Genomic DNA, 123,295 nt, shown 5'->3' with positions numbered 1-123,295 from the left:
CTACACGAAGACATTGGAACGAAGATAAACATATACTTCGTTATCTCAGAGGTACAATAGACATGTGTTTGTTTTATACAAAAGTATCCCAATTCGAATTAACAGGTTATGCAGATGCAGGTTACTTGTCAGATCCTCATAATGGTAGATCACAAAATGGTTATTTGTTTACATGTGGGGGTACAACTATTTTGTGGGATCCTTAATTCAGCACATCCAAAATACAAAAGTATCCATAGCAGCAACATCATCTAATCATGCAGAACTTTTAGCATTACATGAGGCAAGTCGAGAATGTGTTTGGTTGGGATCCTTAATTCAGCACATCCAAAATACTTGTGGTTTATCATTTAAAAAATAAAATACAACGATCATATATGAAGATAATACCGCATGCATCGCTCAATTGAAAGATGGTTACATTAAAGGAGACCGGACAAAACACATTTCCCCAAAGTTCTTCTTTACTCATGATCTCCAAAAGACTGGTGATATAAGCATCCAACAAATTTGTTCATGTGATAACCTTGCAGACCTTTTCACAAAGTCACTCCCAAGCAGAATTTTTAATCAACTAGTACACAAGATTGGTCTTCATCGAAGAAATGACTGTTCAAATGAGGGGGAGAAATGAAAGGATATTGTACTTGTCATACCCCAATTTTTGACCCTAAGATCACACATCATTTGCATACCAATCATCAATCAAGAAGTTTCAACTTAGAACTCTACTTGTGATGTTATGCTCAATTCATCTGCAAGGGAATCATCAAGCACCCATGTTTAGTCTTGTATATATTGTTTTACTAACCAAAATACCAAAAATATTGCCTTGTGCTTTGGTGTGTTTGTGTTTGGTAGGTACCAAGTCAAAATATTCATCAAAGGAGCATTTTTAACATTTTCACTGTGCAAATCGATTTGCATAAGGTGTAAATCGATTTACACAACTGTTTCTGCACCAGATTTGCTTCTGCCATCAGTGCAAATCGATTTGCATAAGACAGCAATCGATTTGCATAACTTTTTTTGCCCCAGATTTTGCCTTTTTCAGCTATGTAAATAGATTTGCATAAGGTGCAAATCGATTGCACCAGTGCGAATTTGGAAAAATGAAGGCAAATTTCAGCTTTTTGAAGTGTTGACATCATTTGCAAGCATGGGAAGCATGACTTAGCTCTTACATTTGATTATCTACATCATTTAATCATAGACCCTCATGTGATTGCATCAAGACCATTGGATTTCATTTTTGGCTCCAAAACCATTTCCCAAGCCTAATTCTATTTTCCAATCCTAACTCCAAGCCACAAAATTTCCCAAGCCTAAGTGCTATAAATTGAGGCACTCCCCTCTTCATTTTTCAAGCTTTGATAGCCAAGAAAACTCTTGCTCTTTCTCTCCTCACCTCTTCCAAACCCCTCACTCAAAGCTCTTTTTCTTCCACACAAATTAGTGAGTCACATCTTGAACCTCACTAATTTAGAGCTAAACCTCAACATAAACACTACTTTTTCTTCATCAATTGTGAGAGATCAAGGCTTGTGGTTGTGTGTTCTTGAAGAAGATTCAAAGTTTGTGAAAGATTTGGTAAAATTCTAGATCCATTCCATAATTCAAGATGTGATCCATTGTTGTTTATGCTTGATGCACCTTTGGTGCTACATTGATGAGTTTTGCTTGCTTACTTGATACATTTTCGTGCACAAATTGATCCAAGATCACAAGGTGTTTGGTTTTATGTTTAAACAAGTTTTCTTCTCTTGATTTGCTGTTTTTTTTGAAAACTGTGTTGTGCAAATCGATTTACATCTGGTGCAAATCGATTTACACAACTGAAAAACTGCGCAGATTTGAAAACAGAGTTATGCAAATCGATTTACACTCTGTGCAAATCGATTTACAACTGGGTAGAATGCTTGTTTTTGTGGTTTTTGACTTGTTTTTGGTTCTAACTCATCTTCTACTCCTTTCTTTTGATATTTTATTTGAATCACAAGTTAGAGGCCTAATTTCTCTCTAATTTCAATGGACTTAGGGCGTCGATAGGATGAGAATCCAAATCCGCAATATTAAGTGATTGAAATTATGGATGAAAGGAGCTTTTAATGTGGTTCCATCTTTTGTTTCTCTTTATTTTGATCGATGAAAGTCTTAATACCTTGAGAATTCTTATGGATTCTTGGTAAAGACTAGATCACTCACCATTTTTCTTTTCGTGCGGTATTGCTTTCGGAGAGTGATCTACATATCGCTTCTCTCGCATGCATTAGCACATAAAGTTTTGACCGGCCTCGTTGTAGGGTGATTTCTACATAAATCACTTGGCGATCAGCTTAACATAGCACAATATTTCGTGTCCCGAATCAAAAAGATCAAATATGGAAGGGAATTGTATGCGGTTGATTTAAGACTTATGGAGGTTTATCGCGTAGTCGCTATGATTTTATCAAGCTTGTGATAAATTTCTATTGAATTTAAATCCGAGTACATCCTTCACTCACCATCGATCTTCATTACTAACCTTGATAACATACTTGACAAGTTTCAAGATGGTTATCTTTAACATCTAACAATTGACTTTAATTTCCGCACTTTATTATATTGCTCTTTATATTTCTCGCTTTATCGCTTTATTTTATCATTTCATCATATTTACATTCCGCTATTTTTCCTTTGTCCATTTGGACGTTTATATTCCGCTATTTTCTCTTTGTCCATTTGGACGCTATGTTTATGCTTCCGCTATTTTTCTTTTGTCCACTTGGACCATACTTTACTTTTATGCTAAAACACTAATAAATAACAAAAATCTAAAAAACACCTAAGACTCTCTTTTGGACTATTGGTTACTATCCCTAGCATTTTGGAGATTCGGACTTATGGACTTAGTACCTCTGGACCCTCTTGATATTGTTACTCTGCTGTTATTCTGTCTGTCTGGCATTGGATTGTTGTTTGTTTGTATGTGCAGGTATTTCCTTGAAAGCCCTTGATGGTTAATTCCAAGGTATTGATATAAGGATTTTACCCGAAAACAGCCGTTACTCTGCCCGATTTTCGTCAGAATTTTAATGTGCTTAATGCAAAGTGGTGCTAAGATAATAAGTTCATCTGGATCCCCAAGTGGTAATGTTTTGGTTTGGTATTGATAAGTCCAAAGGATGGGAAATCTACCTTGACTCATAATGTCAAGTGTTGGCTTCTTATTTCGGTTAGACCGTTTCTTTCCTTAGCTTTTATTTTACGCAATAGGATAGCCTCTTCATCTCCTCCCATTCTTAAATTTTCAAAATCTTCTCCCTTTTTCAAAAACCTTCTTATGTTTGCAAACCTTTTCAAAACCTTTTCTTTTAAAAACATCTTTTGCCCTTAGTGGCCTTTTTCTTCAAAAAGTTTAGACACCGTTAATTGTCGAAACGAGTGGTTATACCCCATGATTTTGAAATTGATTGATATAATGAGATCTTTTCCGCGTGAGAGAGCTAGTGGCATACTCGTTGATTTTATCCGAGTTGGAGCCCTTCTTTCATTTGCGATGCAAAGAACTCATTTGTTCTCATGCTCAAGATCAATGGCTGAGTATTTCTCTCCAACGACGATAAAGTGTTTATTCGTTTTTAAAACGTTTTCCCTTTTAAGCGGAACTACATTAGCTCTGACTTCTCCATTGCACCGAGGAGGTATGTAGGCCCAAAGCTTAACGCTTTGCCGAGCTTATTTTAAAAATAAAACAAACCGTTTTTAGCACACACGACACAGATTTTCAAAAAGGTTCCTGTGGAGTACCACAGATATGAGGGGTGCTTAAAACCTTCCCCTTGTATAAACAACACCCGTACCTAAGATCTCTTCTTTTTGTTTTAAAAACAAACTCTGGGTTTTATTCGTTCTTTTCCCTTTTCCTTTGAAAAAATAAAGCGCGGTGGCGACTTTCACTGAAATATTGAGTCGAGTCAATCCTATGGCTTCGATCTCAGATTTTCCCCGCTACAGTACTCTTTTTCCTTCACTAGATTTTTTTCCCACTGGATTTTTTCTAGTAAGGTTTTAACGAGGCATATCCTCAATGGACATCCAAGGGAGAGTGTTATAAATATTTATACTAGTGGATGTCCATCCCTCTTCTTATTGTTCATCTTCCTATTCCACTTTAATGTACATGATTTTCTACCTCCCTTGGGTCCTATAAATAAGACCCATATTACAATGTAAAGTTCACCCTTGAAAAGAATATAATACAATGTTGCTTGTTCTCTTCTCTTCCTATCTTTTGATCTCTATATAGTTTCATTTAGTTCATAATAAAAATAAAATTTCAAGATATTTATAAGAACTAAAAATATATTTAACATTATTTTTAGGAAAAAAGGAATATACACTGACAGTGTAAAATAGTTTTACACTGTCAACCAATGACGATCATGAATCAGAACAAGTCATACTGAAAATTTAAGAAAACTTGTATGACATGGCAAAACGTTATATTCTAATTGGATGACAGTGTAAAACTTTTTTACACTGTCAGTGCATAACCATTAAACTCTTATTTTTAATATATTTAGTTGATTACAAATAGAGCTGTAATATTTATAAACATTGAATGGCAATTTAGGAAGAACGTTGTCTTCTAATTATCTGTTGATAAGTTGATAACATGTCAGTCTTTCTCAACTCAAAGTACTAAAGCGACCCTTTCCTCGTGTGTTGTGTTTAGTTGAAAAAGAAACAGAACGACTCACACTCACACTCACACGGGACCCTAACAATCCACCATCATCACCATGGAAACTTCTTCATCGGAAACCCCCACAGTTCGCGTCTTCAACATCCCACAATGCGCCACCGCCAAAGACCTCCTCAACTTCCTCGAATCCACCCTCGGCCCCTCCTCCGTCTTCGCCCTAGAAATCTTCACCGACCACTCCAACTGGAAATCCCGCGGTTCCGGCCGTATCCAGTTCGAAACCTTCCGAGCCAAATCACAAGCCCTATCTCTCTCCCTCAACAACAAACTCCTCTTCAACTCCCACTTCCTCCGCCTCTCTGCTTCCGACCACGACATCGTTCCTAGACCTTCTCTTCCTAGTAACCGTCTCCATAACGGTGTTCTCCACGCCGGTTTCCCTAGCGGTCCTGATTGCATGAGTGTTCTTCAGTCATGGGAAGGCGTTCAGGGTTGGATAATGCCTGAAAGGAATAGGCTTGACTTCTGGGTTACTCATGATGATCAGTGTTTTAAGCTTGAGATTCCTTTTGAGAATATGTTGGAGTGTGATGGATATTGTTCTGATGATTCTAAACCTAATGCACTTCTCTTGAAGGTAATCTATCTATTTGGATTAGTGCATGTTTGGATTCATTCATTTCAGTTTTTTATTTGGTGTATCTACTTTTAAGATCCTTTGGGAAAGCTTATGATTTTTGTCAGTAAGTTGTTTTCAGCTTATTTTCAAGATAGCTTATGAAAATAGTTTAACATTAGTTTATCTTTTGTTATAGAAATAACTTGAGGCCTGTGTGGATAAACAACTTATTTGCAGCTTATAGCATCCGTGCTTACGAAAATAAGCGCTTATTAATAAGGTTATATAAGTCATTTTTATAGCAAAAGATAAAGTAAATTTTAATAGTTTTTAAATGTGCTATGAGTTGTTCTCATAAGCTATATAAGTCATTTTTTTGTTTTGTTCTGTTATTGATTTATTGTATTTGTCAACAAAGTTACAGCTGGTTTCTCCTTTTTATTGTTTTTTCTCAGCTGAAATATGCACCAAGGATATATCAGAAAAAGGAGGGGCCAAATGTAGCTTCCAAGTTTAAGGCTAATAGGTATCGATTTTGTAAGGATAATTTTGAGTTTACATGGGTGCGTACCACTGACTTCACATCTTTAAAATCAATTGGGCACTCTACCTCGTTTTTCTGGGAAATTGTGGAAGAATCGTTTGATTCTGAAGTTTTTCAAAGTTTCCCGCTTTACAGAGAGAATTTGAAGGATCTAAGTCTGGAAGATGGGGAAGAATTATGTTCTCCAACTGAAACGGTTCCACTTGTTAAGTGTCGTTCGGATTCTAAGTTGCCTTATGAGGCCCTTTTTCAATTGAATTCTCTTGTTCATACGCAGAAAATTAGTCTTGCTTCAGTGGATGATGAGTTGATTGACTTATTGGCAAGTTTGGATGAAGAAACTAAGGCTGTGATTTTTCAGAAATTGCACAAGTTGAATTCCACTTGTTATGAGCCTCTAAAATATGTGAAGACTCAATTACATGTGCTTAGTATAAAGAAAAAAAGTGTTCTCCCATTACAACAGAAAAGGTTGGCGGATAATAACATAATGAGATGTCATCGAGCCTTGATTACCCCGTCAAAGATATATTGCCTTGGTCCTGAGCTTGAAACCTCAAACCATGTGGTAAAACATTTTGCAACATATGCTTCAGACTTCATGAGGATTACATTTGTTGATGAGGATTGGAGTAAGCTTCCAACTAATGCAATATCAACTAGTTTGCAAAGGGGAATCTTCGCAAAGCCTTTTAAAACTGAAATATATAAGCGGGTATTGAATATTCTTCGAGATGGCGTTTTAATTGGATCAAAAAGATTTGAGTTTCTCGCGTTCTCTGCTAGTCAACTGCGGTCAAACTCTGTTTGGTTATTTGCTTCTAATGACAAAGTGAAAGCAGCAGATATCAGAGAATGGATGGGAAGCTTCAACAATATCCGTAGTGTTTCTAAATGTGCTGCACGAATGGGTCAGTTGTTCAGTTCTTCCAGGCAAACTTTTGAAATGGCCCCTCAAGATGTGGATTTAATTCCAGATATTGAAATCACCTCTGATGGTATAAACTACTGTTTCTCAGATGGTATTGGAAAGATTTCCCAAACTTTTGCACGGCAACTTGCTCAAAAGCTAAAATTGGACCAAAACCGGATTCCTTCAGCATTTCAAATTCGGTATGGTGGATATAAAGGTGTCATTGCTGTTGATCCCCATTCTCTTAGGAAGTTATCATTGCGTAATAGTATGCTGAAGTTCGAATCCAAAAACAGTATGCTTTGCATAACCAAATGCAGTGAGTCAATGCCGTGCTTTCTTAATCGAGAGATTATATCCCTGCTGTCCACATTAGGAGTAAAAGATGAGGCGCTTTTGGCATTGCAAGAGGATCAATTGCAGTTGCTAGGGAAGATGTTGACTGACAGGGAGGCGGCTTTGGATGTTCTAGAAAGTTTAAGTGGAGCTGATTCAAAAAGCATTCTAGTGAAGATGTTGCATGGATTTTATGAGCCAAACAGCGAGCCTTACCTATCAATGATGCTCAAGGCTCATTATGCATACCAGTTATCTGATTTGAAAAGCAGATGCCGGATATTTGTCCCCAAGGGCCGAGTCTTGATAGGCTGCTTGGATGAAACTGGTATTTTGAATTATGGCCAAGTATTTGTTCGCATAAGTGTGACAAAAAGTAAGGAAAAGTCTGGAGATGAAAATTTAAGGGACGTCGATGGTGATGATAGCACATGTATTATAGTTGGTAAGGTGGTGGTCACCAAAAATCCTTGTCTTCACCCAGGAGATATCAGAGTCCTTGATGCTGTCTACAATGAAGAATTAGAAGAAAATGGATTGAAGGATTGCCTTGTATTTCCACAAAAAGGACCTAGGTATGTATATAATGGACTAGATTTGCAAGCATTTGATTGCAATAATTTGTTTTATTCAAGATAGAATACTTGCTTCTTTTACATTAATCTTTGGTCAGTGTGTTTTCCTTAACTCTTACATACCCTTCTTTGCGCACTTATAAAAGGGGCATGTCCTGTGGGGGTGAGGGGATTTAAAGGGTCATTAGCTAGGCCATTGTATGGCATGGCATTTCAAATTTGGAACATTCAACAGCCTCTTCTTGCTCAGTGCTATTATTTGCTTTTGCAAAAACAAAAGCCCCCTGGTTAAATGAATTTGGTGCCAATTTGTTATAGTTCGTCCACTGTATTCACATCCCCTAAGTTTTTCTGTCTGCATAAGCAGTTCCTTAGATTTATTGTTTGGTAGACAAGTTGATTGTGATATGATCTTTATTATTGTTCTTTTATCATGTTAGATATAAAACCACTCATAAGCTATTAGGCTTCCACTTGACAATTTAAACTTTTAGGAGAGTTGATTCTTGGCATGGTTTCAAAGTCTTTATGACTAAAATGATCAGAAGTTTTAGCATGAACTAGAGTAGGAAAAGACAAAGGGCTATTGCATGAGCGGTGTATGTAAGACTTAAAAAACCATTCACAAGCTTTCAATTAACCATTTCTGTAACTGCTCTTGAATACTTGTTGGGCCTACAGGCCTCATCCAAATGAATGCTCTGGAGGCGATCTTGATGGGGATTTGTTTTTCGTAAGCTGGGACAAAGATCTGATCCCTGCTGAAACTGTTAGCCCAATGGACTACACAGGAAGAAGACCTCGTATAATGGACCACAAGGTGACACTAGAGGTAATTTCTCAACAAAGTTGCTTGATTTTTACTTGTTTTCTGTTTATTATTGGTACTTCAAGTTGAAGTATTGTCTGGCCCTGAGACACGGGGTTCTATCCAACCATTTCCATTTGACATTTTGTCATATTACTACCAGTGTCTGTCAGTGTTATTTCCGGTGTTCGTGTTTGTGCACTGTTAATTTTCTTTTGATGAATTTAAAATTGCTCCTTATTTGTTTGTTACCTGTGTAGGAAATACACCAATTTTTTGTTGATTACATGATCAACGATACTTTGGGTGCTATCTCCACCGCACATCTGGTTCATGCTGACCGTGAACCAGAAAAGGCCAGGAGTAGAAAATGTCTGGAGTTGGCTGAGCTTCATTCCATGGCTGTTGACTTTGCAAAGACCGGAGCTCCTGCAGAAATGCCTAGAGCTTTGAAACCAAGGGAATTTCCAGATTTCATGGAGAGGTTTGAAAAGCCTATGTATGTATCGAAAGGGGTACTAGGAAAACTATACCGCGCCTTAGTTGAATCAACATTGCAAGTAAGGTCTAACATTGTCTTGTCGGAGAAGCTTACTGAAGAAGCATATGATTGTCAACTTGAGGTTAATGGTTTTGAGTTCTTTCTCGAGACTGCCTCAAGCCACAGAGAAATGTATGCACAGAAGATGATCTCTTTAATGAGCTTCTATGGTGCAGAGACCGAGGATGAAATGCTAACGGGTAACTTGCTAAAACGTGCTTCATATTTGCAGCGCGATAACAGGAGATACGGAGATATGAAGGATCGAATTCTGATATCGGTAAAGGATCTTCAACGTGAAGCTAAAGGATGGTTTGAAAGTGATTGTCAGCCGGAAGAATATCAACTTATGGCTTCTGCATGGTATCATGTGACCTATCATCCCAAATATTACCATGAAAGCTCCACCTTTTTAAGCTTCCCATGGATTGTTGGTGACATTTTATTGCATATCAAGTCTGCAAATAGCTCACTATAGCTATTGCGTTGCAGAAAAAAAATTGACTTGTAAGATTTGTCACTAGTTTCCAATGTAATTTTAATCGTATCATCTAACTAGAACATTATTGGCAGAATTAATGTAATTTTAACTGTTGTATCATCTAACTAGAACATTATGGGAAGAATTTAATCAATGTAGCCGATCCCACTTGGTGGAATAGGACTTGGTTGTTGTTGTTGTATCTATCTAATATTATACTTACTCTAATCTACTTCATATAAATCCAAAGTTACTATTATAAACAAAGATTGTCTTTTCATATTAATTGAGTTACTGATATATTTGATCTCTATATGGATTACATATGTCAATTATTCAATACACTTGAAAATAGAATAATGGTTTATAATACTGACTGGAGGAAGTATTCTCCACTTGTATTTATATTAATGGAAAATCGCTAATGATTAATACATTTAGCTTGGTAATATTTTTGTTAATGTCTTTCTCTAGTGCTATGTGCAATAGAGGATATATAAAAAGTGTTGGAAAGAGTTTTGTAAATAAACTACTTCTACAGAATAAAATAGGTGCACAGAAAATAGAAAACATGATATCAGATGAAATTTAAAATTTAGGATAAATAAGAGATGACATTAAAAAAAGACAAACATTTAAAACATAATTTAGGTGTATTAATTACTAAGTGAGGTCACATGGTATGGACACTAGAGGTAAATGAGGTCACAGGGGTAACAACAATGTAGTCAAATAGACATCATCATTGCTTCTAATTTAGACCGGCATCTAGGCTTACAGGAGCATTTGTTAACAGAAGAATAGTGGGTGGTGGTGTTTGTATAAAGCTGATATCAATGGCTGTATCTGCTGCAAGATACAAGTTTGAGGTGTAGAATTCATTTGGTGATGCAGGCTGTCACATACAGGTTATCTTGATTTTGAAGGTATATAGGATTGGGTGGTTCAGCATAAAAGATCAAATTATGGGGATCAGAGGACGTACCTGGGCGCGACAAGGATATGCAGTAGAGGGATGAAGCTCGGCCGATTGCTTCAATTTTGCCGCAGTGTGGATGCGCACACAAGGATATTCAGTAGAGGGATAAAGCACACTGCTTCATCAGGACTAAATTATGGCTTGAAGGGGCTATTGGAAAATTGATTCGCATTGGCTGGTAGGGCTGTTCTTGTTCTTGCGAGATGTGAAAGACTGTTAATTTGGAAAAAGTTTCCTGGTATAAAGAAGATATTGAGGTAGGGATTATTGATCTAATCAAAGTGTGCTTTTAAAAGCATACTCTTACTATGAAAATAATATATGGGAGAAGGATCAGATGTTGGGTCTGCTCATATGCCTTTGGCTATACTCATGTAGTTTATAATTATTAGAAGCGTAGTATAAGATAGGCTTTTATGTTGTAGCATGTGATATATTGCACCATGCATTTGTATGTTTAAGAAGAGTTTGTAAGTATAGATCACCATGCATATGTGTAGAGGAGTGTTGCATGGTGACATGAGCTTCTATAAATATGAGAGTGTCGTGGCTTGTAAGGATTTACTCATTAATGTAAAATGAAATTCACACATTTTATATGGTATAATTTACCTAGTTCGATTCCTTCCGTCTTCTAACTAACTCTCATTCGGTCGTAACTATCTGTTACAATCTTCTTAAGTTTCAAGAAGTGAAATTTCATCTTCTTCCATCCATTTGTCGCCATGACCGAATCGTCTCAAGTTGTAACAGTTAGAAGCTTAGTTCAGAATTCTTAAGTAATCGCAACCAATGTCTCTGATTCTTCTTCATCGCATCAGTTTGGTCCAAAAATTTCGATTACACTGGGAGACGATATTTACCTTATGTATAATCAACATGTTGAAAGATTCATCTTGTGGAACCTTGTTTTGTAGGTGATATGTTTTTAACAATGACAACAACTTTTGATGATGACAACTAATGACGAGTCAAGTATAAGCGGTTAAGCGGATACAAATGCAAACTTAAGTATAAGGGTTTGATAAACTTGACTATCTGATGGTGACAATCAAATAGAATATTACTCAAGCCTCATCTCAATGGAACTCAAGCAAGTGCATACAAAACAAAGTATCTGACAAAGTCTTGAAGTACAAGAAAATCCTACCTTAATTAGTATGGGTAAATACTTTGTAAAGCATAAGAGCGTTCTCGTAAAAGTACATGGATAAAGCGCGCACACACACACACACTAAAACATCTTTTCAAACTGATTTTTATCAAGAAAATATCTTCAAACATGACTTGAAGTTGTGCTAGATGAATTTGAAGCTGTCAGAATAGCTCTGGGCAAAACAAATTCTTTGTTAATCGATTGAGACATTAACCTAATCGATTAGCTCAATTCAAAATTGAGCTTCAAGCGATTAGGACAACACCTTAATGATGTGCAACGACTAAATATCTTTTCTTTTCTATTTTGAACTTACAATCGATTATATTTTGAATATCTAATCAACTAGCATTAGATGTTAACCGATTAGTATGTCTTAAAAAAACAATAAATTCAAATTCCTTTTTGAGTCAACCTCTAGTCTATAAATAGAGGTTCATTCCCGCATTTCAAATAATCTCGAGCCGTGTTTTGACACTTCTCATTTTCACTCTCTCTAAATTTTTATTTTACTTTCTCTCACTAATATTTTAACCGAAGTGCTTCTGCGTGGAACTTCTTTTATGAGTTAGGATAATTTGTAATTCTAGAAGGGTAGAATTGTAAAATTCACCAAGAAAATATTTTGTATACACTTTAGTTGAATATTATCCATTTAGTGATTATTTGTGGGTTAGAAGCTAAACCCGTAAAAGGTTTTGGTTTCGGGATTGTGTAATCAAGCCCTAGTTTAAGTTCGAGATCAGCCCATGATAAAATCTCTCTCAGGTTTTTGGTTAGTCCAATATAAAATCAAGATTAGTTTAAAGCTCAGCCCAATATTAAAAGCTTTATAGGTTCGAGATTAACTCGGTATTAAAATCTTCCAGATTGTTGGTTAGTTAGTGATAAAATCAAGGTTTAAAGTTTGTGAGCTCAGCCCGTGATAAAAGCTTGCAAAATTTGTTTAGAGACTTTAATGTGCACTCAAGTTTGATTTCGAAAAAGAATGCAAGGAGACATATTTTAAGAAAAAGAATGTATATGAATTTTGCTTGAGATAATGTGGTACTCTAATTCTATGCAATTTCCATTTCAAGAAATATATAAAGAGTATGCACAAAATCAGCGCAAGAAGCACTGACTCAGAAGGTTCAAGTATGCAACATCAGAACATGCTCTCGCAAGACATCAGAAGATGGTCAAGCACTGTTAGTTATGTCAGCTAGTTTGTTAACTTATGTTTAAACAAATTGACCATTTGCAGTGTAATGTCAAAGGTAATTAATTTTCATTTTCATTTTCAATTCTTCATTGAATCTCAATACTGAAAGCAGTATGTATGTACATCAAATTACTCATTCTAAACATGAATTGATTTAATAGATCTTTTACATATGTGCCCAAAAAGAGAATCATTAATAACAAGATAAAAACACTTTACGCTACCCTACCCACCAAAAATTTCTCTCTCGAAGACGACGTAGTCATAATACACATAGTGACCTCCTCCAACATGTTCCTTGAAGCATATCAACTTGTCCCCAACTCCCTTGATTTATATCCCTTCACAATCACTCATCCATATCATCCAATACATGAAAATGAAATATCCATTTTGAAGGTGAACAAGATATTCCAAATAAAAAACAAGATGAAAATATCCTAATTTCTCAGCCAATTAATTTCATGAAAGTCTCGTTTTATTGCAATTATATGAAAGCAACACTCCACCGCCCCATATATTAGTCCATCCATCCATAATAATCATTAGCCATTATGAAATTTAAAAACAAAATTAAGAATTACAAGCTAAGCCTCATCATTTCTCATACTTTATTAAAAAATTATTAACAGCCATCACAAAAAAAAAAATTAAAATCGATAGTAATAGTAATATAACGATTTAAGTTTTGTTACCGACATATGTACAATATATGAAGAAATAAAAAAAAAAAAGTAATTTTTCATATTATAGAATGGTTAATAACCAAAAAAAAGTAAAATAAACAGAAAGCGACACGGTGGAGTGGTATACACCGTGTAATGCTCTTTTCAGTTTCACCAACCAAACCCTACTACTCATTCTCCAGCTCACACAATGTGTACACTCCAGCGCATCATAGCTCACGCGGCGCAATCAATCAAACCAAACCGCCAATTTCACAATCCGGCTCCGGCGCGACTGATTTACCATTAGCGGCGGCGTACCGCGTGGAGAAATTGCGAAATCCGTCGTCGCGGCTATCCTCGTTCTGTCCCTCATCGAAGTTCAAGGCGTAACTCAACGGATCGTATTGGTACTTATTAGCCATGCGTCTGGAGGATCGGTGTTGGTTGAATTTCCGGAGGAACGTTTTCCATCTTGGACCGGCGACGATCTCCGACCAGGCTCGGAGTTTCTTTAAGGCTTTGAGACCGCGCGACCACCAGCGGTCAGCGGTGGTTGTGGTGGTGGTGGGATTGGATTGAGAAAAGGAAGCGGAGCGGACGCGCTCCCACCAGATGGAACGGCGGCGTGAGGCGAAGCAGGTGGGGAAGCATAAGGCGTTTGATCGCTGTTGAGGATGAGCGATGGGTGTGGAGTCGGATTCAAGCTCTTGTTCAACGGACATGTCAGAAACTGAAATGAATGGTGATTTTGTTCGAAAAATGATTGAGTGATGAATGATGATGAAGTAATATTACAGTGTTTTGTGCAGAGAATGTGAGGAAAGGTTTTTTCTTTCTTTTGAATAATGAAGAAATGGTTTGAGTTATGAATAAATAATAGAATTGGGTGGCCACATGTATATTTAATATCTTATTGTAATTTAGTGCACACTATACTTCAGCCACTTACGCTGCTCACCCTACTTTTATTAATGAGTAATATTATTTTTATCCTTTAATTCCGAACACTATCTCAACACGTATCTCCCTCCCTATTTATGTTTAAAGGATAAAATAGATTTATAGATATGTCCAAACACTATATTGTAAAAAAAGTGTCTAAACCATTATTTTCATTTATTAATATCGAGTTATTTCATCCGTTTAAACACTTATCAAATTATTGATTATTTTTAATTTCCAACATAAATTTTAGAGAATCTAATGATATAGTTTATTATACTAATTTCAGTTTATTATAGAGGGGAAATGAGCGCACCCAGAAAAACAAAAGCCGAGTCACACGCCTTTGGCACGGATATCTCGTAATCTAACACCCGCGACAGTAACTACTACCGAGTCGACACAGCTGAGTGTTAGCTCTTATCCATAATTTTGTCGTCTCAGTCAAAACAAAGCATATTTCCTTTCTAATTGCCTCGTGTCTTTTGTCCCATCTCATTTTGTCTTTTATTTTCTTCAATTTTAAATAATTAAATATATTTTATAAATAAAAAAAAGTTAACTGGGTGACTATTTTCAGTTTTTTACAATTATTAAAAACTATATATACAATTACACTTTTTAATTATATAATTTATGAAAAAAATAATCTGGATTTTTTTTACTTTTTAATTTCTTTTAATTATTTTTGCTGAATTTTTTATTTTAACTTTCAAAAGTAAATAAATTAAACTAATAAAATATGCAAAATAATAATATAGACAAAAAATCAATCTCATAAGTGATAATACTTTATATTACATTTGGACAATATCTTTTGTTTTGTCTTATGGTTCGACATCTTTTTATTCCATCATTCTCTCTTAAGTTTATTTCAATACAAATATGGTTAAATTTTGAATGACCATTAAAATTTCTCTCTATTTACTCATACATTATAGCACATAATCTCCGGAGGCCAAAATATTCAAGTTGGTATTTGCATGGTTGTTTTGTGGATATTGAACCGGAATAAGGGATAAGGTGAATGAATTAGACTTTGTTAATGTTTTAATGGTGAAAGTGTTCATACAGAAAGAAACGTGAAATGAAATAAGTCAGATACTATTTATCTATCTTTGTGGGGAAAAAAAGTAAATTAGATATGAAAATGTCCACAAGTCATTACAAAACAGAGTAAAATATATATGAAACCGTTCATCCAGCATTATAAAAAAAGTTGGCGTAAAATAATTTGGGTTAAATATGTTTTAGGTCCCTGTAAATAACCCAAAAAATGCTTTTAGTCCCTCTAATATTTTTGTTCAAACAATGGTCCCTCTAATATTTTCCGTCCCTATTATGCATCCCTGCCGTCAATTCCACTTAACAGAAGCTGACGTGGAGCTTGACCTGGCATTTTTTTAATTTTTTTTTTAAATAATATATGCTGATGTGGAGATTAAATTAGTAACTAAGCAATAAACCCAGCTGCCTGTAACGTTTCATCTTCATTCCTCTTTCTTCTCAAACACTCTCTGCTAGGGTTTTTTTCACGAAGAGAAGGTTTGTTCTCCACCACTTCCATTCATTTATGACAACAATCTTCAATTACTATATATGATAACGACATCTCTCCACCACTAACTTGATTTGTATGTAATGGTTGCAGTAACGGTATTTTTTTCTGCGCACGACATCTCTGTGGTCCCAAACACGGGTTGAAAGGTGAAAGTGCTGTGGTCCCTCAACATTGAATCCCAGGTAGGACCAGTTGTATATTACTTTATTCCCCTTTTATAAAGCTCTGTTTGGTATAAAAAATGTTTTTCGTGGGTCCTTAGTTTATTGTCGTTTTCACTGTTTTTTTAGGGATGGGTACATTTAAGGTAATATTTTACACTAAGGGTGCTTTTGCAAAAGAACCAAATCTGACATACAAGGGTGGGGAAGTTTATGCCTTTACTGGTCAAGACACAGGGTCGTGGTCGTTTTTTGACTCATGTGACTTGGTTATGTCCATGGATCCTGGTTTTGACTACAAAAAAGTTAGGATGTGGTGGAAGCATGCTGATGGTAGTCTAGAAAATGACCTCAGTCCATTTAGGGATGATAGTGATGCTTTTGAGATGGCTGCTTCAGTCTATAATGGAGTAGGTGACATTGAAATATATGTTGAGCAGATACCAAGCACAGGGGATGCAACATTTATGGAGAATGTAAGGAAGAGGAAGAAGGGCATAATGGATGAAGGTGATGATGAACCAAAGGGTGATGAGGGTGATGAGAGTTCCAGTGATGAGTCAATGAAGGATATTAAGTTTGAAGACAGTGAGGAAGAAAGGATGAATCCCTTTGATGAAGGTTTTGATGAGGGTTTTGAAAAGGATGAACCCAATAAGCAACCTAGAGCAAATGGTCCAGATGTTGCAGGCTCTAGTCAGTGTATGAATCCTAGCTTGATTACACCTGAAATGGGTAAGGAAGATGTAAGAGTGAGATTTGCAACTGAAATCCCTGGATGTAGGGCATTTAAGGCTAGGCAGATTGCTAAGAGGGTAGTTGAAGGGGACTCTAGCAAACAGTTTAGTCTATTGTGGTCTTATGGGGCTGAATTGAGAAGGGCTTCCCCAGGAAACACCTTCAAGATGAATATACAAACTCCAGGAACAGGTTTACTACCAAGATTTGAAAGGTGTTATGTGTGCTTTGATGGAACAAAGAAAGCCCTGAAGTTGGCTTGTAGGCCTTTTATTGGACTAGATGGATGTCATCTAAAGCACAAGTATGGTGGGATACTGTTAATAGCTGTTGGGAGAGATCCAAATGACCAGTATCTACCCTTAGCTTTTGCAGTGGTGGAAACTGAGTCAAAAGACACTTGGAGTTGGTTTATGGAGCTGCTACTTCAAGATATTGGTGAACAAAGATGGTGCTTCATTTCTGACCAACAAAAGGCATGTCTATTTTTTGGCTATACCTCATTTGATTGTCTTTCCTTAATAATTATATGTGGTAATGGTTTCATTGTTGTTTCAGGGTCTTGTACAAGTTTTTGAGGAGCAATATCCAGCTTTTGAACACAGGTTTTGTGTAAGGCACTTGTATGCAAACTTTAAGAAAAAGTTTGGAGGGGGAACCTTATTTAGGGATCTCATGCTGGCTGCAGCAAAGGCTACTTATGTGGAGGCTCATCAACAATTCATGCTCAAGATCAAAGAAGCTAACAATGATGCTTTTGAATGGTTGGAAGCAATCCCAAAAGCTAAGTGGTGTAAGCATGCTTTTCCTCTGTATAGTAAGTGTGATGTCTTGATGAATAATTTAAGTGAGTCCTTTAATGCAACAATTTTGCTTCAAAGGGATAAGCCAATCATAACTATGTTTGAATGGATTAGATCATATCTAATGGGTAGGTTTGCAACCTTAAGGGAAAAAATAGTTGGGTATAAGGGTAGAATCATGTCTAAGCCACTTAGGAGGTTAGATAGAGAGATTGAAAAGAGTGCAAGTTGGACTGCAACTTATGCAGGACAATTGACCTTTCAAGTTACACATGTAATGTTTACTGATAGTTTTGTAGTAGACTTGGCTAAGCACACTTGCTCATGCAATTATTGGGATCTGATTGGCATACCATGTAGACATGCCATTTCTGCCATCCATAGGAAAGTAGATGATCCCATTGATTATGTACATCAGTGCTATCACAAATCAACTTATGTTAAGTGTTATGAGGTGGGCATCACCCCTTTGAATGGTCAAAACAAGTGGCCTAAAACAAATGATCCTGTTATTTTCCCTTCAATGTTCAAAAGAGGCCCAGGCAGACCCAAAAAACTAAGAAGAAGGGATCCTGATGAATCAAATGCAACCAAGTGGAGAAGATCTAATACCACTCATAGGTGCAAGATATGCATGGAGTATGGTCACAATAAAAAGACATGTAAGAAGAACAAACAGATTGTTCTACATAGCAACCCAAATGTCAATGAAAATGTGGTCCCCACACAAGCAAGTCAAACTGGAACTGAGCAACCTAAACCAAAACCAAAAAAGGTTAGTGTTATTTATTGAAAATATGATTGATCTATTTTATATGATTTGTCTTGATTTGTTCTCTTGTAATTGTTTTCAGGGAAGACCAAAAGGATCTCTAAATAAGAAGGGTAAGGGATCTAAGGTGAATGCCCCAAGTCAAGCATCTGTACAGGTTCCATCTGCTGAACCTCCAATTGCTGAGGCTAATAATGAAGTTCATGCTGAGGTTCCCACTGCTGAGGCTCCCACTGCTGAGGTTCCACCAACTGAGGTTCACGCTGCTGAGGTTCCACCAACTGAGGTTCCAACTGCAGAAGTTCCTACTGAGTCTGCACCAAATAGAAGACAATATCTAGATGAAATAGATCCAGATGTGTTGGATGCAATTCTCAATGATATCAACAATGAGGAAGGAAATGTCCTTGACATTCCACCACTGAATGTTGATCTAAGTCCCATAAAAGAGCAGGTTGCACAAAAAGCTGGCCCAAAGACTTTTTTTGGGTCTGTACCAAAAGTAAAAAAACATCATGTGAAGCCAGCTTTTAAAGATCCTGTAAGTGTCCTAGATTTGTATGTCTGCAAGCAATTTAATAATGTTGTTACATTCTTCTTCTGCTGGAAATTTATGTCTATGTAATTTTAGGTGGAAGCTCTCAAAGAGGCAAGAAGGAATTATGTGGAGCCTACTGATGGTAAGGTGCAGACTAGCAAAAGAGATGGACAGGTGCAGTCTATCAGAAGTGATGGAAAGATGAAGTCCAACAAAAGTGAGGGCAAGGTGCAGACTAAAAAGACTGAGGGGCAATGTGCTAAGGTGGAGTCTAGCAAAAGTGAGGGCCAGGTGCAGTCTAGAAAGAGTGAAAGACTTAAGAGTGTGAAGACTAAAAACATCAAGGGACCAGGACAAAAGTTTGATGATCCAGTTGTGATCCATGATGATTCTGAACCACCAGTCGTGAAGGGTATGAAAACCTGGGAAGACATTCAAAGAAATTTGACTCAATGAGGAAACTATTTAGATCTCTTTTTGTAGAAGTTTGGTGTTGACAATTATGTAACAGTTACAATCTATGTTTGCTGCAATATTTTGGCATATGCTTGTAATTCCTATAGGTCTTAAGTTGCAAAGTTGTTTTTTGTTGCAAACTTCCTTTAGGCCAATGTACAATATCAGTCCATTTAATGGATTTGTTATGGATTTAATGATAAACATATGATGACATTTTGATAACTTTTGTTGAATTTCAAACAATAATTCATTAAACAGAACCTTACATCAACAATAATTCATTAAACAGAACCTTACATCAACTTTAGAATTCATCCTTCATAAACAACAATACAATAAACATAAATAAATCTTACAAAATGACATAGGAACTACATTGCCAAAGACACAATTATCTATTCAAATCACTAATGATATAATTCAACAATTACATTTGGACAACACCAACACATTAATCATAATAGAACCCAACAAAAGCATCATCTTGATTTTTCCACACAATGCCTCTGATTTCAACTTTCCTTGCAGCTTCATGTTCTTCTTCTTCGAGGCTTGATACTTCTCTCTCATCAATTCAATGGTCTCCAATTCCTTTTGCTTGTTGACATCTACAGATTCGACACCAACATCGTAGTCTTCAACCATATCTTCGTCCCATATAAATAAATCACATGTATCTTCACTCTGCCAAAAGGGACACCTCCAGAAGAGCCTACCCCTGTTTCGACCATTCTTGCAAATGTATGAAACCATTCGTGCTTCACATCCACACTTCCTTACTCGCCTGGAGCGAACAGAAGCCGACCCACTATTAGGATGTGAAGCCGAGTTTCTGGAAAACGACATGAGAGAAGCAGACGATGGAGCTCGATTTCTAGAGAAGATGGAGTTTCAACTTTGTTGGGAACCCTAGAACGTCAATTTGGGGAAGAAGAAGAACAGGGCAATAACGTGATACTGCAAGGGGATGTAAATTTATGCTGCTACATTGATTGCAAACGTGGAAATTACAGCTGACGTGTTTATTAAAAAAAATGCCAGGTCAAGCTCCACGTCAGCTTCTGTTAAGTGGAATTGACGGCAGGGATGCATAATAGGGACGGAAAATATTAGAGGGACCATTGTTTGAACAAAAATATTAGAGGGACTAAAAGCATTTTTTGGGTTATTTACAGGGACCTAAAACATATTTAACCCAAATAATTTTAAGAAAATAAATCTAGCACTAAGCTTCTGTCCTTGTGCAAGAAAATAAAAAAAAAAGAAATGACTCTAACACCGTTCAATTTCCTTGTACATAACAATAAATTGAGTAAAATAGATATAACTCTTATTACTTTTATTATGTTAAAAAATTAGTCAAATAAAATGTTACTAATTTCCCTATTCACTTATTTTAAAAAGTACACGTCAACCTAAAATAGAGTGCAAAATTATTGTTCAATATTTTCTTTGAAACTACTCAACCATTGCACTTTAGACAAAGCACAAATATTTCTGAAAAAGTGTCAAAAAGATGTAATATCCATGACCAAACCAAACGAATCAAGTCCCATGAATGCAGTGTCAAAGAGATGTAATCTAATGATCAATTTTTGGAACAACCCTTCAATTTTATTAAAGGTTGCAGCCAGCATCATTTGGCTCAATGAAGCATCGTATGTTTGGAAAGAATTCAAAGTGACCAGGTGAGAATCTTCTTGCAATCACTACTGATTTCACAAAGTTAAAAATATTATAAGATGAACTTTATCGCCTACAACATACTGTCTCAAGCCTCTAAAACAATTTAGCAGAAAAGTGACAGTTTTTTCTTTGATCTGCTTCCTTTAAGGCTTGAATAGGCTTGAATGAGAATTCTGCACCTGTCGACTCTCAAATAATATTAATCAAGACATTACCATACCTCAACCATGCGTTTTCATTTAAATGGTAATTCAACAAGAACATAAATTACAAGTTAGCATCTTGTCTAATCCTACAAGTCCTACTTCCCAAACAAAGACTCAACACCCTCATGTCAGAGGCTAAGTTCTTTTCTACTAAATCTGCCTCCTTGAAGGAGCACATTGCCGCATCCTTTGAGTGAGGCAGGAAATGGATCATTTTGTCCTAGCCCTATCAGCTATACCGAATTCAAAAGCTATGCCCAGTCAGTTACATTGACATGATGCACAAATTAAGGCCTTGAAACAAAACAAAACAAAACAAAACATGGATCCTTATTGAACATCCACAAAGGAACAAACACGCCCAACTCAAGTGGTTAAACTATAAAAGATTACTAGTAAAGATCATGTGCATTTGTGGGGGGAAATTGCAGAAAGCAGAGGTGTAAAATTCCGCTACATGTCAATAGCAGAAGACTTTTCTTAGAATGCACAGATAAATAGATTCCTTCAAACTTCAAAGATACACGTAACATCACGTTAGTCATATTCAAAGTAAGATGAGCATTACAAGACTTAGTAGATGAAAGAAAATGAGTATAATGGCCCAAGAAATGACCCAAATCAACTCTGAACATGAGGAGGAGGTGGAAAACATGACAATAAGCCCCAGGGCTAGAATTAGGGCCAAACGCAAAAGGGATAAGCCCAAATGGCTAAGGGTCTGCTATTGAGCAAGCCTACACATCATCATATTATTTAGATCCTTCTATCAAAGCAAGTCATCCTTATGTAATGGAAAGATTCTAGGCAATGAGTTGCCACCACATCATCATAATATTTATATCCATTTTGAAGTGAGAAAACAATCTGATGCCAGATATTTTTCAGAAGACCAACTTATTGTTCCGTATTAGTGTTTTTTAGAAGACAGATTTGAGCATTTAGTCTTAAAGAACTAGCACACCAAAGCAATCGACATATCTATATATAGATAATCAACCTAATAATATCCTCCACATCATTATAGAATCTAACCAAATATTAAGTCTCACAATAACTAGAAAGAAAAAAAACATTACAGTAGTTAAATGACTTCGTAATGTTTATACTTCATATTCATAGCATTATACATATACTACAAATTTACAAACAACAATGATAGTAGTAGTATAAAAACAAACAGCAATAGATATTGATTCAACAACACACAATCAGTTATAATAACATACATTGCAGACTTGCAGTTCACAACCTTGACTTCATATCATAAGTGCTTATATATTATCTATTTCTAAAACAAAGTCAAATCGTTTTCATGTAAGCAATCCTAAAGCGGTTATAGACATGTCATAAACTGTTTTCATAAACTCTCACAAAAAGTCTCACAAGTGCAATCCGAACACACTCTAAACTAAGATTAAGCAAAAGTTAAGTTCTACAAACAACTAATACATAAGTCATTAAGTATCTTCAGAATGAAACACTAACACTGAAAGTTAGACCTACATTTCACATATCCATAGAAAACCCCAGATCACGACCATGAACAGTCAAGAAAACATTACCGGCAGTATCCGAATTGCCAGCATCAAGAGCAATAGCAGCGAATATCGATCGGAAAGCACCGCAAACCACAGCAGTGGAAGAAGAATTAGTCTTGGGCGAAACACGAACCACCTTATGCAAACCCAAACGAACTCCATCAACTGCACAAGAAGAGTCCACATTGGAGATCAACGACAGTCGACGGTTCATCTCTTTGGCAGAAACATCAACGTCTTTGGAAAGCAGATTGAAAGAAACCGACGTTTCAATGATGGTAGCACCAAAAATGCTGAAAGCTTTGTTGTTTTCTTCGGAGAAGGAAGCGTGAGTCATAGCACGACGAAGAAGACTTATGGTCTTGAACGAGTACCTGATCAGTGTGTAAGACGTTAGATTAAGAAATTTGAAATGAAAAGAGAAAGGGAAGAACAGAGGCAAACCCTAGTTGTTTTTGGAGGGTTTCGAGAGACGATGCAAATGGTGAGAATGAGTGTCCCTGGATAGTAAAGTGGGGAAGGATCACGATGATGAAGAGAACGAAGACCGTGAAGGTGGGAGTGGTACGAGTGGATCGCATTTTGAACTCAATAGAACTTTGCAATTCGTCGTGATCTTCGCTATCACACTCTACTCAAGTTCAAAGCCCGGTTACTTCCTTGCGAATTGGTTACCCGCAAGGGAAAAAAAACTACCTTTATTATTATTTTTTTTTTGGAAAATGCTGAAGTTTAGGAAGAAAATGAGGTGGCATGTTACAATTAGATTAACCATTTTAATAACCAGTTTTGTTTATGTTGGGAATTAAAATTATGGATTTCTTTGAAATGTTTGACTTTTATTTTACTTTTTGAAAATGAAATATTTGAAGGATTAACATGTATTAATGATGTAAAAGTTTTTATATCGATAATGTATATGAATTAAATTTTTGATTTTAATTTTTGATTGATCTTCTTTTAGTTAACAATAAATTTACTTGGTTCAACCTAAATGGAAGGCGATGAGTAGGTTAAATAGATTCTTGTTACTAAGTGAGTCGATTGAAGAATGGAATATGGCTAGTTAAATGATGGGGAATAAGGATTTTTTTTTTTATCATTGTCCTATTTAGATTAAGGGGAATGCTACATATTGGAGTTTTAAACCTTTGAAGTTCTTTAATTGTTGGATTCAACATCCAGAGTTCTTGCCTTTTATGGAGAAAATTTGGGATTCTTCTATTTTTTCGATTAGTACGATGTTTATTTTCAAAGATAAATTAAAGTTTCTTAAAGCAGAGTTGAGAAGTTAGAATAAAAAGGTTTTTGGTATTCTTGACCTTGGGGTGGATATGGCGATCAAATAGTTTAATGCTTTGGATTTTGAAGTTGCTAGTGTTGACTTGTTGGATGAGAATGTTTTCGCTCAAAAGAGATCATTAGTAACTACTAAAGTGTGGCAATAAAGTTTGGTAAAAGAGAGCATGCTTAGACCAAAATGGTTACTTGAAGGGGATTCAAATTCAATTTTTTTCATAAGGCGGTGAGATAAGATTTCAAAGAAATAGCTTATTGGGGCTTAATTCAGCTAATGGATGGATTGATAAGGTGGAAGACGTGAAAAGTGAGGTCAAGAATCATTTCAAAGCGAGGTTTTGTGAACCGGATTATGCTACACCTTCTTTATTTGGTATTTCTTTTCAAATATTAGAAGATGTTGATAGATAAACTATGTTGGAGAGTCCCTTTGGGAAGGAGTTGAAGGATGTTATTTGGGATTGCATTGGGGATAAAAGTTATGGGCCTGATGGTTTTAATGTGGGTTTCTATAAAGCTTGTTGGAATATTGTGAAGATGGAGCTGTTTGAAGTAGTGAAAGGGTTCTTTTGGTTCTCTCGTGTGCCCAAAGCAATAACGACATCATTTCTTGCTTTAATTCCCAAAATTGATAATCCTTAAGGTCTTGATGAGTTTAGGCCTATTTGTTAGGTGGAAAGTTTGTATAGAATTTTATCCAAGATTTTTTCTTTTAGATTGAAATTAGTGATTCCTAAGTTAATTTCAAGATGCCAAATGACGTGTATTGCTAATAGGCAATTGATGGATGGAGTTTTGATTTTGAATGAGGTTGTAGATTTTGCCAAAAGGAATAAAAGGATTTGTATGTTGGTTAAAGTCAATTTTGAAAAGACTTATGATTGTGTTTCTTGGGATTTTCTTAGTAACACGGTGAGATGGTATCTATACTGCTCGGGATGGTTATAAATGGCTCAATAGAGTTGAATTTGTTCAGAATACAACAGACAGTGGCTCTTGGAAATGGGCGTGGCATATTTGATCTCTTGAGAAGGTGAAATTCTTTCTTTGGACGAATTTACATAAGTCTCTTCCTACAAGATTGATGATGTATCATCATGGTATGCTTCAGATGAATCTTTGTCCTAGTGTTGACAAGCAATTTTTGACTAAGGAAATGGGCCCAAGTGGAGAGAGAGTGTCTTTTATCATAAGGCCCATTAATTACCCTATATGAGATAAGTAGGAGGCTGTCGACAGAATTGATGAAACCATTCCCAAGGAGCTAGTTGACTACGACACCAACTTGGGAATTTTGCTCGACTATCGACAGGCATTGATAAAACAACAACAGGGGAAGTTTTTAACCTATGAGTCACGAAGAAGAGCGTGGGGGAGTTTGGGAAAAACTTCACACGAAATCCCAACGTGGGATGCTAGTTACCCTTATGTATTATCTATTTAAGCAAGTTGTTGTATTCATTTTAAGGGGTCACAATTTACTACATTCAAAACATTACGCTCAAAGTATCCACATCTAAGAGAGAAACGAGTTCATTGTTTCAAATGTATGTTTGCTTCCAACATTTTAATTCAAAGCAATTTCTAGTCTTTATAATTTAAAGCTTTTTCGCTTATTTACTTTTCTTTGCAATTGTCTTGTTCTTTTTCACTTCTTTATATCATTAGATATTGGTTACCAAATTCACAGTAAACTCAACACTAAGTCTAGGATTATTGTAGTCGATCCTGCAAGTAACCTTTAATAAGAGGCTGGAGATTATTCGCGAGAAACACCTAGATGTAATTAAGACGTTGAGACGACTCTACATTGTCTAAGAGATTGTGAATTCACTACTCGCTTTTGGAAATCTATTGGCTTTTTGAATCCACTATTATTTCAAGGAGATAGTTTATATGATTGAATTAGACATGACAACGATGGTGGCATTATCTTTTTGCCTACTTTCTGGTGCTACAAACAAACTGTGTTTTGTGAATGAAGTGACATCTTTCTATACTTTGGAACTCATCACAGTGAAGTATGTTAATCTATTAGCTAAATATTTTTTAAAGCATAATTTGTCTCACACAACGAGAACTATCACATGGAATGCACACAAAGGTAGTGTTCTTGTAGAACAATATTGATAACCTCTCTCGTGCTGGCCGAGAGAGTTCGCAGTCTTTATGTGTTTTCCTATTAAATTGTGGATCCCTTTTTCTTCGACGAGGTCTCCCTTTTATAGTTCTCTTTGTGAGACAAGAGTAGCCAATGTCATAAATTAGTATTCATGGCTATTGATGCGGTAATTATCACATAGGATACTTGTTCGATCATCCTCCTAAATGTCCATGAATGCATGTCTGATTGGTCGGATGAGTTGTTGCTACGTGGTCTAACTCTATTGGCCGGATGGGTTGTTGCTACATGGTCTAGCTCTCTTGGACGGACAAGATGTTACTCCGTGGTCGGACTATCTTGGTTGGACATGATGTTGATCTATGGTCGGGCTTTGCTGGCCGATTATTGGTTGTTACTTTATGGCTAGGCTCTGTTGACCTACTTGGTTGTTACTCCATGACCTGACTCTGTTAGCCGACTTGGTTGTTACTTCGTTCGTGGCTTGGCTCCGTTGACCGACTTAGTAGTTTATCCGGGCTAAAACCCCAGATGTACAGGTAGTAATTTGATTTTGAATGTTGACGGCAGTAGTCTCGATAATCACGACGTCTCAGATTTTGGTGGAATGATTCAAAATATTGATGGTGTTTGGATTCACGACTTTGTGGGTAATATTTGTTTCTAATATCCTTCATGCCGAGCTGATGGTTATATCATGATTTGTGGATGACCCGTGAACTTGACATTAAAGACTGAAGTGTTATTATAACTTCAACACTACTATCAAGCTTATCTTAGAATCTGTTAATGATTTGCATTACTACGCTGCGACTCTTCTCAACGTTAAAGAGCTAGGGAATATCAAGTTCAAATATTTTAGTCTTAGTGAGAAGAATGTTTGTGTTGATTATCTAATAAAACATGAGACTGATAATAATGTGGCACATTGATCTTTTATAAAACTTCGTATAAGAACCGCCACTCTCCTAATAGCAAATGCTAACGAAACTTTATTTTTGAGATTTCTTTTTCTTTTCATACTTATGCTTAAAATAAAATGTAAATAAAATAAAGGTTGTTAAGAAAATGACTGGCACGCACATGCTATAATAATACACATCATCTCAAAATTATTTTCAACAAACATGAAAAATCAATAAATAAACACAAATTAAAACGTGGCACCTTTCTCTTACTAATGATAAATACATATAAAGTTTAAACAAACAAAGGGAGAAAAAACTTTGAGTTAAATAAAATAAACTTAGACAAATAACTTTAAAAAGTGACTAAATTAACTTAGTTTTGACATAAAAATTTCTTTCGATTATTTAACAAAGCTTATATATTTTAGGCTTAATTGTAACTCCGGTCCTCCTATTTATTTAACACATTTCATGATTCTGGTCCCTCCACTTTAAAAACCACTATTTTAATATTTTTTTAAGTTTTCATGTGAATTTCGGTCTCCCATCAAATCTGGTGCCTATTTTCAGTGACATGACACATTTTTTGTTGAGCTGGCATGAAATATTTATTCCACGTCATTTTAATCCATTAAACATTAAAACATTTATTTATATGACTATATTTACCAATTAATTTAAACATAATTAAATTCAAATTACCAAAATAATTTACCAAATATTTTGAAATCAAAGAGTGCTTGTCAAATGCCAAGATTCACCAAAATCCAAATTCATCGAAACCCTTCCCCCATTGGACAACTCCAAAATCTATTCACACATCTCTAAAATTCATTCGCAAAGCTCATTCGATCATTTCACCTAAACTCTTCTCTCACCGCACAATGAATTCGAACTCCGAAATACTTTTGACTTTCGATTTTCCCCAATACTTTAAACTCACTTTTCGATTTTCCATGTTCTGATTTCATAGTTTTTACAATTTCTTTCACTTTGTGATTCCTATCGATTCAAGCGAAGAAAGATAAGAAGCTTCATGCAAAGAAAAACAAGATGAAAGTGAGTGATTCCTATCGATTCCTCAAATTCATTTTGTGCTTAGTACATAATAAAAAGCAAGAATTAATGAAGGGATACTATCAAGCTGACAAGAGTTGTTTCAGACGGATATACTATTAGGAATTCCCTTTCTAGTGAGTCCACCCTTCCTAGAATAATTACAGGTATAGGGAAATAGCAGGGTATAAGGAAATTTCATAGGCACATTTATGTTATTCAAACTAGGGTCTTTGTTCCTTTTTAAGATACTCCTCTGAATCTCCAACAGCTTCTGCGAAAATCGCTTGAATGCCGCCAATGATTTAACATCTAAAGTCCAGTCAGGGTCTACTGTCTGTCCAAGATAAACCTCCTCAGTTGAATATCTAAACAAAACTTCTATCAATGACACACCAAGGAGAGTTTGAAATTGAGCTATGATATGTTGAAGCAAATGAGAAAACGACAGAGTAATAATTTATGAGTTGGTGAGAGACGTTGAATGGCTTGACAGAAGAAGACGATGGGAGTGGTATTGAATGTAGGATGAGGTGATACAATGAAGATAAATAGGGGAACAATTAGAATTAGCCTAAATATCAATATTAATAAAAGGGATAATAGCTATTTTGCCCTCTGCCATATGGGCGGGGTTTGAAAAACGCCCCTGTAAAAAAAAAGTTTGGATTCGCCCCCTAACATATGAAGATTCCCCTGTTTTGCCCCTTCAAGAAATTAAATCATCAAAATTAATGACGTGGCAACCATTTTTTTTTATTTTTTTAAATTATTTTTAATGATGTGGCAGGCTTATTTGGAATTTTTTTTTATAATTTTTAATGACGTGGCAGACTTACTTGGAATTTTTTATTTTTTAAATTATTTTTAATGACGTGGCAAGCTTAGTTGGAACTTTTATTTATTTTTATTTATTTTAATTCCATGTGGCATGTTTTATTATTATTTTATTGTGTAATTGTTAAAATGTCAAATATTAAACCTAAAATTTTGTCTCCCATGGGTACTAAACCCATGTCCTAGTTTAAATTATTTTTAATGACGTGGCAAGCTTAGTTGGAACTTTTATTTATTTTTTATTTATTTTAATTCCATGTGGCATGTTTTATTATTATTTTATTGTGTAATTGTTAAAATGTCAAATATTAAACCTAAAATTTTGTCTCCCATGGGTACTAAACCCATGTCCTAGTAATTGAAAGGGGGCACCACCAACCACTAGGCCATTTAACTTTTATTGTCATATTCTTGCATTAAGTTGTATTTATCTACTTTACTTTTGTCAAATATTAGTTACTTTTGCTATTCTATTTTACTTTTGTCAAATATTAACGTTAATATATTTATCTACTAAAATATTTTTTAATAAATGAGTTAATATATTAGTTAATTAAATTATAAAATATATCAGTTAAAATATAATAATTATATTATAGTTATTAGTTAACATTATTATTAATTAATACTGTTACAATTAATATTTATTTTATTGTTAAAATTAATTAAATTATAAAATATGAATTAATTTAGTTTTAATTTAAATTATTTTAATTTGATTTATTTTTAATTACATAAACAAATTTAATTTAGTCATGTTTTATAGGCTATGTTTTATAAACTAATTTAAAAAATACTGAACCAAATTAATTTAGTTATATTTTATAAGCTATGTTTTAAAATATACTGTTAGTCATGTTTCATAGGCTATGTTTTAAAAAAATAATGTAGCTTTTAAACTAATTTATTAACGTTATTTATAATTAATAATTTAAATATTTAAAGTTATTTAAATATTAATGTTTTTAAATATTAATGATATTTAATATTTATGTAAAATATTTTAAATATTAACGGTAAATATGAAATTCATGTAATATATTAATGTTAATATATTAGTTAATAAAACATTATTAGTTAATAATAATAATAATAAAACATATATTAAAAATTCATAGCCTAAATAAATATATTAACGTTAATATATTGGTTAATAAAACATTACCATTGATTAACAATAATATTAAAACATAAGGACCTAAATAAATATTTAATAAACATGTTTTTGGAAATTATTATAATATATATACTTAATGCAAGAATGGAACAACAAATGTAAAATAGCCTAGTGGTAAACAGGGGAATCTTCATATGTTAGGGGATGAATCCAAACTTTTTTTTTTACAGGGGCGTTTTTCAAACCTCGCTCATATGACAGGGGGCAAAATAGCTATTATCCCTTAATAAAATATTATTTGCATAAAATAAATATTAAAATGATTATAAAATTAAAGAAAACAAATTATATTAATATTTGAATGATAAGGTACTGACATATCATCAAAAATAATGCCATGTCATACAAAAACACACCTAAATTTGATGGGGAACAAAATTCACATGAAAACTTAAAAAAAGAGTGGTTTTTAAAATGGAGAGACCAAAATTAAGAAATGTACTAAATAGGAAGATTAAAGTTACACTTAAGCATATATTTTATTGTTAAAAACTTTTATATAACTTTTTAATATCAATAATCTAATTTTTTTTTGAAAATATATTCTAAATTTATTTTCATATTAATTGATCTATTTCTCATATTTTACAACTCTTAAAATAAAAAATAAAGATGAATTAATAAAAAAAGTTGTATTGTTAATTTATAACTTAAATGCCCTTAGACAACAACAATCTTAAAATATTTGTTTTTTCCGTTGTTTATATTCAAAATAGGAGGGAGTATTTAGTATTTACAACAACCGAAAACAAAAAATAGTGTCAGTTCTTATTAGTTAATTAGTGCATGTTAACAATCTAACTCAAACCAGTGGCGGTAACCACAATTAATTAGACATAATAACTAAACATAGTTAGACTGGCTTTACTCTCTCACACACTACCTACCTTTACCCTTTCAAGACTGTAACAGTACATCACAGCACAGTTAGTTATCTATCTTCTTCTAGAGTGGTTGAGAATTGGAACCAACTTCATTTCTGTTGCAGCTGAAACTGAGAACAAAAAGTGTGTTACTATGCCAGGCCCTGGTCCTCACCTGATCTATGCCATGGGCTCGGGCTTGGGTCTAACCGCCATCTCTAACGGCAGATTTAGCCCACACCACACACTCACCTACACCATCAACGCCTTCTTTGGACCTGATATTGGTTCCTTCTCCGAGTGGCTTGGCTCTCTTCTTGGCGGTCCCGCTGATACCGTAGCCTCCGCAGTGGCCGATCTCATCCACCATCCCTTCTATTACATCCTTATCTTGGGAATTCCTCTCTGCTTTCTTTACTCTAAGATTTCCTATTTTCTTCTTCATTCACACCTTCTTGAATCTTCACTCCCCAAGGTGATTTCCTCAAATTTTCTTCATTCTTTCATTCATTTTTATTAGTTAATAACTTGATGTTATATTGCAGGTGCCTCTTACAAAGATGCAGTGTTTTTTCTTGATTTCTGCTGGATCTTTTACTCATTTCTTTCTAGATCATCTCTTCGAGGTATTTTTTTTATTATTTGTTTTTAACAGTTTTGTGTTTGTTTCTATTGATTATCTGATTTATCATACTAATTAGGGAAATCGGCCTAAAATAGTAGCTAAGGTGGATTCAAGTATTGATGGAGATAATATGCATGGATATATTGTTTTATTATGTCCAATTTTGTGGTATGTCAAATTGTTTCCACATTTGTTACTCTCTTAAATTCCATCTCTTGATGAGAATCAGCTTCAAATTCTAACATTGGTAAATTACCTTCTAAAATGTGTATAATATGTAAGTAAGAATGGTAACTTAGTTTGAGGAATTGTGATTGGACTATATTGAACCAATAATGCCAAATTAATATAACTGAAATAGTAGAATTTTGAAGAATATATGTTGAAATCTTGTTTAAATATATGAATGAAGATATATTACAGAATATTAGTTTGGTTAGAGTGGCACTGTTCAAAATCGACACCAACACTTTATGATTACTTTTAATTAATTTATTTTTTCATATTATTATCGGTGTCGACATGTCAGTGTTAGTGTCGTGTTTCATAGTGCTTAATTGCTATTCTGCTAGATAATGTAGCTTTCAACTTTAGTTTGCCTTTAATTCTTGTCGCATAAGGTTGATATATGTTTTAGTCTAAATTTTGAAGTAAAAAACAGTAGATTTTGAAGTTCTGCATACCTAGATTTTACAGGTACTGTCATTGGCTTTTATTTTAATGGAAGCTAAGGCAGGAAACTGCAAATGAAACTAAATTTTACTAGTTCGCAAGTCATCTAAGGTTGTTAAAGCCAACTGCTGTAGTCATGTTGTTATAACCCTTATACTAAAAACCGAAAAACTTACACTCGTAAGTTATTGAAACTTATTCTCTCAAAATCTTATAGGAGAATGGGAAAACAACCATGTACACTTGGATTTTGAGCACCGGCTGGTGGGAAAGTAGAGCACCAGTTAACCCGGATGCTGTTGTTGTAGTAAGCTTCTTATGTGTTTGCTTAATTGGTGGATTCTTCTACCTAAACAGGTGTTTGTTATTGCAGCTTTCCATGTTAATTATCATGTTTTATTGTAAAGATATCATCGTTTTGACATGTTTTTCTTTCTTCTTCATTGCCCTGCAGAGCAAGTTCTTCAAATTCAGTAAAGAAAAAATCATATCAGTCAATGCTACTTGTGATATTCATAGCTTCTTTATACTGTATATGGTTTATAACTCAGATATATTGGATCAGTCCGCGTCGTCCAGCGGTTGGAGAAGAAGCTGATCTTGGTGTTCTTGTGTTCTTAGCTATATATTTCTTTCTACCTTATGGTTTGTGTATATTGTCCATGTACCCAAAAAATCTTGATTCTAATCAGATTCCACTTTAATAGTAAGTTTACCTCCTGACATAGATTTTTATGTTTTTGTCAATGCAATCTAGTTATAAATTTACACGATTATATAGAATTTTGCCGCAAGTAGCTTATATATAACTAACTCTGGAGTATCATATAATACTTTTAAATTGTGATTTAATTTTTCTTCATGTTTTAGAGTTTATAGTCCTTCTAATGATATCTTATAATCATAATCATTGTATTGAAGATGTTTATATTTAAAAAACAATATTAAATTGTAGTGTGGTTAATGTCTTGAGTTTTAGAAGTTCAATTTTTTAATTTGAAAATGTTTAAACTTTAATGGACGTGTTTAATTTTTTTTAACATTATATTGTATTTGTTAATATTTCAGGTTCAAAAATTCGATTTGTTTATTTGAAGATGTTTAGGGTTTTGAAAATTTGGCTGTATTTGTTATACTACCTCATTTTTTTAAAAAAAATTAAATATTAAATCCCTTGTATTCAAAAAAACTTTTTTTGAGTAGATCATCAAAATAAATAAATAAATTGTTGTAATATTAACTAGATAAACAATTTATATAACTATACAAGTTTATCATTAAGAGATAAAAATACAAAAAATCATCGCAAGAATTTTTTTCCAGAAATTGTACTCTTAAAATATGAAATTTGATAGATAACGGACACCAAACTCTAATTACCCTTTTTTAAATGGGTAGTCACAATTTTCCTCAAGTTTGTCGTCCTATGAGGAGAGAAATATATAAAATAAAATGATCTCGCTCAATTATAGAAGAAGAACTTCTTGTCCGTTTGTATCATGTACAAACGGATCTCAAAGTTAGTGGAGAAGCCTACGAAACTCTAGAGTTATAATAGAACTGGTGATCCGAACGAACATGTCGAGCATGTGGACGATCAAATTGACTACTATCATCATGACATATATGTAAATTGTAAACTCATTACACTAACCCTGACTGACTTGTCCCTAGCTTCGTACTAGTCCTTCACAGACCAGAGCATAAATTCCTTATTGGATAAATTCCACCTTTAAACAACCATAAACCTCATAATAAAACAATTCAATGTTGTGATAGAAAATCTAAATAACCTAACTTTGATTTATGTAAGTTATTCCACTTGTAGTTATGGTTGGAAAAACGGGCCCGGCCCGTTGGGCATGCCTGTTTTGCCCGCTCTTTTGTGCGGGTCAAGTTAAGGTTTTTGACCCTCACCCTCTAGTGTGACCACCCGCCTGCCCGTTTTTATGCGGGCTTTTGTCGGCACGTTCATTAACATAAATTTTGCATTTTTAAGCTTTAAAAGTGCAACGCCCGCGGGCTTAGCCCGCCCCGCCCTCACTTTTTTACGGGGGAGGCCAAGGTTTTAGGCCCGCACCCTCAACTATGACCGCCCACTCCGTTTTTTACAAGGTGGGCTAAACGGGGAGGGCATGCCCGTTTTCCACCCCTACTTGTAGTGATATATCTGTGAAAGCCCCAAATAAGGACGACATAAGGGTCCCCGCCTCAAGAGGGGTCGCCTTGGCGCTACCTTTGCATAGCGTGAAAGAGCTTACCCATAGGGTAGACGTGTATAGTAATGTTATCCCTTCACTAATCACGTAAACTGAGTCATACCATGATTCCCTAGAAAATAGATAGTCAACATTCTCCCTCAATCAAAAGGGAGCGGTTACCACTCTATAAGGTTTCTTTAACCCTAGGCTCAAGTGACTCTATAAATATTTGACCCATGGAAGGTATCAAAATGATAGACCCCTAAGAGTATTCCTTTTTGACCTTAGAGGCGATCAAAATGATGGACCCCTAAGAAGGATCCTCGTCGCCCTTTAAGGACCATAAAAACACTAGATCTTTGTGAACCCTCGCCAGTGTGGAGGAACTATAAATCACCTAGTCTATTAGTAATCATGATAAGGAACCAGGGAAAACCCTTTTTTGACCGGTGCCCTGGCTCCCCATGCAATAAATTATTTCGCCTTAACATCAGGCAAGAATAAAGTACAAACATAAAAAGGAGGGCTACACTGATAACTTTAACAAGCACAAGACAAAGAGCCACAATATATTACAAAAAGAGGATACTACAAAAGAATCAAATACGAGGAATTACTCATCTTCCACTAGCTGACCATCTTGGACCACCTGAAAAGGACCCATCTGACTCAAATCCATGTTGGGATAAAAGAAGGTGGCGTATCTTTTTGCCCTTTCAAAATGTTAGGCAGAGGTAACCATAAACTCATATTTGAGCGACAAGGCCTTCTCCTCCAAACTTTACATAGAACTATGATCCTCCTTGAGTGATTTCTCTAGACGCCTCACCTTTTCGGCCTCGGTTGTAGAATTAGAAAATGTATCCTGCTTTGAACTTTTCTTGCTCACAGTGCCACCATTTAAACAAAACACATAACCGGATTGTGATATAAAGTCACCCTTATTTGTTTGGAAGCTTGCATCAGCGTATCTAATTACAACGATCTCTTCTTGACCTCCATATATCAAGAATGATTCCTTAGTCATTCTCAAGTACTTAAGGATGACAACAACCCAATGAGCATCATCGGGATCAGATGCATAGGAGAGATCTGGTCGAGTACATAACTATTATAAAGAAAAAATTTGTACACTAATAGTTTTATTAAGTGTGCAAAATCTCAAGAAAACGAAAGAAGACTCTAGACTCCAAACAAAGCTGGGAAAAGCAAACTCTAGACTCTAGACAAAGGAGACTTTGGACTTTGGACAAAGAGTCTCTAGACTTTGGACAAACAAAGTTGAGATACAAAGAAGTGTTTATCTGTCAATCAATAATCTAGATAACCAAGACAACGCTCTGCATCAAACAATCCAGATCTACCATGATAACTCAAGCCTCATTTTCACTAGACTCTGATGTTTAATCATCAAGGCTCTGAACTGTAATCAAGATTGAAATTATCTCAAATACGAAGTTAATGATTGAGAGAATTAATTAAAAGAATATTCTTAGAGATAGAATATTCAAGCGTCAAAATCAATTGTTCCCATAGAAGGACAAATATGTTGGAATTCTTAAAGGACTGTACTACCAACGGATCTCCATAATGCTTTGCTCAACCTCGTACCACTATTACAATTGTGAAATTGATAAAGTTTCCAATTCCATCCTCCAACGGTCCTATTCACCATATTCCAATTCCATCCTCCAACGATACTTTTCATCATCTATTTAAAAAGGACGGGGAATTTTGAAGAAAAAGAAGAAGAAGAAGAGAATGTGATGCAACACAACGAGAAAAAGAAGAGAAACAACAACTACAAAACTCAATACACTCAGAGATATTTCTTATATTTTTTTCTTAAGAGTAAATTCTGAAAATCACTTTGTGTATCTACTTGTTTATAAGCATTCTTGTAAACACACACTCTTTGTATCTTAATCTTTGGTTAAACTCCTTGAGGGACTAAGTTTAGTCTGTAGCCTCGTGAAGTCATTGATAGTTTTTCTTTGAGTTTGTAATATGATATTCCTTGAGGGACTAGGTTTAGTCTGTAGCATCGAGAAGTCATTGAAATTTAGTCTTTGAGTTGTAATCTTATTGATTAGTGGATTAAGTCCTTGTGAGAAGGCGAAATCACTCTAACGAGTGGACTGAATTAGCTTAGTTAACAGTGAACCACGATAAAAATCTTTGTATATTTTTATCATTGTTGTTCTTATTTTTGGGTTGTGCAAAAAAATTGTCATATCAAAAACCTAATTCAAACCCCCATTTCTTATTTTTCTTGAACCTTCAAAAACATGGCATGCATGATAGATACTATTGCATATGCATATGTAATCTTATTCATGTGATCTCATTCTTCTTTAATTAAAGGGGATTGCGTTTTTTATAAACACAAGTCATGTTGCATAGGTATTCGAGCGAAAAACACTTTGCTCTCAGAAGGATTGTAGAAGTAATACCCTTTTCCCTTAGGATACGTCATAAATAAAAAATATTCAAATTTAGGCTCAAGCTTAGTTGAAATTCATGGTTTCACTTAAACTTCACAACCCCAAATCTTCATTTAAGATATATGTGGTCTCTTATCACTCTATATATCATATGGTGCATTCTCAATATTTTTGGATGGAACACAGTTAAGTGTGTAATATGTTGGTAATATAGCATATCCCCAAAAGGATTTTAGAAGATCAACGTGACTCATCATGTATCGAACCGTGTGTTATAAGGTTCAATTTCTAAATTTATGTGCCTACAGATATAATCAAGAAGTTATCCAAGTTGGTGAAGCTCGTGGTTAACAAGATACAAGTAAGTCAATAATTCTAATTTGGGAAGATGATGGTGGATCTTCGAGAGTTCGATTGTTGAAAATTTTGAATTTCTATGTTTGTTAGTCTTTTTTACACATTGTGGACGGTTCGATGATGAAAATTCAAATCGGTGTTCATCAAGGGCTTGAAAGAATCAGTTGAGAAAGACCTTTTCCAGTGTGACACTAGTGAATTGTGATCTATAAAGATGGATAGTGGACATACAAAAGTTCGATTATTGAAAATTTTGAATTTTTATGTCTGTTAGTGCTTTTACACTTTGTGGATTGTCCGATTTTGAAAATTCAAGTCGATGTTCGTCTAGGGTTGGAAATAGTCAATTGAGAAAGACCTTTTCTAGTGTGACACTTGTGAAATGTGATTTGGGAAGGTGATGGATAACCTTCGGGAGTTAGATTGTTGAAAAATTTAAATTTGTATGTTTTTTTGTCCATTTTACACGTTGTGGACTATCCAACGGGGATATTCGAGTTAGTCTTTGTCTAAGGTTGGAAAGAGTCGATTCAAATGGACCATTTCAAGTGAGCCACTTGTGATTTTTTTATCTTGAAAGGTGATAGTGGACCTCTGGGAGTCCAACCGTTGAGATTTTGGATTTTCCATGATTTTAGTCTGTTTTACACGATATGGATGATTAGATGTTGAAAATTCGAGTAAGTGTTCGTCCAAGGTTGGAAAGAGTCAGCTGAGAAGGACTCTATCTAGTGTGACACTTGTGAATTGTGACCCGGGGATGTGATGGTGGAGCTCCGGGAGTCTGATGGTTGAAAATATTTAAAATCTATGTTTGTTAGTCCGTTTTACACGTGGTGGGCGGTCCGATGTCGAAAGTTCAAGTTGATATTCATCTAGAGTTGAAAAGAGTCAGTTGAGAAGGACCATTTATAATGTGACTCTTATGAATTTTGATTTGGGACGGCGATGGTCGACCTCCGTGGTAGGCGGACTGTTTAAAAATTTGAATTTCTATGTTTTTTAAGTGTGTTTTAAATCTTGTTGATAGTCCAATGTTGAAATTTTGACTCAGTTTTTGTCCATGATTGATAAGAGTAAGTTGAGAATGACCATTTCTAGTGTGACACTTGTGAATCGTGATCAACGAATGTGATGGCGGACCTTCGGGGGTCTGATTATTGAAAATTTTGAATTTTAATATTTGTTTGCCTATTTTACACATTGTAGACGGTGTGATGTTGACAATTGGAGTCAGTGTTCGTCCAGGGTTGGAAAAAATCAATTGAGAATGACTCTTTCTAATGTGACACTTATGAATTGTGATTTGGGATAGTGATGGTGAACATTCAGAAGTTCGATCGTTGAAAATTTTTAATTTTTATATTTGTTAATTTGTTTTACACGTTGTGGACAATTCAATGTTGAAAATTAGAGTTGGTGTTCGTCCAGGGTTAAAAAGATTAAGTGTAGAAGGACCCTTTCTAGTGTGACACTTGTGAATTGTTATCTAGAAGGTGAGGGTGGATCTCCGGGAGTCTAACTGTTGAAAATTTTGAATTATGTTGTTTGTTAATTCGTTTTAGACGGTCCAATGTTTAAAATTCAAGTTAGTGTTTTTCCAGGATTAGAATAATTTAAATAAAATTTATTCCAATAAATAAATTAAATATATATGGAAAAACCAATAGAGTTTGTGATTCATGGGCAAGAAAAGAAGGTCTGTAAGTTAGAAAAGCCTCTGTGTGATCCAAAGCAAGCTCCAAAGCAATGACATGAAAATTTCAATAACTTAATGATATTGAATGGGTACAAAGTGAATGAAAGTGAGATATATATTTATTAAAAATTTGAAAATGACGTTTGCACTATCATATGTTTCTATATATATGACTTACTCATATTTGGATCAAACATTCATGTCATTAACGATGTGAAATCATTGTTGTGTAACAACTTTGATATGAAATGCCTCTGAGAAGCCAATGTGATTCTCAAAATCAAGATCACTAGATTCAAGAAGAAAATTTCTTTGGATCAATCACACTATATGGAGAAGATCTTAAAGAAATATAATTATTTTGAATGTAAACCTACTTGTACACCATTAAATCATAATGAAAAATTATTTAAGAACACTGGTGATAGACTTAGAAAAAATGAGTATGCGAGCATCATTGATAGTTTTACGTATGCCATTAATTGTACTAAACCCGACATTGCATATTTAATGGGATCGTTGCGCAAGTTTATAAGTATGCAGAGTAATGAGCATAGGAATGCCATTGAAAGAGTGAGATTTAATTGAGTTTTTACACAGGTTGAACTCAGAAACCTAGTGAAATTTTATACTAGGCTAATCTCAAACTTGAGAGAGCTTTTGACCGGGCTGAGCTCAAGAACCACTATGAAGATTATTCTCTAGTTATTCTTCATGAACCAAAAAGAGAGCATTTCTTCAAAGGCAGAGCTCACGAACCAAACAGAAACTTATACTAATCAAAACCATGACCACATTAGGGCTAAACAGATCTTGCTTATCTATGAGATTTTATATCTTCTTAATTATACATGCAAGCACGTAGTTGCATATTATCCCTTTTTTTTATTAAAATATGAAGTTAGTAAATTTCAAGGAGTTTATATAGAAATAGAAGGTAAACAGACAACAAGTTGCGCCGCTACTCCTTTTTGGATGATAAAGTCAATCCTCTTAAAAAATACCCTCATAGACATAGAAGATACAACATTGTTATTAATAAGCCTTTGGACTCTCTATAAAAGATAAACTACTTCTGGTGCTAGAAAACTAAAAGTGTCAAAAGCAAATGGTATGAATGCCTGTTAATTGTCTGAACACGCTTTTTCATGTTTGATGACTTTACTCGGAGCAAATTTGTTAGATGCCTGTCCCATAGTAAAACCTCCAGTCCTCAGTCCCACTAGTGGAGAAACTCTAGTCAAGTCCACACAAACATGTTTCCCTCCTACATAACCATACACCAGAATATTTGTTGGCCTAAATATTGATCTCCCCTCATGTGGATTAGTCAAGAAATTCACAGATGCCTCTTTTCTTCACAGATACTCTGACCCGCCGAAATATATCAAACAAGACACCCTAACAAGGTCATGTTAGTATTTGAATCCTGAAAGCTCCCTACAATGAATGACGTGTTTCTCAAATATATCCAAATACACCTTATGATAAATAGGGCAAACCTCATGAACAGGAAATAAAATAATCATAAAGCGATATCTTAGGATAATAAGATACTCCACCAGAGACATATGTTGGGCTAGCCCATCAATAGGAATAGAAAGGAGAAAGTCATGAGCATGTGTGGCTTGCAAACAACCAAAATCTGCTCTCTGTCTAGTGGTCATGACAAACTTTACATCTGTGTCCTTAACAGTTCTACTAAAAAGTATATTTGCCAAAACATGTTGTGCTTTGGGAGTGACGGTATCCTTGCTAGTAAAATTGTTAAGGTTAAAATCTGAAATCACAACCCTAAAACCATCAAAAGCTTTGTCGAAATCTTAGTCCATACCATATACCACATTGTCTCTCAATATATGATCCTATAACACCCAAGATTAGGCCTTGAAGCCACAAAAGCATATGAGATAACCTCTAATGCCGAGTACAAACTCAACCTCCCAACTCTAATGGGTAAAGAAGCCACCCTACATTGAAGGCCCTCGAAGAAAGGACCTCTACCAACCACGATGCCTTCAACTACCTTTCATAACTTTATCAAACCAAATAGTTACTTCCTCCATGTGATTAGGTTAGCACATTCTTAGGCCAAAAAATAATTTGACAATACCCATGTACGATTGAAGTAGAAGAAGTTAACTCTGAGCATCCCTTAGTTATGGTAGAAGATGCATTAACTCAATCACCCTGGAATATCTCTTTATGAACAACCCTTTGTTAAAGTTGTCATCTCGACTAACTGCCCCTCCAAGAAAGTTCATCCCCATCATCATCCTCCCAATATTTGACGAGAACAAATCCTCACAAAGTTTACTACCATCACATTAAGGCCAAAAGATATCAATCTTACCAATAATCAATTCGAGGCCTAATCTTATACTTGTCTCCTGAATGATGTCAAAGGCTTTAGCCACCTCCTGTGAATCCCCTATGATAGTCCCATCATCAAGATACCATACACGAATAAGAAGCTTACAATTGTCTCTAACCAAATGAATGAGTGAGTGTAACACAAAAGAAAAAAGGAGAGGCCCTAATGGGTCACCTTGTTGTACTCTAGTGGCTAACATATTATGCACATACCCAAGGTACAACCTTGCTTCTTGGTAAATAAACTCAACCCACAAATAAATAGATGGACATCTCACCCACACCTCACGTAATAGGGCTGATCGATCTACCAAGTTGAAAGCATTCGAGAAATCTACCGCGAACATAACTAAAGAACCATCTTCGTGCCGCTTGCTTAGCACCCTATTGGCATTATGCAAAACGACCTTAGAACCACCCGATACCCCAACCCCGAATTAAAAGTCATTGAGATAACATGCCACTTCTTTACTGACCCCTTTCATAGCAACCTTGGATACGAACCTCTTTAAAATATAACTCACAACAATTGGTCGTATCCCACCATTAGGCTTTAATAACGGTGTAACGGGTGCAAAGGCAACAAACTCTGCCAAACTCATGAGACATCTTCCTCCTAGCCATAAGTTAACAACTAGAATGATTGCATATAAAAGATCCTGTGCCACAACAAAACCTTTTCCACACAGTGTGTCTAATATATGTTGAAGATAATATCAGCAACAACCACTTAGGGAGCTTTTGAGAACAAGATGGTTGGCATTGAGGGAGGTGGTCTATACGGATGTTTATCCTCCAAAGCCTTTGTTGTATGTCCATAATATGGGGCCACTCTGGATGATGCCAACACTTTTACAACCGCTGTGAAATGGCCACCTGCAACCTTGCGGAGGCATTGCTTGACATTAGAACTCATCTTTTTATCTTTCTCTTTAATATGAAATCCCACGCGATCCAAGTTATCTTTCTCAGATCTGCCCAACACCCTGTCAACTAACTTGGCAAGACCATCCGTGTCTCTCTAAGTAGTCAAACACTCCAAAATATGGTGTTATTGATAGGACTTATGATTTCCAGACATGTGATCCCGTCTATTATGAGGCTTAACCACCTGTAAAGTACAACGAGGAAGAAGTAACAACCGAACCCAAGCACCTAGTGATCCCGGATCGGCAACCACCTTATAAATAACATCTTTCAATGTCTAAAAGAAAGCAATAAGACAACTAAGAGTTATCCGAGTCTATTGTGGATGGTTTAGTAATATCCACAATGTGACTTCCGACCCCCCTGTCCCATGAATGACACGAACTAGACCATCAAGATGATGACATGCCCAACTCATGGCATGAATGTTCATACACATTCCACATAACCATTGCTCAACCATCCTTAAAAAATCCTTCAATACCGTAAATAAATCATGATCATTCTCAATCGCATTCCGTATGACACTTTTCCATTTGTCACTACATAGGTGTAACATCTTAAGATGAGAGGACACCATACGAGAAATACTCTTACTCCCATCCTTACCATCTGGACAACAATGGAACTCTCAAAATGGACAATATAAACCTCTTATCTAAGTAGAAACTATTTAACAATACAAAACTGTGCTCCCCCTACTCAATACAAAAGATGTTTAGTTAAGGAATTTTAACAAATACTTGGTGGGCAGCAGCGAAAGATCATTTCGCCATGGGTGTGTTGTTGTCTTGCTCCACATCATTGAACCATGAAGTCCAACATGTACAAGGTTGCTCTTAACAACCAATGTAATGTTTCAAACGAAATAGGAAAGAGGTTTGGTGTGAGAAGATGTTTTTTTGTTCTTTTTTTTAAGAGTGTTGTTGTTGATGGATACCAGCGTGAGAGATAGAGGTTCAAGACACTGATGTAAGAAGATTTTAATGTCCGAAACTACCCGACAGGGGACAAAAAATTGAATTAGGGATAGAGGGTGAAGAGCAATACGGGGAGATTTTTGTTTGAGATATTCGAGGTTATGATTTTTGTTACTTTTTCTTAAAATAGTAACATAAAGTGATTATGGTACTTGTTCAAAGAAAACAGGTAGATAAAATTTAGAGTGATTAAACTTCTCCTCACATGAGTAGAGACTACACTCTACTCTCCCCAAAAGTATATTTTTTCCATTTGTCATAATAAAAAAGGCATGAAAAGATGTTAGTTATAATTTTAAATATATAACTTAGCTATTTTACACTGGAGACGTTGTGATTGATCGTTAATCTTGCATAATTTTAAATAGTGCTGCGAAACTTTTTATAGAGAACGACATAATCCGCGACTCAATATGTTAATTTTTCGATTACAATTTTCAAAAATCATGAAATAACAATTTGAGATGTGGTCCGAACTGAATTATTCATCATTGTCGAAAATCAAATCGAAAACAAAGATTTAAGAATCAAGTTTGAATTTAAAGAAACCTAAAAACGGTCCCCACTCCACCTACTTGCTATGCAAAACAAAATCTTTTGACATCAGTGTGACATACATTATCAATAACCTTATCAACAAAATTACAAAATACCTTACCACCAAAAATGGGCCTACAATTTGGTGTATTTTCTCCCACTTTCGTATTGCTTATGGAATGACAAACTTAGAAATTTCTTTCATTAGTATTTTCTCCCCATATTAGTGTAATACTATTTCAATATCAACCATTCAAATTCCACAATAATGGACAAAGTGGTATCTATCCATTATCATAATAATGACACAACCCTTTCATTAGTGTTTTGTAAGTTGGTATTTCACATCATAATCATAATAGGCGATAAGATTAATGGCCACAACATTTACAAATAACCAGTGCATGTGAACATCCATTTTCCATTCTGAGAACCTTTCTTTCTTTACTATCATCAGAATCAGAACAAGGAGAGCAAACACTGCTCTGATCATGGCAGCTCGCTCACTTTCCCGTTTGCTCTCTCGCTCTCTATCTTCTTCTTCTGGAGCTGCTGGTTCTCTGCTTCGCTCACCACTAGGTGTTCATTTCAACTCACAAATTCTCTTCCTTATTTATGTAACTATTTGTGGATATGCTTTTTTGAATTGATGGAATAAGATTTTCACTTTGTGTTTTGTTTCACTCTAGGAAGAAAATCTGAAGGGTGGAGTAACACAAACAGATTTAGCACTGCTGCAGCTGTTGAGGAATTGATTACTCCTCAAGTTCCAATCAATCATACACAGCTTCTCATAAATGGAAAATTTGTAGATGCTGCATCAGGTTTCTACATAGTTTGTTGCTTATTATAGTTTGGGCTATACAATTTAGTATAATCATGGGTTGTTTGTTTGTTTTAGTCTTAATCCATGTGGAATGAAAACCAGCTTAGGATAGTTTGAATGATAAGATTAAGGGCTAAGCATGGATTTAAATTGCGGTTGCTGGTCATTGCATTACGGCCATTGATGCGTGAATTTTAATTGGGATGTGTTTGAAATATACCGTTAAAAAATTAAGTTTTTTCAATTCATAGGAACAAATAGAGTTTTTGGGTCCTGATAGTTTGAGCTTTGTCTGATGTGATTTCTAATGACGGTCAAACGCATGATTTTAATTCACAACGGAATTGCGGTCCGATGCGGTTGCGGAAACTATGCATCAGCAATATCGCGGCCGCAATTGCGGTTGTGGACTGCAATTTAAATCCATGGGGCTAAAGTTCTCTAAGCAAATGGTCAGGGGCTCAAATACTGTGAATACTGACTCGGGTGGATGAAAATATTGGGTTGGGAGAGACTACCTATTCTGTGCACATTCTGGTATTCCATTATTGATTAGTCATCATTATTCATTAACAACAGTGCATGGTGCATACTTCATATCTAACATAGGGGTACCCAAAAAAGCCATGTATTAAATGGAAGTGAGAACAAGTTAGACTCTTCCCTTATACATGAAGTTTCTTTGATTTCAGGGAAAACATTTCCAACTTATGACCCGCGCACAGGAGAAGTGATTGCTCAGGTAGCTGAAGGCGATGCTGAAGATATCAATCGTGCAGTAGCAGCAGCTCGTGAGGCCTTTGATAATGGACCTTGGCCTAAAATGACTGCTTATGTAGGTGTCCCTTTCTTGCATAACCTTCTATTATATTAAATTTATAATGATGATGATTTATTGATAACTCCTTCAGGAAAGAAGTCGTATATTGTTGCGCTTTGCTGATTTGGTTGAGAAGCATAATGATGAGATTGCAGCCTTGGAGACATGGAACAATGGAAAGCTTTATGATCAGGCTGCCAAGACTGAAGTACCTATGTTTGTGCGTTTATTTCGCTATTATGCTGGTACTGTCAGTAACAACAATTACATGCTCCTCATTTCAATAATCCTTTTTAAATTGTTTTAACGAATTCGTTGTTAATTCCCGATTCTTACAGGGTGGGCAGATAAAATTCATGGGTTGACACTCCCAGCGGATGGAGATTATCATGTCCAGACATTGCATGAACCAATTGGTGTAGTAGGACAAATTATACCTTGGAATTTTCCTCTTCTTATGTTTGCTTGGAAAGTTGGACCAGCACTAGCATGTGGTAATACCATTGTCCTCAAAACTTCTGAGCAAACACCACTAACGGCTCTCATCGTGGTGAAACTGCTTCATGAGGTTAGCTCATAACATATAAGCTAGAAGCTTAAAAAAGAAATACAGAATGCTTTGATGTGTGATGCCAATTGTATTTCCAATGTTAAGTTGTACTGTTTACACTTTTGGGCAGGCTGGTCTTCCCCCAGGTGTTCTCAATATAGTTTCTGGCTATGGTCCAATTGCTGGCGCACCTCTTGCAAGTCATATGGACGTGGATAAGGTATTTTTATATTCAGATCCTTTAGATTATCCCATGCACATGGATATTAGTATAATTCATCCATTTATACCAATATATTGTTACAACAATATTTTTTTTCCTTCTAATTTTGCAGTTAGCATTCACCGGATCAACGGATACTGGAAAAATTGTGCATCAACTGGCTGCAAAAAGCAATCTTAAGCCCGTGACATTGGAACTTGGAGGAAAATCACCTTTCATTATTTGTGAAGATGCTGATGTTGACAAGGCTGTTGAAATTGCACACTTTGCTCTATTTTTTAATCAGGTTTGTGCAATCAATTTCCTCTATTTTCTTAAACACAGATTTGTAAATGCGGAATAGAAGCTTATGCCTTATGCTTGGATGCTTTCCAGGGGCAATGTTGTTGTGCTGGATCCCGTACCTTCGTACATGAGAGTATCTATGATGAGTTCTTGGAGAAAGCGAAGGCGCGGGCTTTGAGGCGTGTTGTTGGTGATCCATTTAAGAAAGGTGTAGAACAAGGTCCTCAGGTATTTTTCTTTTCAATGTTATTAAATCATGTTATCGTAACTTTCCCTTATATTCTTGACTATACTGTGATTTAACAAAATAACACTATTCCACGGTCCTTGCAAAAATCGCAGATTGATTCGAAACAATTTGAGAAAGTACTTAGGTACATAAAGTCTGGAATTGATAGCAATGCTACTCTTGAATGTGGAGGAGGGAGATTGGGTTCAAAAGGCTTCTTTGTCCAACCAACAGTATTCTCAAATGTTCAGGTATTTATTTATTGATTCTTTACCGCAAGTAATTTACCGAAATGCACAGTAAGACTTTTTTTTTTTGTATTGGACCATTTTCTTACACATGCTAGTCGTTGTTACTCAGGATGATATGTTGATAGCAACAGATGAAATCTTTGGACCAGTTCAGTCCATCTTGAAGTTCAAGTGAGTGTAATTGGAATCCCATTTGCTTGTTTTTTCTGCTAAAATTCAATAAGAATGCAATTCTAGTGTGACAATGTGGAATGTTTCTTACCGTTTTTGTTTATATTAAAATAGGGACATTGATGAAGTGATACGACGGGCAAATGCGACGCGTTATGGTTTAGCGGCAGGTGTTTTCACGAAAAATTTGAGCACGGCCAACACCCTGATGCGGGCACTGAGAGCTGGAACAGTGTGGATTAATTGCTTTGATGTTTTTGATGCTGCAATTCCTTTTGGTGGTTACAAGATGAGTGGGAATGGTAGGGAGAAAGGAATCTATAGTCTTAATAACTATCTGCAGGTAAAAGCTGTGGTGTCTCCAGTAAAGAATCCTGCCTGGTTGTAGATTTTGTATTTGTTCAGTTTGTTAATTGTGCAAACCAATAATCGGAACACTGCTTGTATGTGATTCCATCAGTTGTGCTTATAAAGCGATCTTGAGATTGAATCCATGTTTTAGAAGATAATGAACTTACTTCATCATGTTACTAGATTTGAACTTGTTACTTCTTAGTACTAGAGCAACCGCAAGTGACTTTGCTTTTGCATATTCTTTCATGTTAATACTCCTCAACCTCTAGATACCAGCCAGACACAATACTGACAGTGATATGATAGGTAATCATATGTATTGATATCATATTTTTGTCTGACACTGACACGTGTCGGATACCATATACACCTGTGTCAATGCATCAAAATTGATTATTGTTAGACCTAGACAAGTCATAACCCAAGCACGGTCGCCAAGCTTTAAGAGATGCCCCAAATGAGTTCTAATAGAAAAGATGGCGTCCTTTCCAAAATCTGAAACGTTGACAACTTGAGCATCTGATAGAACATTTTTTTCCAGCCATAGTAACCTCAGATGGACCTACTGTGGATAATGAAACAACCTCCAATCCCACGCTATATATTCTACTAAATATCTGCTAGTAATTACAGATGAAAATTCAGTATGTATAAAATATATAATTTTGATTGTTTTGATACACTTAAAATATGTTATTGGTCTTATATATAAAGATGCAAATTTCGTACTCTATGTTTGTATTTAGAAAAAAAAAAGTGTTTCTATTTATCTATAGTTTACCAATCAACTATTTTTTTTCAAAATATTGTCACGACATAAATGATATTACACTTGTATATATTATTAAAATAAAAGGGTAAATAAATTATCTTGGTGTAGGAATTGTTAGGAAATAAAATATGAGGAATGTTATGTATACAATTTATTTCACATTTACTCTGTATGGATATATGGCAATGTATACAATTTATTTGAAATTTGTGTTAAGACAGTCAAATTTAAAAATTATTGTATTGTTGCCATCACTGTTGTGTAATTGAAGGGAAGTGACGGGGTCTCATACCTAGGAGAATCTTAGATAGAAATTATACGGGTAATGATTATGTGCGAAGTTTGTAAAATTGGAGGTTATTTAGAACTTCAAACTAATATTGTTATAGTGAATTTCCTTCCTGGTTTGGATGCCCCTAGATGTGTAGGTGAAGTTGCATCGAATTGGGTTAACAATTGATCAGTGTTATTTATTTTCTATAGATTATTTTTATTATTTTGTCTGTTCTTACGATGTCTTAACATTGCGCTCAACATTGCGTTTGATATCCGGAAAATTTTGACATCATATACGACATTTGTTTTGGTAGTACCAGAATTTCACTTAATATCACACCAAATGGATGTTAAATCAACTTTTTTTAATAAATAATGACTAAAAAGAATAAATCTATTTGAATCAACCGGTAGGATTTGTGATTCATGAGCAAGAAAAAAATGTCTGTAAATTAGAAAACTTTTTGAGTGGTCTAAAGCAAGCTCTAAAGCAATGACATGAAAATTTTGATAATTTAATAATATTGAATGGGTACAAAATGAATGAAAGTGACCAATGCATTGATAATAAATTTGAAAAGGGCATTTGCACTGTCATATGTTTGTCATATGTTTTTTTAAATAGACGACTTACTCATATTTGGATCAAACCTTCATGTTGTTAATGATGTGAAATCATTGTTGTGTAACAACTTTGATATGAAAGACCACAAAAGAGGCAATGTGATTCTCGGAATCAAGATCACTAGATCCTAGAAGAGAACTTCTTTGGATCAATCACACTATTTAGAGAAGATCTTAAAGAAATATAATTACTTTGAATATAATCCTACTTGTACACCATAAAATCATAATATAAAATTATTTAAGAACATGGGTGATAATGTTAGACAAAATAAGTATGCGAACATCATTGACAGTCTTAGGCATGCCACTGAATTTACTATACCCGATATTGCATATGTCGTGGGATTGTTTTTCAAGTTTACAAGTAGACAGAGTAATGAACATAGGGATGCCCTTGAGAGAGTGAGATTTTACCGAGCTTTTATTCAGGATGAACTCATAAACCGAGTGAGATTTCGTACCAGACTAATCTCTAACTAAGAGAGCTTTTGGTCGAGCTGAGCTCAAGAACCATTATGAAGATTTTTCTATAGTTATTTTTCATGAACCTAAAATAGATCTTGCTTATCTATGAGTTTTGATCACTTCTTGATTATACCTGCAAGCATGTAGTTACATATTCTCCCCCCTTTTTAATGACGACAATGCACTCTCAGGATGGTGATAAAAGAAAAATAGGTAGATAAAATTTAGAGTGATTAAACTCCCCATCACATGAGTAGAGAGTATACTCTACTCCCTCTTGAGAGTATACTTCTCTAAAGGCATGTAAAGATGCTAGAAGAAATTTTAAATATAGAACTGAACCATTTTATTTTGGAGGAGTTGTAATTGATCGTTTGTCTTACACAATTTTAGTGAGTATCGTGAAACTTTTTAAAGAGAATGACATAATCCGCGACTCGGGACAATAATTTTTTTATAACAATTTTCAAAAATCGTGAAATAACAGTTTGAGAGAAGGTCTAAACGAGAACTAAGATTTAATAGTCAAGTTTGAATTTGAAAAAACTTAAAAAGGGTCCCCACTCCACCTACTTGCCATGCAAAACAAAATCTTGACATCATTCTGACATGCATTATCAATAATCTTACAATATTGTTACAGACTTCACCAATGCGCAGGAACAAATCCAAGCCTAAGTCATTATCTATGCCGCCCCAATTGACGTACAAAAACACAACCAAGGACACACTTTCTAACAGAAAACAGAATAGTTGTCACCTACCTCACCCCACTAGCAGATGACCACACAAAAACCTCAACCTCTCCCGAGTTCTGAAACTCCAATCCTAGCAAGGCAGCAGAACAAACAGCTACACCAAAAACAATAAGCGAAGTGGCAAATGCTCGACTACCAAGATAAAGCAGTAAACACCGGACCAAGATGTGGCCTGAATAGAGCGGCACTGCTCCACATGCTGAACTGCTATTCAATTCGATACAGAAGATTATGGTAACATCCCACCACCAATAACCTTTCATTATGTTTTGCAAGTTGGTATTTCACATCAAGATCATAATAAGCGATAAGATTAATAACCACAGCACTTACAAATAAACAGTGCATGTGAACATCCATTTTCCACTTTGAGAACCTTTCTTTCTTTTTTATCACCAGAATCAGAACAAGGAGAGCAAACACTGCTCTGATCATGGCAGCTCGCTCAATTTCCCGTTTGCTCTCTCGCTCTCTATCTTCTTCTGGAGTTGCTGCTTCTCTGCTACGCTCACCACTAGGTGTTCATTTCAACTCACAAATTCTCTTCCTTATTTATGTAACTACTAACTATTTGTGGATATGCTTGGAATAAGATTTTCACTTTGTGCTTTTTTTCACACTAGGGAGAAAATCTGAAGGATGGAGAAATATAAACAGATTTAGCACTGCTGCAGCTGTTGAGGAATTGATTACTCCTCAAGTTCCAATCAATTATACACAGCTTCTCATAAATGGAAAATTTGTAGATGCTGCATCAGGTTTCTACATAGCTTCTTGCTTATTATAGTTTGGGCTATACAATTTAGCAAAATCATGGTTTGTTTGTTACTTTGTTTTTTGTCTTAATCCATGTGCTGTGAAAGCCAGCTTAGGATAGTTTGAGTGATAAGATTAAGGGCTAAGCATGGCTTTAAATTGCGGTTGTGAATGCAGTTGCGGGTGTTGTGATTGCGGTCATTGCATTGCGGTTGTTGATGCGTGGATTTTAACTAGAATGTGTTTGAAATATACCGTTAATAAATTAAGATTTTTCAATTCATAGGAATAAATTGATGTGATTTCTAATGACGGCCAAACGCATGATTTTAATTCACACTGGAATTGCGGACCGATGTGTTTGCGGACTGCAATTTAAAATTATGGGGTTAAGGTCCTCTAAACAGATGGTCAGGGGCTCGAATACTGAATACTGACTCGGGTGGATGAAAAAAATTGGGTTAAGACTACCTATTCTGTGCATATTCTGGTTTTCTATTAGTGCTTAGTTATCATTAACAACAGTGCATGGTGATTAATTGAATGGAAGTGAGAACAAGTTAGACTCTTCCCTTATACATGAAGTTTCTTTGATTTCAGGGAAAACATTTCCAACTTATGACCCGCGCACAGGAGAAGTGATTTCTCAGGTAGCTGAAGGCGATGCTGAAGATATCAATCGTGCAGTAGCAGCAGCTCGTGAGGCCTTTGATAATGGACCTTGGCCTAAAATGACTGCTTATGTAAGCATTTCCTGAGTGCCCTTTTCTTGCATGACCTTCTATTAGTTTTAAATTTATAATGATAATGATTTATTGATAACTCCTTCAGGAAAGAAGTCGTATATTGTTGCGCTTTGCTGATTTGGTTGAGAAGCATAATGACGAGATTGCAGCTCTGGAGACATGGAACAGTGGAAAGCTTTATGATCAGGCTGCCAAGACTGAAGTACCTATGTTTGTGCGTTTCTTTCGCTATTATGCGGGTACAATCACTAACAACAATTACATGTTCCTTATGTCAGTAATCCTTTTTAAATTGTTTTAATGAATTTGTTGTTAATACCTCGGTTGTTACAGGGTGGGCAGATAAAATTCATGGGTTGACAGTCCCAGCTGATGGAGATTATCATGTCCAGACATTGCATGAACCAATTGGTGTAGCAGGACAAATTATTCCTTGGAATTTTCCTCTACTTATGTTTGCTTGGAAAGTTGGACCAGCACTAGCATGTGGTAATACCGTTGTTCTCAAGACTTCTGAGCAAACACCGCTAACGGCTCTCATCGTGGCAAAACTACTTCATGAGGTTAGCTCATAACATATAAGCTATAAGCTTAAAAAAGAAATACAGAATGCTTTGATCTGTGATGCCAATTATGTAATATGCTATTTTTCTTATTAAGATTTTTATGACTATTTCGGTTGAATTTGTATATCCAATGTTAAGTTGTACTGTTTACACTTTTGGGCAGGCTGGTCTTCCCCCAGGTGTTCTCAATATAGTTTCTGGCTATGGTCCAATTGCTGGTGCACCTCTTGCAAGTCATATGGGTGTGGATAAGGTATTTTTATGTCCATATCCTTTAGATTATCTCTTATACATTGATATTAGGAAAATTCATCCATTTATATCAATATATTGTTACAAATTCATTTTTTTTCCTTCTAATTTTGCAGTTAGCATTCACGGGATCGACGGATACTGGAAAAACTATACTTCAGCTGGCTGCAAGAAGCAATCTTAAGCCTGTGACATTGGAACTTGGAGGAAAATCACCTTTCATTATTTGTGAAGACGCTGATGTTGACGAGGCTGTTGAAATTGCACACTTTGGTCTATTTTTTAATCAGGTTTGTGCAATCAATTTCCACTGCTTTCTTAAACACAGATTTGTCAATGCGGAATAGAAGCTTATGCCTTATTCTGGATGCTTTCCAGGGGCAATCTTGTTGTGCTGGATCCCGTACCTTTGTACACGAGCGTATCTATGACGAGTTCTTGGAGAAAGCAAAGGCGCGGGCTTTGAGACGTGTAGTTGGTGATCCATTTAAGGAGGGTGTAGAACAAGGTCCTCAGGTGTTTTTCTTTTCAATGTTACTAAATCATGTTCTTGTAACATTCCCTTGAATTCCTTGCGTCATTGTTCTTTTTCATTTCTAGTGTTGATTATCCTTTTCATGGGAGAAGTTAATGTTTGACAGAGCAGCATATTTTTTACCATACAGTGATTTTACAAAATGACACTATTCCATGGTTCTTGCGAAAATCGCAGATTGATTCGAAACAATTTGAGAAAGTACTTAGGTACATAAAGTCTGGAATTGATAGCAATGCTACTCTTGAATGTGGAGGTGGGAGATTTGGTTCAAAAGGTTTCTTTGTCCAACCAACAGTATTCTCAAATGTTCAGGTATTTATTGATTCTTTGCCTCAAGAGATTTACCGGAATGCACCGTAAGACTTTTTTTTTTTTTTTTGCATTGGACCCATTTTGTTATGCATGCTAATCATTGTTACTTTACTTAGGATGATATGCTGATAGCAACAGATGAAATCTTTGGGCCAGTTCAGTCCATCTTGAAGTTCAAGTAAGTGATATTGGAATCCCATTTGCTTGTTTTTTCTGCTAAAATTCAATAAGAATGCAATTCTAGTGTGGCAATGTGGAATGTTTCTTATAGTTCTTGTACATATTAATATAGGGACATTGATGAAGTGATACGACGGGCAAATGCGACGCGTTATGGTTTAGCGGCAGGTGTTTTCACAAAAAATTTGAGCACAGCCAACACGTTGATGCGGGCACTTAGAGCTGGAACAGTGTGGATTAATTGCTATGATGTTTTTGATGCTTCAATTCCTTTTGGTGGTTACAAGATGAGTGGGAATGGTAGGGAGATGGGACTCTATAGTCTTAACAACTATCTGCAGGTAAAAGCTGTGGTGTCTCCAGTGAAGAATCCTGCGTGGTTGTAGATTTTGTATTTTTTCAGTTTGTTAATTGTGCAAACCAATAATCGGAACACTGCTTGTATGTGATTTCATCAGTTGCGCTTATAAAGTGATCTTGAGATTGAATCCATGTTTTAGAAGATAATGAGCTTACTTCATCATTGTTACTAGATTTGAACTTGGTAGTTCTTAGTACTAGAGCAACCGCAAGTCACGTGTATTGATATGGTATCGTTGTCAGACACTGACATGTGTCGGACACCAAATACATCATCTTTAATTAGAGGTGTCAATGCACATCAAAGTTTATTATTGTTAGACCTAGACAAGTCATAACCCTAGCATGTGACCAAGCTTTAAAAGATGCCCCGAATGAGTTCTAATAGAAAAGATCGCGTCCTTTCCAAAATCTGAAACATTGACAACTTGAGCGTCTGGCAAAACATTTTTTTCCAGCCATAGTAACCTCAGATGAACCTAGTTTGGATAATGAAACAACCTCCAATCCAACACTATATATTCCACTAACTCTCTGCTAGTAATTATAGACTTGAAGGATGTCCTTCAATACTGATCAGCGTCTATCAGCAACCTTTTCCAGCAAAATGCCAGCAGCTCCTTTGTTTATAATTGTAGTTTGACCAAAGTTCTCTGGGGAGTTGCAAGTAACTTTCGCACTCGGGACAATGCACAATCGCATGAAACTTTAGTTAGCCTTATGTAATATCAACTTCTGAGCATAAGTACTTCAAACACATATTGACTGTGTTTGGCCTCATTGATATCACTCATTTGCAACACAAACGTTGCCAATTGTTTGATAAACTGAGAACATAGCAGCTTCTTGTGCCATGCCTAATAGACCTGACAGGGGACAAATAAAAAGTACCATCCCATTGAGAGAAAGTACAAAGAGGAAAAAACATATAGTATGCCACAACAAATAAAAGTCTAAGGTTGATATGGGGAAGAGAGAGATCACTTTGTTTAAATATGTTCCGATTAACCTCAAGTCCGCAACACTTCGACTACAAGGATTATCTGCTTTGAGTGTTAGAATTTGAGTGTGAGAATATTCCCGGTTGGCTTCGTCCCTCAGAAAAGGTATCTTTTTCGCCATTTGAGGTCAACGGGTACAATGCAAACCTCAAGTTCTTACATATGACAGTGACACCAATATATCAAATCAATTTTAAGTCTATGCTTTTGCGACTACGAAATATTGTCTGCTTTCAATATGAACACAATTTTATTTTCTCCTTTAGAAAAGAGGCTAGTTGAATTGAGATGCATGAGTAGTGTATATGAGTCATGTATAACATCTATTACCAAGAGGATAAGTTATTTTAGACAGAAATAAACTTCATATTTATTTTGTCTCAAGAGCATAAGTTATTACCAACAGGGAATTTGTTTCCTATATAAGGAATAGTATTCCTTTGATTAAGTTTCTTAGGAAAAAGAAATGGAATCTTAATGTGTAGTAGTATTTTTTATTTATATAAAAATATAAGTCCTATCCCATTAAATAGGATCACTTATATGATTAACTTTTGTCATAATATTCTATCAAGAACTTTGCTTCTATTTAAATCGTTAACTTTTAAATCTTTCTAATAATTTTTCTTATAGACTTTCTTGGTCTTTCTCTTTCTCTATTTGTTTGACTTCTCTCAATTTGATATTGTTCTTTCAAATTAAACTGCAAGGAGTTGACTTTTCTTCTTCTTCTTCAAAAGAGCTCTTTGATGAAGTTGCTGAGGATTCTTCTAGGATTTTTGAACTTATTCCATCCTCTTTTAGTAGTTGAATTAACTCTTTGATTTTTAGATGATTTCCTCTTTCTTGGATTTTTCCTGAAAATTACAAACATTCTTATATTTCAATTTAAGATCAGATTTCTGATTCCAAACCTTAACTCTTAGATATTTGTTAGTTACGAATGGTTTGACATGGCTTTCAAGATTTCTAAAGGTTAAACACTATCTCTAAAAGTAACATTTACATTCCTCTGCTCTTTTAACTTTTTCACCCAGTGTGTTCATCCCACTTGTTTGATGTTTGGAGATACTTCATAGAACATTTCAAAAATGTCCCACATCACCTTTTTAGAATTTCAATTAAGGACATAAGAAAATTAATTTTCATTTAAAGACATAATTAAAAAGTTTTCTGCTTTAAAATCTAATGCAAACTTTCTCTTGTCTTCTTTAGTCCAAAGGGAACCAAGTTTATCTACCACTTCACCATTAACATAGTGAGTAGGGATAAATGAACGATTAGTTATTATTTTCCACAATTCAAGATTATTAGTTTGAATAAAAAAATTAATTCTAACTTTCTACAATTCAAACCTATCACCATTAAACGACAATGGCATGCTTAGGAAAGTCCTCTTGTTAAAATAAGTGTTGGAAGTCATCTTTCACCTGAAACGATTAGTCTTTAAACATGAGTTAGACTTTGATGTCACTTGTTAGATATGTGACTCCATACACAATAGGAGATGAATTATAGAGGTTTAAAAAACGTTAGTTTAAAATAAAATCATTTGTAAAGTCAAAATTTGAAATCATTTTAAAACAAATGATTGAATAAGTAGCGGAAAAGATAGTAAAGCAAAGAGATAAGGGATATTGACATACACCAGAAATTTATACATGTTTGACTTAAATTGACCTATTCTTGTCTCCAAGAATTATTCTTGAGAGTATCTAATAAACTAGAGAGCTTTTAGAAGGATATATCCATGAACCTCCTTATACAAAGAAATGAAGTTTTCAGGCTAACTTCCAACAAACCAATGAACAAGGCTTAGAGTAGTTATCATGAATCAAACTGAGACTTTTTAAGAAAATCTCTAAATCAATTAAGAGCTTTTAATCGGTTTAACTCGCATCCAAGCAATAACTTCCTACCTATGAAAAAAATATTTACTCAAGGGATGATACACTTTTGATAAATTTACAAGTAAACCCTCGTCTAGAACATTGATTCTCACTTAGACTAAAAAATACTCACGAAATACTATGATTAAATATACGTGAGAAAACCAAAAATTTTAACAAAATGATGAAGTTTTATCTTATAAAAAAAAGTCTCTATTTTGCATTGATATAATATCATCATACTTAAGGGCCACATAGTATTTGTCTCGTTAACTACGTATGGAAATGAGCTCTTTTTTAACCTTCTCAATATTTTTCCAGAAACTTTTGCAGAAGCCTAGATTGAAATCGTATATGTTTGGTTCTGAGGTGAAGAAAATTAATTTTAAATAAATTTATTTTGTAGAATTGATTTTGGTTAAAAATGAATTGAATGTAAAGTGATTTATATTTTGATATAGTTATATAAAAGTGAATTCAAGAACAAATTACACTAGAAAAATCATGTTTAAACTAAAAAATTACATATTATAACTTCAAGCAAAATCAATTTTAGAGTCAGAATCAATTCTAATTTAGAAGAATCAAATACTTCAAAATTATTACAAAATTAATCCTACACCCCTAAAATTACTTTTGACTTTTTCAAAAACTAAATTAAACATGCAAGTTTATTGGAATCCATCTTCTTCAATATCGGGGTTAAGATTGTTTTTAATAAACCAATTCTATGTTGATGCAAGGCTTTATCCGAAGGCTGGTTAATCCATGATGGTCAAAAGCTTGAAATAAGTCAATCTCTTCAAAACTCTCGTGTTTGTTACGGAAAATGTTTTATAACAGAAATTCCAACTAACTTGTTAGAAATACAAAATGCTATATAAGTTAGCAGTTTATACTTTAGTCAAATTATTAAATTCAAGAAGTAGATATAATGAAATTTTAAATTGATTAGGATGTCTTGTAATAAAATGCATAGTATTTGTTTCTTTCGAATTACGTGTCATCGTTTCAATCTTAGAAGCTAGTAACAGCCAACACGTAGAGGAATGTGTAACATCACATGACAGTTTAATTTTGAAAAAGAATAAAATAAACAGAAATGTTATTCTTATACCAAATCTTACACTTACACCGTATGTACGAACGTCACTGTTCATGTACAGGTGACACTATTCATGTACGGACGAATACTATTTATGTACGGACGGGTACTATTCGTGTATGGACGCTTATTTTTAATACCTAGACGTGCATTAACCAACTTCATTACTGTATTAACCAAGTTTGATGACTGCTAAAAAATATTTTTAATACCTGCATGTTACATTAACCAACTTTATTACTGAACTAACCAAGTTTTTACGCTGCATTAACCAAGTTTGGTGACTGTTTAAAATTATTTTTAATACCTGGATGTTGCATTAACCAACTTCATTACTGCATTAACCAAGTTTTTACACTGCATTAACCAAATTTAGTGACTACTGTAAAGTACTATTGAGTGTAAGTATTGATGTAACAATTGGGTGTATGAATAGCATTACTCTAAAATAAAATTGTAACCAAATACTACGTGCGGAAAATCACAATATTTTACCAATATCAATAGAAAAAAAATGTGCACCAAATAAAACAACATAAATAAATATCTAAAGGTATTATAGGAGAACTCATTTTGATCGTTCTCTGTTCAATATGTCTAACCATTATTCACTTCGGTTATGTTTGAACTTCGGTTGTATTTGGAAATTTGGAGGGGAAGGTAGGGGAGGGTTTTGAAAAATAGAAAAAATTAGGTGAAAAGGATAAAAAGATTTTGGATATGAAGGTTTTGGAGGGTTTGAGTTTATTTATAGCACCAAAAACCCTATAAAATAGAAAAACTCAAAAAATGTATTGAACGAGAGTTTTGAAAGGTTTTGAATGACTTACATAAATTTTCTAAATATCTTTTAGGTTTTTATACTATTCTAAAAATTAAAAATTTAATAATGATAATGACTCTTTTATCATTATAAATAAAATCATTTTCTCAAAAAATGTTAAATATTTTTCTATATTTTTCTAAAATTTCGTTTTTAGAAGTCTTCTCTTCTCCCCTCCCCACCAAACTTCCAAACATAGCCTTATTGTAATTTTTTTAACAATCAAGTCATTGATGGCATGCCTGTGACATCATAACATCACATTTATTACCATTTTTTGAAATTTTATGATTTGCACAATTCTTACCTCGTGGGGTCGGGTTCTAGAGGATATGTAGGGATATTTAAAATCAAACTAATCTGATAGAAAATTGCAAACCAAATCAGACTAAATCACAGCTGTAAAAAATCGTATTTGGTTCGGATTTTTTTGGATCATTTTTTAACAAAACCGCATTATGTTACAACCTAACATTTACTTAACTCACATTCAACTCAAACTTAAATCTATTATACATTATCCTTATGATTACGAACAATTTTCTCATCTTTACACATATGATTTAGGTTTCGATCTTCTCAAATCTCTAATAGCATTATCGCGCCTTCTTTGCAACATACATCTTTCATCTTCTTCTCTAATCTCTACTCTCTTATATTCTTTCTTTTTCACCTTCTCATTTTTATGCAAATATTCTATATTTCAGTTTCGTTTTATTGCTCATCTTCTTCTCTAATCTCTCAACTCTTTTATTTTTTCTTTTTCATCTTCACTAATCTCTTTTTTTTTATTATAATAATTTTTATATTGTTTTATGCTATTATTTTATGTTTATTATTCCACTTTTGTCTAATTTAATTTTTACATATTAAATGAAAAGTTGTTGTCAAAATATGACGAGTTTTGTTGTTATTTGATAGTGTATGAATTTATAAATACAAAGTTATGTTGTCATCAATATGTGTATGTATGACTTAGTAAAATATTTGTAAAAAATCGAATCAACCGAATCGAACCAAACTGCATTGATTTGATTTGATTTGGTTCAGTTTTTTCTAAAAGCCAACGAACTAAACCAAACTGCACAATTTTTTCTCTTGCGATTCAGATTATTTTTTACGTCTAAATTGTCCAAACCGCACCGCGAACACCCCTAATAATACGAGCTAGCCATGATTCATATCCATGAGTTTGCAAGATGTTGGGCCAGTTTTACTTTTGCACTGATCCTAGTAGAAACAATAATATTAACTTCAATTTTTTATAATAATTTATTAGATAAAATATGTTTTTAGTTTTACTCTCTATAAATATCTCAAATTTAACTTTTACTCCAAATTTTTTTTTTTATATTTTAATTCTTCAACGATAATTAAAATTGCGTGATAAATAATTGTGTAGGACTGAAACATATATAAAGACTAAAAATCAAATTTAATAATTTCGTAGCAATCAAAATCATATTTAACCCTAATTTATTTATCTTGAAAAATCACAATATAAAACAAAATTCGTTTTCAAAAATTGTCATTCACATAACTTGGTTCTAACTTATACAAATTTATTAAATTTAATGAAATCTCTGTTATCTCATTCAAATATTTTTTAATTTTCTAATTAACATTTGCCTATAGTTATTACCTTTCCAAACGTTCCAGCCAGAATCTGTTGAAAGAAATGTACATGACATAATTACATTATTTTAGTTGAACTTGAAGTCATTTTTATACGTCTCAACCAAAGAGACAGTGACTGTCTATTTCTTTGTTTCTTATTTTAATTAGTAATTTGCAAGAGTCGACATTTTTCCTTGTCGTGTAGTAGTTGAATTAGACCTATATTATTTCTTCTGCTATAAGATAATTTTGATCGACAAAGGAAACGCGTTAGATTGGGCACCTTGTGATTGGTCCATGTTAACACTCATGCTTTTTGTCAATATTCATTATTTGATTAACATGTAATTCAAGAAGCATTTGAATGGATTTGTGAGTGTGACCATAAATAAGATTGGAAATGAGAAAAATGGACTTTGTATTGTACATTCATATATGTTTTTTAAGAAAATAATCACTATCCATGAAAAGAGATACATGAAGAAAAGAGATACATGAAGAAAAGAGATAAACAATCAATTTCATTTTTAAACTATTATTCTCTTATTAATTTAGTCTTTAAATTATTAGAATCAATTAAAAGATCTCTACATTATTATTTCCTTCAACTATTTAATAATTGAGTTAAACCTTTGAAGGACTAAATAAGGACTAAATAGCTTAATGAAAGATTAGTTTAAATTTTTTTAGTTGATTTTAATATTTTAAGAACTAAATTGATAAAATAATGATAATTTGAAGAATAAATTGAATATTGAATATTACGAAAACATTTGTAATGGGTTATTATTGACTAACAATGTATGATGATGCGGTCAAATTGGTTTACAAGTACGATGAATACCAATGACATGGAGATATCCATTAGGCAATCTATTTAAATTTCACCATAGAGAAGAAACATAAAGGAAACTCACACCCAATTGAAAAAGTTTTTATTTGGTTGTTGCTATGAGGTTGAGGAAAAAAAAAAGAAAAAAAATATGAAAAAGAAGTGAAAAGAAGAAGAAAAAAAGGTTTTGAAAAAGAAAAACAAAAAGAGTATGGAATAATGTTGTGCAAATAAGTAGTATGATTGGTGTGACAACTTGGGATTAAGGAAGAAGTTTGATCGAGATTGCGTTGCTTGAAACTTTGTAGATTAATCACTCCCTTAGGTTTAGGCAAGTTTTTGTTTCGATTAGCTTTATGAATTATCCCTTATTTGTTAATCAAGTCACATTACAAACTTAACAGACCCTTTTGATTCTTGCTTTTGTATTTTTAATATGATTTTTGAATGAATGCATAATTTAGTCTTTTGTTTGCAAGATTGTTGGATGAGTGTTAAATCCTTGCCTTTGTGTGTTTTTCATCCCTCAATGAATTTTTGCTAGGTGTGATTCATGATGTGAGCTTGTATTGTTTTAGAATGTTTTGTATGATTTTTGTACTTAGGATTCGTTTCGTTTACATGTTGTTGTTGTTGTAGGGTAGTGGTAAGCATTTACTTTGTTTGTGCGTTTTTTGTGTTGAGCCATACATTTATTTTTGTTTTTCAAAACTTGTTGATTCACGATTCTTTGGTTTATTACTTTTGATTATTTGATTTATTTGACATTGTTTGAGGACAAACAACATTTCAAGTTGGGGAGAGTTTGAAAAGTGCCAAAATTTCATTATTTTGAGTGTATATTTGTGACACTTATCGATTCTATTCTTTTTGTTTTTATAATAAAATCCTAACTTTTGTGTAAATATTCATATACTTGAGTTTTGATTCGTTTTATGTACCATTTGATAGTTTTCCTTTGTTTTATAGGTATTGATGCATATCGGAGCCTCAAGTAATAAAGTGTCGAAGGCACGACTTTGATTACCCAGTTTTTGAGCAATAAGAAGAAATTTCTGCAGAAGCGCGCTAAGCCAAGCTGTAGCGCGCTAATAGATTCAATCATAGAGGAAGAGCATTCTTCATGAGCTCAGAGCATTCTTCATGAGCTCGTTTAGCGCGGTTAGCTCACTAAGCGAGATGTCTTTTATTGTAGTAGATATTTAGGAATAAAGTGTAAGTTTTCTTAGCCAGAATAGCTCGCTTAGCAAGCCTGCATAGATTTTGTTTATATGTTCTTCATTTGTAACATTTTTTGTTATGGTTTTCGGGGGATTTTTGACCCAAACTCCGTCAATATCGTTCTTAGGTTAGATTAGGTTAGAAAACAACTATGAAGCTTGCATTTGGATAATTGGAAGTGGATTGATCATCGATCGGAGCTGACAAACCGGGATATTTTAGGTTCATTTCTCTTCCTCTTTGTGTATTCTCTCTTAGTTGGGTTTGTATATATATTTACTTTGAACTCATAAATATTTGCCGTCCATGGTGTTATATTTAATCTACTTTACAAATCTTTGTCGATTGTTATCTTGGATTTTTCCTCTTTGTTGGGGTTTTGGGTTGTTATAGACATATACTGCTAGAATCCATATTTAGGATGATTATTTGTTAGTTTATAGACTTTAGAGATAGATTTAGAGCTAACATTCACTTAGGTATTTGTGCTTAATGTCGCTGTGTTGTGCTGAGAGATCGTCGGCGCGAGCAACACGGTTGTTTTCTATTTTGTCGAGGTGTGTGGAGAGATCGCCGCTGAAATGATACAGTGATTTAGTGGTTGACACGTAATGACATAGACGAGTATCGTAGGTTGAGTATAACTGCTTGATAGGTTTAAGTATGTGACGAGTGAGTATGGTTGCATGCCTGATAAGTTAATTATGTTCGAAGAATGTATTTATTTTTTGTTCATATCTTTTATTTTTCGTTTTTACTTTCAACCCACTAATCATCTTGTCTTGGTACCTGGCCATGAAGTACAAGATGGTTTATATATATATATATATATATATATATATATATATATATATATATATATATATATATATATATATATATATATATATATATATATATATATATATATATATATATATATATATATATATATATATATATATATATATTTACTTTGAACTCATAAATATTTGTCGTCCATGGTGTTATATTTAATCTACTTTACAAATCTTTATCGATTGTTATCTTGGATTTTTCCTCTTTGTTGGGGTTTTGGGTTGTTATAGACATATACTGCTAGAATCCATATTTAGGATGATTATTTGTTAGTTTATAGACTTTAGAGATAGATTTAGAGCTAACATTCACTTAGGTATTTGTGCTTAATGTAGCTGTGTTGGTTGTGTTGTGCTGAGAGATCGTCGGCGCGGGCAACACGGTTGTTTTCTATTTTGTCGAGGTGTGTGGAGAGATCGCCGCTGAAATGATACAGTGATTTAGTGGTTGACACGTAATGACATAGACGAGTATCGTAGGTTGAGTATAACTGCTCGATAGGTTTAAGTATGTGACGAGTGAGTATGGTTGCATGCCTGATAAGTTAATTATGTTCGAAGAATGTATTTATTTTTTGTTCATATCTTTTATTTTTCGTTTTTACTTTCAACCCACTAATCATCTTGTCTTGGTACCTGGCTATGAAGTACAAGATGGTTAGTGGGCGAGTTGGTGTAATAAAGGGAAATCAGGAATTAGTAAGGCAGTGCTACCAAGATAGCTTAGAGCTGAAAAAGAATATCAACAAATAACTCATGTCGGATGCACACAAAATCCACCATGTGGACTTAGACTCACAGGGAGACCCGGCTGAAGATAGTTTGACCCCCATATAAGAGCTAAAGAACATTCAGATTGGACCCGAGAAATATCAAACAACTCATATTGGAATAGCCATTCCAAAAGAAGAAGAGAATAAGATTGTCCTGTTGTTGCGAGACAACGTAAACCTTTTCGCTTGGGCACGTGCAGATACGCCAGCGATAAACCCAGATGTGGTGTTTCATCAACTATCCATATAGTGCACATAGTAAAGTTTTCACCCAAAGAAAGCAAAAGGAGGGCAAAAAAAGGAGGAAGGTCGTAACCGAGGAAGTAAAAAATTGTTAGAAGCCAAGTTAATATAGGAGATCAAATATCCCACTTGGTTGGCTAAAGTAGTGATGGTAAAAAAGAATTCAGGAAAATGGTAGGTGTGCATGGATTTCAAGGACCTAGTCAAGGTGTACCCTTAAGATCCATATCCATTACTCATTATTTATAGGCTTATTAATGGTGCGTCCAATTTCAAAATGTTGAGCTTCATGCACGCCTATTTTGGATACAACAAAATTAGGATGAGTTTTAATGACACCCCAAAGACAACGTCCATGGTAAGCAAGAATAACTACCACTATGACGTCATGCCTTTTGGGCTTAAAAATGCAAGATCAGTGTATCAAAGGCTTATGGACACTATGTTTTCCATGCAGATATGTCAGAATAAGGAGGTGTATATCGACATAATGGTCATCAAAACTCCTGACGAAGGTCGAAATTACAACAACCTAAAGGAGACGTTATCATTGGTAAGAAGGTTCAACATGCGGCTAAATTCGAACAAGTGCTCATTTGGGATACAAGCGGGAAAATTTCTAGGCTTCATGTTAACCATGTGGGGAATAGGACAGAAGACTGACAGGGAGGATAACAACATTCTCCAGGTTCTTAGCTTGTTCAGGAGATAAGTTCGTTCACTTGTTTGCTACACTTAAGAAGGAAAACAATTTTTAGTGGACAAAAGACTGTGAAAAGGCTTTCCAACAGTTGAAAAATTTGTTGTTAGCCCCACGAATACTCTCCAAGGCTGTCCAAAAGAAGGATCACCATCGATGCTATATGTATTTGCCACGGAGAAAGCTCTAAGCTCATTCTTGGTCCGGGAAGGTTAGGATAGATAAATGTTGGTCTATTTCTCCAGCAAAGTCTGAAAGGGGGCCAAACTACGCTATTAAAAAATTAAGCGGTTGGGTTTGGAAGTTGTGACTATGACGAGGAAATTGAGGCCTTATTCCAGGGACATCCAATGGTTTTTAGAACCAATTATCCAGACAAGCAATTACCGAAAATCCATATCTAGCAAGCTGAATGATGGCCTGGTCGGTGGAGCTGTCAGAGTATGACATCATTGTACCCACGAAGGACTCCTTATGCCTTTGATTCTTATCAATGGGTGGGACGTCCAATCTGAAAGGGAGTAGAACATGCATATATTATTGAAGGGGCTGGGAGAAGTGCTTTCAGAATAGGCTCTATTTCAATTTCTAGACCAACAATAATCAGGTAGAGTATGAAGCTCTGATAGCAGGAATGAAGTTGGCTCGTGAAGTAAGAGCAACCCACCTTTGAGCTAGAAATGACTCTCAGTTGGTCACTAACTAGGTATAGAGAGATTACCAAACAAATTAACCATTATTATACCTGTAACAAATCCTCAAGATGTCAATAGAGTTTGAGACGTTTGAAATAGTGTATGTTCCCCTGAAGAAAATGTCTGGGATGACTTGTTGCCAAAGCTCGTCACTACTAAAAAATATGGTCTAAATAGAATAGTGATACATAAGACTCTCGACTACCCAAGTACTGAAGTCGATGATGTTATGATGATTGAGAGTAGGGGTGGAAAACAGGCCGCTCGCCCCGCCCTGCCTAAAGCCCGCCAAAAAGTGAGCGGGGCGGGCAAGTAAAATGGGCATAAAAATCATGCCCGCCCCCGCAAAGATGGCTGGTTGGCGGGCTACGGACTTGCCCGTCTATTTTTTTATTGATTTTGCTTTCATTTTTTTAATAGATTAATACTCTTTTTTTTTTTACATTTCAATTAAATTTTTTACTTATTTTTTAGAACAATTTTTTATAAAGTATCTTTTAAATAAATTTTAACTAAAAAGATATTGCATATATTTACAAATAAATGTATAAAATAAAACCATGAAAAAATTGAATTACTAGAATTAACTAAAAAAGGGCAGGCTTATGGCAAGACGAACTTAACAAATAGGTGAGGCAAACTTTAGCAGGTGGCGGGCTTTGGCGGGGCGAGCTTAGGCGTGCGGCAGGTTTTGGCGGGGCGAGCTTTGGTGGGCGTCGGGTCCATAATCCCAACCAACCCGCCATTTTATAGAGGGTGCGCGGGCCGGTTCGACGGACCATTGCCCGTTTTGCCACCCCTAATTGAGAGTAGAGAAAAGTGGATGACTCGTATCATCGAATACCTGCCCAAAGAGCATCTACCAGAAGAGGAGACAAAAACTATAAAGATATGAAGGCGCGTTGCTCGATATGTCACGGTGGCTGATTAACTTTACAGAATGGGCAGATCAATGCTCGTGTTAAGATGCATCACGAAGGAAGAAATAAATTTAAGTTTGGTCGAGGTACACTGAAGTATTTTTAGTAGTCACATAAGAAGGAGAGCCTTAAAAAACTAACTTCTAAAGATCAGGTACTACTGGCCAGTTGCCAGAGATGCTCATAAACAACATCAAATTTATTAATCAAGCCGAATATATAAGAGATAAAACAATTTTTCTTCAACCAATCAAATTTTCTATACACAAAAGTTAATAATCAAACTCTTAACTATTTACTTAAAAAGATTAAATTGTTTATTAGTGAACCAATCAATTGTTAGTATTTGATATAGTCAATAGGCTTACTTAAAAAATCTATTACATAAAAAACAATCCAAAAATCTAAGTTTGAATTGGTAACATGTTAACTTACTAATGTTGACTTTAAACCAGAATCCTTGATAGTACATTTCATCCTAATCTAACAACATCCAATTTCCTGATACACACGTCAACACATTATATCTCCACCTGTAAGGTCGGTATTAGGGACCACTATCCACCCATCATAATTTCAAAACTCTTTCTCCCTACTCATGGATCTTCCTTCCCCTTCACCATTACCCTTTCCCCTATATAATTAAACAACCCACAAAAACAGATAAATAATTTTAGTTACAGCTTCCTTAATCTTCCACGTGTCCATAACGAATCTTCCTCACTCCCTACTTCTTTCTCCCTTAACCAAATCCTAGTCAACAGATACCATTATCACGTCCATACTCCCGCCACGCGTCCATAATATTCTAAGTCAGCAGCAACACACGCTTATGTCGAATCTCTTCCTATAATAACAACCAAATCCAAATTAGTATTATGTGTAATTTGTTTTACTTCAATTAGAATGAATACTCATCTTCCTAATCATAGGGATCGCCGCATCCTATCATTCCCGGCGGTTCATCCTTGCGAAGGAATATCCACCGCAACACTCGTCGCTTCTCTAATCACTCTCTCGCAAACCATATGCAATTTCCAACCTCAAATATTTCCAACACAAAAACGAAACGCAAGAGAAACCATACGTCAAATTTCCATCATTTCAATATTCCTCCACGAAATTCAAGACAATTATTCCTTAATCCCTAACTCAATTATCATCTCTTTCTCAGAGCTTCACTTCACTTTACAAAAGATTCATTTCTTAATGCAAGATTGTACTCTTGAAGGTGCTAACCTTTTATTGCTCTCGAAATCGAAACAAGTGGCGGAACACTTTTGCTCTCTTATTCGCGCCGTCGCAACATCACTAGACGTTTTGCCTTTACACAGAATCGAAATTTGCGACGAAGTGAAGGAGTTAGTTGAGATGGTAGCAAAGCAAGCGAGGAAAGCTAAATTTGAAGTGAACCCCAGTGACGAGATTGCGACGAAAAAACTCTATTCAGTTCTTCATCAATTCGAGAGAGGAACAGAGCCAAAACTTCATATCATGCAGGAGATTCTCGATTACTTAAAAATCAAAAACTGGAACGATTGCAACAAAGAAATCAAGTTCATAGAAAACGAGATAAGCTTATTAGAGTATCGTGATTGCAACGAACGTGAACTTCCATTGTTGAGTAGCTTGGTTGGATTTTTAAGCTACTGTAGGGTAGTGATATTCGAATTCGAATCACTGGATCAAAATTCAGATCAATCCGAAGCTCGTATCAGCACCGAGATAATATCTATAACATGTCTGAATCCAGACGATTTCCGATGTCCAATTTCACTCGAATTGATGACAGATCCAGTAACAATTTCAACCGGACAAACCTACGACCGTGCCTCAATTTATAAATGGCTTAAAGCAGGAAACAAAACATGTCCCAAAACAGGAGAAAATCTTAACAGCACAGAGTTAGTCCCAAACACAGCGCTAAAGAAGCTTATCCAACAATTTTGCACCGACAACGGAGTTTCATTTTCCAAATCATGTAACCGCAACCGAGATATAACCAAAACAATTTCACCAGGTAGTTCTGCAGCAGCACATGCTATACAGTTTCTGTCATGGTTTCTAACACGAAGGCTCGTGTTCGGAACAGAGAAACAGAAGAACAAAGCAGCTTACGAGATTCGTTTGTTAACTAGGTCGAGTATTTTCAACAGAGCGTGTTTGATTGAAGTTGGAACGGTGCCGCCATTGTTGGAGCTTTTAGCCACGGAAGATAAAACGACACAAGAGAATGCTATCTCTGCTTTGATGAAGCTTTCAAAGCATAGTAACGGGCCTGAAAATATAATGGGCCATAACGGTTTAAAGCCCATTATATCGGTACTTAAAAATGGGCTTAGTCTTGAGGCCCAACAAATCGCAGCAGCTATAATCTTCTATCTTTGTTCAGTGAAAGAATACAGAAAATCAATAGGTGAAAATCAAGACGCGATTCCGTGTTTAGTTGAGTTAGTTAAACAAGGAACAACATGCGGGAAAAAGAACGCTGTTGTTGCGATTTTCGGACTTCTTTTGCTACCAAGAAATCACCAACGCGTGATTGAAGCCGGTGCTGTTCACGCGCTTGTTTCTATTTTACATCCTTCGTATAACTATAAAGAGGAACTTGTTACTGAAGCTTTGGCTGTTATTGCGGCACTAGCTGAGAATTTCGATGGAGCGAACGCTGTGTTGGAAGCTTCGGCGTTAACGTTAATTACCGGGATGTTGCGATCTGCTACTTCGCGTGCTGGGAAGGAACACTGTGCTTCGATTTTGTTGTCGCTTTGTGTTAATGTAGGTGCGGATGTTGTTGGTGTTCTTGCTAAGGATATTACGCTTATGCCCTTGCTTTATTCGCTTCTTACGGATGGTACTGCTCATGCTGCTAAGAAAGCGCGTTTTCTCATTCAGATTCTACAGGATTTTAACGAAACAGCAAGTTCGAGATTGAAAGGTTCTTCAATTTTGCGTCAATTGAATGGGTTGGAACTTAGGAATTAGGGTATTTTTTGTGAATATATACGTATACTTTTTTTGTGTAAATACTGTAACATACATAGGATTGGTTATCATTGGAACAATTGAGATTTTGTGAAACTAGCTCTCTGTGTTTTTTATCCTCGAGAGCTAGTTTTAATAAGTGAGCTTCAACTTAGAAACTGGAAGCTTATGATTATTCTGTATCTGGTATACTTGTGAAATAAAGTGGTGTGAAATTAATGAATAAGTCAGTAAACATTATTTCAAGTTTTCTTTTTGTTTATTTTGATACTTTGGCCAATTAACCATGGTTGGTTACTTTTAAATGTGTCTCTAGATACTATTCCAAATTAGGATTCTTACGTACGGATAACACTTGTGAGAGGAATATAAATTGATTATTTATCAGCAAATCTGCTATTGAAGTTTGAAACATGCATCATGACAGTACTTACATTTAAGGACATACAAGGCCTTTTTCAAATTGTGTATACCTTTGACTCCTGCCCCTTAACTTCAAAACGAGGAGGTTGTCCTGCATATACGTCCTATTTTAATGGTTTATTTAAGAAAGACTTGACATGCATCACTAATATAGCTTTATTCATTATAACTTCTCTCTTTGAACTTAACTTTTTAAGATCCATTGCACATCAATATGCTTCTTTTGTCACGGAAAATGGACTAACTCACTCTTTGGAAAATGGAAATGTCCACCCCTTTACTTCTTTTTTTTTCAGTTATGTTAGAAAATACTAAAATAGTACCTTTTACTTATGGTCAAATTGCTTCTTTATCCTTCATTTCTTAACCAACCAGACCAGCTGAAGCTTTGTAAATTTTGCTTTTTAAACCTCCTTTGTGCATTTTTCTAATTTTAGGGTTTTTATTTTGAAGTAGAAATGGTGTATTTTATGTCTTCAAAGATTGTTACCTTAATTAATTACATTACAATAGAAGACAAAATCTTAAATATTTTGCATTGTTTCTTCAAAATTTAATGAGGACAAAGTGTCCTTGTTTTTCTTCAATAAGGACAAAACCATAACAAAAGGAAACATGATGTGTGTCTTAGTTTTAGCAGATAAGGGTTGAAGTTTTGAAGACAGGATATAGAAATTTTAACCATTTTTACTGTACAGACTCCACAGAACAGAATGAAGTGAAACAAAATAGCTGCTGTTGTTTTAATTCATGTTGTCCATAAGTGTTTTTTTAATTTAAGGTCATGTTTTGTATATACTATGAGCTTTACATAGATGAATTGCGACTCCATGTGATCCCCATAATAGGATGTATGGTTTATACCTCTAGTTAGATAAAGATGAATTTGTTGTAGAAAAATATTAATTAGATGAGATTTACTATTTGAGCCCCGTCAAGAATCAAATTTAAATAATTTATCAATTATTTAAGAATTATACTCGTCTTTGGTTGTAATTGGACAAATTGAAATTTATTTATTGATTGATCACGACTCTTTCAATTTCTACTATATAATTGAAAGATCATTTTCAACAAAGAAAATTGTCAAGACTTAGTTAAAAAATAAAATTGAACCTGATTTTTTACGAGATAACATGAGAGATATTGAAAGGAAAATTAATACAACTGATAACCAAAAAAATTTAATACAAGTGTTAGTGTTGAGTCTATTATTTATGATTTCAAATCATATAAAGCAATTGTTTTGAGGTATTTTTTAGGTTATGTAAATCAATTTTTGATGATCAACTCTATATTTATTTTAAATTAAACATTTTATATAAAATATGATTTTCATATTTATTTACAGAGAGAAAGGAGCAAGATAGAATTGCCACTTGAAAATGGTGAAGTATTCATGGAAGAATGATGAAAAGCACTTCAAAATCAATTGCAAAGAGTCGTGAAAATAGTTGCAGAGAACAATCAAATGGCGACATAATAAAGAAAAGTGAAATGAACAAATGGCTTAAAATATTTATACGTGTATGAAAAAGGAAAGTGAAAAGGAAAAAAACCCATATCTAGAAATTCAATAAGTAAAAAGACCAAGCAAAAACCAATGAATTAAGTACATGTAGTCAAGAGTATCGTCCAAATCATCATATCAAAGGTAGTTCCCAAAAAACCATCATCAGAAACCTATTGATAGGACATCACACTACTAGCCTTAGACAAGCATGTAGGAGACGATTCGAGAGATAAATTTCAAAGACTCACATCATTTGATAACATAAAGGTATAAGAATATCAAGAGACTAGAGGGAAAATACAGGTTGAAGATGAAGAAAACTCCACGAAAGTCACTTTTAAGCCCTAGATACAAGAAGAGTCACAAGTCCAAACCGGGTGTGGAGGGAACTATTACTACCTTGGCTAAGGCAGGACTAAAGAAAGCCCATTAGCATTTTGAGTTATAGGCTAAAATCGTAGTTGGTCCTAATCGGTCTCAACCCTAAACTTAATCTTGGAACAAGGACTTCAATCCAGTCATTAATCCCAATCTGGAGGACAGAAGGAAAAATATTTATTTCGATATTGCATGGTTAGCATAAGGTTCTAGGACCTGTGGAACAGACATGGATATGCCCTATAAACACCTGATCCAAATAAAAAATTAAAGCAGAGTTGTCAGATAACAAAATGAATTATATATTGACATTTGTTGGTCTAGACGACTATGATTGAAGCTGAGGGACGAAAGCCATCATAAACACTAATAAGGCCCTTATATGAAGGATCATAGACGAAAAAATCAAGATACATAAAATCACTATTTTTTGTCTTATTTATTCACTAACTTAGATGTCAAAGTGTTTTGCACGTACCACCCTTCTCCACCCCCTCCATGCCAAGAAGGAACTCCCAAAAACAAAGCACTACATGACATTGTCATCTTATCGGTTGTCAACTTACTATGGAGACATTTTGGTCCGGATAAGATTAGAGGGTATTGTAAATATTAGATTCATGGATAAGTTTGTTTATGAATCTTCGAGAGAAGTGTTGCACATGTTAGGAGAATGGATAACATCTACATTTGAATAGGTAAAAAGGTGTAGAGTAATGGTTGAAATGCCTATTATGTTTGGAATTGAGAGAATTGTATAATATATTAGAAAATTACATTGAATGCTAAAAAAGAAAAAGAAACAGAAAATTACATTAGAATTAAGATTATGGATTATAAAAAAAAAAAGATTATGTGACATGTAAAATGATGATATGTCAACCTCAAAACTTTGGATACTTGTTTAATAAATAATAAAACTAATAGATTGGTACTCTCTTTTTTTCTATTTTCAAGTCTTTTTCTGGTCTAAATCCTAAAGTTTCAACAAAAAGTACATAGTACATAAATGTATCATTGAAAAAACTCAAAACATCATATGAATTCTATTTTTAGCAACCAATGGTGTTAGTTACATGGCTAGACAGTGAGTGAATTCCGAAGAAAGAAAAGTTTCTTGTAGCTACAATACAGGTTCACCAGTCACCACTTCACACTTGTTGCGGTCAACAACTGTAACTTCACCCAAACTTAGATAAGTGTCTCCTATTTATATCAATTTTCATTTACACTATTAATATTGTTTAAACTACAAACATTAGACAAAATTATCTAGTAAACAATTTTCATTTACACTAGTAAATTGTTTTAATCTTCTTCTATCTTCAGTTTCTTCTTTGCATGCTGTAGCCATGGCTAACACTGATGCAATAAGGACTGCCATTGGAATAATCGGTTGGTGCACAAAGGGACCTCTATATTATTTTAATACAAGCTTTAAAATATAAGCATGTAATTTTTCATGTAAAAAATTTATACATTACCATTATTTATTTTTTGATAACATTGTTCATTTATTTGCAGGAAATGTCATCTCATTTTGTTTATTCATGTCTCCCTTGTAAATTTCTCTAACTTTTTCTCTTCAATCTTGTATTTTTTGGTTGGATTTTAGCACTGATAATTAATGGTAAATATGTATTTGTAATATATATGCAGACCTACATTTATTAAAATATGGAAAGCAAAATCAGTGCAAGATTTCAAGCCAGATCCATATGTGGTAACAATACTCAATTGTGCAATGTGGTCATTCTATGGAATGCCCTTCATAAGTGAAAGCAACACTCTTGTCATCACAATTAATGGCTTTGGTTTCTTCCTTGAGATTATCTACACTTCCATTTTCTTCATATACTCAAACGCCAGTAAACGTGTAAGAAACACATCTTTCTTCTTTTCATTATTTTAAAAATCAATTTGAACCTAATTAGACGGTTCAAATGGTTGAAAGTTGAACCCGTGAACTTACATTTGACCAAAAGTTAGATACGATGTCATATTCGTTTTTTTTTTAATATTAGTAGTTCTTTAACTTAATAATTCATATTATCGATTTTATAACGTTGACCTAACTGGTTGATGGATTGGATGAATTTAACGAATTTCAGAAGAAGATCTCGTTGGCCATTCTTGCGGAAACTGTCTTCCTTTTGTTGGTGATATTTATCGTCATGTATTTTATGGACAGCCAAAAGGAAAGAAGGTTGGTGGTTGGATTTATATGCATAATCTTCAACATCCTTATGTACTTTTCACCCTTAACTGTCATGGTACGTTTGATTATTCAGTGTTTTTGGTTTGCATAATAGCAGCTACTGTTGCCCCTTTTTATATACTTAAAATTTGTTTCTTTACATGTTGAAAAAAGTACAGAGACAAGTCATTAGAACAAAGAGTGTGAAGTATATGCCATTCTTACTTTCACTTGCCAACTTCCTCAATGGACTTGTTTGGACAACTTATGCACTTCTTAAATGGGATCCATTCATAGTGGTAATCTATCTATCTTGTTCTAAGGATCTATATTCTGCTTAACTTCATATTTTGTTTGAAATGGTTAGTCCTTTGATTAAGCTTTGGGATTAAGCTGATGATACCTTCTAAGAGAATAAAATGTTTGAATGCATAGGTTCCCAACGGCTTGGGAGCAATTTCTGGATTTGCTCAGCTCGTTCTTTATGGAATTTACTATCGATCAACGAAGTGGGACGAAGACGCGCCGTCTAATATCAACATGGTATGATATTGGCTTGGGTTGAAAGAAAGACAGAACAAGTTCAAAGGAAAAAGTTGTTCATTTCAATACATGCCAGAGGACTCGTGGGATTTTTCCCTTTTCCCTTTTTGTTTTTTAATAACAACTTATTTCATTTTGTTGAAATCATAGCACATTAGCATTGATCTATTGTAGAATAGAATTACTTGAGTTCATTATAGTGATTGTTGTGGGCATAAATGGTGTATATGCTCATTTGAGTTTTGCATAGATTTATTACAGGAGAGTTATAATCAAAGCAAATGACAGGGAAAATCGATATTTACGTATCATAAATGAATCATAGTTCAATGTTTCATTGAAAAACAAAAGGTTCATAGCCTTGACAACATATAATGTATGGATTTTGGAAGATAACAGATAGTCAAATTCGAGAAGTTTGGATTGAGGATCAAACTTCTAATCACATATTTAAAAGACCTAATTATTCGGTTTGGCACTTTGGCTTCGTTATGATAGTCTTTTTTTATAAACAAGAACAACCAAGCATGAATATTGACCTTTTTGAATATAGAGAATAGAATACCAAGCCAATTGATCCAATTTAATCACATAAATATGATTGCAAGTTTGCAACAGTATAATGTAATATATAAGTATAATGTAGATTCAGGTAGGAGGAAACATAGGCTGAAATTAATACCCCTACCCACAAAACTCAAACCAAGGTGGAGAAAAAGGTAAGAGTAAAAGAAAATCAGAGGTACCAGCTCCTTCAACCTATACCTGCTACTGTGTATTTTTCTCATCTCATTACAGTATCCAATTTCTGTATTCTCACCATAGATACAAATTTGATTCTTCAAATAGTGAAAAACCACTAAAACCAAATGGTTTGTTGTCGACTAAAAAGAATAGAACTTCATGGCCCTCTATGCTTACGGAAGCATAAACAACCCTGCTGCTGATCACCGGGGATCATGCCCCCACCTTTGGATGTGTCGATGGCCTCCAGCATGGAGACAACCTCCTCCATCTCTGGCCGCTTATCAGGACTGGCATCCCAGCATTTCCTCATTACATTTGCAAGAGAACTTGGGCAGCATCTTGGCATTTCTGGTCTCAAATTCTAAATTCCAACAGAAAATAATAATGTTATTGTAATGGATTCACAGCCACTGCATATACCATGGTAACAATAATGGATTGCTTTGAATGAGACAATAAATCAAAACAGAGTAGCAAGTATACCTGGCGAACAACAGCTGAAGTAATTTCTGAGAAACTAAGGTCGGGATATGGCATGTCACAACAATATGTCTCCCATAAACAGATTCCAAAACTGTACACATCACATTTCCTGTTGTATGGGTTTCCATTTAAAACCTGTAATCAGCCAACCCCATTGGGAGAAAAATGATTAGTAGTTTCACATCTTATTAGTTGAACAACTTAATATTTTAGTTGAACAACTTAATATTTTAGTTGAACTTAATATTATCTTCCAATGGAGTTGGGAGAAAAATGATCAGCCAACCCCATTGGAACCTATACAACAGCTTTCTAGTTGAACAACTTAATATTGTTTATCTCATCTTTTTCTTCTTATTTGTAGTTCACACACTATTTGCAGCCATATTAAGGTAATCATTTATTCTCATTGAAAACTCTTAGAACGACATTGGAGAATAGAGACACTTGGCCGCATTTGGATGAAATTGAGGCTAGAGATGCCCATTCCCCCATCAGACAGTCCTACCATTAGATTTTGAGACAAAAAAAGTCCGGTGAAAAATTTGTACATATCTCTTTCTTCATACATTCACACATTCATGGTCTGATAAGTATTTAAGCACTTAGGGAACCCTATCAAGGGATAAGAAGCAAATCACTTAAATAGACCACCGAGCATCATAACTTGAGCATTCAATAATGGCCAAGTCTCTTTCATAGCACCGCCCCTGAGAACTGATGTCCTGGCGGCTGGCACTCTATGGTACTTTACTAGACCTTTCCGGTTCTGAGCCACCAGAAATCAGTTCTGATTCCAGTTGGTAAGTATCTAAGCACTTGGAGAACCCTCTCTTAAAAGCTAGCTATCAAAGGGAGAAGAAACAAGCCACTTAAATACACCACAAAGTATCCCATAATGCCCAAGTCTCTATCACATAGCACTACCAAAGCCTCCTAACAGAGTCTTATTTTAATCTATGAAGAGAGATACACAGGGTTTCACATAACAAGGCCATTTCGAATTTTAACGAGAGGATCCTTTCCTATTTAGACATTGTGTGCCTTTGTACTAAGTTTTTCACTCTATTGTACAAGTTAGCACAATCATTTAAAAAGTTATCAGGAATTTACAGGTACTGACTACACACCTCAGGAGCCATATAACCAAGAGTTCCAGTCTCCCCAGTCATATCATTAGGATTTGATGCCTCAACTCGTGCAACACCAAAATCAGCAATTTTCACTGTGCGAGTCTTATCCAGCAGCATGTTCTCTGTCTTCACATCTCTGTGGACAATCTTCTGAGAGTGAAGATAACTAAGCCTGTAAAACCAAGTGAGTTCAAGTTGAGTAGTTATATAGACAAATTATGCGCATTATTTTTTTCCCAATCTACTAAACGTCAATCAAAATAAATAAATACCCTCTTGCTAAATCAAGCGCCAGCTGGATGACAACCTTAAAAGCTAATTTCCTCCTCCTGTTTTTTATCAGGTATGATTTCAGAGTACCTCCAGCAAGATACTCCACAACAACACAGCAGACATTGCTTGGCATGCCAATTAGACCAGTATCGGTTTGTATCTGCAATTCTGCAGATCCCATTGTGGCTCCTATGAACTAAACATGAAAACAAGATACTTTCAGAGAAGTGCATAATACCAATTGAAATGAGAGAAAGTAAAAAAATATCTACCAAATATCACAAGATATCATAGAGCAGGAAATAGAATATGTCGGGAAGAAAAAGAGCAATGGGGGCCTTTAGAGGCGTTACTTATGATTATACTTGTTCTCTACACCTGCATGCATCTTTAGTTGCAGAAAAGGAAACTACAAAGAGAAGAACATGCAGCATACCAAATGGAAGGAATTTGACGCTAAGAATATGCAAAACATGCATTGAACAGGAGAACATGGTAAGAACATAAATTTTTCAAAGAACAGATTCACCATAAATTATAGAAGCTTTCATGATTAGGAAAATTCAAAACATGCCAGCAGGCTGGTTTATTTATTTACAAGCCTTGTTCAACAGTATAAAGGATGCTGAACCAATTAGAAAATGTCTATTCACATCCATTTTTATCCTCTGATGTGAAAGACTAGTTCCAGTTTAAAGCACTCTGGAGTTGCAACTATGTATACATAGAATGATAATCATATCAAAACTGACTCTTTTTTATATGATGAAATTGGTATTCATTCTTAGATCAATAGAGTATCTACATTTATTAACGATACATGATTTAAGCTCTATACTGTTAAGGAAAGGATGTAGTCAAGTTAATTATCCTATAGCCAACTTTATGATGGGTATGCTATTTTCAACACATATCTCCTCAATACCACTTTCAGAATAATACGAAAGAAGTAAAACTCCAAATATGTAAATATACATCCAAGCTACCATTGCAAATTACATATTCCAACAATCTCATTTCCGTATCGCCCCTTATCATCAAAGCTACTTCAGAGTTCCATATCCCAACTTAATTAGATTAACAACAGGTAATCAGTAAAAATAAGAGAGAAAGGCATACCTAGGACAGTTAAGCTCTTGTTGTGAATAAAATTCAACAAAATATGATTAACATTTTTTAATTTCCACAAAATATAAGAATTTCTTATCTTTTGCAAATAAAATATTATGGAATACCATTACATTGTGAAACCTGCATACTTCATGCTCTTTAAATAATTTATATAGAGTTTTTTATAAATTAATAAAATATAAAGGGCCCTCAACAACAATCAAAGAAACACCTTCCAAACTAGCAAGAAAAACCAAGCTGAATGTAAATGAAGGAAGAGCATAGAAGGGAAGTTGCAAGGAAGTGATGCCGCAGTTAACAAGAAAACTCCTAAAAGTTACAAGCATCCTCGAGTATAAAAGAATTATTATCAAATGACCTAATCACTGGGACATGGGTTACAGTGTTGTTGTTGTTGTTTTTTTGAAAACTAGGTTACAGTTTTATTAAATAGAGAGGCCGTGGCGGAATGGCATAATGGGTTTTTTTGACAACCACCATTGGCAATTTGTGGATGTTTTACATGGCGGCTCTATAGGCCACAGCAGTATGTTAATATGGAGGATTTTTGGTCTACCACTATTCACGACTCCGAGTGGTTAATAGTTATCAGTATCTCAAAATAAATGTGAGTCCTCTCTTGATTTGAAACTAAATTGGACCAAATCAATGTAAATCGATATGCGCATCTATTTGGAAATAAATTACAACATAAAATCTAGATTCATTTGAATGAATAGCAACATGCCCCTAAATTATACAATTTAAATTTTGCTTCAGATGCAGCCTTGAAACATGCAGGGTCGTGCAATCCAGTTTCTGAAAGACTTGTTAGGGTTTTTTCTCGCTTTTTGTTCAGAAAAAGACAGAATCAACCAAAAGGCAATACTCCAAATAACCCAAGTCAAATATGCTCTACAGTGTTTTGCTATCACTTTTTTTGTAGTATAAGATAAATGAAATTGTGTTATTTGCTTCTTTTAACAAACTAGTTTATTTTATACTTCAAAATACCGTAATTAGATTGATCATGTATCAAACAATTCATAATAACTAACATTAGATTCACAATTCAAACATTAGATCCTCTGATCCACGACAAGAATCTCAATTTGAAAAACGACCATATGAAAGTATGCTCAACATAAATAAAGAGTCTACAATGGAAAGCAAATATGCTGCATGAACTCAATAGATATAATATGCAAAGGCATACTTATAAAGGAGGACTGAATTGCATTTTTCAGGAAAATGATTCCAATAAAGGAAAAAAAATCGATAGATCGCATTCCAAATAAAAGAAAATACCAAGCAAATAACATCAGCACATGCAACATTGAAACCACAATCGCATCATATACACAAACAATACAAACATAAGAAAAGAGGCTGAAGTCAAATAAAATGATATCAACCTTTGTAACATTGGGATGATCAAGTTTATGCCAAACAGCAACTTCCTGTATAAACGCCGCCCTTAGTGAAGAAACCTCAGCTTCTGTCCTTTGGCCTTCTTCACCCCAGTCAAGCAATTTAACTGTGATCATCAAGTTAGTCATTACAACCCATTATCAGTAAAATGCAGAAAACGAAATCCCTAACTCAACTTCAATCAAAACAACAACCAACAAAACAAAAAACAACAATTTTTACTACATCCACCCCCAAATTTGATAATATCCCCAAAAATTATTCAACCTCACAAAATTATTTATAAAGTCAACTCTTTTCTGGAGAAAATTTGTTTTTTATAAAAAATTGATAGAATTAAGCATCTGAATCTGATGAGTACTAAAATTCATCTAAAACCTAAATCAAAAATTAAAATTAAAATTAAAAAAAGAAGAAGGATAAGAACAAACCAGCAACATCTTGAGTATCATAGACACCACGATGCACCGTCCCAAAAGTCCCCCGAGCAATAACACTTTTGATAATAAGCTTAGAAGGCTCAATTTCCCAATCCTGCTTCTGCTTCTTGAAGTTCGTTTTGAACTTAGCAGCCTTAGGAGAAGTACCAGCGCTGCTGGTATGAACTCGAGCATGATCAAAAACATTAGAAGCAGTAGAATCTTCATCTTCAACGCGCTTTTTCTTGTCAATAGTCAACACTTTGTTGAGATGTCTCTCAAGCTGTTCATCTATGCTTTTCAGATCAATCTGATCCGCTCTAACAAATCCATCACTGCTTTCCTTCATCTTGCAATCTATGGATATTTGATTGATTGATCAAAATTGAAATTGAAATTAAAAAAAAAAATGAATTTTTTAGGGTTTGAGGTTTTTATTGATTCATCATCTTCTTCTTCTCTATTTCTCTCTATCCATGTGGGCACATGGATTTGCCTGCTCAAAACGTGTGCCTCTGACCCACTTCACTCTCTTCTTCTCCACTTTTCTTCTATTTTTTTAATATAAAATATTTTCAACTTCTATTTTTTTTTTACCAAAGTTATATATTATTTTATTTTTAATTTGTATTTTGTAATTTATAGATATATTAATTTTTCTTAATTAAGTGTTTGACTGAATTTTTTGATGGAATAATTTCTTTTGAAAACTTGGTGAAAAATTAAAGTTATGTATTATTTTATTTTGAATTTGTGTTTTGTAATTTGTGGATATTAAGTTTTATTTATTTAAGTGTTTGACTAAATATTTTTGATAAAGTGATTTTATTGATGTATTATTGGTGATTATTTTAGTAGTTGTAAATAGTTTGATTGTGACTAAAGTTGTATTAAATGTTTAACATACTTTTGTATTGTTACGTGTGCCGCTGGAATACTAGTAGGGGAAAATCAAATTTTATATTTTGAGTAATTTGTTTTGAAAAATATTTGTATGACGGTCAACTTAAATAAGATTGGTATTTGGTAGTATCTCGGATTAGTATCTAATGGGAGATTAATGAGAGTTAAGGTAGATTTACTTTACCGGTTCATATTGTTATTGTAGCTTATACATAATTGTTAAGAAATCTAGGGTAATGCATATGGAATCTATAGTAATAAAATTAAGGGTGGAAAACGGGTATGTCCATCATGTTTAGGTCCGTCATGTAAAAGTCAGCAAAAAAATTTGGCGAGGCGGGACAGGCATATTTAAGAGTGCGGGTCTAAAACCTTAATCCGTCCTGAAAAAAATGAGGGCGGGAAAAGTCTGCGGGCGTTGTACCTTTTAGGCCTAAAAATAGTAAAAGTGTATGAAAAAACGCATGCCCGCAAAAGCCCGCAAAAAATGGGGCGGGGCAGGACGAGCACATTAAAGACAGTGGGCCTAAAACCTTGTCTTGCCCCACAAAAAAATGCGGGCAAAACAGGCTTTGCCCGCGGGCCGAGCCCGTTTAGCCACCCCTAAATAAAACTTCATAACCATTATATTAACAATTTTATTATATTTTAAAATTTGAATCCTTCATCCAAATTGTTTATAAAAAAACAATTTTATGTTTTTGTTAATTACTAAAACCAAACAAAAAAATGTAGACATCATATGGACTTGAGTTCTGATGCACCAAGTGAGATAGTGGAACAGAGATGGACTTGTAAGATTAACACTACAACGTCAAAGTCAGTGGATAAATGAGAAAATAGTTTGAGTGTGTGAATGAAAGAATATATAAAATGACGTATGTTGAACTTTATATAGTAGGGCGGTTAGAGTTGTCCTTGTGTGATCTAGCGCCTTACGTGAGGGGTTGTCTAATTATATGTGACGTTGTTAAGCGCTCTGAGCCACTAATCCATGACGGGCATGTTTTTGGACTGGAACCTCATCGTGATTAGATTTTGTTGCCATTGGACTTGCGGTTGGTATGGAACAGTTGCCCAAAAATTTGTCATTATGTAAGAACGGAGAAACTTTTTATGGTATCATGCCATTATCTCATTCGAGTGTAGTCCTCATGAAGGATTCCTATTTTTTGGAAGTGGAAAGGCTTAGAAAGTGTGAGCGAGTAACCTTGTATACGCGCATTAAATGCGAGTTTTGTCATCGAAATATTTCGCAAAGATATTCTGCCATGTGGCCCAAGACTCCTAGGATAAGGGAAACATTGTACTTTATGATGCTCAAGTGCACTTGAGTGACGTTGTGATCCTAATATCAATCTTGTTTGTTGAGCACCGTATATGGAGTGATGTTGTGATCCTAACATTATACCAGTTCAAAACTTTGTAAGTTCTCACAAAAGGTATATTTTATAGGTCTACATAAACTTCATCTCATATTCTCCACTTATTGAAACCACATTTTTAACAGGGGCACTTAATCTTAAGACCCTGAATATATTTACACTCAAATGCAAAATTCAAAAAATTAATTAATCCATTTTCATATTTGATTGCGTGTATCCGCAAGTATATGGAGTGTATCAGAGTTATATAAAAGGTTGTCGAACCCACAGAGACTTAATGGTCAATGTATCGTTTTCTATTGTTACAATGTTTATCTAAGCTTATCAATAGAAGGTTTGGAATAAGTAGAACAAAATAAAATAACAACTTTGAATTAATTCAGGTAAATAATATTGGAATGTGGCTTTTATTCTTATATGTTGTATTTTATTTAAGGTGTGTAGTTGTTGATGATGATTTAGTTTTTGTTGATATATGTTGTTGTTGATAAAAGTTGTATGTTGTTGATAAAAGTTGTATGTTGTTGATAAAAGTTGATGTTGTTGATGATGATTTATATGTTGTATGTTGTTGAATTATAAGGATATACCTTGTATACTGCATCACTTATTGTTAGATGAGTTTATAATGTCATGTGTGGTTTGAGTGTTTTGCCAACCCGTCACTAAATAAATAAACTTTTTAATTGAATTAGAAATTTATAATATAAAAAATTAAGTTATTTTAGAAAATAATTTACATTGATCAAGTTTTTTCGAGCTTTCTTCATTCCATTCTATGTAACTTTCTCCCTCTTCGAGAATTGGAATTTGGTTTAATGCTTGTAGCTCTTGAATCAACATTTCCTTCTTTACTAGTCTAATGAGCTAGTAGAGAATAAAGTGTTGGTTGAAGAGTCACAAACATTGAACCTAATTCTAACTTTTAAAAAAGCGAGCGAGATACGTAGAATGAAAGGAAAAAGCTAGGAAAACATTTATCATTATAACTTGTTTTTCTAACATAACTTAATTTTTCAAATTATTAATTTATACATCACATTCAAAGGTGATATGTTTAGTGAGTAGTTTGTGAAATAAGCATTTCACATATGTTATAATAAACTCAAAGAACATATCACCATGATTGAAAGATAAAACCATAGTGAAAGGTTGTTTAAACAATAAAAATGGTGTTATTTTTCACTACGGTTATTTAAAACAACATTGATTATAGGTAGTTCCCTTTCTAGTTTTCTACCACGGGTATTGGACCATGGTTATAGAAAAGCCACATACAATGACACCCTACCAAACCATAATTATTCAACTGTTATTATAGGTCTTTTGCATCCGTTATTAAAGGTGTTTTTCACAATAGCGGCATTTCAAGCCAACTAAATCCTTCCTGACAGAGGTAAGAAAAATGACACAAATCGACACCTTATTCACTTTGAAACGAAACCTAGTAAAATAGGCAAGAGAACTATTGGGAGATGAATCCTGCTAAATCTGCAAAGAAAACAATAGCACCAAATAGTAACAACAATATAAATTAAGACCACACCAGTTATTTTCAATAAAATCTTAATACAGCAGTACCGTAACATTCAACTAATCCAACCGAAAAATTTAGATTTGTATACCATTGGTAAATGTTGAGCTTTAAATTGCTCGATTTTCTACTTAACCATTTCAAAGCGATTAGTTTTTCATCCTCGATCATTTTTTGTCTTTATCTTCTTTATTGTGATATAAATTATCGTTTATTGCGTGCCACATTATCCAAATACAAGCACTCAAAATAACCCTTATTTTCACACCATTCATATTGCATATACCACTTCCAATTGGTCTAAATGCACATTGCTGCAGTTTTTAAAAGCTGTGATAATACCCAACCACCGACATTTTTCATATCAAATTCTCAAAAACACATGACATTTGAATAATAAATGCGCTACTATTTCATTACCTCCATAGTCAGAAACACAACTAAGATCATTCTGGTTTAGTATGAATCAACTAAAGAGGTTATCTTTTGCCTCAACTTTGTTCTACAAAACCTTCCACAACAACACTGAAACTTTTGTAGGAATCTCTCCATACCAAATTCATGAAAGACTTGAATTTGGATTAGTTGTGTTGTCCATCATGAGTGCATTATACGTCTCTTTTATTTAGTATTGATGATCATTTCGTTCCTCCCAAATCCATTGGTTTTCCTCTGTGTTAATTATCTTCACACCTTCCAAAACATCCATCATAACTTTTAATTCTCCACCCTTATTCTGATTTAGCTCCTTATCTGAGTTGAAACTCCATCTTCTTTCTTCGTTCTCTTGTGCTAAACAATCAACAACTTTCATATTTTTATCGCTGGATAACAAAAATATATTGTTGAACACACTTTTTAAAGCGACTTTATCACGCGACCAATCATTCCAAAATCTAGTTTTGGTACCATTACCAATAACTTTTCTTAATCTTGTATTTATCCAATCACCCAGTGATTCCCCCTTTGTGGCCTTTAATTGGCTCAAATATTTCCACCAAGTAGATCTTAAGCAATTACTTGTATTTACATTCTCATATCCCTGCTTGTATTTATTTAGAATAATTATCTCCCATAGCCCATTAGGGTCAGCTTTTAATCTCCAAATCCATTTTTCCTAATAGGGTTATGTTAAAAGCCCCCCGATTTTTGATGCCTAATCCACCTTCCTAAATAGGTTTGCAAACCTTACTCTAGTTAAATTAATTATTTTTTCTCTCCTCCCCGATACCACCCCATAACAACCATTTAAACATAGACTCTAACATTGAGAATATACCTGATGGGGCCTTAAAAAAAGAATGAAAGTGGACTGATAATGATGTAAGGATTGATTTATAGATTTAACTATCAAGTAGTTTTTATTTACTTCATCCTATGTTAGTTTGGAGGCTTCTTCACAACAAAACGCATACGGACGATAGTTTCTTGCTTAGAGGTATTCATATTATATCAAGGTGTTCTTTATGCATGCATAGTTTGGTAACTTCGCAACATATTTTCTTCAAATGTCCTTTTGCGAGTTGTCTTTGGAATTGGTTGATGGATAAACTTCAAGTTGCTTTGCCTATCCGAGATATGTCGGACTGCTTGAATTGATTGAAAATCAATTGGTCTCCTCAAGCCAAAGTGGTGGTCGTTTCTTGTGTTACGAGTCTTTTTCATCAGATTTGGAGAGCTAGAAATTTGAGTCGATATGAGGATATGAAGATCCATTGAACTTCTAGTTGCTCGAATAACTCTATTCTTAATTTTTCTCCGTTAGAAGGTTTCAACATTTGTATTCATCCTGGGAGGCATTTAAAAGTTGTTGAAGTGTTATGGGCACCCCCTCCTGTCGGTTGGATTAAAGTGAACATTGATGGGTTTGCTCATGGCATCCCTTCCTTGACGTCTTGTGGAGGTATATTCAGGGATGACAAGGCTTGTCTCGTGGGGAGTTGTAGCGTATTTCTTGGTGAGGGAACTCATGTTTCAGCGGAATTACTTGCAGCGATTATCTCTATTCAGAAGGCTATAATGTTTAAATTGAAAAGGATTTGGATTGAAACAGATTGCTTACTTGTTGTGAAAGCTTTCTCAAACTCTAATTTAGTTCCTTGGAAGATCATACCTCGTTAACTTATGTGTCAGACTTATACTTCATCTATTGACTTTATGGTGTCGTATATTTATCGTGAAGCCAATTTATGTGCTGATATTCTGGCTAGTATTGGATATCATAGTAGGATATTTGATTGGTTTAATTATGTTCATATTGATATTTTGAAGGATTACCTTTTAGACAAGGATGATACTCATAGGCTAAGACTTTGTTATTAAGGGGATTTGGTTTGATCCCCCATGTGTTCTATATTCCTTCTGGAAAAAATCCTAATTCTAATTAACATTTTTTTCTTTTCTTTTTCAGGACTATTGGCATGCACGCACTTTAAAAAATGACAATCTCTCATCATACTCTTTGGAGTTTCTCACGTATCATGTGTGTTTTAAAAAATATTCTCTACTTCTGGAAGTGTAGGGAAGCGTTTTTATTTTATTTTATGTGGATTTGTTATGTAGGTGTATTTACAGAACCTTTATTTAATGTTGTTTAAATGGTTATGTAGATGCATCTACGGAGAAATTCAACGTTAAATAAAAAAGTGCTTTCGGAGATACACATTTGAAAGCGGAGGACAAAAATGAAATTTCGCCGGGTGCCTAAGAGTATTATGGGATGGATTGAAATATTATCCTGAAAATAGAGATAAATATTTTATATTAGGCATTGTACTATTGGCAAACTTTAAATTTTTATTTTTACTCTCTATTTTCTTAATTATTATTAGAACATTTAGGGAAAGTCAAGTCTCTAGTCGAGCATTAGAGACACGTCAAGTGGCGCATCGAGTCTCTAGTCTAACATTAGAGATATGTCATCGAACATTAAAGGCAACATTAGAGACACGACGTTTCGTCAACTAGAGGAGGGTTAGTATTTTAATATATGATTCATCTAACCCTCTTTCACACGGTCAACTTCTCTATTGAATATGTAATGAAGATTTTAAAAATATATTCACAATTCATAGTTTAATCCATAGTTTACCCTGTCAACATGCTTATCATGAGCTATGTTTGACCCAACACATATTAACAACGTTAAATAGTGCATGCCCTATCTGTAGGGTAAATATTAAAGCTATGTAATAATCTGTAAAATCAATGAATAAATTTAATATACACTTATTGCTTACTTTTTTGAGTTATATGAGATTTCTTAAGTGCTTTTGGTTTTTTTTATTGTGGCTTAGCTATTTTCTGTTTTGTTTTCTTCTGGTGCCAAAAGAAATGTAGAGAGACTCAAAGTCAAAATATCCCAGAGAGAAATAATTTCATATTAATATTAGAATCATTTATTATTTTAAGATAATTTTGTTTAATTTTTTCACCATTTCCAGATATATTTCATTGTTATTACTTTGAAGAAAGGAGAATTTATTATTTGTATTACTCCATGGATTAAAGAAAATCATATGTAGCATAACTAACAAAAGAGACGTCAAGAGATAAATAATTGCATACTAATATTGAGGCTATTTATTATTTTAAGATAATTTTATTTAATTTTTTCCAACAAACATAATAGTATATTTTTATAATGATCATTATTATAACAATTGATTTATGATGATTATTAATTTTATTTCAGATCTTTTTCCAAAAATATATAATTATTGCTACTTTAAAGAAAAGAGAATTTATCATCTGATTTGTCAACATTTGTATTATTGTATAGATTAAAGAGAATCATATGTGGCATAAGTAACAAAAGAAACACCAAGAAATAAATAATTTCATACTAATATTGGGATTATTTACCATTTTAAGATAATTTGGTTTAATTTTTCCAACAAACATAATACTAGTATTTGACATTTGTTTTATAATCATCATTATTATTACATTTGGTATATGATGATTATTAATTTTATTTCAGATTTTTTGCAAAAATATTTAATTATTATAACTTATTATCTGATTATCGATAGTTGTATTATTAAATAGATTAAAGAGAATCATATGTGGCATAAGTAGCAAAAGAAATTTTAAAACATATTCTCACACAAAACATATATTAAATGATGGGAGATCATCTGAGAAAGCTTCTCGGGCATATGTGTTCATTTTTAGGTTGATGAAGTTTTAGGAAATTATCAATCCATGATTCTCATATCAATATTTCTCATTCGGGTGAAAGGGTTATATATGCTTTTGAAATACTTAGAAGGATGGATTGGCTGAAATTTTAATAAATTAAGTAATTTTACTTTTAGCCAAAGGTTAGTAAAGAGTTCGGGGAGGTTGTAATCAATGATTATTGATTCTTTTATTGTTAGAGACAAAGTTATAAATAAATGTTAAGATACCACAAAAATCGTTGTAACAAAATGGTATTTAAAGGTGACGATACTCACACTGTTATTTAACATTTTTATGATAAAAAAATTATGTTATTTTATAAGGTTCGAAAACCTTTATGCGGCATCAAATTTTAGTTAGAGGTTTGTGTAGCGGTGAAATTGGTGAGACTAGAGTCATGGGAAGACTTAGCTCATTTTAACAGAGTCGCCACCGCGCTTTATTGTTTCCAAAAAGGAATGGGTGAAAGAGCGAATAAAACCCACAGAAGTTTTTAAAATCAAAACTAATAAACTTATCGGAGTTCTGGCTACGGAGAGTTTGTTATACAAGGGGAAGGTTTTAAGCACCCCTCATATCCATGGTACTCCATGGGAACCTCTTTGTTTTGTGTTATTATCTTTTGTTTATAAATACCATTTTTTTGTGTAAAACCTATGTGAAAAACTTGTTTGAAATAGAGGGTGGGAATGGGAAGAGAAGTTTTTGAAAGTGACCTCGATAAGATATCGCATCTTAGACCTACATTCTTAGGTGCAATAGGGAAGTCAGAGCTACTGTAGTTCCTCTTTTTTTAAAAAAAAAAAAAGAAAAGGGGCCAAAGTGGCCAAAATCTTTTTGGGTGTGAGCTTTAAAATACTCACAAGTTTTTAAAAGATGGTTAAGCTTTAAAATACGTAACAAGTTTAAAAGAAGATTAGACTTTAAAATACCTAATAAGTTTAAAAGGTTAAGCTTTAAAATACTTAACAAAAAGGAATTAGACTTTAAAATACCTAATAAGTTTTAAAAGGTTAAGCTTTAAAATACTTAACAAATTTTAAAACAAATCAAAGAAGGACCAAGCCCTAAAATATAAGGCCAATGGGTTAAGAGAAGTTTCACCGGGAATAATTCATCTCTTAACACCAAGATTTAAAAACAAGATCAATGGATCAAGAATAGTTTCACCGGGAATAATTCTATTTTTAATACCAAGGTTTCAAAACAAAAGGGGTTTGGTTAAGCTTTAACAATACTAAACCATAACTAAGTGAAAAACTTTAACAATACTTAACACAAAAGTAAAAGAGATTGGAAAAGAATTTAAGTACCTTGACAATTTAGTCAATATCATTCACATCCATTGGATATGACATCAAGCTTAAACAATTAACACTAAATACCTCATGTATGTACAAGAACAAACAAGTGAGTATTAACAAGAAAGAGATGAATGTATTTAAACCCTTGGATTCAAATCATGTATGAATGATGAATGATTAATGTGATGATTAAACACTGGGGTTAGATAAAATAATAACAAGTACAAATCACATGGATATAAAATCAACAATTATATGTGTAGCGGGGAAATTCTGATATCGAAGCCATAGGATTGACTCGACTCAATATTTCGTTTGAAATCGCCACCGCGCTTTATTTTTTCAAAGGAAAAGGGAAAAGAACGTAAAACCCAAAGTTTTGTTTTTTTTAAAACAAGAAAGAGAACTCAGGTTCGGGTGTTGATTATATGAGGGGAAGGTTTAAAGCACCCCTCATATCCGTGGTACTCCACGGGAACCTTTTTGAAAATCTGTGTTGTGTGCTAAAAAAAACGGTTTGTTTTATTTTCAAAAATAAGCTCGGCAAACCGTTTAGCTTTGGGCCTACATACCTCCTCGGTGCAATGGAGAAGTCAGAGCTAATGTAGTTCCGCTTAAAAGGGAAAAACTTTTTTTTTTTAAACGGATAAACACTTTGTTGTCGTTAGAGAGAAATACTCAGCCATTGATCTTGAGCATGAGAACAAACAAGTTCTTTGCATCGCAAATGAAAGAAGGGCTCCAACTCGGATAAAATCAACGAGTATGCCACTAGCTCTCTCACGCGGAAAAGATCTTGTTATTATCAATCAATTTCAAAATCGTGGGGTATAACCACTCGTTTCGACAATTAACGGTGTCTAAACTTTTTTGAAGAAAAGCCACTAAGAGCGAAAGATATTTTTAAGAAAAAAGGTTTTGAAAAGATTGCAAACATAAGAATATTTTGGAAAAAGGGAGAAGATTTTGAAAATTTAAGAATGGGAGGAGATGAAGAGGCTAACCTAATGCATAAAATAAAAGCTAAGGAAAGAAACGGTCTAACCGAATAAGAAGCCAACACTTGACATTAAGAGCCAAGGTAGTTTTCCCATCCTTTGGATTTATCAATACCAACACATTAACACTTGGGGATCCAGATGAACTTATTGTCTTAGCACCATTTTTCATTAAGCACATTAAGATTCTGACGAAAATTGGGCAGAGTAACGGCTGTTTTCGGGTAAAATCCTTATATCAATGCCTTGGAATTAACCATCAAGGGCTTTCAAGGAAATACCTGCACAAATAAACATACAACAGAACAATGCCAGACAGACAGAACAATCACAGGATAGTAATAGAATGAGTCCAGAGGTACAAGGTCCATAAGTCCGAATCTCCAAAGCGCTAGGGATAGTAACCGATAGTCCAAAGAGAGCCTTATGTATTTTTTAGATTTTGGTTATTTATTAGTGTTTTAGCAAAAAAAGTAAAGTATGGTCCAAGTGGACAAAAGAAAAATAACAGAAGCATAAACATATGTCCAAGTGGACAAAGAGAAAATGACGGAAGGTAAATATGATGAAATGATAAAGTAAAGCGATAAAGCGAGAAATATAAAGAGCGGTAATATAAAGAGCGGTATAGTAAAGGTGCGGAAATTAAAGTTAGTTGTTAAGTGTTAAAGATAACCATCTTGAAACTTGTCAAGTATGTTATCAAAGTTAGTAGGAAGATCTATGGTGAGTGAATGATGTACTCGGATTTAAATTCAATGGGGTTTATCAGAAGCTTGATAAAATCATAGCGACTACACGATAAAAACCTCCACAAGTCTTAAATCAACCGCATACAATTCTCTTCCATATTTGATCTTTTTTATTCGGGACACGAAATATTGCGCTATGTTAAGCAGATCGCCAAGTGATTTATGTAGAAATCACCCTACAACGAGGCCGGTCAAAACTTTATGTGCTAATGCATGCGAGAAGAATGATATGTAGATCGCCTTCCGAAAGCGATACCGCACGAAAAGAAAATAGGTAACGATCTAGTCTTTACTAAGAATCCATAAGAATTCTCAAAGTATTAAGACTTTCATCGATCAAAAGAAAAAAAGGAGAAGGAGAAGATAAAATGCATAAAGATAATCAACTCACACTATCATTAATATCATTCATCTAATATTATGGATTTGGTTCTTTCAAACCTATCAACATCCTAGATCCAATGATATTAATGAAATGGAGGAAGAAGAATAAAATTCACAAAAGATAATCAACTCACACTATCATTAATATCATTCATCTAATATTATGGATTAGGTCATTTCAAACCTATCAACATCCTAGATCCAATGATATTAATGAAGTGGAGGAAGTAGGAAGCCAAAACAAGCATAAAAAAGGCAAAAAACACATTCTGCCTTACTGGAAATCGATTTACCTCTGTAGGAAATCGATTTCCTGAGTGCAGAGTTCAGTTCTGGCGCAAAAAACAGAGTGGAAATCGATTTCCCTCTGTAGGAAATCGATTTCCTGCGCACAGTTTTCAAAAAAACAGCATTATGAACTTGGAAACTTGATTTAGACAAACATACAAACACCTTATGATCACATATCCATAGGAGCACGAATTTTTCATCAAATCACCATCAAATAGCACCAATATAGCATCAAAGATGCATTGAACACAAGCAACAAAGATCTACATCTTAGAATTGAGGAATTTACCAATTCTTGAATTAAAGTGTTGAAGTAGCTTCAAGAACAAGCACAAAGTGTAGATCCTTCAAGTATGGAGATGAACAATCAAAGAAAAGAGTGAAATGTAGGAGGCTTAGTTCAAAATTAGCAAGATTCAATGTGAACCTTACTAATCTTATGAAAATGAACTTTGGGTGAGGGTTTTGGAAAGGGTGAGAAATGAATTTGCAAGCAATTTTTTGGCTCTCCAAGCTTGAGAAATGAGAGAGTAGAGGGCTCTATTTATAGAGTTGGAGCAAGAGTAGTGGCAAATTGGTCTTTTTGTGTTTGGTGATTAACTTGTGTTTAATTGGTGATTAAAGTGGCAATTAAATGGTAAAAAGTGGTAAAATGGGGTTAAAGAGGGTTTAATGAATGAGTTAATTTTGATGAGGTGGAAAATTGATAAAATGATCAAATAAAAAGGTGCCAAAATGATGTCAAGCTTCCCTCTTATATTTTTTTGAATTTTGCGCACAGGAAATCGATTTCCCACAGGGGTAAATCGATTTCCACCTTCCAATTTTCAAAAATTGTTTTCTTGCACTGTTTTGATTTTTGCCCGATCTTTCACCTGTAAAATATAAACAATAGAGACAAAACACATATTTTTGATTTTTGGTTAGTATAAACAAATAAAAAGCTATAAATGTTCGATAATTCCCCTCAGAGATAATCACAGTATCAAAGATAAAGCTTCACAATGGTGCTCTTGATTGATGATTGAATGCAATTGATGTATGATCTTAGGGTCAAAAATTGGGGTATGACAGATGCCCCTATTTAAGTTTCTTCGATTTGGAGATACGATGATTGGAAATCTTCGCTTTGACAAAAATCGAAGAGACTTAAATATATAAAACACAATTTTTGAGCCTAAGATGCAATGCAATGTTAATGCATGCATGTGATGATAATAAAGCATGACAACACTGGGGGAATAACAAGTGATCCACTGGGGAAACCAAATGTCTTGCTATAACTCCGCTAGGGAAAAAACGTCTTAGAAGTTCCACTGGGGAAGGCAAGACTTTGGAGAGACGGAACTTTGGTGGGAAAAGAAACTTCTCTGGGAAAAACACTTCGTGTCAGAGAGGTTATAGTATTCTCTTTCACTGGGGATAAGAAAAAGGAACATCCTTTTTCACTGGGGATGAGAAAGCATGCATCCTGAATTAGAATGTCAATCTTCCGTTAACAGAAATCACACCATCGTACCACTGATGATTGAAGAGATGTACCGCCGTACCACTGACGATAACACATACCAACGTTCCACTGTAGGCATGAAGAGAGATATACTACCGTACCACTGATGATATGAAGAGATGAATCATCGACGTACCACTGACGATGGAAATAACAAAATACACCAACGTTCCACTGAAGGTGAACTACCAACGTTCCACTGGAGGTAGAAAGAGATATACATCGACGTACCACTGACGATGAAGATAACAAAATACACCAACGTTCCACTGAAGGTGAACTACCAACGTTCCACTGGAGGTAGAAAGAGATATACATCGACGTACCACTGACGATGAAGATAACAAAATACACCAACGTTCCACTGAAGGTGAACTACCAACGTTCCACTGGAGGTAGAAAGAGATATACATCGACGTACCACTGACGATGAAGATAACAAAATACACCAACGTTCCACTGAAGGTGAACTACCAACGTTCCACTGGAGGTAGAAAGAGATATACATCGACGTACCACTGACGATGAAGATAACAAAATACACCAACGTTCCACTGAAGGTGAACTACCAACGTTCCACTGGAGGTAGAAAGAGATGTATCGCCGTACCATTAACGATAACACATACCAACGTTCCACTGAAGGTATTGAAGAGAAATACATCGACGTACCACTGACGATGAAGATAACAAAATACACCAACGTTCCACTGAAGGTGAACTACCAACGTTCCACTGGAGGTAGAAAGAGATATACATCGACGTACCACTGACGATGAAGATAACAAAATACACCAACGTTCCACTGAAGGTGAACTACCAACGTTCCACTGGAGGTAGAAAGAGATGTATCGCCGTACCATTAACGATAACACGTACCCACGTTCTACTGAAGGTATTGAAGAGAAATACATCGACGTACCACTGACGATGAAGATAACAAAATACACCAACGTTCCACTGAAGGTGAACTACCAACGTTCCACTGGAGGTAGAAAGAGATGGTGTACGAAGATGACATAGTCAAGCATGTCCCAAGCTGAACACCAAAGCAGAAACTGCTAGCAATCTTTCGATGGCTTCAGAATATATGCTACCCAACACTAGGGAACATTGAAGCTGAGAGAACACCGTAGTTGAGTTCTAAACCAAACTCGAACCAGGCCAAAGGTGTATTGAGTGTAATACGTTCTTCTGCATATGAATACATCAACATATCCATTCCTTGTAATGCACTCATGAATCAAAGTAAAAATTCTTTTATAATTTTCAAAAGGATTTTGTTGAAATCAATTTTCTCTTTGTTTCAAAAATTACTATCAACAATAAATGACATTTTGAGAGATATGAAAGAAATAAGATTGCCAATAAAAAGATAAAGGCTCAAACTTTTTTAATGGAATGGTAGCCTGCAAAAGGCAAGACCCCATGGATTATTACAAAGTTTGGAAAGTGGTAATTTTGTGGAAAAGGTACATTGAAATGTAATGACCCCATCCTCTCTCTCAACTGGGAATTCCTGAGCAAAGGCTTCCGTTGAAAAGTGTTGAACTTCTTCATGATAACAGATGACTGCTGATGATCAAATCTTGTCTGATGTAGTTACTTGCCATGAATCCCTAACTTTTGCCTGGACCGCCCTTTTGGGTTTTCAGTCCACCGGGTATTTTATTCTGTTTATGTCTCTAATTTTTGCCTGGATCGCCCTTTCGGGTTTTCAATCCACCGAGACGCTCTTTTTTGCCTAAGCCGCCCTTTCGGGTTTTCAACTTAGCGAGCTGTTCTTTTATTATTTAGGCGAAGTATTTCTTGACTACATCAGCATTCACGGGACGTGGGAGCTCTTCTCCATCCATAGTTGCAAGAATTAATGCACCGCCAGAGAAGGCTTTCTTAACAACATATGGTCCTTCAAAATTAGGAGTCCACTTGCCCCTTGAATCGAAGGTGAAAGACAAGATCCTTTTGAGCACGAGGTCGCCTTCTCTGAATACACGAGGTCGAACCTTCTTATCAAATGCTTTCTTCATTCTTTTCTGGTATAACTGACCATGGCATAAAGCCGTCATTCTCTTTTCTTCTATCAAATTCAATTGATCAAACCTGCTCTGACACCATTCAGCCTCAGATAACTTGGTTTCCATTAAAATTCTCAATGATGGAATCTCAACCTCAATAGGGAGCACTGCTTCCATGCCATAAACCAAAGAAAAGGGAGTTGCCCCTGTTGAAGTACGAACAGATGTACGGTACCCATGCAAAGCAAATGGGAGCATCTCATGCCAGTCCTTGTACGTGACAACCATCTTTTGCACAATTTTCTTAATGTTCTTATTTGCTGCTTCAACAGCTCCATTCATCTTTGGCCTATAAGGCGAAGAGTTGTGATGTTCAATCTTGAAACTTTCACATAATTCTCTCATCATGCTATTGTTCAGATTCGAGCCATTATCAGTGATGATCTTGCTCGGTACACCATATCTGCAAATGATGTTGTTCTTGATAAATCTGACCACAACTTGCCTTGTCACATTAGCATATGAAGCAGCTTCTACCCACTTGGTGAAGTAATCGATTGCTACCAGGATGAATCGATGTCCATTCGAAGCCTTGGGTTCAATCATGCCAATCATATCAATACCCCACATAGAGAAAGGCCATGGAGAGGAAATAACATTGAGAAGTGTCGGAGGCACATGAATCCTGTCAGCATACACTTGACACTTGTGACACTTCTTTACAAACTTGTAGCAATCAGATTCCATTGTCAACCAATAGTAACCTGCTCTAAGCATCTTTTTAGCCATCGAATGTCCATTGGCATGGGTACCAAAAGAACCTTCATGAATTTCATGCATCAACATGTCTGCTTCGTGTCTATCCACGCATCTGAGCAAGACCATGTCATAATTCCTTTTATACAAAACATCAGCATTGATGAAGAAACTGCCAGCCAATCTCCTCAAAGTTTTCTTGTCTTTATTTGATGCCCCAAGTGGGTACTCTTGAGTCTGGAGGAAGTGCTTAATATCGAAATACCAAGGCTTTTCATCTGTTGCCTCCTCAACTGCAAATACATGGGCAGGTCTATCGAGACGCCTGATTGTAATTTGAGGTTCCTCATTATGGAAATTCACTTTGTACATGGAAGACAACGTGGCTAAAGCATCGGCCATCTGATTCTCATCTCGAGGGATGTGGTGGAATTCAACTTTGTTGAAGAATGTCAATAACCTTCTGGCGTAATCTTTGTAAGGAATTAAACCAGGATGACGAGTTTCCCATTCTCCTTTAATCTGATTAATCACAAGCGCAGAATCTCCATAAACATCAAGAATCTTAATTCTCAAATTAATGGCCTCTTCAAGTCCCATGATGCAAGCTTCATACTCAGTAATATTATTTGTACAGTCAAAACATATCCTTGCAGTGAAAGGAACATGTGATCCATGTGGAGTGATGATAATGGCGCCAATTCCATGGCCATGAATATTATAAGCTCCATCAAAAATCAAACCCCGTTTGGATTCGGGATCCGGCCCTTCTTCTGGCAACGGTTCATCCCAATCTTGAGATCTCAAATACATTATATCTTCATCTGGGAAGTCCATTCTGATAGATTGACGATCATCAATTGGTTGGTGAGCGAGGTACTCTGCCAACACACTTCCTTTCACAGCTTTCTGAGCTCGATATTCAATATCATATTCTGATAGCAACATTTTCCAGCGAGCAATCCTTCCAGTTAATGCAGGTTTCTCAAATACATACTTAATTGGATCCATTTTGGAAATCAATAGGGTGGTGTGGTTCAACATATACTGTCTCAGTCGGCGAGCAGCCCACACCAAAGCACAGCAAGTTTTCTCAAGCAGCGAGTATCTTGTTTCGCACTCGGTAAACTTTTTGCTAAGGTAGTATATTGCATACTCTTTTCGACCAGACTCGTCATGCTGACCCAACACACATCCCATTGAGTTTTCAAGCACTGTGAGGTACATAATCAGAGGTCTTCCCTCAACTGGAGGGAGCAAAATGGGAGGTTCAAGCAGATATTCTTTGATGTTGTCAAAAGCTTTCTGACAATCTTCATTCCACACACATCCCTGATTTTTCTTTAACAACTTGAAGATTGGCTCACAGGTAGCAGTCATATTGGAAATGAACCTGGAGATATAATTCAGACGTCCGAGGAAACCTCTCACTTGTTTTTCAGTCTTTGGTGCTGGCATTTCCTGAATTGCTTTGACTTTATCAGGATCTACTTCAATTCCTCTCTGACTGACAACAAAACCCAATAACTTTCCAGAACGGACACCAAAAGTGCATTTGTTTGGGTTTAAGCAGAGACGATACTTTCTCAAACGCTGAAACAACTTTAACAGATCTTCCATGTGCCCCTCTTCTGATTGGGACTTGGCGATCATATTGTAGCGGGGAAAATCTGACATCGAAGCCATGGGATTGACTCGAATCAATATTCCGTTTTGAAATCGCCACCGCGCTTTATTTTTTCAAAGGAAAAGGGAAAAGAACGTAAAACCCAAAGTTTTGTTTTTTTAAAAAACAAGAAAGAGAACTCAGGTTCGGGTGTTGATTATATGAGGGGAAGGTTTAAAGCACCCCTCATATCCGTGGTACTCCACGGGAACCTTTTTGAAAATCTGTGTGTGTGTGCTAAAAAAGGGTTTGTTTTATTTTTAAAATAAGCTCGGCAAAGCGTTAAGCTTTGGGCCTACATACCTCCTCGGTGCAATGGAGAAGTCAGAGCTAATGTAGTTCCGCTTTTGGGAAAAACAATTTAAAACGAATAAACACTTTGTTGTCGTTAGAGAGAAATACTCAGCCATTGATCTTGAGCATGAGAACAAACAAGTTCTTTGCATCGCAAATGAAAGAAGGGCGCCAACTCGGATAAAATCAACGAGTATGCCACTAGCTCTCTCACGCGGAAAAGATCTCGTTATTATCAATCAATTTCAAAATCGTGGGGTATAACCACTCGTTTCGACAATTAACGGTGTCTAAACTTTTGAAGAAAAAGGCCACTAAGGGCAAAAGATATTTTAAGAGAAAAGGTTTTGAAAAGATTGCAAACATAAGAATATTTTGGAAAAAGGGAGAAGATTTTGAAAATTTAAGAATGGGAGGAGATGAAGAGGCTAACCTAGTACATAAAATAAAAGCTAAGGAAAGGAACGGTCTAACCAAATAAGAAGCCAACACTTGACATTAAGAGTCAATGTAGTTTTCCCATCCTTTGGATTTATCAATACCAACACATTAACACTTGGGGATCCATATGAACTTATTGTCTTAGCACCATTTTTCATTAAGCACATTAAGATTCTGACGAAAATCGGGCAGAGTAACGGCTGTTTTCGGGTAAAATCCTTATCTCAATGCCTTGGAATTAACCATCAAGGGCTTTCAAGGAAATACCTGCACACATAAACATACAACAGAACAATGCCAGACAGACAGAACAATCACAGGATAGTAATAGAATGAGTCCAGAGGTACTAGGTCCATAAGTCCGAATCTCCAAAGTGCTAGGGATAGTAACCGATAGTCCAAAGAGAGCCTTATGTATTTTTTAGATTTTGGTTATTTATTAGTGTTTTAGCAAGAAAAGATAAAGTATGGTCCAAGTGGACAAAGGAAAAATGGCGGAAGCATAAACATATGTCCAAGTGGACAAAGGGAAAATGGCGGAAAGTAAATATGATGAAATGATAAAGCGAGAAATATAAAGAGCGGTAATATAAAGAGCGGTAATATAAAGAGCGGAAATTAAAGTTAGTTGTTAAATGTTAAAGATAACCATCTTGAAACTTGTCAAGTATGTTATCAAAGTTAGTAGGAAGATCTATGGTGAGTGAATGATGTGCTCAGATTTAAAGTCAATGGGGCTTATCAGAAGCTTGATAAAATCATAGCGACTACACGATAAAAAACCTCCACAAGTCTTAAATCAACCGCATACAATTCTCTTCCATATTTGATCTTTTTTATTCGGGACACGAAATATTGCGCTATGTTAAGCAGATCGCCAAGTGATTTATGTAGAAATCACCCTACAACGAGGCCGGTCAAAACTTTATGTGCTAATGCATGCGAGAAGAACGATATGTAGATCGCCTTCCGAAAGCAATACCGCATGAAAAGAAAATAGGTAACGATCTAGTCTTTACTAAGAATCCATAAGAATTCTCAAAGTATTAAGACTTTCATCGATCAAAAGAAAAAAGGAGAAGGAGAAGATAAAATGCATAAAGATAATCAACTCACACTATCATTAATATCATTCATCTAATATTATGGATTTGGCTCTTTCAAACCTATCAACATCCTAGATCCAATGATATTAATGAAATGGAGGAAGAAGAATAACATTCACAAAAGATAATCATAAGAATGAAAACAAATTGATCTAGTCTTCATCAAGAATCCATAGAATTCTCAAGATGTTAAGACTTTCATCGATCAAAAGCAAATAAGATGAAAAGATAATAAGGAAAACAAATTGATCTAGTCTTCATCAAGAATCCATAGAATTCTCAAGATGTTAAGACTTTCATCGATCAAAAGAAAGATAAGATAAAAATAAGAATGAAAACAAATTGATCTAGTCTTCATCAAGAATCCATAGAATTCTCAAGATGTTAAGACTTTCATCGATCAAAAGAAAGATAAGCTGAACATAAGAAATGAAAACACAAAAGATAATCCACTCACACTATCATTAATATCATTCATCTAATATTATGGATTAGGTCATTTCAAACCTATCAACATCCTAGATCCAATGATATTAATGAAGTGGAGGAAGTAGGAAACCAAAACAAGCATAAAAAAGGCAAAAAACCACATTCTGCCAGCAGGAAATCGATTTCATGCAGGGGGAAATCGATTTCCATAGTGCAGTTTTCAAAAAAAACAAGTCACGCTCAGCAGGAAATCGATTTCAGCCTTAAGGAAATCGATTTCCTCAGTGCAAAATCCAGCAAAAACAGCATTTAGAGGCATAAAACTTGACTTGAACAAACATACAAACACCTTATGATCACACATCAATTGGAGCACGAATTTTCCATCAAATCAACAACAAATAGCACCAATATAGCATCAAAGATGCATTGAACACAAACCACAAAGGATCTACATCATGATACACAAAAAGGATGAAGAAAATTTACCAAATCTTGCACAAACTTGGATCTACTTCAAGAATCACCAACACAAATCTTGATCTCTCAACAATTGAAGAAAAAAAGAGTGAAATGGATGTGGTTTAGCTCAAAGTTTTGTGAGGTTCAAGATGTGACTCACAAACTTTATGAAAGAATAAGAGCTTTGGTGAATTTGGTAGGGATGAGGAGAGAAATTGCAAGGGATTTGTTGGCTCTCAAAGCTTGAGAAATGAGAGAGGCAAGGCCTCTATTTATAGAATTGGAGCAAGAGTAGTGGCAATTTGGTCATTTTGTGTTTGGTAATTAGCTTGTGTTTAATTGATGATTAAAGTGGTGTTTAAATGGTAAGAAATGGTAAAATGAGGTTTAAGTGGGTTTAATGAAGGGATTAATTTTGATGAGGTGGAAAATTGGTAAAATGATCAAATAAAAAGGTGCCAAAATGATGTCAAGCTTCCCTCCTTATATTTTTTTGAATTTTGCCTGAAGGAAATCGATTTCCCCAGGGGTGAAATCGATTTCACTCTGTTCCAGAAGAGAAATTGGCGCAAAATACACTAGGGAAATCGATTTACCCAGGAGGGAAATCGATTTCATGCTGTCCAGAATGTGATTTTGATGAAGATTGCTGCAGGGAAATCGATTTACTCAGTAGGGAAATCGATTTCATCAGTCAAAAATGTGAAAAATGCCTTGTTTATTGCATGTCTTGGCTTGGTACCTACAAAACAAAAGCCTATAAAGAAACAAAGCAATATTTTTGGTATTTGGGTTAGTATAATAAGCATACAAGATACACAATCATTGGTGCTTGATGGTCCCTCTCATTGATGAGGTGAGTACAACACCGCAAACAAAACTTCCAATTGAAGCTCTTGATTAATGATTGGGATATGAATGATACATGATCTTAGGGTCAAAAATTGGGGTATGACAGATGCCCCTATTTAAGTTTCTTCGATTTTGGAGATACGATGATTGGAAATCTTCGTTTTGACAAGATCGAAGAGACTTAAATATATAAAACACAGTTTTTGATCCTAAGATGCAATGCAATGTTAATGAATGCCTATGATGATGATGAAACATGACAACATTGGGGAGTAATAAGTGATCCACTGGGGAAAACAAATGTCTTGATATAACTCCGCTGGGGAAACAAATGTCCTGCAAGTAGGAACTCCTCTGGGGAAGGCAAGACTTTGTTGGAGACGGAACTTTAGTGGGAAAAGAAATTTCTCTGGGGGAAACACTTCGCGTCAGAGAGGTTATAGCATCCTCTTTCACTGGGGATGAGAAAAGGGGTCATCCTCTTTCACTGGGGATGAGAAAGTATGTATCTGAATACCCATCATCTGTTAACAGAAATCAGACCATCGTACCACTGATGAAGAGATGTACCGCCGTACCACTGACGATAACACATAGCAACGTTCCAATGAAGGCATGAAGAGATATATACCACCGTACCACTGATGATATAGAAGGAAATGATTCATCGACGTACCACTGACGATGAAAGAGATGTACCGCCGTACCACTGACGATAACACATACCCACGTTCCACTGAAGGTATTAAGGAGATATACCACCGTACCACTGATGATATAGAAGGAGATAATTCATCGACGTACCACTGACGATGAAAGAGATGTACCGCCGTACCACTGACGATAACACATACCAACGTTCCACTGAAGGTATTAAGGAGATATACCACCGTACCACTGATGATATAAGGAGATAATTCATCGACGTACCACTGACGATGAAAGAGATGTACCGCCGTACCACTGACGATAACACATACCAACGTTCCACTGAAGGTATTAAGGAGATATACCACCGTACCACTGATGATATAAGGAGATAATTCATCGACGTACCACTGACGATGAAAGAGATGTACCGCCGTACCACTGACGATAACACATACCAACGTTCCACTGAAGGTATTAAGGAGATATACCACCGTACCACTGATGATATAAGGAGATAGATTCATCGACGTACCACTGACGATGAAAGAGATGATGTTCAAAGATGACATAATCAGGCATGTCCCAAATCATAGCAGAAATTGCTATCAATCTTTTGAAGGCTAGGTAATTTTGAAGTTGAGAGAACGCAATAACTGAGTTCTAAACCATATTCGAACCAGGCCAAAGGTGCATACATTCTTCTGCATATGAATACATCAAAATATTCATTCCTGGTAATGCACTCATGAATCAAAGTAAAAATTCTTTTATAATTTTCAAAAAGGATTTTGTTGAAATCAATTTTCTTTTTGTTTCAAAAATTACTATCAACAATAAATGACATTTTGAAGATATGAAAGAAATAAGATTGCCAAATGAAAAGTAAAGGCTCAAACTTTCTTAATAGAATGGTAGCCTGCAAAAGGCAAGACCCCATGGATTATTACAAAGTTTGGAAAGTGGTAATTCTGTGGAAAAGGTACATTGAAATGTAATGACCCCATCCTCTCTCTCAACTGGGAACTCCTGAGCAAAGGCTTCCGTTGAAAAGTGTCGAACTTCTTCATGATAAACAGATGACTGCTGATGATCAAGTCTTGTCTGATGTAGTTACTTGCCATGAATCCCTAACTTTTGCCTGGACCGCCCCTTCGGGTTTTCAGTCCACCGGGTATTTTATTCTGTTTATGTCTCTAATTTTTGCCTGGACCGCCCTTTCGGGTTTTCAGTCCACCGAGACGCTCTTTTTTGCCTAAGCTGCCCTTTCGGGTTTTCAACTTAGCGAGCTGTTCTTTTATTATTTAGGCGAAGTATTTCTTGACTACATCAGCATTCACGGGACGTGGGAGCTCCTCTCCATCCATGGTTGCAAGAATTAATGCACCGCCAGAGAAGGCTTTCTTAACAACATATGGTCCTTCAAAATTAGGAGTCCACTTTCCCCTTGAATCGGAGGTGAAAGACAAGATCCTTTTGAGCACGAGGTCGCCTTCTCTGAATACACGAGGTCGAACTTTCTTATCAAATGCTTTCTTCATTCTCTTCTGGTACAACTGACCATGACATAAAGCCGTCATTCTCTTTTCTTCTATCAAATTCAATTGATCAAACCTGCTCTGACACCATTCAGCCTCAGATAACTTGGTTTCCATTAAAATTCTCAACGATGGAATCTCAACCTCGACGGGGAGCACTGCTTCCATACCATAAACCAAAGAAAAGGGAGTTGCCCATGTTGAAGTACGAACAGATGTACGGTACCCATGCAAAGCAAATGGGAGCATCTCATGCCAGTCCTTGTACGTGACAACCATCTTTTGCACAATCTTCTTAATATTTTTATTTGTTGCTTCAACAGCTCCATTCATCTTTGGCCTATAAGGCGAAGAGTTGTGATGTTCAATCTTGAAGCTTTCACACAGTTCTCTCATCATGCTATTGTTCAGATTTGAGCCATTATCAGTAATAATCTTGCTCGGTACACCATATCTGCAAATGATGTTGTTCTTGATAAATCTGACCACAACTTGCTTTGTCACATTAGCATATGAAGCAGCTTCTACCCACTTGGTGAAGTAATCGATTGCTACCAGGATGAATCGATGTCCATTCGAAGCCTTGGGTTCAATCATGCCAATCATATCAATACCCCACATGGAGAAAGGCCATGGGGAAGAAATAACATTGAGAAGTGTCGGAGGCACATGAATCTTGTCAGCATACACTTGACACTTGTGACACTTCTTTACAAACTTGTAGCAATCAGATTCCATTGTCAACCAATAGTAACCTGCTCTAAGCATCTTTTTAGCCATCGAATGTCCATTGGCATGGGTACCGAAAGAACCTTCATGAATTTCATGCATCAACATGTCTGCTTCGTGTCTATCCACGCATCTGAGCAAGACCATGTCATAATTCCTTTTATACAAAACATCAGCATTGATGAAGAAACTGCCAGCCAATCTCCTCAAAGTTTTCTTGTCTTTATTTGATGCCCCAAGTGGGTACTCTTGAGTCTGAAGGAAGTGCTTAATATCGAAATACCAAGGCTTTTCATTTGTTGCTTCCTCAACTACAAATACATGAGCAGGTCTATCAAGACATCTGATTGTAATCTGAGGTTCCTCATTATGGAAATTCACCTTGTACATGGAAGACAATGTGGCTAAAGCATCGGCCATCTGATTCTCATCTCGAGGGATGTGGTGGAATTCAACTTTGTTGAAGAATGTCAATAACCTTCTGGCATAATCTTTGTAAGGAATTAAACCAGGATGACGAGTTTCCCATTCTCCTTTAATCTGATTAATCACAAGTGCAGAATCTCCATAAACATCAAGAATCTTAATTCTCAGATTAATGGCCTCTTCAAGTCCCATGATGCAAGCTTCATACTCAGCAATATTATTTGTACAATCAAAACATATCCTTGCAGTGAAAGGAACATGCGATCCATGTGGAGTGATGATAATGGCGCCAATTCCATGGCCATGAACATTAGAAGCTCCATCAAAAATCAAACCCCATTTGGATTCGGGATCCGGCCCTTCTTATGGCAATGGTTCATCCCAATCTTGAGATCTCAAATACATTATATCTTCATCTGGGAAGTCCATTCTGATAGATCGATGATCATCAATTGGTTGGTGAGCGAGGTACTCTGCCAACACACTTCCTTTCACAGCTTTCTGAGCTCGATATTCAATATCATATTCTGATAGCAACATTTGCCAGCGAGCAATTCTTCCAGTTAATGCAGGTTTCTCAAATACATACTTAATTGGATCCATTTTGGAGATCAATAGGGTGGTGTGGTTCAACATATACTGTCTCAGTCGGCGAGCAGCCCACACCAAAGCACAGCAAGTTTTCTCAAGCAGCGAGTATCTTGTTTCGCACTCGGTAAACTTTTTGCTAAGGTAGTATATTGCATACTCTTTTCGACCAGACTCGTCATGCTGACCCAACGCACATCCCATTGAGTTTTCCAGCACTGTGAGATACATAATCAAAGGTCTTCCCTCAACTGGAGGGAGCAAAATGGGAGGTTCAAGCAGATATTCTTTGATGTTGTCAAAAGCTTTTTGACAATCTTCATTCCACACACATCCCTGATTTTTCTTTAAAAGCTTGAAGATCGGCTCACAGGTAGCAGCCATATTGGAAATGAACCTGGAGATATAATTCAGACGTCCGAGGAAACCTCTCACTTGTTTCTCAGTCTTTGGTGCTGGCATTTCCTGAATTGCTTTGACTTTATCAGGATCTACTTCAATTCCTCTCTGACTGACAACGAAACCCAATAACTTTCCAGAACGGACACCAAACGTGCATTTGTTTGGATTTAAGCGGAGATGATACTTTCTCAAACACTGAAACAACTTTAAAAGATCTTCCATGTGCCCCTCCTCTGACTGGGACTTGGCAATCATGTCATCCACATAAACCTCAATTTCTTTGTGCATCATATCATGGAAAAGAGTAATCATGGCTCTCTGATATGTCGCACCAGCATTCTTCAACCCAAATGGCATCACTTTGTAACAGAATGTCCCCCATGGTGTAATAAAGGTTGTCTTTTCCATGTCTTCAGGTGCCATCTTAATCTGGTTGTATCCTGAAAAACCATCCATAAAGGAGAAAACTTCAAACTTTGCAGTGCTATCTACCAACATATCAATGTGAGGTAGAGGAAAATCATCTTTCGGACTGGCTTTGTTCAAATCTCTATAATCAACGCACATGCGAACTTTTCCGTCTTTCTTTGGAACAGGCACAATATTGGCAATCCATTGAGGATACACAGAAGTGACAAGGAAACCTGCATCTATCTGTTTCAAGACCTCATTCTTGATCTTTTCTGCCATATCAGGATGACTTCTTCTTAACTTTTGCTTGACAGGAGGACATTCTGGTTTCAACGGCAAACGATGCTCCACAATATCTGTGTCCAACCCAGGCATATCTTGGTAGGACCACGCAAAAATTTCAACATACTCTTTAAGAAGCTCTACCATCCTCTTCTTAACATCTTGATCAAGCAGTGCCCCAATCTTAACTTCCTTTTTATCTTCTTCAGAACCCAAGTTGATGACTTCTAACGGCTCTTTATACGGCTGAATAGTGTCTTCCTCGTGCTCAAGCAGTCGGGAAATCTCATCAGGAATACATTCATCACTCTCTTCTTCCGCCTCATACACAGGACACTCGAAGTTAGGAGAGGGCGCAGGGTCATTACTTTCAACGGTTTTATTGATTAATCTGCACAAATGATTATTATTTCAGGAAAGGAAAGATATATGCAAACATGTAATCGTGCAGATTATGGAAAATGAAAACATTTTTTAAGGTTTTTTGTGTTACCACTTTCCAGAAAAAAAACAAAAAGATAAAAAGCATATATATGCAGAAACAAAATGACTTTTATTGATGATTTTAATGTTTAAAACAAACAGAAAACAGCCCCAACAACTTCACTTTCATCTTGGGCAGAATGAAAGGATTTTTGAAAAACATAAAAGCAAATTACTTTGAGACATGAGTACACTCAGGAATGTCAATGGTGATCCAATTCTTAATCATCTTTCCATGGGTCACGAAGTTTGGCACTTCTGGCTCTGGTTCACCTTCAACAATAGCATCCACCTCTGGAAGAGTTGGGTGCAGAAACCCAGCACTATGAAACATCTCTTGATAAGGACGAAAAGCAGATTCAGACTTCATCACAGACTTGTCTGAGGCAGAAAATCCCAGACCAGCTCTATTCCTGTTTTCTTGTAGACTCACCACTTGTCCCCAGACTCCTGAATGTCCATTCTGAACCACCAGTTGAGCATCTTTGAAGGAGGAAATGGAAGCTTCATCCTTTTTGAATTCATCATTAACAAACAAGGCTTGGAATGCAGTTCCAATGACCACTTCATCAGCTTCTATGGTACGGAACGAAGAGAGATGACTAATCAGCAAAGCTTGTTCTCCATTCACAACGGCCATCTTTCCATCTTTCACAAATTTCAACTTCTGGTGAAGAGTTGAGGTAACTGCCCCAGCCTCATGGATCCACGGGCGTCCTAATAAGCAACTGTATGCAGGGAAAATGTCCATCACTTGAAAAGTAATCTTGAAGACAAATGGTCCAATACTAATAGGCAAATCCACTTCTCCGACCACTGATTTCTTCGATCCATCAAAAGCCTTGACGATCACATTGCTAAATCTCATTGGTGTGCCACCATAAGATAGCTTAGCAAGAGTGGATTTTGGCATGACATTCAGAGATGATCCAGTATCAATCAACACATTGGACATTGAGTCCTCTTTGCAACTGACAGAGATGTGCAAAGCCAAATTATGATTTCTTCCTTCCTCAGGCAAATCTTCATCACTAAAGCTCAAATTGTTACATGCAGTGATATTGCTCACAACCCCATTAAACTGATCCAGCGTCACATCATTATCCACAAAGGCTTGATCAAGTATCTTCATCAAAGAATCCCTATGAGCAGGAGAATTCGCCAGCAACTCCATTATAGAGATCTTGTACGGAGTGCGATGCAACTGATCCACAATCTTATAATCACTCATCTTGATAAGCTTCAAAATCTCATCCATCTCCTTCCCTGAAGATGACCCAGCATTCACCTTTGTCGCATCATTGTTGTTCACAGGCACTTGAGTAACATTCCTCTGGACATCCACAACTGTTTGGGGCTGAGTAAAAACTCGTCCGCTTCTAGTCACTCTACTAACATCTGCTATATTCTCAACAGAAGACAGAGACTTAATCTCGACTTCTTTTCCAGCTTCCAGCATGGTGGCATTGTATCTGTAAGGTACAGCTTTATCAGAACTATAAGGTACAGATCCAGGCAAACATATCACAAGAGGTTCCACAGCAGCTTTGCCATAATAACCAATCTCTACACATTCTGGGATTTCAAAGTATGGTTCAATCACATTGACATCATCTTCATCTCTATCCCTCAGAATCTCAATAAGCCTTTGATCTATCATCTCTTGCAAGTCTCTTCTCACAATGTAACATCCTCGAGGATTGACTGAACAAATCCTACAAGCAGCATGATTATGCTCATAATGACTATATTCACATAGAGTGGCATGCATCTCCACCAATGATCCTCTGATGTGTTCCACACGATAAATCTTATACTTCCCAGGGCAACCATATACCATATTCACAGCAGACGCTTCATGAGTTGGCAACGGATTATTCTTCACATTTGGACCAATATCACGGAAAGAGAGTATTCCAGAACGGACCAATCTTTGAACTTCATTCTTCAGGGCCCAACAGTTTTCCAAATCATGCCCAGAAGCATTCTGATGATAAGCACAAGTGGCATCAGCTTTGTACCACCAAGGGAGTTTCTCTGGCACAGGGGGTGGTAACCTTGGTTGAACCAGCTTCTTATGAATTAGAGCAGGATACAGTTCAGTATACGTCATAGGGATAGGATCAATATTAATCCGAGGATACGGATTCCGCCTTGCTGGTTGTTGATTAACAGGAGCTACAGGCACTGAATTCACAACAGGAGTCACTGACGCCACTTGTTGAGATTGATTCCTGAATCGACTATTCCTCCCATGAGAAACAACATTAGCATCTGATTCTTTCTTCTTCTGGAGTGAGGAACCATACTTCTTTACACCACCAGATGAATTGTCATTTCGAACCAAACGACCCTCTCGCACAGCTTCTTCCAATCTGACACCCATACCCACCATTTCGGTGAAGTCTACAGGAGCACTTGCAATCATCTTTTCATAGTAAAATGGACCAAGAGTCTTCAGAAAAATCTTAGTCATCTCTTTTTCTTCCATCGGAGGAATCACTTGGGCGGCAACCTCACGCCATCTTTGAGCATATTCTTTGAAGGATTCTTTCTCTTTTTGCATCATAGCTCGCAATTGATCCCTATCAGGAGCCATGTCCACATTATACTTGTATTGCTTCACAAACGCTTCAGCCAAGTCATTGAAAGTGCGAATATGGGTGCTATCAAGGCCCATATACCACTTAGATGCAGCTCCAGTCAAACTGTCTTGGAAATAGTGAATCAACAGACGTTGATCATCAGTGTGAGTGGACATCTTCCTGATATACATCACCAGGTGTGCCTGAGGACAGGAATTTCCTTTGTACTTCTCAAATTCAGGTAGTTTGAACTTAGCAGGTACTTTCACATTGGGAACAAGGCAAAGATCATGCACATTCTTTCCAAACAGTTCTTTCCCACGCAAGGCTTTCATTTCTTTCTGCAATTCTTCAAACTGATCTTGGAAACCATCCATTCTGTCATGAATCTCACTCGGAGCAGCATCATAAATGGGCTCTGGGACAAAAGGACCAGTATGAACAATAGGAGATGTGTTGACCATAACAGGAGTCAATGGACGAGTCATCTCAGGAACAGACAAATAATCTTCAGGCATGCCCCAGGGATATCCATTAGGCATTCGTTGCTGAGTAGCACCAACAGGAATAGCAGGAATGGTTGTAGCAGCAATTTCAGAAATCACAGTGGTCTGACCCTGAGCTTGGGCATTAGGAGGAGGAACTTGATTCTGATTCTGATTCTGAGCAGCCATCAATGTCTCAACCAGAGTAGTGAGACGATCCACACCAGATCTCAAAGTAACAACCTCTTCACGTAACTCACGATTCTCTTGTTCAAGACCTTCCATCTTCTTCTTGCAGTTAGCTCGAGTATTATACCAGTGAGACAGCTTGATTCTGTATGAAGAACACTGAATAAGACCTCGGGAATACTCTCGGAAACAAGACCAAAATGCGGAATGATGCATGAAATGCAATGCAACTGATTTTTTTTTGGTTTTCAAGGAACTTTTAAGACATTAATGGTAAACATTAGCAAAAACATCATAAAACATAACAATATTCTTTCATTAGTCATAGAAAAGCATACAAAAAGATTCAAAGATCCAAAATTACAAAACAAAGGAAAAGGCTAAAAACTAGAAGGAAACACTTCGGATGAAGATTCAACTCCTCTTTGCAGCTTCCTACGGAGCTTCTCCAATTCATCTTCATAAAAGGCCTTCAAATGAGCATTCTCGACCATCAGCTTATCAGCAACTTCTTTCCATGCAACTGAATCTTCTTGTGGTCTCTTTCGCTTTTCACCATGTTGTTGAAGCAACTCTTCTTGATGACGAATCTGATCTTCCTTTTCCATCAACCAACCATCTTGGATATCAAGCATTTCATCTTTTTCTTTCAAGTGTATCTTCAACTCTTTGTTTTCAAACTCCAAAGCATCTCTTTCCGCTCTCAACTTAGCCACGAGCTCTAGATGTTCTTCACTACTTTCAACAGGAGTAGTGAGAGGCAATGATGGAACAATGGGTAGAGAAGGCTCCTCGAGCAAATAAGGCATCTGAAAAGTATGAGCTCTAGCTTGAACCCAATCAGTATAGTCTTTGAGAGCAACACATTGTTTCGTTCCCAAGTGTCTCTTCCTATCAACATGGTGCCAAGCACGCACAAACCGATTTCTCATATCCAAATTTCCATCTTGATTAAGATAGAAGATTCCTGACACAAGGATGCTAGCGGGTCTCTCCTTCATGGGATAGCAAAATTGACGCCTTGCAAGAATGGGGTTGTAGGTAATTCCTCCTTGTATACCAAGAAGAGGTACATTAGGGAATTCTCCGCAACTATCAATAATCTCACCAATGTCATAAGCAGGATTGTACCAATGGATATTCCCATTAGTAAGAGGCATGATCTTCTGAGACCATGAGAGACCATCAGGATTGTTCAAGAAACTCTTAGCTTGAGGTAAGTGCGAAATAAACCACTTATAGAGCAAAGGCGTACAACAATTGATGAGTCCACCTTTCTTATCATTCCTATGGTGAATGGAATGGTAAGTATCCCCAAGCAAAGTAGGCACAGGATTCCCAATCATGAAAATCCGAATAGCATTAACATCGACAAAATGGTCAATGTTGGGAAAGAGTATCAAACCATAGATGAGCAAGGCCAAAAATGTCTCAAAAGCAATCATACTTCTTTTACTAGCCAACATAGAAGCCTTTCCAATCAAGAACTTAGAAGTCAACCCCCAAATTCCTCCTTTTTTGGTCATATTTGCTTTTACATCTGATATCTTCAAATGAAGAAGCTCTGCTATCTCATCAACCTCAGGCTCTTTCTCCAGACCACTAAACGGTATGTCATCCGTAACCGGTAAACCAATCCAATAAGAATACTCCTCCAAAGTGGGCATAAGCTGATAGTCAGGAAAGGTAAAACAATGATAAACCGGGTCATAAAACTGCACAAGAGTCTCAAGAATCCCCTTTTCCACTTTAGTCTTCAAGATAGAAACCAACTTCCCATAACGGCTTTTGAAGTTGTCAAGATTAGGAATCAAAGTTGCTAGCTCTTTCAATTCCTTTGCACTTGAATTTCTGAAAGTGTACTTCTTGATGCTTCTCTTTTGATCCATGGTACCTGTTATGTTTACAAAAAATGTCTCTAAGTTCCTTGAAAGCCATTTGTGAATGTCATTTTTATGAATGCATGAATGCATGGTTTATGCATCAATCACAATCAAGAGCACACGAGATCACATCAAATCACACAAAATCACACAGTCCAGGTTCAAAGGTTCGACGTCACGAGCATGGAGCCATGGGTCTACCCATCCCACAAGGAGTGATCTAAGGAATTTTGTACCTGCCAATCGGGTTCTACAAAGGTTCCCAGAGTTTTCAATCTTCTATCGGATATTACCGGCACGCACAATTGCTCATGGGCGCCAATAATATGCCTAAAAAGACCTCGTCTGAGCGCAGTATCGCATGACAACAAGCTCAAATTGGTACTTGATCTTGTTTATGCACTACATCCTAAAAAGGCTTAGATTGGTTAAAAAGGTTCTAGGTCATTCAGCTTCTACGGACACTCACTATTGAAAGTAATAGCGTTATCACGATGATTCGTAACAACCTCTACTACCTTCCATGAGGCCTCCACTGATTGGGGTTCCACCATATGACGCTCATGGTAAGGATTGCTCCTGACATGCGACTATTGGTCTTACCACCTCCTATCTCAAGTTACTCACCAAAGTTCGGGTCAAACTTTGTCTCATCACAGAGGAACCATCGAGCACCAAAAAGAAAAAAAAGAAAATAAACAAACAAAGCACACAGCAATATATACAAATAAAACACACAGATAAACAAAAATAGGCTTAACACACTTAAAACTGGTTCCCCAGTGAAGTCGCCATTTTTCTGTAGCGGGGAAAATCTGACATCGAAGCCATGGGATTGACTCGAATCAATATTCCGTTTTGAAATCGCCACCGCGCTTTATTTTTTCAAAGGAAAAGGGAAAAGAACGTAAAACCCAAAGTTTTGTTTTTTTAAAAAACAAGAAAGAGAACTCAGGTTCGGGTGTTGATTATATGAGGGGAAGGTTTAAAGCACCCCTCATATCCGTGGTACTCCACGGGAACCTTTTTGAAAATCTGTGTGTGTGTGCTAAAAAAGGGTTTGTTTTATTTTTAAAATAAGCTCGGCAAAGCGTTAAGCTTTGGGCCTACATACCTCCTCGGTGCAATGGAGAAGTCAGAGCTAATGTAGTTCCGCTTTTGGGAAAAACAATTTAAAACGAATAAACACTTTGTTGTCGTTAGAGAGAAATACTCAGCCATTGATCTTGAGCATGAGAACAAACAAGTTCTTTGCATCGCAAATGAAAGAAGGGCGCCAACTCGGATAAAATCAACGAGTATGCCACTAGCTCTCTCACGCGGAAAAGATCTCGTTATTATCAATCAATTTCAAAATCGTGGGGTATAACCACTCGTTTCGACAATTAACGGTGTCTAAACTTTTGAAGAAAAAGGCCACTAAGGGCAAAAGATATTTTAAGAGAAAAGGTTTTGAAAAGATTGCAAACATAAGAATATTTTGGAAAAAGGGAGAAGATTTTGAAAATTTAAGAATGGGAGGAGATGAAGAGGCTAACCTAGTACATAAAATAAAAGCTAAGGAAAGGAACGGTCTAACCAAATAAGAAGCCAACACTTGACATTAAGAGTCAATGTAGTTTTCCCATCCTTTGGATTTATCAATACCAACACATTAACACTTGGGGATCCATATGAACTTATTGTCTTAGCACCATTTTTCATTAAGCACATTAAGATTCTGACGAAAATCGGGCAGAGTAACGGCTGTTTTTGTAACGCCCCGGACTGCTTTCGGGATGATCGACTGACCCCACAAACCAACACGGGTCTTTTCAGCATGCTTTGACCTCACTCGCATGCTTTCCGGGAAACTTCCCAGAAGGTCACCCATCCCAATACTACTCCAAGTCAAGCACGCTTAACTGTGGAGTTCTTACGGAACGGGCTCCCGAAAAGAAGATGCATCTTGTTGATATAGGTAGTACATATCAATCCTTATAAGCTTTCCTTCAACCATGCAGTCTCTTCCCTGCACAGCCTTAGGATCCCTCTCATTCTGATGTGGCGACCACCATTGCCCTTTTCGGCCTCAGGTGTTCCATGCGGTGCAACCACCCCTCGCCTTCTTTGGCCTCGGGTGTTACATGCCCACCAGCTTCCGCATGGTTCGTCCTCGAACCACATCGTACTGGGAGAGGTCTGGCTCTGATACCATTTGTAACGCCCCGGACTGCTTTCGGGATGATCGACTGACCCCACAAACCAACACGGGTCTTTTCAGCATGCTTTGACCTCACTCGCATGCTTTCCGGGAAACTTCCCAGAAGGTCACCCATCCCAATACTACTCCAAGTCAAGCACGCTTAACTGTGGAGTTCTTACGGAACGGGCTCCCGAAAACAAGATGCATATAAAAAGGCGCCTTTTTATGTAACAGCCCGAGCCTTCGGCGTTCCCGGCACTGTCACCTCACGATCTTCTCTACCCCCCTCACTAGTAGAGTTTTTGCCTTTCGTGGGAATCGAACCCTGTACCCTGGGGTTCAAGTACATGTTCATTCCATTCCCACTACCAATTGACCATATGGTCAAGTGGTAGTGGGAATGGAATGAACATGTACTTGAACCCCAGGGTACAGGGTTCGATTCCCACGAAAGGCAAAAACTCTACTAGTGAGGGGGGTAGAGAAGATCGTGAGGTGACAGTGCCGGGAACGCCGAAGGCTCGGGCTGTTACAGTTTTCGGGTAAAATCCTTATCTCAATGCCTTGGAATTAACCATCAAGGGCTTTCAAGGAAATACCTGCACACATAAACATACAACAGAACAATGCCAGACAGACAGAACAATCACAGGATAGTAATAGAATGAGTCCAGAGGTACTAGGTCCATAAGTCCGAATCTCCAAAGTGCTAGGGATAGTAACCGATAGTCCAAAGAGAGCCTTATGTATTTTTTAGATTTTGGTTATTTATTAGTGTTTTAGCAAGAAAAGATAAAGTATGGTCCAAGTGGACAAAGGAAAAATGGCGGAAGCATAAACATATGTCCAAGTGGACAAAGGGAAAATGGCGGAAAGTAAATATGATGAAATGATAAAGCGAGAAATATAAAGAGCGGTAATATAAAGAGCGGTAATATAAAGAGCGGAAATTAAAGTTAGTTGTTAAATGTTAAAGATAACCATCTTGAAACTTGTCAAGTATGTTATCAAAGTTAGTAGGAAGATCTATGGTGAGTGAATGATGTGCTCAGATTTAAAGTCAATGGGGCTTATCAGAAGCTTGATAAAATCATAGCGACTACACGATAAAAAACCTCCACAAGTCTTAAATTAACCGCATACAATTCTCTTCCATATTTGATCTTTTTTATTCGGGACACGAAATATTGCGCTATGTTAAGCAGATCGCCAAGTGATTTATGTAGAAATCACCCTACAACGAGGCCGGTCAAAACTTTATGTGCTAATGCATGCGAGAAGAACGATATGTAGATCGCCTTCCGAAAGCAATACCGCACGAAAAGAAAATAGGTAACGATCTAGTCTTTACTAAGAATCCATAAGAATTCTCAAAGTATTAAGACTTTCATCGATCAAAAGAAAAAAGGAGAAGGAGAAGATAAAATGCATAAAGATAATCAACTCACACTATCATTAATATCATTCATCTAATATTATGGATTTGGCTCTTTCAAACCTATCAACATCCTAGATCCAATGATATTAATGAAATGGAGGAAGAAGAATAACATTCACAAAAGATAATCATAAGAATGAAAACAAATTGATCTAGTCTTCATCAAGAATCCATAGAATTCTCAAGATGTTAAGACTTTCATCGATCAAAAGCAAATAAGATGAAAAGATAATAAGGAAAACAAATTGATCTAGTCTTTATCAAGAATCCATAGAATTCTCAAGATGTTAAGACTTTCATCGATCAAAAGAAAGATAAGATAAAAATAAGAATGAAAACAAATTGATCTAGTCTTCATCAAGAATCCATAGAATTCTCAAGATGTTAAGACTTTCATCGATCAAAAGAAAGATAAGCTGAACATAAGAAATGAAAACACAAAAGATAATCCACTCACACTATCATTAATATCATTCATCTAATATTATGGATTAGGTCATTTCAAACCTATCAACATCCTAGATCCAATGATATTAATGAAGTGGAGGAAGTAGGAAACCAAAACAAGCATAAAAAAGGCAAAAAACCACATTCTGCCAGCAGGAAATCGATTTCATGCAGGGGGAAATCGATTTCCATAGTGCAGTTTTCAAAAAAAACAAGTCACGCTCAGCAGGAAATCGATTTCAGCCTTAAGGAAATCGATTTCCTCAGTGCAAAATCCAGCAAAAACAGCATTTAGAGGCATAAAACTTGACTTGAACAAACATACAAACACCTTATGATCACACATCAATTGGAGCACGAATTTTCCATCAAATCAACAACAAATAGCACCAATATAGCATCAAAGATGCATTGAACACAAACCACAAAGGATCTACATCATGATACACAAAAAGGATGAAGAAAATTTACCAAATCTTGCACAAACTTGGATCTACTTCAAGAATCACCAACACAAATCTTGATCTCTCAACAATTGAAGAAAAAAAGAGTGAAATGGATGTGGTTTAGCTCAAAGTTTTGTGAGGTTCAAGATGTGACTCACAAACTTTATGAAAGAATAAGAGCTTTGGTGAATTTGGTAGGGATGAGGAGAGAAATTGCAAGGGATTTGTTGGCTCTCAAAGCTTGAGAAATGAGAGAGGCAAGGCCTCTATTTATAGAATTGGAGCAAGAGTAGTGGCAATTTGGTCATTTTGTGTTTGGTAATTAGCTTGTGTTTAATTGATGATTAAAGTGGTGTTTAAATGGTAAGAAATGGTAAAATGAGGTTTAAGTGGGTTTAATGAAGGGATTAATTTTGATGAGGTGGAAAATTGGTAAAATGATCAAATAAAAAGGTGCCAAAATGATGTCAAGCTTCCCTCCTTATATTTTTTTGAATTTTGCCTGAAGGAAATCGATTTCCCCAGGGGTGAAATCGATTTCACTCTGTTCCAGAAGAGAAATTGGCGCAAAATACACTAGGGAAATCGATTTACCCAGGAGGGAAATCGATTTCATGCTGTCCAGAATGTGATTTTGATGAAGATTGCTGCAGGGAAATCGATTTACCCAGTAGGGAAATCGATTTCATCAGTCAAAAATGTGAAAAATGCCTTGTTTATTGCATGTCTTGGCTTGGTACCTACAAAACAAAAGCCTATAAAGAAACAAAGCAATATTTTTGGTATTTGGGTTAGTATAATAAGCATACAAGATACACAATCATTGGTGCTTGATGGTCCCTCTCATTGATGAGGTGAGTACAACACCGCAAACAAAACTTCCAAGTGAAGCTCTTGATTAATGATTGGGATATGAATGATACAGGATCTTAGGGTCAAAAATTGGGGTATGACACATATCATCCACATAAACCTCAATTTCTTTGTGCATCATATCATGGAAAAGAGTAGTCATGGCCCTCTGATATGTCGCACCAGCATTCTTCAACCCAAAAGGCATCACTTTGTAACAGAATGTCCCCCATGGTGTGATAAAGGTTGTCTTTTCCATGTCTTCAGGTGCCATCTTAATCTGGTTATATCCTGAAAAACCATCCATAAAGGAGAAAACTTCAAACTTTGCAGTGCTGTCTACCAACATATCAATGTGAGGTAGAGGAAAATCATCTTTCGGACTGGCTTTATTCAAATCTCTATAATCAACGCACATGCGAACTTTTCCGTCTTTCTTCGGAACAGGCACAATATTGGCAATCCATTGAGGATATACAGAAGTGACAAGGAAACCTGCATCTATCTGTTTCAAAACCTCATTCTTAATCTTTTCTGCCATATCAGGATGACTCCTTCTTAACTTTTGCTTGACAGGAGGACATTCTGGCTTCAACGGCAAGCGATGCTCCACAATATCTGTGTCCAGTCCAGGCATATCTTGGTAGGACCACGCAAAAATGTCAACATACTCTTTAAGAAGCTCTACCATCCTCTTCTTAACATCTTGACCAAGCAGTGCCCCAATCTTGACTTCCTTTTTATCTTCTTCAGAACCCAAGTTGATGATTTCCAATGGCCCTTTATATGGCTGAATAGTGTCTTCCTCGTGCTCAAGCAGTCGGGAAATCTCATCAGGAATACATTCATCACTCTCTTCTTCCGCCTCATACACAGGACACTCGAAGTTAGGAGAGGGCGCAGGGTCATTACTTTCAACGGTTTTATTGATTAATCTGCACAAATGATTATTATTTCAGGAAAAGGAAAGATATATGCAAACATGTAATCGTGCAGATTATGGAGAATGAAAACATTTTTTTTAAGGTTTTTTGTGTTACCACTTTCCAGAAAAAGCAAAAGGATAAAAAGCATTTATATGCAGAAACAAAATGACTTTTATTGATGATTTTAATGTTTAAAACAAACAGAAAACAGCCCCAACAACTTCACTTTCATCTTGGGCAGAATGAAAGGATTTTGAAAAACATAAAAGCAAATTACTCTGAGACATGAGTACACTCAGGAATGTCAATGGTGATCCAGTTCTTAATCATCTTTCCATGGGTCACAAAGGTTGGCACCTCTGGCTTTGGTTCATCTTCAACAATAGCGTTCACCTCTGGAAGAGTCGGGTGTAGAAACCCAGCACTATGAAACATCTCTTGAAAAGCAGATTCAGACTTCATCACAGACTTGTCTGAGGCAGAAAATCCCAGACCAGCTCTATTCCTGTTCTCTTGTAGACTCACCACTTGTCCCCAGACTCCTGAATGTCCATTCTGAACCACCAGTTGAGCATCTTTGAAGGAGGCAATGGAAGCTTCATCCTTTTTGATTTCATCATTAACAGACAGGGCTTGGAATGCAGTTCCAATGACCACTTCATCAGCTTCTATGGTACGGAATGAAGAGAGATGACTAATCAGCAAGGCTTGTTCTCCATTCACAACGACCATCTTTCCATCTTTCACAAATTTCAACTTTTGGTGAAGAGTTGAAGTAACTGCCCCAGCCTCGTGGATCCACGGGTGCCCTAATAAGCAACTGTACGCAGGGAAAATATCCATCACTTGAAAAGTAATCTTGAAAACAAATGGTCCAATACCAATAGGCAAATCAACCTCTCCAACCACTGATTTCTTCGACCCATCAAAAGTCTTGACGATCACATTGCTAAATCTCATTGGTGTGCCACCATAAGACAGCTTAGCAAGAGTGGATTTTGGCATGACATTCAGAGATGATCCAGTATCAATCAATAGACATTGAGTCCTCTTTGCAACTGACAGAGATATGCAAAGCCAAATTATGATTTCTTCCTTCCTCAGGCAAATCTTCATCACTGAAGCTCAGATTGTTACATGCAGTGATATTACTCACAACCCCATTAAACTGATCTAGCGTCACATCATGATCCACAAAGGCTTGATCAAGTATTTTCATCAGAGAATCCCTATGAGCAGGAGAATTCGCCAGCAGCTCCATTATAGAAATCTTGTACGGAGTGCGATGCAGCTGATCCACAATCTTATAATCACTCATCTTGATAAGCTTCAAAATCTCATCCATCTCCTTTCCTGAAGATGACCCAGCATTCACTTTTGTCGCATCATTATTGTTCACAGGCACTTGAGTAGAATTCCTCTGGACATCCACAACTGTTTGGGGCTGAGTAAAAACTCGTCCACTTCTAGTCACTCTACTAACATCTGCTATATTCTCAACAGAAGACAGAGGCTTAATCTCAACTTCTTTTCCAGCTTCCAGCATGGTGGCATTGTATCTGTAAGGTACAGCTTTATCAGAACTATAAGGTACAGATCCAGGCAAACATATCACAAGAGGTTCCACAGCAGCTTTGCCATAATAACCAATCTCTACACATTCCGGGATTTCAAAGTATGGTTCAATCACATTGACATCATCTTCATCTCTATCCCTCAGAATCTCAATAAGCCTTTGATCTATCATCTCTTGCAAGTCTCTTCTCACAATATAACACCCTCGAGGATTGACTGAACAAATCCTAAAAGCAGCATGATTATGCTCATAATGACTGTATTCACACAGAGTGGCATGCATCTCTACCAATGATCCTCTGATATGTTCCACACGATAAATCTTATACTTCCCAGGGCATCCATACACCATATTCACAGCAGATGCTTCATGAGTTGGCAACGGATTGTTCTGCACATTTGGACCAATATCACGGAAAGAGAGCACTCCAGAACGGACCAATCTCTGAACTTCATTCTTCAGGGGCCAACAATTTTCCAAATCATGCCCAGGAGCATTCTGATGAAAAGCACAAGTGGCATCAGCCTTGTACCACCAAGGGAGTTTCTCTGGAACAGGGGGTGGTGACCTTGGTTGAACCAGCTTTTTATGAATTAGAGCAGGATACAGTTCAGTGTATGTCATAGGGATAGGATCAACATTAACTCGAGGATACGGATTCCGCCTTGCTGGTTGTTGATTAACAGGAGCTACAGGCACTGAATTCACAACAGGAGTTACTGACGCCACTTGTTGAGATTGATTCCTGAATTGACTATTCCTCCCATGAGAAACAGCATTGGCATCTGATTCTTTCTTCTTCTGGAATGAAGAACTATACTTCTTCGCACCACCAGATGAATTGTCATTTCGAACCAAACGACCTTCTCGCACAGCTTCTTCTAATCTGACACCCATACCCACCATTTCGGTGAAGTCTACAGGAGCACTAGCAATCATCTTCTCATAATAGAACGGACCAAGAGTCTTCAGAAAAATCTTAGTCATCTCTTTTTCTTCCATCGGAGGAATCACTTGGGCGGCAACCTCACGCCATCTTTGAGCATATTCTTTGAAGGATTCCTTCTCTTTCTGCATCATAGCTCGCAATTGATCCCTATCAGGAGCCATGTCCACATTATACTTGTATTGCTTCACAAACGCTTCAGCTAAGTCATTAAAAGTGCGGATATGAGTGCTATCAAGGCCCATATACCACTTAGAAGCAGCTCCAGTCAGACTGTCTTGAAAATAGTGAATCAACAGATGTTGATCATCAGTGTGAGTGGACATCTTCCTTATATACATCACCAGGTGTGCCTGAGGACAGGGATTTCCTTTGTATTTCTCAAATTCAGGCAGCTTGAACTTAGCAGGTACTTTCACATTGGGAACAAGGCAAAGATCATGCACATTCTTTCCAAATAGTTCTTTCCCACGCAAGGCTTTCATCTCTTTTTGCAGTTCTTCAAACTGATCTTGGAAACCATCAATTCTGTCATGAATTTCACTTGGAGCAGCATCATAAATGGGCTCTGGGACAAAAGGACTAGTATGAACAATAGGAGAGGTGTTGACCATAACAGGAGTCAACGGACGAGTCATCTCTGGGACAGACAAATAACCTTCAGGCATGCCCCAGGGGTATCCATTAGGCATACGTTGCTGAGTAGCACCAACAGGAATAGCAGGAATGGTTGTGGCAGCAATTTCAGAAATCACAGTGGTCTGACCCTGAGCTTGGGCATTGGGAGGAGGAACCTGATTCTGATTCTGAGTCTGATTCTGAGCAGCCATCAATGTCTCAACCAGAGCAGTGAGACGATCCACACCAGATCTCAAAGTAACAACCTCTTCACGTAGCTCACGATTCTCTTGTTCAAGACCTTCCATCTTCTTCTTGCAGTTAGCTCGAGCATTATACCGGTGAGACAGCTTGATTCTGTATGAAGAACACTGAATAAGACCTCTGGAATACCCTCGGAAGCAAGACCAAAATGCAGAATGATGCATGAAATGCAATGCAAATGATTTTTATTTTTGGTTTTCAAAGAACTTTTAAGACATTAATTGCAAACATTAGCAAAAAAAAACATCATAAAACATAACAATATTCTTTCATTAATCATGAAAAGCATACAAAAGGATTCAAAGATCCAGAATTACAAAACAAAGAAAAAAGCTAAAAACTAGAAGGGAACACTTCTGATGAAGATCCAACTCCTCTCTGCAGCTTCCTACGGAGCTTCTCCAATTCATCTTCATAAAAGGCCTTCAAATGAGCATTCTCGACCATCAGCTTATCAGCAACTTCCTTCCATGAAACTGACTCTTCTTGTGGTCTCTTTCGCTTTTCACCATGTTGTTGAAGCAATCTTTCTTGATGACGAATCTGATCTTCCTTTTCCATCAACCAACCATCTTGGATATCAAGCATTTCATCCTTTTCTTTCAAGTGTATCTTCAACTCTTTGTTCTCAAACTCCAAAGCATCTATTTCCGCTCTCAACTTAGCCACGAGCTCTAGATGTTCTTCACTACTTTCAACAGGGGTAGTGGAAGACAATGGCGGAGTAACGAGTAGAGAAGACTCCTCGAGTAAATAAGGCATCTGAAAAGTATGAGCTCTAGCTTGAACCCAATCAGTGTAGTCTTTGAGAGCAACACATTGTTTTGTTCACAAATGTCTCTTCCTATCAACATGGTGCCAAGCACGCACAAACCGATTTCTCATATCCGAATTTCCATCTTGATTAAGATAAAAGATTCCTGACACAAGAATACTAGCGGGTCGTTCCTTCATAGGATAGCAAAATTGACGCCTTGCAAGAATGGGGTTGTAGGCAATCCCTCCTTGTATACCAAGAAGAGGTACATTAGGGAATTCTCCACAACTATCAATAATCTCACCAATGTCATAAGCAGG

The 123,295-nt window shown here is 35.8% G+C and overlaps 8 protein-coding genes across 10 annotated transcripts; 5 read left to right on the top strand and 3 right to left on the bottom strand.

Annotated features, from left to right (window-relative positions):
• Window positions 1-4,633: 4,633 nt before the first annotated feature.
• Window positions 4,634-9,755, top strand: LOC131622394 (RNA-dependent RNA polymerase 2-like). The gene is made up of 4 exons (XM_058893423.1): window positions 4,634-5,324; window positions 5,762-7,674; window positions 8,356-8,506; window positions 8,743-9,755. The coding sequence occupies exons 1-4, from the start codon at window positions 4,785-4,787 to the stop codon at window positions 9,499-9,501; spliced, it is 3,363 nt and encodes a 1,120-aa protein (XP_058749406.1). The 5' UTR covers window positions 4,634-4,784; the 3' UTR covers window positions 9,502-9,755.
• Window positions 9,756-13,566: 3,811 nt separating this feature from the next.
• On the bottom strand, window positions 13,567-14,397 carry LOC131622395 (uncharacterized). Its single transcript, XM_058893424.1, has one exon. The coding sequence runs from the start codon at window positions 14,231-14,233 to the stop codon at window positions 13,763-13,765; it is 471 nt and encodes a 156-aa protein (XP_058749407.1). The 5' UTR covers window positions 14,234-14,397; the 3' UTR covers window positions 13,567-13,762.
• Window positions 14,398-22,547: 8,150 nt separating this feature from the next.
• Window positions 22,548-23,605, bottom strand: LOC131622393 (protein NUCLEAR FUSION DEFECTIVE 2-like). Its single transcript, XM_058893422.1, has 2 exons — window positions 23,363-23,605; window positions 22,548-23,292 (listed from the first exon to the last, which is right to left on the bottom strand). Exons 1-2 carry the CDS (start codon window positions 23,497-23,499, stop codon window positions 22,887-22,889), a joined length of 543 nt encoding a protein of 180 aa, XP_058749405.1. The 5' UTR covers window positions 23,500-23,605; the 3' UTR covers window positions 22,548-22,886.
• A 7,525-nt stretch (window positions 23,606-31,130) lies between these two features.
• LOC131622371 (uncharacterized) lies at window positions 31,131-33,195 on the top strand. Its single transcript, XM_058893399.1, has 4 exons — window positions 31,131-31,655; window positions 31,726-31,806; window positions 32,695-32,834; window positions 32,932-33,195. The coding sequence occupies exons 1-4, from the start codon at window positions 31,335-31,337 to the stop codon at window positions 33,179-33,181; spliced, it is 792 nt and encodes a 263-aa protein (XP_058749382.1). The 5' UTR covers window positions 31,131-31,334; the 3' UTR covers window positions 33,182-33,195.
• A 10,970-nt stretch (window positions 33,196-44,165) lies between these two features.
• LOC131622391 (aldehyde dehydrogenase family 2 member B4, mitochondrial-like) lies at window positions 44,166-54,440 on the top strand. Of its 3 annotated transcripts, XM_058893421.1 has the most exons (12): window positions 50,537-50,836; window positions 51,002-51,120; window positions 51,226-51,360; window positions 51,959-52,101; window positions 52,190-52,343; window positions 52,438-52,667; window positions 52,834-52,923; window positions 53,039-53,212; window positions 53,301-53,438; window positions 53,635-53,772; window positions 53,889-53,950; window positions 54,065-54,440. In XM_058893421.1, exons 2-12 carry the CDS (start codon window positions 51,036-51,038, stop codon window positions 54,336-54,338), a joined length of 1,623 nt encoding a protein of 540 aa, XP_058749404.1. In that variant the 5' UTR covers window positions 50,537-50,836; window positions 51,002-51,035; the 3' UTR covers window positions 54,339-54,440. The 3 variants fall into 3 exon arrangements, with proteins under 3 accessions (XP_058749403.1, XP_058749402.1, XP_058749404.1); XM_058893420.1 differs by lacking the exons at window positions 50,537-50,836; window positions 51,002-51,120 and adding an exon at window positions 44,166-44,574; XM_058893419.1 differs by lacking the exons at window positions 50,537-50,836; window positions 51,002-51,120; window positions 51,226-51,360; ... (7 more) ...; window positions 53,889-53,950; window positions 54,065-54,440 and adding exons at window positions 44,323-44,574; window positions 44,685-44,819; window positions 45,514-45,656; ... (6 more) ...; window positions 47,289-47,350; window positions 47,465-47,885.
• Window positions 54,441-67,640: 13,200 nt separating this feature from the next.
• LOC131622390 (U-box domain-containing protein 19-like) lies at window positions 67,641-70,178 on the top strand. Its single transcript, XM_058893418.1, has one exon. The coding sequence runs from the start codon at window positions 67,874-67,876 to the stop codon at window positions 69,950-69,952; it is 2,079 nt and encodes a 692-aa protein (XP_058749401.1). The 5' UTR covers window positions 67,641-67,873; the 3' UTR covers window positions 69,953-70,178.
• Window positions 70,179-73,618: 3,440 nt separating this feature from the next.
• LOC131622389 (bidirectional sugar transporter SWEET5) lies at window positions 73,619-75,388 on the top strand. The gene is made up of 6 exons (XM_058893417.1): window positions 73,619-73,661; window positions 73,791-73,827; window positions 73,926-74,142; window positions 74,378-74,539; window positions 74,643-74,762; window positions 74,899-75,388. The coding sequence occupies exons 1-6, from the start codon at window positions 73,619-73,621 to the stop codon at window positions 75,010-75,012; spliced, it is 693 nt and encodes a 230-aa protein (XP_058749400.1). The 3' UTR covers window positions 75,013-75,388.
• A 191-nt stretch (window positions 75,389-75,579) lies between these two features.
• Window positions 75,580-81,130, bottom strand: LOC131622388 (serine/threonine-protein kinase STY13-like). The gene is made up of 6 exons (XM_058893416.1): window positions 80,615-81,130; window positions 80,168-80,289; window positions 77,642-77,838; window positions 77,367-77,541; window positions 76,237-76,371; window positions 75,580-76,114 (listed from the first exon to the last, which is right to left on the bottom strand). The coding sequence occupies exons 1-6, from the start codon at window positions 80,949-80,951 to the stop codon at window positions 75,908-75,910; spliced, it is 1,173 nt and encodes a 390-aa protein (XP_058749399.1). The 5' UTR covers window positions 80,952-81,130; the 3' UTR covers window positions 75,580-75,907.
• Window positions 81,131-123,295: the final 42,165 nt, after the last annotated feature.

This window comes from Vicia villosa, unplaced genomic scaffold, assembly GCF_029867415.1.
Source record: "Vicia villosa cultivar HV-30 ecotype Madison, WI unplaced genomic scaffold, Vvil1.0 ctg.000029F_1_1_3, whole genome shotgun sequence".
In the NCBI taxonomy this organism is placed as follows: Eukaryota; Viridiplantae; Streptophyta; class Magnoliopsida; order Fabales; family Fabaceae; genus Vicia; species Vicia villosa.
Note: the sequence above shows the minus strand (reverse complement) of the source record. Positions and strands in the feature narration are given on the sequence as shown.

Excerpts from the sequence above, each read along its gene's own strand:
- LOC131622388 (XM_058893416.1), bottom strand. The coding sequence starts at position 80,951 with ATGAAGGAAAGCAGTGATGGATTTGTTAGAGCGGATCAGATTGATCTG. Across the intron at positions 77,839-80,167 it reads ATCATCCCAATGTTACAAAG|TTCATAGGAGCCACAATGGG; the intron begins GTTGATATCATT and ends TTTCATGTTTAG. Across the intron at positions 77,542-77,641 it reads GCGCTTGATTTAGCAAGAGG|GCTTAGTTATCTTCACTCTC; the intron begins GTATTTATTTAT and ends TTGGTTTTACAG.
- LOC131622390 (XM_058893418.1), top strand. The coding sequence starts at position 67,874 with ATGAATACTCATCTTCCTAATCATAGGGATCGCCGCATCCTATCATTC.
- LOC131622371 (XM_058893399.1), top strand. The coding sequence starts at position 31,335 with ATGCCAGGCCCTGGTCCTCACCTGATCTATGCCATGGGCTCGGGCTTG. Across the intron at positions 31,656-31,725 it reads TTGAATCTTCACTCCCCAAG|GTGCCTCTTACAAAGATGCA; the intron begins GTGATTTCCTCA and ends GTTATATTGCAG. Across the intron at positions 32,835-32,931 it reads GGATTCTTCTACCTAAACAG|AGCAAGTTCTTCAAATTCAG; the intron begins GTGTTTGTTATT and ends ATTGCCCTGCAG.
- LOC131622395 (XM_058893424.1), bottom strand. The coding sequence starts at position 14,233 with ATGTCCGTTGAACAAGAGCTTGAATCCGACTCCACACCCATCGCTCAT.
- LOC131622394 (XM_058893423.1), top strand. The coding sequence starts at position 4,785 with ATGGAAACTTCTTCATCGGAAACCCCCACAGTTCGCGTCTTCAACATC. Across the intron at positions 7,675-8,355 it reads TTTCCACAAAAAGGACCTAG|GCCTCATCCAAATGAATGCT; the intron begins GTATGTATATAA and ends TTGGGCCTACAG. Across the intron at positions 8,507-8,742 it reads ACCACAAGGTGACACTAGAG|GAAATACACCAATTTTTTGT; the intron begins GTAATTTCTCAA and ends TTACCTGTGTAG.
- LOC131622393 (XM_058893422.1), bottom strand. The coding sequence starts at position 23,499 with ATGCGATCCACTCGTACCACTCCCACCTTCACGGTCTTCGTTCTCTTC. Across the intron at positions 23,293-23,362 it reads ACCCTCCAAAAACAACTAGG|GTACTCGTTCAAGACCATAA; the intron begins GTTTGCCTCTGT and ends CACACTGATCAG.
- LOC131622391 (XM_058893420.1), top strand. The coding sequence starts at position 44,487 with ATGGCAGCTCGCTCACTTTCCCGTTTGCTCTCTCGCTCTCTATCTTCT. Across the intron at positions 51,361-51,958 it reads ATTTGTAGATGCTGCATCAG|GGAAAACATTTCCAACTTAT; the intron begins GTTTCTACATAG and ends CTTTGATTTCAG. Across the intron at positions 53,213-53,300 it reads TTGGTCTATTTTTTAATCAG|GGGCAATCTTGTTGTGCTGG; the intron begins GTTTGTGCAATC and ends GATGCTTTCCAG.
- LOC131622389 (XM_058893417.1), top strand. The coding sequence starts at position 73,619 with ATGGCTAACACTGATGCAATAAGGACTGCCATTGGAATAATCG. Across the intron at positions 73,662-73,790 it reads GACTGCCATTGGAATAATCG|GAAATGTCATCTCATTTTGT; the intron begins GTTGGTGCACAA and ends ATTTATTTGCAG. Across the intron at positions 73,828-73,925 it reads TGTTTATTCATGTCTCCCTT|ACCTACATTTATTAAAATAT; the intron begins GTAAATTTCTCT and ends ATATATATGCAG.